This window comes from Pelmatolapia mariae, linkage group LG10_11 (genome assembly GCF_036321145.2).
Source record: "Pelmatolapia mariae isolate MD_Pm_ZW linkage group LG10_11, Pm_UMD_F_2, whole genome shotgun sequence".
Taxonomy (NCBI): Eukaryota; Metazoa; Chordata; class Actinopteri; order Cichliformes; family Cichlidae; genus Pelmatolapia; species Pelmatolapia mariae.
The window spans coordinates 57,439,772-57,564,938 of NC_086236.1; the positions used below are offsets into that span (position 1 = coordinate 57,439,772).

At 41.4% G+C, this 125,167-nt stretch overlaps 8 protein-coding genes across 15 annotated transcripts; 1 reads left to right on the top strand and 7 right to left on the bottom strand.

Moving 5' to 3' along the window:
- Positions 1–236: 236 nt before the first annotated feature.
- Positions 237–2,061, bottom strand: s100t (S100 calcium binding protein T). 2 transcript variants are annotated; one of them, XM_063486932.1, is made up of 3 exons: positions 1,994–2,061; positions 625–787; positions 237–525 (listed from the first exon to the last, which is right to left on the bottom strand). In XM_063486932.1, exons 2-3 carry the CDS (start codon positions 784–786, stop codon positions 361–363), a joined length of 327 nt encoding a protein of 108 aa, XP_063343002.1. In that variant the 5' UTR covers position 787; positions 1,994–2,061; the 3' UTR covers positions 237–360. The 2 variants fall into 2 exon arrangements, with proteins under 2 accessions (XP_063343002.1, XP_063343003.1); XM_063486933.1 differs by lacking the exon at positions 1,994–2,061 and having other exon boundaries at positions 625–803.
- Positions 2,062–3,306: 1,245 nt separating this feature from the next.
- On the bottom strand, positions 3,307–10,436 carry si:ch211-105c13.3 (uncharacterized protein LOC325758 homolog). 2 transcript variants are annotated; one of them, XM_063486246.1, is made up of 4 exons: positions 10,287–10,436; positions 10,074–10,129; positions 3,873–3,994; positions 3,307–3,762 (listed from the first exon to the last, which is right to left on the bottom strand). In XM_063486246.1, the coding sequence occupies exons 3-4, from the start codon at positions 3,990–3,992 to the stop codon at positions 3,607–3,609; spliced, it is 276 nt and encodes a 91-aa protein (XP_063342316.1). In that variant the 5' UTR covers positions 3,993–3,994; positions 10,074–10,129; positions 10,287–10,436; the 3' UTR covers positions 3,307–3,606. The 2 variants fall into 2 exon arrangements, with proteins under 2 accessions (XP_063342316.1, XP_063342315.1); XM_063486245.1 differs by lacking the exon at positions 10,074–10,129 and having other exon boundaries at positions 10,287–10,431.
- Positions 10,437–11,361: 925 nt separating this feature from the next.
- Positions 11,362–12,555, bottom strand: s100w (S100 calcium binding protein W). Its single transcript, XM_063488304.1, has 2 exons — positions 12,427–12,555; positions 11,362–11,496 (listed from the first exon to the last, which is right to left on the bottom strand). The coding sequence occupies exons 1-2, from the start codon at positions 12,553–12,555 to the stop codon at positions 11,362–11,364; spliced, it is 264 nt and encodes an 87-aa protein (XP_063344374.1).
- A 3,064-nt stretch (positions 12,556–15,619) lies between these two features.
- Positions 15,620–26,174, bottom strand: pbxip1b (pre-B-cell leukemia homeobox interacting protein 1b). 3 transcript variants are annotated; one of them, XM_063487720.1, is made up of 11 exons: positions 26,077–26,174; positions 24,249–24,327; positions 22,822–22,897; positions 21,854–21,924; positions 20,915–21,308; positions 19,930–20,172; positions 19,727–19,750; positions 19,047–19,099; positions 18,700–18,813; positions 18,454–18,544; positions 15,620–18,111 (listed from the first exon to the last, which is right to left on the bottom strand). In XM_063487720.1, exons 2-11 carry the CDS (start codon positions 24,297–24,299, stop codon positions 16,568–16,570), a joined length of 2,661 nt encoding a protein of 886 aa, XP_063343790.1. In that variant the 5' UTR covers positions 24,300–24,327; positions 26,077–26,174; the 3' UTR covers positions 15,620–16,567. The 3 variants fall into 3 exon arrangements, with proteins under 3 accessions (XP_063343790.1, XP_063343788.1, XP_063343789.1); XM_063487718.1 differs by having other exon boundaries at positions 18,310–18,544; XM_063487719.1 differs by lacking the exon at positions 19,727–19,750 and having other exon boundaries at positions 18,310–18,544.
- Positions 26,175–26,672: 498 nt separating this feature from the next.
- On the bottom strand, positions 26,673–27,737 carry lenep (lens epithelial protein). The gene has a single exon (XM_063488683.1). It carries the CDS (start codon positions 27,325–27,327, stop codon positions 27,133–27,135), a length of 195 nt encoding a protein of 64 aa, XP_063344753.1. The 5' UTR covers positions 27,328–27,737; the 3' UTR covers positions 26,673–27,132.
- Positions 27,738–28,596: 859 nt separating this feature from the next.
- On the bottom strand, positions 28,597–49,353 carry shc1 (SHC (Src homology 2 domain containing) transforming protein 1). Of its 3 annotated transcripts, XM_063488682.1 has the most exons (13): positions 49,165–49,353; positions 37,340–37,504; positions 37,049–37,119; positions 36,495–36,555; positions 34,926–35,045; positions 33,804–33,857; positions 33,374–33,425; positions 32,548–32,674; positions 32,311–32,458; positions 32,043–32,100; positions 31,660–31,776; positions 30,840–31,096; positions 28,599–30,739 (listed from the first exon to the last, which is right to left on the bottom strand). In XM_063488682.1, exons 2-13 carry the CDS (start codon positions 37,499–37,501, stop codon positions 30,611–30,613), a joined length of 1,356 nt encoding a protein of 451 aa, XP_063344752.1. In that variant the 5' UTR covers positions 37,502–37,504; positions 49,165–49,353; the 3' UTR covers positions 28,599–30,610. The 3 variants fall into 3 exon arrangements, with proteins under 3 accessions (XP_063344751.1, XP_063344749.1, XP_063344752.1); XM_063488679.1 differs by lacking the exon at positions 49,165–49,353 and having other exon boundaries at positions 28,598–30,739; positions 37,340–42,588; XM_063488681.2 differs by lacking the exons at positions 33,804–33,857; positions 49,165–49,353 and having other exon boundaries at positions 28,597–30,739; positions 37,340–42,589.
- Positions 49,354–50,997: 1,644 nt separating this feature from the next.
- On the top strand, positions 50,998–59,551 carry flad1 (flavin adenine dinucleotide synthetase 1). Its single transcript, XM_063487687.1, has 11 exons — positions 50,998–51,231; positions 52,564–52,656; positions 53,028–53,196; positions 53,706–54,083; positions 54,782–54,895; positions 55,206–55,473; positions 55,830–55,977; positions 56,362–56,460; positions 56,608–56,797; positions 59,016–59,089; positions 59,176–59,551. The coding sequence occupies exons 2-11, from the start codon at positions 52,649–52,651 to the stop codon at positions 59,309–59,311; spliced, it is 1,584 nt and encodes a 527-aa protein (XP_063343757.1). The 5' UTR covers positions 50,998–51,231; positions 52,564–52,648; the 3' UTR covers positions 59,312–59,551.
- Positions 59,552–71,649: 12,098 nt separating this feature from the next.
- Positions 71,650–104,994, bottom strand: si:dkey-246i14.3 (ephrin A4). Of its 2 annotated transcripts, XM_063486854.1 has the most exons (5): positions 104,477–104,993; positions 84,169–84,467; positions 79,268–79,336; positions 74,122–74,148; positions 71,650–73,509 (listed from the first exon to the last, which is right to left on the bottom strand). In XM_063486854.1, the coding sequence occupies exons 1-5, from the start codon at positions 104,599–104,601 to the stop codon at positions 73,427–73,429; spliced, it is 603 nt and encodes a 200-aa protein (XP_063342924.1). In that variant the 5' UTR covers positions 104,602–104,993; the 3' UTR covers positions 71,650–73,426. The 2 variants fall into 2 exon arrangements, with proteins under 2 accessions (XP_063342924.1, XP_063342925.1); XM_063486855.1 differs by lacking the exon at positions 74,122–74,148 and having other exon boundaries at positions 104,477–104,994.
- Between the last annotated feature and the right edge of the window lie 20,173 nt (positions 104,995–125,167).

Sequence of the window (125,167 nt, forward strand, 5' to 3'; positions counted from 1 at the left end):
TGAGTAAAGGTCACATTTATTTTTATCCGGGGGGGGGCATCCCTTACTTAAATGTGTGACAAGATGCACGAAAAGAGCAGAAAGACAGATATTCACATATTCAAGAATGACAGCTCTTGAAACGCTAAAGATTTTCACTTTGCAGTAATATTACAGTTTGAATGAATTCAAGAGACATTGAAGACAAAACACAACATTTATTTCTCTATTAGAGGTTTGTTTGTGTGTGTGTGTGTCTGTGTGTTTGTGAACATGAGGTCCATGACAGGATGTCCCAAATGGGCCTTCTCTCTCTCCTTAAGTGCTTCCTCCCTGGAACATGTGGGATTTTTAAGTGGAGACTCTGGGCGAAGGGTGTGTTCACTTCTTCTTCTCTTGCTTGTCATTGTACTCCAGGAAGAAGTCGTTACAGGCCACAGTGAGAGCTCCAACCAAAATGATGAACTCTGTAAAATCTACCTCTCCATCATTGTTGGAATCCAGGTCTCCCATAATCTTCTCCACAGCTTCCTTATCCTGGGCATTCTGCACATATCAAGATACAAAAAAAAAGCAATGTCTTTTCTGTACACATAATCTACATTTGCATCTTCTCTTCCTAAGTATGAACATGTGCTTTCTTACCCCCAGATAGCTGCCAAGCTCTTTGGTAAGCATTTCTTTGAGCTCAACCTTGCTCAGTGTATATTTGTCCCCCTCATTTCCAGAGTACTTATGGAAGGTCTGGATCATGAGCTGCATGGCATTCTCCAGGGTGGAAGCATTCTCGGAGTTAGGCAAAGACATTCTGTAGAGGAACAGAAGGGTGGGTTGAAGATACAGTAAAAACAGTTCATGTCAATACATGTGCTCTGTTGAGCATTGGGGGAAGCATGGAAGTCTAATGCAGAAAAAAATCAGGTGAGAAAAGCCTGTCTGTCATTCTGTTTTGCACTTAAATGTGTTTGCAAATATGCGTTCGAGTAAGATGAGTTTTGCACACAGTATTTGGACAGAAACCTTATCTAGCTTAACAGTTTCTTCATCGTGTCCTGCCCCTGGCCCTGATAAGATTTTGCCACAGATAAAAGGATCCTGCTCTGCCAAGGTTTATGGACCTCCGGGAGTCCGGACATAGTCAGCAACAGCCGGACATGTGAGCCAGCTGATAAGAGTGAAACTCTAAGCTGGTTAAAAAGCCCATCCACTGGAGAAGATGTAACGGGGACACACAGTGGCAACCTGATCTGGCTTTTACTTTAGCTCTACCGGATAGCAAAAAAACACCACAAACAGGTGTAGGTCCTTACCTTTCTTGAACCTGTATCACCTGTGAACTGTGAAGACTTTTCCTAATTGCCAATCACGGCTTAAAGTAGTTTTCATGTAGATTTTATTTCCCAAAAAAAATCAGCAGGATGTAAAAATGACTAGAAATGCATTTTTGGCACGTTATGTCTTTCCGAGGTCTAGTTACCAGTGAAATTGATTTTTATACCTTATCAGTGAATCAACTGAAAGTTCTCCCTGTCCTTACTGCTCTACATGAAGGTACTCGACAAGTGATGAACTAACAGACGTGCACTAGCTGCATCAGCACCAGTATGCAATCATAATTAGAAAAAAAGACAACAGAGAAAGTTGAACACAGTTGAAATCTGTCCCTCTGTTTCTTACCTGAGTGGAGGGTTAGTGCTGGCCTGCTGTTCAGGTGCAAAGAGAGGAGGTAAAAGCAACTGTTAAGGAGGATGAGGACTACACCGTCTTAAATACATCCCTTACTCCACCCATCCCACTTACCCCTTCCTCCTCCTTCTCTACCCCCTCCACCTGTCGCCCCTCTCCTCACTACCTTCTCTGTTTACGCCAGAGACACCTGCTTTCCGCTAATTGGACATACACAAGAGCCGGATGCAGCTACAGAAAGACTTAAGGTAAATTGAGGTATTCACAATAAGTCCACAAGCCAAACCTGCCCTAATGCGCTCAAATGTGCTGAAATAAGAAAACTCACCAAAAAGAGAAGAAGTGCTGGGGAAAAGATCCATTTGTTTCCAAATATTCATGCGTTGTCTAAACTCACTCGACCAACTGCGCGCTCCAAGCACAATGGGCTGTTGTGCAGTGACAGTGACATATTGCTTACCGTGTCACAGGTTGCTATTGAAATAGTGGATTACCCTGCTGCTCTGTTGTGCAACCGCTTTGTACTTCATGTCAAAACAAAGGAAAGGCTTGCAGGAAGTGCTTAAAATACTGCTATACCAAGGCAAAGATTAATAACTCCATAGCTTTCCAAAAGCACCCGGTTTCAAGCAGCAAAAACATTGTTAGGTTAATTGTAGGGGTAGGATGTTCACTGGAGGAGGGGGGTGCGGCGGGGGCTCATGCTTGTTATATTATCCGAAGGATCAGAGTAGCACCGATGAATGGAGCCATCGCACCTGGCAGTCATGCAGAGAAATCCCCACACAAAGGAGAACATGACAATGCGAGGACACACACACACAAGCACTTTCACAAGCCTATTCACACCTTTGGCTTCAAAACACACCATACATTACGTGGCAAAAAAAGCACAAATAAAGACATATTTGAACAGGAACAGAAAAAATTCTTAAAATAGTTCAAGACACACCTTTAAAGCTGCACACCACCCTTGCACAAACCACGTGAAGAAAACCGAGAAGCAAGAACAGAGAACTGGAACAGAAACATACTTTATATAGTTCGTGTGAAGCATCCACCGGACTTGGAGACATCTGGATAATGGTGAGAGCGAGAGCCAAAGAGCATGAAAGTAATTGCGTTTCTGAATGAATGATCGACAGGCTTGTGCTTAAAATTAAACATTAAAGCTTTTCATATGAAGAGATCATGTTTTAAAGTGCAGTGATGGTAAAGCATCTTCTCATTAATGAGTCTTTGGAGCATTATACTGTGCCAGTAAGGGGGGTAGCACGGAGTGTGTGTGCACATTTGTATACGCCGAATGTATAGAGTTGCTGAGTGAAGGGTGGTGCACAATAGGAAGTGTAAACTGTATATCAGGATCAGGTTGCAATAAGTGATACATCTAAAGGGTGCGAGTTTGACTAGTCAGGGATGTCGCAGCTATATTTAGCAAGTGCTGCTGGTATCTGTGGAAAGGAGTGGGCATGATTCAATTAGTGTCAAATCATGACAGAGAAACTACTGCACTTATAAAGTACTTCCGCATATGTAGAAAGAAAGGAAATGTATATGAGAAAGGGAGGTTCAAAGGTGAAATCTTAAAAGACTGACAAATGTGCAACAGCAGCAACCACAGACCCAAAAAAAAAACAATTAAATTTTAATATAAAGCTTTTATTTTGAAAACACTGGTATAAAATGTAGGATTGGTATAAAAAAGACCAGCTCAGAATCCTTCAGTGACAGTGTTACTACATAAAGGTTCATTTGAACAGACATTAAGATCTAGTATAGCCGGTTAACTATCTCAGAGAAAAATCATTATGATCTGATGTATACATGGTGGCTGGAATGTTTGGAAATGAAAAAAAAAAAAGACATTTAATAAGCTCAAAAAGAAAAAAAAATTGGCTGAATGCAGATCCTCTCCAAATACTGCAACTTCAAGAGTATCTACGATGAATCTGGATTGCTTTCAGTCTTGCGCTGACTCATCGAGTTAGCCAAGTAACCTATCAGGGTAAGGTATTCCTCGAAGCTGACCTTTCCATCGCTGTTTTCATCCAGTCCCCTCTGCATCTCCTTAACAGCAGAGGAGTTGCTTGCATCCTGAGTTTAAAAACAAAAAAACAAATATTAAAGAGATTAGAGATTACAACTGCTTTTAAATTCATGTTCTAATATACTGGCAGCATGACGGACAACCACAAAACACTTACTTCCATGACACCACTGAGGTTTTTCTCCACCAGTTTCTGGAAGGATTTGCTGTCTAGGTTCTCCTTCCCCCTGGAAGATTTAACAAACGTGGTCACCAACGTCTTAATGGCGGACTCCATATCTGTATAAGAGAGTGAGACAAGGACAAAGCAGAAATGAGAATTTAGGACAGATAAGGACATATCTTAGAAGACTCTCAGACTCTCAAACATTGTGCCATGAGATACTTTTCCTGTGAACTTTAATAATATTATAATGCAAAAAAACTAAACAGGGCATTGATTGGATGAGACGCTTATTTCATATTGAACATTTCATGCTTTGTTTGGTTCTGATTGTGAAAAAGAGTAATGTCAGCTGTGAGTTTGTGGAAGTCTTGTGCACAACTATATGACCTTTAACTCTATACAACCAAATTATAAAGCATATTATGATGTATTTAAATTGACAAACATGTCATTTATAATACCTGATGATTTTAAAAAGGCAAAACCCAGACAGAAAAAAATCCCCCTAAGACCCTCTTGTCCTCTGTGGGAGGAACAGAAGTGAAGAGGACATCCTGGGATTTCTTCTGATGCCACATTTGCAATAGTTTGATAAACAGATAACATGTGCTTTCTTTTCAAAATGGTGGAGATTGCAGCTTCCACATTTTCTAGGGGCAAGGGAACTTAAGTGATCATTCATTTATTCATGTATTTTTTGCAGATAATATGATAATATTACTAAAAATCTAATTGTTTCTTCAATGTCAGATTCTTAACTTCACATTAGTAGGATTGCAGAAATGTACAGTATTTTCTAACCCCCTAAAAACAAAACTTTTACTCAGTGTCCTTTGCAGTGGACAGCAGGACTTACTAACTCCCATTTTTAACCATTTGTCCCATTCAGGAAGCAGAGGACCAAGTGAGGCAGGAAGGACTTTACTCATAATTGTAGAAGCGAAGCCAGACTTACAGATGTCAGCGGATGAGGTGGACAAGGTTGAGACATTAGGGCGGGAAGGCGAGAGCTCAGAGGACAGACCAGCTTCTGAGGAGCCTGAGCTGGGATTAAGTGACCCACGGTCATAAAAAGCAATGCGTAATGTGGAAATTTAACAATTTATTGATTTAACAAACAGGGGCCTCAGTAGCATGCGGAAGAACCATACACAGCCACAACAGCCTGGCATTGAGAGTGCCTCCAACGACGACAATCCTTGTTTATCCAGTGAGGGAGATGCTGCCTCACAAAATCACACCTCCTCTACCCTATTGGTGCAGCAATCAGAATGGCCTTACGATACAGCTGCCCTACACAGAATTTGGACTCATCGCTGAACATAAAGTTCTGCACATGTTCAAGTTCCATTGCACATGTTGCTGACACCAGTGCAAACAGACCTGATGGTGAAGGGTGGCCATGTCAGGCCTCCTGGCAGTTCTATGAGACCAGAGACTGGCTGTGTGCTGTCTTTTCTGGATTGTCTGGGTAGAGACCCCTCGGCCATACCGTCCTGCAAACCTTGACTGCAAATCTGTTAAAGGCTGCCTCTGGTTCCTAAGTGCTAATAGGGTGAGGAAATGATCTTCTTATGTAGTAGCCTTCTTGGGACGTCTATTTCGCGGCCTGTCTCTGACATACCTTGTTAGATGGAGCTTGGCCTTCAGTTTGGAGATGGCACTGAAGAACAACCCAAATGATACTGCAAGTTGGTTTTGTGCAACACCCACTTGAAGTTGTCCTATAGAACAAGCCTAATTCAGATCAGTCAAACATGGCGTGCTTGGAGTAGACACCAGTTGACTGCTGTAGCACGGCCTGCTAATCACAGACAGTTAGACACTTGATAGCCAGAACTGGAGTACCAAAAGTTCAAAACAAGAGTCAGTAGCAGAACAAACTACTGACTCTATTTGGCATTAGCAGAGAAGATTTGGCAACTTTTTCATGGGTGCAACCCACATCAACAAATGTGGTACCATTTAAGGGGAAATGAACAGACTTTAATGGTATAAGATTTCCCAAGAAGCATTGTTACAACAAATAAATAACGGACCAATCCATGACTTGGATCCGGATACACCGAGTCCTTATTATAGCTAATTTAATAAGTTGAGACATATTTTTCAAGACTGGGCAGTCCACTGAAGTAACAAATGAGACAATTATCTCCTCTGATGAGTTGAAAAAGAATAATGTGAGATTTCTGTTAAACAGCGTGCAAGAAGGCTGCCTCAATCTGCTGAGACCAGTGAAGGTCTGTGCACTGTAGATGAGCTGATGTTTCCTTTCCCACAACTTCAGAGCCCCGCCTTGTTGTCATCTTGCTTGAGCTCAGGCTCCTTAAAAGCCTGGATGTCATCCTCTGAGCGTTTGTCTTGCTTTTTTAATCAAAAAGTTCAACGATGCGAAGTTATTTTTTTAAAACAATGTTTATGTGCTCAGTCGTAACTGTTTTAATGTTAAATAAAAAGAACTTTTTTAGCAGAAATCTACACAAAAATGAAACCAATATCATTTCATCACATCACATTATTCTGTCATCATGCAAGACTCCATGTTCATGACAAGGGGCAAACAATTAAACAAAGAAAAACAAAAAAATGAATGAGTAACAATTTTGATTTTTTTTTGTTCTTTCAACCACAACACTTAAATTACCTTTAAAAAATCCTTGTTTGATATTTAGAGTTTTAGAAAATTATTGTTCAAGCGTATTTTGAAAGTGCGTTCAAGTTGGTTTATGTAAGTGTCAAAAATGTGAGAAATGTGAGACACAACTGACGTCAGCATGGAAGGGGAAGAGAGGGAATGGGGAGCGATGAGGGGACTCAGGCTGGATGCTGGCGGAGGTAAACAGAGTAAAAGAGAGGGAGTGAGGGAAGGCTGAAGAGATGGGGAGTCTCTAAAGGTAAACACAATGGGAGCTGTGATCTCTGACGGTGGACATCTGATCCCCAAAAGCGAACAGGAGGCTGCTAGATCAGATTACTGCCTAATGCCCGACTGCAGCAGCACACACTACCGTGCACTGTAGGGATACAAGTACGCACTGAAATATGTCACCCAACTAGTCAGCCAAACACTAACAGATAACCTGAATGCCAACGTCACATCCTGCACTCACTGAGCAAACCAAAAGCAAACCATTTACAATCTCACTGGATGCCAAATCCGGTAGCTCTAATAAATAAAAAACAGCAACATCAACACAGCACACACTGGAAATATGACAGAAAGCTAAAAAACAAAACTCCACTGATCTATTTTAAGCATGCAACTAATTAATACCATTAGTCTGTTTTTAAAAGCAGGCACAGTAATAAAAGCAACTATTTAAAATACTGTAATTAATGATGATAAAATAACATTTAGACACTGCAGTTACAGGGTCCCAGCTCACTGTCACACTGTCAGGGTTTTCTGAGACATTTCAACATAACCGTGCCATTATTAGGAACACTGGTGCTTTCCCTACTGTGACAAATATCTGCTGTGAAAATGTCTGTGGTTTCATATGTGACACAGAGATGATATATATACATATATCTATATATATGTATATATATTCTCAAATGAGCTGGTGGTGCATGCTTTTTATTTAAAATGCAACGCACCAAGAAAATGCAGGAACTGCTCACAGCTGCAAAGGATTACAAGTAATTGTGGTTAAAAAAAAAGAAAAAAAGATCTGGGGCCACGTCAGAGCCCTGTACCTCTAACAAATAAACAACTAACAAAAAAAACCATGTAAAAAACAATACAAAGAAATAACCCTAGTAATTTGACTAAAGTACACAATTACTATGCAGATTAATCAGAGAGATTTTCAGTTATTTTCTGGTGCATGTGCACATTATGTTTCCAAGCGCAATTTGACTAACACAGGGGTCTTTTAAGGTCACTCCCATGTAGTTTCCTCTTGTCTCAACAAAGTAGAATTCTAAGGCAACGGCTCGCAGAAAACAAAAGCCCTGAATGAAAGCTGAAGATACTTGAGCAGCATTGATAAGTATCTCAGCAGCGTGGGGGCGAGGCCTTGCTGCAGGATTTCCAGTGTGTATTGGAAACTACCACAAAGCAGCAGTGGACACTGGATGGGTAATAATCATTGGTGCCTGGAGTGATGTCGTTGAGGTAACTTTAGAAGCTGGTAAATCTCCCATCTGACACTGATGTCACGCCTCACCACTCACACTACTCACCTACTCTGGCCCACACGAGAACACATAGACATACAGAAAGACGGAAAAACACACACACATATGCAGAAACACACTCATCTAAAGAAGGACAATGCCAATTAGGACTTCTGTTGCATTAACCTAATTACTGGGTGAACGAGAGCAGGCACCCAAACCCTGGATTTTGTTTCATGTCTCCCTGCCATGCCAGCACACACTGACACACACACACAACTCTTTTCAACATTCAAGTTAGCATCTGTCATCAGCCTGCTGCTCATTATTATTTAATACGTTACTATAATTGTCTTGACACCTTCCTAACATCCTCCACAAGTCAAACAGCTCAGGAGCAGGCTGTTTACAGGCCATATATCAAAATGCTCAACAGGCCACAATCCATTAGCATCTCTCCTGAATGTAACAAGATAAGCAGAAAACCAAGAAGGCTCCAGTATGAACCGGAGACATCAGGGCCACAAAAATACAAAATGAGTAGAAAGGAACATGTGGCAGGGCCGTAGGGTTTGTCTGATAAGGGCAGGGAGCGTGTGCTGACGACAATCGTGGCTCTTGTACAAGCTCTTAGTGCATACACATTCCAATTCTGAGTGTGGAGATGGTGATTAGAGAGACTGAAGGCAGCTCAGTAGTTGCCAAACAGAAGCAATGTGTTTTCTAGTGATTTGTCAGTTGCAAGTGCAATGATTAAATGAAAATTGGAAGAAGAAAAAAAACAAGATCTCATACAGGCATTTGAACAGGAATATACTTTTTAAAAGTTTACCTCGTGTATCCACCAAACTTTGATAAGAGATGGTGAGAGTAAAAATTATAAAAGCTGCAAAGAGCAAAACTAAAAGCCAGGAATACATAATAAATGCTCTACATTTGTCTGTTTGTGTGCAAAATAATAATGAAAGTAAGTGGAATGAAAGCCTGAGTGGAGCCCAGTTCATATTGTTGGTATGAGGGGTTTTTTTTTATGACACTTTTCTGCATTTTACACAGAGTGGTTCAGCAGCTGCTAATGTGCTTGTGAGCATCATGGATTATTACCAGTAAGATAAGAGAAGGGCTAGATTTTCCTGTTTTAAACATCTTTAGAAGCCTAAAGTTACAAAATCATCCTACACTCACAAAAGAAAAAAAAAGAAGAAGAATTCGAGTTTTAAACAATAAATATTAAATAAATTAATAATGACAGTTATTTTTTTTATATCACCGATGTATTATAACATGCAGCCCATTAAGCGCCCTTAAAATTATACACACTGTAGCTACATGAACTCCTGAATTAATAACATGAATATTGAGCAGACCTAGGTGACTATACTGGTAATGTGAGGTAATGTGAGCGCTGAAACTAGATGAGACTTGTCTTGTGCAAACCAGTTTTAACCCAGTATGTCCATCTAACCCACCCCTCACTACTCCACGAAAGAAGACAAACTGAGAACGCGAAAACCGAGAAAGTTTGAGCATGCTTCCCATCTCAGACCAAACGGATCTCTCTCTTTTTTCAGTCTTCTTCTGCGATGGCAACGGACGTGAGCAACCATTGATCCTTGTGGGTGACCAGCTCCACCCTGGTCGTGTTGTTTGCACTAGGTGTGACTGACTCACTTCCCCCGTGAGCATACCTGTCATCGCCCAGGTCGCTATTTCTCCTCCGCTTCATTAACTACACCGGGTCGAAGCCATTCGAGTCTCACTACCGGAGTCTTATCATAACGTTAATAATTCAGACTGATGAGAGCCAAATCTGACTGTCGTTACAACGGTCACATTATGATTGACTAACGGGGCGATAACAGCCTCGGCTCACACGCCTAAACTAGTAAGCGCAGCGCGTAACGGAGATGTTAGGGGCTTGCCCACGTCGCACATTTACATTTAGCCCTAACTAATCCTCACAATTTGTAGAGTGACCACAGGCAGGAGTGACACACAACAGATAAATAAGTAAACGCGACTCGAGACTCCGGTTTCTGTGTAAGTGTAAAGGGATTGGAGTTACATTACCAAGAAGATGAACCCGATCCCTGTGGCCACCAAGCTGGGTAATGACAATAGAGAGGCTGGCAAGTAATAGAAAATTGATGACACGGTGCAGAAAATAAGTTCAAGTTTTCAATTTTTTGTGTTGAGTAGAAAAGTTTGAACTCATAATTTAAAAAAGAAACAGCTGAATTTATTAATGAAGAAAACTTGTAATGGAGAGAGAAAAACACTCACCTTTGAGAGCGAGAACAAAAGCCTATATAAACTATCTCAGCAAATGCTCTGCTTCTTTCTTTCAGATCCTCCTCGCAAGGCTTCCTCTAGATTAAGCAGCTACACATATCTTTTCCGTGATTTAACTTCTGACTCAAGCCAGTTTTTTTCACAGTTTTAGGGCGTGTGCCTGGGAGAGGAGGAATGTGGAAAGAGGCGCAGCTTGAGCAACGCAGCAATATTTTCTTAACAAAGATTTCCGTTGTTCCACAAAAGAGTCTAAAAAAGTGTTTTTGATTACAAAAAACTTTCTGCCTCCGTTTTATACTCACACCCGCAACTTTGCTATTTTTTTTAATATATACATGTATTATATTATATTGTTCTTCTTTTTTTCTGGCACAACACAGTTTCTCTCAACAAGTAGGGACAAGAGCGCGCGCATGTTTTAAGTGCGTGTGTGTTCAAAGCCTTACGAACAGACAGATGCAGTCAGGCCACACCCTGAAAGTGGCTCAAAGAGTGGAAAGATGGAGTTATGTAGCAAAAAAGAAGAAAACCCCCCACACACATACAAAGTAACGAATGAAGGACTGGACAGCAGAGAACACAGAACTATCCTGTTACATTTTATTCAGATTTCTTTTATAAGTTCAGCTCTTTCCCTACAACACCACCTCTGTTGGCGTCCGGAGGGGAGATGATGATTTCCAGGAATTAGGAAGCCAGGAATGCGCACACAGAAACACACACACACGGCTGTAACACACTACATTCCTATTCTGCAGTTTCATCATAGGACTGTGAGCACGCGGGGCTTAAAGCATGTGTGTTTTCGCTGCGGGCTGGGATTTGTTCTAAAACTACCGAAACCGTGTAGTGTTATGTAAAAGTGACTGAATCTACCTGACAGCCTCTTGAAACATGTGAAGTAGAAATGAAACACAAGGTATTGACTAAAAAACACAGAACTGTGAAACTGAAACGGGCTTTAGGGTGTTTTCCATCTGGCTGATATCCCGTTTTTTTAACTGCATGGCACACAGGCGACACAGTAACACACAGAACTGCGAAAGAAAGAGTATCCGAGGACACTCTATTGGCTAAACCTCCCATGCTTGCTCGCAAGTTGCCCAATCAGCTGCCAGAATTCCAAGAAGTTGAGCTCTCCATCATTGTTCTTGTCCAATGAGATCATAAGTTGGTCAATGGCAGCAGGGTCATCAGCTTTCTGCAGAAAAACAGGAAATCACATGTATCCAATATTAAAAAGAACCGTCTCAGTCCGTGGATAATGCAAAAAAATTCGGTTAACACTGGTCATGTGTATGGAGCGAGGAATCAGAGGCAAGCGGAACACACTGGCATGCAAACGAGTTTAAAAAAAAAAATCATGCTTTATCAGCAGAAGTGGTTTGGCACAGAACTCCATTGACTCTGTCCCCATCTAGTGGTCACTGCGATTATTACAACTATTCAAACAAGAAGCAGCATGTGGAATTTTCCACACTGGGGGTAAAGCAGACCTTTATCCTTCGAACATGTAGAGCACAGACAAGACAGTCTCAACAACACAAGACTTTTTTTTTGAGGGGGGACATTTAGTGTGAAACGTTAAATGGAGAGTAATATCCTGTCCCAATATGAGATGATGCAACTGCTCATTCATGGTCAAGATCACAGGCAGGAGAGCTGTTAAATGACTCAAAACTCCAGTAAGACTGCAACTGTTGATGAGAGCTCACATAGATGATGACTAACACTTAATAACATCAGCTTCCCCCTTATGATTAATTTCGTGAGAAACAAAACTCAGTTTGAGCAAATTGAGTCTCACTGATTATACTTTAATAATGAAACTGCAGGCCTTCAAACTGATATCTAAGTATGGTACTTTGTGTTGCATCTGGTCTTTTTTTCAGCGCAGTCAGCGTACAAGAAGTGCTAACAGTTAGTAGCCTGCAGCCTAAATCAGCATATTAACTGTCTGTAAGTACAGAACATTTTTGAACCAATAGTCAATACAAAAAAAGAAAGCAGGCATCTATAAAATAGATGAAATAGAAAATGTAATAGATACTTAAGTAAAGCCATCAACCTGCTGTGATTATTAGATCAATGAATAAGAGGTACAAATGAAACTACTGTGCACTGGTTTTACCTTGACGAAGTTAGGGAGCTCTGATGACACCAGTCTGTAAAACTCATCTCTGCTCAGCGTGTCAGAGGAACCATCCCTGCCAGCATAGGCCTTGAACCCAGACACCAGCGCATTAATGGCCGACTCCATCACAAGCTGAAAAATAGAGAGGAGAAAATGAGATCTGATCAGATGAAATATTTAAAAGAATACACTGAAGTTCAACAGAATTCCAACATTGATTTGGAATAAAAGACAGTGGAAACTCACCAGCTGTGTGTGTGTAGGTATTTGGTGAGTACAAACGTCTCTCTTCTCCTTTTGTACCCTGCTGTTGACGGGTTAAGTAGATAAATCATTGGAATTGGTAAAAGTGTAAACCATATTTCCAAAGAAACCACAAATGTTTTTCCATGACGCAGCTGTGTTTTCAGATGCACGCACAGCATGTAGCCAATCTTTGAAGAAGGATGGATTACTAGATGCATCATCTCATTCAGGAAAACCACCACAAGACTGAGAAGTGAAGTTAAGCGAGGTTAACATTAACATTCTGCACTGCCTGTGAACTATTTTTAATCATTTTTGCGGGTCATCCCAGTGCACAGACAGTTTATTTCCTTTGCTTCTTGTGAGTATGAAAATGTGGGCAGAATGCTGTGGAGAGCAAAAAGTAGAGCAGTACATCAGGTATATAATTATACTGTCTGTATATGGAAACTTTTGAATGAGGATGAGAATGAGGCACTTGGGTTTTACCTCATAAAACAATTTTTTTTAAACTCTAAAGCTCTGACAGGATGTGCACAATTGGCATATTAGGGAGGCAGTTAGCACTAACAAGCACATCGGCTTTATCATCCAAATATCCCCTCTTCTAGTTTTTGTTTCTCTGCTGTATGACGCACACACCCAGACTCACACATCTTTATTCCCTTATACTCGAAACAGCAGTATTTAGTTCTCCTCCTTCCATTCCCTTGGCCGTCATTGGGGAAGGAGAGTGTGGCAACTAACTCAAAATAAATGGCTTAGTGAGGGGGCTGGAAATTGCTTCCCTACACACAGTCTTATAAAAGCATCGGTGCTTTCAGTGGGCCAATGCTTCTAGTTGTTTTAAGATTGATATCCTGGGACTGTAGCTGCAGGTGTATCTCTGTCTGAGGACTTGTCTTAAAGTTCTCAATTGCTACTTAAGTCTACAACACCAGCATTTGGCCTTGAGGCAAACATCATAGGCCTAAAGGTTTCAAGCTAAATATAAACTTAAATTACTGCCTTGGGGTTGTAGGCCATTCCCAACCAATCAATTTAGGCCCACATGTGTCCACATTTATTATTAAATGAAGTGAATTCAGTAGATTAGTGTCACCAGTTCAGTTTCTGACCAAATTTAAGTAAATACGTTCACAGCCTGTTATTTTGTAAAAGACTGTCCTGAAACATGTTCTCTAGAAAATTGACATGTAGTGGTGAAGCCGACCTTTGACCCTTAGGACATGAAATTTCACAGCTTAATTCATTTATCCTATTAGACATTGGTGAGAAATATAGTCACAAATCACATAAAATCAGTGTGCATTACATTTATAATTTGGCCATTTACCCTGGAGTTAAATTACTCTGGAGTCAGATTCAGTGTTGTGATTCCATCCACTCTTCAATAAAAAGACAGATACAGGGGTTTCTGCCAGGTTGCCCGGCCCACTTGGTAAGGATTAAATACATTTTTAAAAAAAAATTGTTTAAGGTCACAGTGAAGGTCGAAGTGTCAGTATCCCATCTGAAGAAATTATGAGATATGTTGCTCTTGAGAGTACGACCTCTGCAGGGTTGTACAGACAATGCGCTGAACCATGACCGTTTCTGACGCAGGAAGGGTACATGTGGAAAACTGTAATATTCAACCAGGTCCATAATCCACTCTCCTGTCTGAAACAAAGAGAATGATTGACTGACATGACAGACTCCGTGACTGAATAACATGAAATCACAGTAATCTATATGTCACTATCTCCTGCTCTATTCTTTCTCACATTTGTTCCCAAGGGTGCAGGTAGTTATGCAGTGGTTGGCCTCACAGTAAGAAGGTCCTGTGTTTAAATCCACAGCTATTTTGGGCCCCATGCTGAGCCTGCACAGATTCTCTCCAGGTACTCTGACTTCTTCCAAACCTAGACATGGGGTGGGGGCGCTCGTGGTGGTGCATTCCAGTGTGCTCCTAGTGCCAGTCCCAAGCCAGGATAGGGAGATTGGGAGGGTTGTGTCAGGAAGGGCATTCTTTGCCAAATCAAACATCATCAAGAATGAGATTTCCATACCAGATTGGGTGCAGCTCGGGCTACTAACGATCGCCTCTGGTGCTGTTGGCCAAGAGCATGCCACCGGAAACTATGCTACTGTTGGCTGAAGACAAAGGAAGAAATGCGTATATCAGACAAGGAGATGACTCAGCTGGATAAAGTTAAGAAAAATGGATGGATGTACACAATAGGAAGGGACAATAGATTAAAAAAAAAAATAACCTAATCTCTTCTCTATTTAAGATTAACTTAAAATAACCAGGTATAAAGGCTGCTGATCTCTCTTTGCTGAAGCAAAGTTAATGAAACAGTTGATGTACAGACAGACTACATTAGGATAAATGTTCACTAACAACTTCTTGTTCTCAACCTTGTAGAATTGTCTGCATCAGTGTGGCACAGCAAGAAAGGCACCCTGAGTTCAATGCATCTAATAAGATGAGTTTGACAATGTGGTGTGGTTTAATGGCTTGAACAAAGAGGTGGAGCAGGCTGGCACACCTGGCATGCAGCTACTAATCATGATCCCTCCTTTATAGTAGGTGTGGGCCCAGAGGAGTGACGCACGAATGAAATGCACTGAAAAGGCAGTGGCGCTGCAGCTGAGGCAAAGTGTCGGAGCTGTTTGAGTCTGTAAATAGTGTAGAAAAAATACAGTGTGTGGCAAGAGCCCGTGGCTTATCTGTCATCACTATGGAGAACTTGTTACAGCGAGCATACACTTCAGGAAGTATTCTTTAAAGACTAAACAGGTGAGTTAAAGGAAGACAAAGTCAAGTATTATTCATCACAGAGAGGAATTACATTTATTTTTTAATGCCAAGAACATGGGAAAACACAACTGTAATGACATTTAAAGTTCTCTGTGCTACCACACGCTGTGTGGCAACCTTTGTTTTTTTGTTCCCCCCCCCCCCCCCAATCTCTATGGTGCTGAAGGCCTTTAAATCTGCTACATTTCATAAGTTTATCCACACATAAAGAGATAAAGAAAGCGTTTTTGAAAACAAATCTCTTAAGTACCATCACCAGCCACAAACAAATGTTACAGTCATCACAAAGCAATAACTTAAGGACATCTGCATAAGCTCCACACCTGAACAGCAATAAACATGCTCAACATGTCAAAATCTCATGTGCCCATCAATTCTCTATATTACACCTATAAAATAAGTTAATTAGACATTTGTAAATTTAAGCAAGTTCCTAAACACAAGCATAATGTATGTACAAACAGAAGTGTCATGAATACAGACCCTCGCTCAATTCGTTCAGCAGTCCATGCTTAATTAACAAAAAACAGCCATGCTACGGGCCTGATCAGCGAATAAGCAGATTTTAAAAGTGCACAGTGCCGCTTGCAGAAAATAGTGAAAGTGTAGTGTTTGAATAAGACTGTGCAGCATCTTTTAGAAATCTTAATGAGAGCAACAGTGTAAGAGAATACAGCATTGTGAATAGCAATGACTTTCACACTAACGGACATTCACAGTAGCTGCAGGTGGTCGGTCCCAAATAAACAGCTGTAAGTAAATGTTTAAAATATCAGACTCAGCACTTCCCATAACACTCTCTCTCACACACACACACACACACGTCTAATGTACGTTCAAGCCCTTCCTATGTGACAGTGCATTAAGTGTGTGCATGAGCACTCCCCCAAAAAACAAACAAAAACAGAAAGTGGACAGCAGATGGAGGTAAAACACAAAAGGCCGTCCTGCAAAAAGCATGACAGGTTGATAAATGTATACTTTAAGCCTCTGTGGTCCAATAAGAAGTGTTCCCTTTGAGTAAACCCTCACTCGCTCTGACTCCTTTTAGCCACTTTTGACAGATCCATCAGTTCTATCATTTCATCAGCCACGTCCTTGTCCGCTCTCCTTTCTCCAGTCCCCTTTGATTCTCTCCTCCTTCTCTCCAGCTCCTGGCAATGAAAACTTTTTCATGACTTCTCTCTCAAACTCCTCCATTTCATCCTCTATGGCGCTATCTTGTTCCCCATCCTCGTCCTCTTCCACCATGTCTTCTAAAATATCGCTCAAATCTTCAACAAAATCTTGAAAGCTCATCTGATCATGAACAAAAACTCCATCCTTAAAAAACTGTGTGGCCAGCTTTTTGAGCTCCTCTCTTTTGGAATTATCCACACCTGCTTGCTCTGCCTTAGCTAGATAGGTTTGGAGGATGGCCTCAAACTCGGGTAAGTGGACAGGGAGCAGCCGCTCAGCCTTTGCACAGGACTCCAATGAGTCGCACTCCTGTGGAGGTTTAGGACTGTGCTGGAGACGCTCTCTCTGCTGGACCCAGTACTCAGGCTGCCCCATGGAGGGTTTGCGGTGTGTATGAGGCTGCTTTTGGTCTCCGTACTGATGTTCTTCCTTTTTGCCATGATTATTTTTAACCTTGTATACATCTCTGCTTTTCTGGAATTGCGATTTGTCTTTTTTCCAGTCTTCATTAGGCTTCTTCTCCTTCCTCCCGTCTCCCTCTTTCAATTGCTCCTGTTTCGACTGTTCCCACTTCTTGTCCTTGCTCTTCCATTCCTTATCGTGTTTTCCATTTTGACTCTTCCGCTCATATTCATTCCATCGCTTCCTGTCATCTTCCCTCGATCCGTCTTTGCCATGATTTTTACTGCCTTCCCACCGTTTCCTTTCATCCTTTTCTTTCCCTGCTTTACCCTGAAGTTTGTCATTTTTATCATTCCTCTCAGTGCCTCTTCTCCACTCTCTCTCTCCTTTCTCCTTCCACTCTTTATCTTCCCACTGCGCTTTTCCACTGTCTTTGAAGCCGTCTTTCAGCTTCTTCCATTCCTTTTGTTCTTTCTGTCTCCCCCCATGATCCTTTCCTTCCTTCCAATGCTTGTTCTCCTCCTTACCTCCCAATTGTTTACCCTCATTCACTTTCTCATGCTTTGGTCTTTTCCTATCAACATCTTCATTCCATTCTTTTTTCTCCCTCTTTTCTGCCCGCTCTCTTTTTCCTTCCCCATCTTTCCATGGCTTTCCTTCATCACCTCTGCTAGTCTTCCCTTTCTTCCAGTCTTTCTCCTTCCACTGTTTTTCCCCTTCGCTATGCCTCTTCTGTCTACCTTGCTTATCATTCTCCCTGTCAAACATTCCTTGCTCATGTTTTTCCTTCTTCCATTCTTTTTTACCTCCATCTTTACGGCCCTTTTTCTCTCCTTCCATCCCTACAGATTTTTTTCTCTCTTTTCCCTCTTTCTGCTCGCCCATGTCATACCGATCTCTCTTCACATCTTTCTTTTTCTGCTTTGGGTCATCCCGTGGATGCTTTGTCTGTCTCCCTGTGGACCCAGCCGTTTCCTGATTGCTGTCCTCTGGCTGACCAGGTGGGGGCAATGTAGAGAGCTTCACAGAGGCTTGAGCTGTCTGACTGCCTGTTGGAGCAACCACAAAAAGTGAAAGTTAGAAAAAGGAAAAAGATACAAGTGTGCACTGCGTTTCAAAAACAGAGAGAAGAAAGCAAATCACTAAATGACTAATCTACTCCCAAGCTTTCTTATAACTCTCATCCTTCTATATCTCCTACTCTCCTCCACATTCCCTCCCTTCTTCCTCCCTTGCTCCCTTTGTACCTGAAGAGACTTTTAATTCTGTCACAGTGGATCTCAGAGTTTCTAGTTCTTTCTGTAGGGCCGGGAATGACTCCAGCTCTTTCTTCATCCTCTCATTCTCTTTCTGAAGGACAGGGAGAGAAGCCATCTCTGTCTTCAACCTACTGTTTTCCTTCTCCACCGCCTCCCACCTCAGCCGCTCCTTTGCTCCCTCTGCTGCCTGTCCCTGGGCTACTTTTAGCTCCTCGTTCTGTGCCTGTTTAAAGAAGAACAGGAAAAGAGAGTCCTGTGAGAATACTACACACTCACTGACACCTTTATCCACAGACGCACATTTGTATAAATATATGTGTATTACTGTACACACACACACAGAGGATAGACGAGGTGAGAGACAGAATGGAGTCACACCTGAAGTTGGGCTTGGAGCACAGAAATCTGCTCATTCCCTTTGGCTAGCTTGTTTAAAAGCTCTGAATTGTCAGCATCTAGTGGGGATGGAGGAGCCTCTGGGTTAAGCCACTCCTGTCAACAAACAGAATTACACATCCGCAAGATATTAGAAGTCTTCTCAAAATAACTATTGCCAGGTGGAGGAGTGGAGAAGAAAAAGAGGTGTTAATGGAACGGGAAAGAACAAGTCACTGTACAGTAAAATTAATTAAAAAATTTTTTTTGGCCACTCATTATACAGTAAATAAAGGTTAGACTAGAAGAAACAGAGACACAGTGTACACAGGAGTAGACATTACACTGACCCGTTTTCCTGGTAGCTCTGTATCTTTCAGATCCCTTGTACTATAGTCGCTCTCTGCAATGCAAATATTAGTTTCAATGCGAGTAATAAATTAAAAATAGCATGCAAAAAACTAATATATCTATCTCTGTTACACACACACACACCTCTTTTTTTTTTTTTAAATGAAAAAAGTGCAATTACCCAGAAACAACATGCTTAAGGTTTCTGACAGTAAAATGAAATTCAGCTGAGCAGAAAAGAAGCATTCATAATACACTTCATTACAAATGCATTTGTAAATGCAATAGAAAAAAAATAAATAAATAAATGTATGGATTCCTTGGTGAAGTCCTCATGAATCCTATTTTCACCTTTACCTCATTCTCACGCCTTTGCTTTTCAAACTGTACGTCAAAATCAGGTGACAAACTGAGCCTACAGGCTTCTAAAGCTAATATTTACTAACTGTCATTCTTGGTCCCTTCAAAGCAACAAGGTTGTCTTTTGACAACACCTACACCAAGTATCAGGACAAAAACCCACATTTAACAGCGTAAAGAACTTTGAAAGCTTTTTTTCTGCAAAGTATAAGATGCAAATGCTTTTTTCCTGCATGCATCCTCACACATGCAAACATGCTGTGGCCAACAAAGACTTAATTAAATCAGTGACCCACACATACACACAGAAAGAACCTACCCTCATCCAGATCCATGAAGATACCTGCATGTATAATACACCTCAGTCTCGGAGCATCCTTCATCTAGTCCAGTGTTAGTTACTTTCTATTCTTTTAAGCTTTTACCTTTAAAATAGGCAAACAGCTTCCCAAAAAATTTAATTTAAAAAAAAAAAAAAAAAAAAAAAAAAAAAGGAAACGTTAACCTTCGTAACATGCCTACCTGAGAAAAAAATGGTGCCAAGGCCTAACAGAATGAGAGCACCTAGGATGCACTTGTTCACAGAAAACCCGCTGTCGTCTTCTCGCTGGGGGAGCTGAAATTCTTCCACTTCCTCTTCCTCTTCTCTTCTCCCAATCTGCTCCAGAGATGCTAAAAGGGACCTTCTCTTCCTCACCTCTGACTCTCCCTCCTCTCCAGCCTTCTCGGTTCTCTCCTGACTCACTTCTGAATCTGCAGGGGGGTCTGGAGGGGTGAAAGAAAACAGTATTAAGGTGTAGTTCTACCAATAATTAAGTTACAGGAACACCTCAAATATAAACTGAAAACACCACAACAATATGCAATCAGAAATTTCAACCCCCAGCAGAGTAATTATTTTAAGCACAAAGTCGCAGCACAAACTGATTGTGTTCAGATATTTCTTGCTTTTATATAGCTGATATAAGATAGCACTCCAGCTAAGCAGGATATGCTGGTTAATTTGCTCCACTTTCTTATATTTAAACTCAACAAATCAGTCTGGCTTTGAAAGAAAAGAGCAATAATGATATAACTGGCTCTGTAAAGACATCACTAATGCTGAACTTTACTTTTTAAACAAAGTGTAAGAAAGAAGAAGACCAATCATTTGATGGTGCAGCAGTAAAAAGTGACACAAACCAAAACCACTACACTGCAAAAAAATTTAAGTGGTTCCTGTCCCTCTGAAGCCAATTTACTTCTGCAGGGTGTCATGTAACTAAAGGTTTCTGTCACATCATGCTCGCCTCCACACACAGCTTCTCCAGACAACCTCCTGGCCCAGATACTGAAAAAGTCCATAACCAGGTGTTCCAACAAATACACTTCAAACACAAATAGAACATGTGGCTTAGTCTCCAATAGCAGAAGAGAAAGGCTGCATGCCATGTATACAGTGACATACACATAATAAAGTTATTCTAATATTAAAGTAATAATGACCCGACTTTCGCCCTGTTCATACCCGTTTCTTTTGCCAAGTCAGTTGTCTTTAGATACGCATCTGACTCCTCCCCTTCTTGTTTTAGCTCCTCCCCATTTCGCAGATGCTGCATTCCTTCCACCTGCACACACTCTGCACCTCCAAGAGTCTCTGTGCTCAACGGTAAGAGTGGGGGCTCATCAGGGGAAGGAGCTACATGAGTGTAGGAGTCAGAGTATGAATCAGGGTCAGAGCTGCTCTGCGCCGGGCCCTCAGGTAGGCCCCCTGCCTGGCTGACTTCATCACTGCCATGGTTCAAGTTGCTGGAGACTTCCAAAGAGGAAGGAATGGGGTTATCCGTGACAGAAGTGGGCACAGAGGTGGGCTGATCTGCACTCGAGCCTCCACTTAGCTCTGCTGTTTTTTCTTTTGGTACCTGGATATAAGAATAAGGTCATCATAAAAAAAACGTAGCTGAAAGTTTTTGCACTTCTTATAGTTTAGCACTTTTGGTTAAAAGCCAAGCAATCCACCCAAAAAAACCCACTCACTACTTAAGTTACAGTTTTCAGCAAATAATACAAGTTTGGTCTTAAAGGTGTAAATGTTATTTAAACAGAAATATTGTGTTGTGTTATCTTTAGCATGAAGAACGCCGTCTCTAAGCTACAGCCTAGCAACAGCTGAAATGAGTCACTTTCCAAATCTGAGGAACAAATGAGAAGGATAATGCTGCTACCTGAAAAAAAGGCAAATTCTGTCCAATCAGAATCAAGCATTCTCACTACACTATATATAGTTTTAGTATTTATTCTTTGAGCATTCAAAAATTAGCAATCATTCAAGCCCTGGGATTATTAAAAAATTAAAACGTGGGAGAGGAGAATGCTTTCATTGGCCAATCAAAGCTACACATTCAGCAAAGCCGCGTGACAAATGGTACTGTTACAGAACAGAACATTGCATGTATTGCTGCCTTACTAGGTAGTTCTCTACAGGGAGACCTTCTGCAGACTTTGCACCATTTGCAGGCTGGTTGTTGTCCCCAGAACCTGGATCAAACACAGACACAGGAGGGGAGCCATTTAGGGCAGCAGTTCAACATTTTTCAATCCTGACTCTTTGAAGTGGAGCAATTCCTACTTGTGACACCAACACCTGCCCCCAGTATGCACAGGCAGGGTGAAAAGCAGTGGTGATGAGGTGTATTTTTTCTACTTTACCAGTTGTTTTCTTTGATTACAGTCGTTTCTGATTGCTTAGGTAATAACTTTGCAATAATAGCTGGAAGTCTCAAAGCTCTAATGCACTAACTGCAGAATATTACATCAAGCCAGTAAAACTATTTTTGAGACACTCTTGTAAAAACTGAATTTATACGTTAAACCCAAACCATCATTTAAAGAACCTCTTGAAGCACCAACTACACATTGATGTAGTGAAAAACACACTTGGCTTTATGTTTTCTGTGTGCAAGGCATAGCAGCTCGCATTAATCAACTGTCATGTGTGCAAGTACCCATGTTTGCATCTTCGGAACCCTTACTTACCTTTATTTCTGCACACTATCAACAGAAATAAAAGGTAAAAAAAAAGTATAATTTTGCATTTTAAATATGCAAGCACTCCTCAAAAGACATTAGCAGTAGAACAAAACAAAACGTTTGCAAGGAAAAAATACAAGAAAGCCAGCCAAATGTCATTCTCTTTGTCAATCCAGACAACTTTATCCACATCTCATGGAAAGCATCAAATGAGTGCAAAGCAATCACTTGCTTTAAGTTTTGCAAAAACATTACTATAAATTTACAAACTGCCTGTAAAGCAGAGAAAGCACATTCAGTTTGCCAAACTTGGTAAATGGACTTGCTACAAAAGTTAGTATTTTCAGGGATACTCGGATCCTAATGTGGATATGCGATTGAGAAAATGAATGGATGTGAAGGCACCTGGTGCAGTTGTATGGGTTTCTCCATGGTACTCCGTCCCCATTATCACAGGCTTCAGGGTTTCAGCAGCAGTTTCCTAAGAAAGACAAACTGCCAGTCAGAACACATCCAATGCTGTGCAAAATATTAAGCCACCCATCAGGGTGCAGTCATTTACTGTAATGTACAAACACACATTATATAAACCAAAAGCAGAATACAGAGTACAAATGACCATGACTCTCTCAGGGAAGCTTTCTTGTCATTTCTTTGCAAGCAGCATTCTCAAATAGTTGCCCAGTCTTCTTGAAGGACATTCAAAGCTCTTCTTTGGGTGTTGGCTGCCTTTTGTTTTGTTCCCTGTCCACATGATACCACGCTGCTTTAAAAATGTTGAAGTCTCGACTCTGTGGAGGCCAATTCATAGCTGAGTGTGCCACTGTGTGTTTTTCTATGCAAATATGCCTTTACTGCACCATCAGTGTGTTTGGGATTGCTGCTGTTTTGATGTGACCCATAAAATTTTAAATTTGGATTTATCACTCCATAAGACTTGCTGCCATGAGTTTCAGTCCAGTTCTTGTGTAATCCAGCATATCTCGACCTTTTCTCTGCATTTCCATCTCTTAAGAATGGCCTCTTGACAGCTACCCTTTCACTGAGGCCATTTCTGATGAGGCTTTAGTGATCAAGTGAAGAGAAAGATGCTCTCAGGTCCTGTGTCAGGATACACTGCACACCATGTCAAGATCTGCCAAATTTTTTTCCTAATAGCTCTCTGGAAATCATGTTGGTGCAATAATAATTCAGTGTTAAGTGGCTTAACAAATAAACAAACAAACAAAAAAAACCCATTAAATTACAAAAACTGGACTGAAAATGAGTGAAAAAGCAGCCAGTGTCTGAAAGAGCTTCAGAAAGCTTGATAAACTTTTAAGACCACTTGAAAAAAACTACTAGAAAAATCAAAGAAACCTCACAGTTGTTTCATTTTCAACACCGATACCAATTTTGATATTTAGCGAATTAAAAATCTAATATTACAATGTATTTTTTCCTTTCAGACTTATGAAGCATAAATAAATTTGCCACAATATGTGTTATCTGTAGTTATGGACGAGTCCTTACTGAGAAAATATGGCAACAAAGTTTAAAAAGAAAGAGTAATCCACAACTTGTAACAATAAAACAAGATTCTTTATATATTAATTTAGATATCATTACTGGAATAATAATGAGTGACTGAGCATCACCCTCTTTAATAGGCTCACAAATGATTGCCTTCCTGAATACTAGTTAAATCAGAATGATCAAGACAGACTTAGTACAGAAAACAAACTTCATATTTAGGTAACCGAAAGAAAATTAACTGAGACCAGTAATTTTTAAAAATAAAGCATTTTGTTTAAAGCCTGTGTATTCCAGTGCTCTATACAGAGTGATGATACCTCAGGAGTGAGGATGGTCCAGCTGTTATTAGCACTCCCAGTGCCAGACATGGCCCCCAAGAGGCTTTGCGTGTCTCTCCTGCAACACAAGAACAACATGGAGAACAATGTGAAGAGCGTGCATACGTACACCCTGAATGAAAGCCATGCATATTTTACAGTTTTACTTAAAGAGACAACTAACAATGTGCCACTAGCTTACAATCACAGTAACAATATGAGGACTGCAGCTTTAAGAAATTTACGCTCATTGTTTACCCGATTTGAATACAAGCCTCTACTACTCAGCCTCACCCATTTTGCCAATAAAGGTCTGACTGTAATGTGTTACTGATGTCTTAGTGCGAGTGTGTGCATTTTGTATGTGAGCAGGAAGTCTAATTCCCTGGGAGCATTCAGTTCTTCATTAGTAGTTTATGTGTGTTGTGAGCCTTTTGGCCAGCCTGGCTTTAGCTGGGAAATGTTTTGGCAGAGACATGGGTAACTAAGGCCGGCACTACAATGGGCTGTCCATTTCAAAGGTACTGGTCTCTTAAACAGAGGTCTACAAATGAGCACATTTGTGGTGTACACTATATCTGCCCACTGCTTTGGAATCACCTATTTTACAGTAAGATCATTCATCTTAACTGCCACCACAGTAGTTGAGAAAATTATCTCCCATGTAACCACTTCAGTGTCACCCCCTTGTTAGGTGGATGTGTCAGGTATTAGATTTTTATAAAGCTTTTCCTTTCAAATTACACAAGGTAGCATAACAGCAAGACATATTTATATGCATCCAGTCTAGTTTTGTACGAATGCTGAAAGAACGAGGCACTTAAGTTAATACCACACTGTCTGGGTAATGACACACTTCACTCCCCAAATTCAATTCTCTCCCAGCTCTGCTATTTAGGTCTCCTAATCGAGTGCCTCCCAAGAGAAGCCTACTGAATCTAGCCTGGGGCCCAAGGAGCATTGTGGAGCATATAGTGGAATGGTTTAAATAGATGCCAGCTAAATATAGCTACCATGAGATTGACTAGAGACAGACAGAGGGAGTATGCAGGAGATGGCCATGGGGAATAAAATAGAGGCAGAAATGTATTCTAAGGACAGTTTTAAAAAGGATTATTTTACATGCAACACAAGGGAGGGAGAAAAAAAATAACATCCTGGTCTGATCTTATTCACTGATCGGTAAGAATAGCATTTAATTTAACCTTTAAGCTCTAGCTGTAGGAGTCAGTGCAAGATCATACTTTCACAGTGCATGCGTCTAATCTCAGTTTATCTCTTCAGACATTAATCTGCATGTGTGTGTTTTCTTTCAGAGACTAGACTGTTAATCTTTTTTTTTTTTTTGCAGCGTCTTTGCCTCTGCATGGAAAAATTACCAAAAAAGGTCAAGAGATAAACTACAAGACTTTCCATGAGGACAGCCAACGCTGGGCTGCGAGCTAAAGCCAGCTCCACACACAGCATCACCGCTAAAAGCAGACCGCTCTTATCACTATGCAAAAAGGGTCGGGGTTAGTTGGAAGAAGTTCATAACCTGCGACAGGAAATGTCATTAAAGAAGACAACAACATCTGGTTAAACTCAGAAATATCACTTCTCACATGTGGTGAGGGCCGCTGTTGGTAGGCTACTAAAGGCTTCACACGCCGAAAGTTGTTGACATTAGTCCTTAAAAAAAAAAAAAAAACAACGTTTCCACTTCAACGATGTCTGCCGAGCAACCAGGAAAACGTGAAACGACGTTGGCGACACAGAGGGAAAAGAAACAACACTAGAAAAGACGTCGTTATCTTGTAGTACAATCAAAGATTCAGGTGGTTCTTACCGTGGTCTGTCACTTTACTTTAGACTTCAGAGGACGCCACAGACGCAAGCAGGGACTTCTTTGATTCTTCCCATCCAACTTGACAACTTATAACGTGCCTCCAGAACTTACTGAGCCATGCTCTTCTCGCCCAATCACAGAACGCGTTTGCTCTGGTCCCGCCTCTCGCTCATCCAATAAGATATCGTTGCCGCTTCACTTCAGCTGGAAAGCTTCTAAGTTGATTGACATATATATAAGTATAAATATGTAAGTGATGGAGGCTAAATTAATGTAAAATTAATACTACAGGTTACTGCTACTGCTACCCTGACATTAGACAGGCTTGAGTTGATGGTTTCCATCATAAATAGAGCCTCCAGTTTAGCGATAATAATAATGCTCTTTTGCACACTCACTTAAGAAATACCAAGAGTCACATTAGATGCAAGCTAAAACTGTTTCATAGAAGCTATATGACTGACCTTAAGATCAAAGCATTTTTCTCCCTTTAAAGGTGTCTGTGCAGAATTACCTAATCATCAAATGACCAAAAGAAAATAAGCAAAAATTCAGACATGTAGGTAATTATTTTTTCTGTTTATGAGTTCCTTTATTCATTCTGGCACTGTACACCACTTTGTGTTGTACAGTGAACATCAGGTGAGCCACAGTTCTGGGAATCTCAGATCATCAGGGTACAATTCAGAAAACTCTAACCCAGTCCAGATATAAAGTCTGTATCATCTTGAAACCTGCTGGCAAGCTTCCTCGAACCCCAAAAGACCTCCCTTCCTATAGAGACACCGAAAAACAAAAAGCAAAAAAATGTTAAGGGGTTGAGTGGTTTTATGATTTTGATATTATTATTGATAGATTTATTAAACACTATAAATTAAAGCATTTAGTTTATACATAACAGTCATTCAAATCAAGTCATACCTGCCAAGGCTTTACCATATAACACTCCCATTTCTGATGAAATAAAAGCTGGTTGAAATTACACTATAGGACCCAGTGGAGAAACAAGGAAAAATCTGTGCTCTACCACTTGATATACCCTTTTCTCTCAGTCTGTCAGTCCAGGATCTCTTTGATGCACCAGCAGCAGAGGAGGAAATAGAGGCATTCCTTAACCGACTGGATAAAACTGTAGGCAAAGTTTCCTCCCAGGAAGTTCTTGCCTCGTCCCAGGCCCATGGCCATGTCCCGCAGGTGCTGTCCCAGAGAGGCGGAAGGCATGGCCTGGGGAAGAGGACGCTGGGGGTGCATGGCTCTGCAGAGAGGGACCAGACAAATGCAACGAGGAGAGCAGTCGATGAGAAGAACTGGAAGATGAGCCGTAACAAATGGAGTCAGACGAGACCCATGCAACAGCTGAGCTCTGCTCCGTATTCCCGGCACGGTTCACTCCTCTACTTATAACCTCCTATACAAACTGCAAGCGCTCTCCACCCACATCTGGCATTTTCTCGACTGTCCTCTAGTTTCAAACGCCCGCTCACTGATTAAAGACCTTGTTTACCTTTGCTGTACTCAGTTCCCCTGTGTTGTATGATGCCCCCCTGAATAAGCCCCTGCTGTTCCAGCCACAAACAAGAGAGTTCCAGTAGCTCCAATACATTCGCCATGACACCACACTCTTTGTTCGGATCAGCGTACAACAAACGCTCATATTTTCTCGTAGTGTGTGCTTTGTTTCACTCTCTGCTGAACTTTTTTGATGTACACAGAGGGAGGCACAGCAAAAGCCAAACTCACAAAGCCAGATAAGTGATATATGTATTTATATATGCAATCTATATTTTTCCAATACAGGTGTAAACAGACACATTTCCCTAAAAACAAAACAAGACAAAAAGTATTAAAACAGAAACATAAAGTAATAAAAATCATTATCTGTGCACACTATTTCAAAAGGAACCTTTGGCTTTTTAAAAACACAAACCAAAAAGTACAACAGCATCATCAACACTACCACCATCACCAACAATAAACAACTAATTTTCTGAAAGGATTTTCATGCAACAAAGGCTACTGTGATGCACAATAATAACACAGAACCAGTTCACTAACGATAAAGAGCATCAAGTGAGCCTGTTCCAGCCCACACACACATACAACAGGCACACACAGTAATGGCAGAACTTCTCTGCGGTTTTCCTATTTCTGACCTGCATAAAGCTGAACATGCAGACTGACCTGGCGGTCACTCGGGTATGTGTGTGTGTGTATGTGTGTGCATACATGTTCTACAACATGTTAGCCCACTTCAAAGTCTAATGACTAACAGATAGTTAAGGTTTAGGCTGAAAAAAATAAAATAAATCCCTTCTCAAATTTTAAAATTTTGGCTTCAGTCTCTTCGACATGTTCAAATTCTACATGAGCGACCTCTGTGCTGTGGTTTCTGGCTCTGTGTTATTTATCAAAGAAGTCATTAAATATACAACAATGGAAACAATAATCCATCACTTAAGCTTATCAGTCGAAAAATTTATGTTATTTACAGATGATCAGGAAAAACCCCGATCCCATACCACCCCGACCCCCACTCCCCCCCAGATGGTGACATCAAGTATCTGTGACTGTAAGCTGAACGCGAGAACGTGCATCAGAGGAGATTGCCATCACTAGATCTGTTTGCGTGTGTTTACCGGAGTGTCATTTTTGCAAAGTTGTTGATAAACTGAGACTTTTTTTGTAAGATTCTCCTGTAGCTGACTACATTTGAATTAAGTACATAAGGTGACTGCATTGGAGTGACATGACTGCATTGAAGAAACAAGGCACGATCAAAAAGGTATATATATATATATAAATATATATAAAAAACAAAAACAACTACATCATGAAGTGAGGGAGGAGGAAAACAGTAAACAATAACGTGAACTTCTCCCTCCTGATCCTCAAAAGTCTGTGAACACAGCACGCCGAGGAGCAACCTTTGGCTGAACATTTCATTGCAAGCAATATCCGTCTAACCTTGGAGCATAAAAGGTTTGGAAATCGTTCATTATTCTCTCAAACGATTCAATAAAACACGAACATCAAAATTACATAACCAGTTACCATGACATAACTTGCATTGTTTTTGCAGAAGGAAATTCATTGCTTAGACTGTTAAACACTTGTCAAAGGGGTCTCCCGCTACCTGTTCTTTTCAATTAGGATACTCTCTAAAAGATATAACACATAGATTGTCGATGCAAACGTGTATTAAGGTGTTTAATGTAAACCAATAGCTCAATAATATCTCGTCTAAGCTTCTCCAAACTTACTGAATTTTGTGTTGTGGTTGATTTTGATGTATTTTTTAAAACTCTCCTTTATTGCCCCCCCATGCACACAATCGTTCCTCTCCACTTTAAAACAGGCGCGTTTCGAAATGCATTTCTTTCTACACACATTTGCTCCGATGCCGCAAGCGCACAAGATCGATAGGAGTTGTTAATATTCATGGCTTCCTTTTCTGCTTCCTTTTCAACCAAGTTCATGTTCTTTGGCATGACAGGTGGTGCTGACTCAGTTGTGTAAAAGGTGTGTACGTCTGCGTTTAGAAAGGGATTGGGAGGATACAGCTGATTTGATCCTTGTGTACTCAGAGTGTCCTTTGATTGATGAGTGCCAAGATAATAGACAGAAATACAAAAAAAAAAAAAGAATATACAGTATATGAAGGTCATTGGCATAGCAGTCCTAGATTTGCATACAGGCTTTCCTCCAGGGGTTTAAAAGTCCTTAAAAGAGGAGAAGTTGGGGTTGGGGGTGGCCCTCTGATGAGATCGGAACCAAACTCGTATACCTGTACACATATTCTCCAGCCGAATTATTTTATACTAAGGATTGCTGTGAGAGTTTGTGTTTGAGCCTAGTTCAGTCTCGGAAACAAAGAACTCTTGCCATCCAGTTTGTGTTTTATCTAAAATGCTCCAGCAACAGTCTGAGGAGGATTTTTTTCCCTCCTTTCAGAAAGAATAAAAAAAGCACATGCTTAGAAGTACTGAAGATCTCCCTCCATGTCCCTTAATGTTCCTTTCCACACTCTTCAGTTCTGCCATTTCAGTACACGATTCCATGTAGTATTACGTTTCCATTTTTCTTTCATAATTACACATAAAGATTTTTTTTCTTAAAAAACAAAAAGAAAAAAAGATTGCATTTGTTTTCTGCCCCATTCTGTAATTTGCAAAGGGCTCCTTCCTGGTTCACAGTAGGCTGAGAAATTGCAGCAGTGCTTCTCAGCTTTGGAGGAATGCGCCTGATCGTCGGTGATGTCAGCGAAGGAACTGTAGATCACAGTTTGGACAGGAAATATAGCAACAGCAGCAAGTGAGTGATTTTGCAGAGAAACTGGTGATATTTTTTCTATTTTTTTTTTTTGGCTTTCTTTGCAATGTGTGTGCATATGTATCGTTGTGTGTTAGGTGTAGTGTTTCTGTGTGCATTAAAGGAAATGAGTGTGTGTGTGTGTGTGGTCGTGTATGTTGTGCAGAACTGATATAATAGTAGGAGTGTATGTTTTTGGTGGTGTATTTCATTGGTGTGGGTAAGGTCAGGCCCTGCGCTCTACTGGCTGTTGCAGACACACTTCACTCCCAGCTGACACAATGGGAAGTCTGTTGTCCATGTGGTAACTGATCAGGTGGCTGACACTCGAAAACCGATGGTCTTTTGTACGGACCTAAAAAAAGAAAAAGGGAATAAATTAGAGTAAGCTTCAACACCAATATAACACTCCACTCTGAAATCTCTGTTATGAATTTGATCGTTTCATGACGTACCACTCCTTCTGGGTCAACGAGCAGCAGGTGTTTGGGCTGACCACCCTGCTGTCCCGTGAGGACGTACTGCCCAGGTGTGGTTCCAGACTCCCGCACCAGGAAGTCGCCATCTCGGGTCAACAGTTTCTCTGCTTCCTTACGACTTAGGCTCCCGTGGAACCAGATTTCAGACTGTAACTGCTGCACCATAGAGGGCACTGCTGTCACTGAGTTTGGGCCTCCATGCCCAGAAACCCCCAGGGCATCATCAAGTGGCTCTTGAAAAATGAACACACAGAAATTTATTATTTTGTATTTCACTGTGGATAACATGTTGTCCTGTAGGATCCCATAGCATTGTCTGCATTTCTGCACGACCGATAAATAGGGAAGTGAACCACATTGACTCTGACAGATGCTGCACACAGTTGTGGACTCTGCCGTTAATGTGAAAAGCTTTATGTAGTCAATCAATAATCTTATATAAATTGCCCCTGTAATGGACAAAGACATTCTAATATCCTTATCTTCCTCTGAGGCTGACTTCTGTGGAGAGCTCCACTGCCAATTAGCATCAGTCATATGGAAATGTAAAATACAAACTACTTTACTCATCTCACGAGCCCAATGATTAACCCTCTTTTCTTCTCACATGAAAGAAAAATAGCTGATTGCAATTGCCAGAAATTTTGGTCATCTTAATTACAACCCACACACATCACAAATTACCTTTCTTATTTAGTTTTCTCACAGGCTAATGATTTGCACTAGTGTTCAGGATGCAGTCCATTTGAACTTCACTTAGCAGATTTCCAACAAAAACGCACAAAAAGACACTTACTCATGTCGAAAGCGTCTTTGTGAGCATTTCCGTTTGCTGCAGCTGGGAGACGAGGTTTATCTACGTTGACGTACGAAGGGTCATCAAACATCTCCCGCCCACCTTCTTTGGCACCCACTAAGAAAAAACAAAATAAAAAAGGAAATAAGTAAAAGTTGCACAAACACAGGAAGAACTTTGCCACATATTCTCACTTCCTTGCAATTCTAAGAATTTTATCAGGACTAAACAGGGCAGAAACGGAGAGAAAGTCTGACCAATTTCTCATGATTTAACAACAAATGATATAAAGAAATATGTTAGTAACCAAAAAAGAAAAAAAGGACAGGAATGACAGATCAAGTCCAAAGAGATGCACACATGCAGGCAGTGACAGAGCTCACCTGGTAGGGGTGGCAGAGGCTGTTTATGAATGTCATTCTGACCGGGCTGTCCATAAGGCTGCAGACACAGAGGGGTACAAACAAATGCTGAATGAGTGCACCATGTGGGCATCCTCAAAAAAAATGTTCTTTTCTGGCTAGTGAAATGATTATAATCTATTTATCTATCACTTAGGAATGACACAAGTAATTAATTAATTAATTTTTTTTTTGGGGGGGGGGGTTATGCTTGTCTTCCTTCTTTCATGTTAATATGCACTGTTCTCACCAGCGTGGCACCAGGCCGGGTCCTCATGTCAATCACTCCAGCAGGGGGAGGCTGTTTTCCAGGGAAATTGTTATAGTACGGGACATCAGGAGGCGGAGCAGCCTCATCATCTTCTTCCTCCCATGCAGAGCCATCAAATGGAGCCATTCTGTCACAGAGAACAGATACAGAAACAAATTATACGAGACAATATGCAAATACAAGCTCTTGGTTTGGGTTTGTGTAAGCGACAGTTACCTGTCATGAGGTGTGACCAGTTTCGGAGGGTTTTTTAGATACTGTTTAAAACGCAGTTCGAAGGCCTGACCAATGGTGCTGATGACTTCCTGGGCTAAACCCTCTGAACACTCCAGGATATGACATGCTGCAATAAGGAGGCACAAAAAGCTGATAAGCAGGCTTCTTTTGAAGGAAGCATGTGCTCCAACATACAAATACGTTCAGATACAGGTAGAATACAAAAGCACGTATGCATGTACATTTTTATTATGTGCGATGCTGTGGGACACATGTAGCAGCTCGAATACACTTTACACACTCTAGTTTTAACTCAAGAAATTACATAAGCAATAGGATGGCTTCTTTTTTTATAAGCACTGCATGTTAGAACTTTAATGTCAATAATCTAGCCCAATGATTTTCACTTTCAGTATTAAACTGAGGAGTGTTTTTGCTTTTTCAGCTGAGAAAGATGAGCCACAAGTTAACAAATTTAGCTTGCAAACAACCTATGGGACTTCAAAAATAGACATTTGGTGGAAAATGTACTTCTGCCTTTTCTCTGCACACTGGGTGTGTAATGTCTTAGCTCTAGCGGGGTATTTGGCAAATTCAAAGGGGAATAAACAGCTAATAGAGCTATTTAAGTTTGATTTACTTATTTTAAGATTAATTCAGTTCATACATTAATGAAAATGTCTGGTTATATTTGCTGAAAGTAAAAAAAAAGAGGACTAGTTGCACAGTGCAATGAAAGCAACTACTCTCATGTATTAAAGGATCATTTTATCTACACTGGCAGCTGCTACCTTGGTGAGGCTGTCATTTTGCCATTTCTGCTTACCTCTCTGGTTGACTGGATCTTTGGCCACATATGCTACGTACTCAGCTGTATCCTGAGGGAGACCGACAAGGAAGACAGTCAGAAAGGGAAAAATCAATAGGAGGGAAAAGTGAAGGGCAGGTTTAGGACAGAAAAGCTAAGAAGAGAAATAAGAAGAAAGAGGTAAAGCGAAGACGTTGGTGTTTAAGCCACAGCAGAAGTTAAAAACTTACAGAGCTTAAAGAAAAGAGAGAGACGATAGGAAGTAAAGAGATAAGGTCTGGAAAGAGGGACTGCAGTCCAGGCAATCCAGTAAGGCTGCAATAAAGTGAGTGGTATTCAGAGCAATAGACAATGACAGAAGGCAAGGAGGAAGAGCATGCTGGCTGAAGAAAGATGGAAAAAGGCGAGAGTGAGATTTCAGCTGAGAAACAGGGTTTGGCTGACTCACTGGGTCTCCTCCAGAGGCGAAAGAGATGGACTGCATGTGATGATTGGCGATTATCTGTGGAGAAAGAGAGAGAGAGGAAGAGAGAGGGAGAAAGAAGGAGAGAGAGAAGGAGAGCACGTGGGTGACATGAAGTATGTGGGAAGTGAAATGAAAGCATGTGGATGAAAAGACAAATGTGGAATCATTACTGAGAAAAGTGCTTTTTCCTCCATTGAGCGCCATCAATTGCAGCGGAGATAAAAACTAAGTAGGGACAATGGATGGAACACCTTTTTAACAGTCTGCAACAACCACCCATGTTAGATCAATAACAGCATCAACACTTGCTAATGCTTCAAGCACAAAGTGTGGTCTGTATCTGAGTCCTTAATTGTGATTTGGTATATGTTCTGCATGACATGTTTCTTCGCGCTAATGCGAATGCACTACACCACTGTATACCATCTCCCCAAAGATAAACATCGTGCAGTAGCTATTAACTCATTAGAGGTCTAAGAGGAGGATCACATCCTGCCTTGTGGTAAAGCAGGAATCAAGACAATGGTTAAGAGGGATTTGTGCAGCATCCAGAGTAAATGAGGCAAACAATGAGAAGCAGTTCTAAATATATATCGGGGCATCTCCTGAATATTCCAGGAGGTCACAATACATAATACATATGGAAAAATACTGAGAATTTCTTTTAAAAAAATGATGTTTATATCACTGAGATTCAACCACCTTTAACATTTTAGTGAACTAAACATGTTTACACCATTAACAAGAAGCTGAAAGCAGTGGGAATGATTACAATGCAACTATGAAGGCAAAAAATAAAAACATTTATAATTTTTGAAATAAATCATCTGTAGATTGGTCTTCGAAAGTAAGAAAACGTCACAAAATCCACACAAAAATCCCTCAAGCAAAGAGATCCCCAGGTTTACTCTGCTTCAGTAAACTCCACAGGCTAAGTGCACTCAGGGTACCTGAAAACATGCCCCATAGCTACAACAGAGAGCTCAGACAATCAAGTGTAATTCTGACTCAAAAGCGAGATTACTGGCTTTCAAGGACAGCTCAACGAAATGCCTGGGTAGAGTTTGAGAAAACAGCAGCTCGAGGTTAGAGCTTCGTTCTAACCTGTTTGCAGTCAGAGGCCAGCAGATTGAGGCTGCTGGTCGAGATGGTGAGGCTGATTGTCATGCCTGCAAACTGTAAATTACTCTTTCCCAGGATGGACGTTAGACAGCGAGAAGAAGGCTGCAAAAGGAGAGAGAGCGGTTTTAGTAATAATCAAATCAAGGTGCCCAAACCAAAAGCAACAGGACGTTTTGTTTTTTTTAAAAATTCAACAAAGCATGATAGTCCACTGAGTGCTCCCTGCCTCAGCATGACTCTGTGGGCATATGTGTGGAAATGCCTGTGTGTGTGGGAGTGGGAGAACAGCTGCAATTGTGAAAGTGATCCTGTCTCCAAGGCCAACTGCGACCAATTGGGAATAGACAGGACAGTTCACATACTGTAGCCTGGGCCAAGAGCATCACACAGACCATGCCAGCACTATTGTGCCAGCATTATTGCGCCAGCACGTTTATCCAAATCCTCCTACTGTTCTCATGGCTTTCATCCATATTTGTTCCAAAATGTTTAGAGTGTGCAGGGAGAAAAGCAGGAGCAACAGGACAGGAACCACATGCTTGGCCACATTAACCTCAGTCCTGCCAAATCAGAGGCACTAGACTAGTTTAATCTATTCTAGTTTATATCCTATAACTGTATTTTGTCTGCTGTGCTATACTGTCAGACATTCCTTGGTCAAACCCTGCTACAGCAGCAGGCAGCTGAATATAGCCACCTGTTTTATAGACTGTTTGGGTGGATGTTTTTAGGTTTACAGGAATACTGTGCACAGACACTCGCAGTCTTTAAACAGCAGACTGGCGGCTGTGTCTGCTAATCTGTTGTGCTCCTTTGGCCTGACGCTGGCTCCACACAACCTTCTACTCCACCTCTCCAGCCTCCCTTGTGACAACAGGGAGGGAAAAGAGAGATCAGAGAGTGACTGGTAATTACCTGTGAGTAGTCGGCTAACCACAGAAGTGTACAATCAGCCTAAATCAAGATTTGTGTGTGTATGTGTGTACTTGTAAAACTATATTTGACGGAACCACTGACTTTTAGATCACTGGAGAAAAAGTGGGGACATTTTGGTTGGTCCTGATTTTTGTGTGTAGGTTAAGGTTATAATTAGGTTTAGATTAGGGATAGGCTCTTCTATGAAGATAAAGAGGCAAGGGAATGGATTAAGTCAGTGAATGTGCTCATAAAGATAGCCATACAAACTTTGTTTATGTGCATGTGGGCCAGCTATACTCACGTTTTGGGGACCTAAATCAGTTAGCAAAGACACATTATGGAAAAAAGGAAGTGCCAAATGTGTAATGGTTATAGTTTAGGATCAGTGTAATAACAAATTGGAAAAACTCCAGGTTATGAATGCAACTTAATGTAATATCCTCTAAAATCATGCATACATGGCTCTTTGTGCGTTTGTGTGTATACATGAGACTAAATAGCCCACTGACCACAGGGTGGACAACCGAGCTAAATCTAGTTCTTATCCAGAAAACTCTTCATAACGCTGTCCACTTAAGTCTTATAAATAAATAATGCTCTGTATGGGTGTATGCTCCTGTATGTAGCGCGTACCTTTCTCCTGCGGGCTCCTTTGGCACCGGGTACTGCCTCACACACCACAGAGATAGCTTCCCTGAAAAATGAAAAACATGCATGTTTGCAAATGGCATGTAATTAACCTAAACACCTTCCCAGATTCACATTTATGGATATTAAATGAGATCTGGCAGCGGGTGATAGAATTTATCGTCCCTGGCGACTGGGCTCGTCTTTGCCACGGAGACAAACATCATTGCGGAAACCAGATGGAAACCACCAGGATTCCAGAACATTCTAATTTGGGGGCTCTGAGAACGGCAGGCGTGTACATGCAAACACACACGGGCAGATGCAGTCATATGCTAAAACAGAAAGAAACAAGCCCCGCAAGCAAAATGGAGCGGAAGCAGGACGGAAAGCAAGCGAGCGGGCAAAGGAGTAAATGCGAGGTGAGTGATGTATGTGTGAGCCGCCAACATTTTTCAAAGTATAACCACACTTTTAACATCTCGCCCCCTCAGAAACAAAGCAGAAATGAAACGAGAGAAAGGTCAAACCTGCAGCCGATGAGCTGTGTGTAATCTCACCTGGTGACCTGAGTTCTGGTGTTGAAGTCCAGCGCCCGCATTGATTGTAGCACCTCCACGCATCCCATGTACTACCCAGGAAACAGGAAGGCAAAACATTAACATTAGACATTTCCTACATCCCGGTCCCATTGGACCAAGGGAACACAACAGAGGAAGAAAGCAATAGTATCCTTTCCTCATTTCTGACTCAGTTTCTAAAAATGAAGGGTTTATATGCACAGAAACAGCTTGGTGACGTGCAACTTTGCATTTAAGCTAGAGGTTACTGAGAATGTGCCACCCACTTACCCGTACAGTGTAGGAAACACCGGTGGTGCTGACCACATTGTCTGAGTGCAGCCAGCCACGGGTGGGCTTGTTGACAAAGGAGCCATGGCGCGTCCACTCGTCTCCTCCCAGCTGCCCTCCTTCCACCCGTGCCCTCCTAGACACCCCTCCTAGCCGGTTCATGTCCTGCAGAGGAGGTCGGGGAGGGGGAGAAGGAGCAGTTAGAAGCGAAACAGGGTGATGAAGTGGTGGGGAGGAGCTAGAGTTGCTCCTGTCATCCCCAGAGGACTCAACAGGCGCCTGAGGTGCCTGAGCTCCCTGTGATTTGCTTGAGGCCTTGAGTCCTGGGAGAAGAGTAGCTGAGACACCCAGACGAAGAGAGCCCATCCTGGGGAAGAAGGAGCAGAAGGTGGTGGGGCTGTTCTCAGCTTGTTGGGGAGAGGAGGGGGGCAAAATGGGAGTGAGAGATGAGGAAGAGAGAGAGGAAGGTAAGCCAGGGGAGGGTGTGAGGGGGGTGACAGGACTGGAAGGAGGAAACGATGATGGATTGGAGTTTGTTTCGTCAGTTGAGCTCAGTGATTCACTCCGAAAATGGGTGTACTTTGTTTTCTCCATAATGAATTGAATCATAATGAATCTGCAGTGTCAGTTTTTATATCCGTGCAAGTCCACACAGGCTCTCGTGATTCAAAGTCTCTTTGTCTCAGTATTCAAAGTTTTTCTCTAAAAGGACAAACAGCCATCTGTCTGTCTTGCTCAGTGTAAGAGCTGCATCCATCTGTCTGGTTGTGTGTCCTCCACTTGTTTCCAGGCAGCCAAAACCCAACTGCTTTAAAAACGGCTTTATCCACAATGAAAGCAGTATGAGGAAAAGCACAGAGGAAACGTTGGGTGTCCCAGTTAATGGTAAAACACAGACAAAAAAGCTTTTTAGTGCACCAGTGCAGCTCATGTTGTCATGAGTTCATTTTGAAATTTACTTGAGTGTTTTCTGAGTTCCCAGGAACTGATGAATAGCTTCTTAGCTGTCCACAGACTGTTGCTCTTGGTGTTTTGCCATGATGTAAAACAATATCTGTGACTATCTTGTCCCAACTTAATAGCCTCTGAGTGAGGCCCAGTAATTCAGCTGTCACCAGCACCATGAAGAATCAGCACAAGTGATTGTCTCTCTGAACACCCCCTCATGTGTATGTCCTACTGCTCTGAGGGGTGAGCATTTCTATGTGATGTGTCTACATGTGTGAGGCAGTATAAACCTTGCCGGCCTACAATGCTTCTTTGATTATCTGTGTATGTTCGTGTTGGCATGCACTTGTGCGTGCACGTGTGAAGCAGCTCCCCTTGGCAGCTCTATCCTGCTTGACACGGGCCCATAAAAATCCTATTAGCAGCCAGCGAGGGGATTGCAAGGAGGGCCGTGCACGCTAACGCGGCAGCGAGGCGCACATTATACACAGCCTCAACTGGTCGATACGACAGCAAGCACCTGCAGAGCTCAATGAAGCCCAGAACTGCTAAAGAAGAGAGAGGAGGCTCTTACTGATGTATGGCTAGTCTCCAACTCTTGGTAGCAGCACACTTTCTTTAACGCCTACTTTTCACTCCCTCTCTCTCTTCCTCCAAATGCTTTCATGTCCTCTCTGAATGGCCCTCGCTCTCTCTCTCCCTGCTTCTTCTTCTTCTTCTCTTCTCTTCCAGATTACCTCTGGCGCAGGCGCCTTCCCTTTCTCTGAACTCTTTCCTCCCTTCTCTCTGTCTCCTCTCTTATCCTGGAAGTCTTCTCTCTTCCTCCACACTATGTACTCCGCCAACCTCTGTCTCTCCAACGCCTCCGCCCTCTCCCGCGCCACCACTTCCTCTCTCCTCTTCCAGATGATCTCTCGCTCCCCCTCTCCCCCTCCCTCGTCTGCTCGCCCGTTCTCCAGGCTGTCCTGTTTAACAGTCCCTCAGTCGAAAAAAATAATAAAAATAAATAATAATAATATTGAGCCCTGTCTTTCTGCTTCCCTTAGCTTTAGGATTATAGATGGTTAAAGGCTAGGCATGGTAACCTTTGACACCAACAGAAACCCTAAAGACAAAAAGTTAAGTACTTAAGACTGCACTGGCAGAGTTGAATCTGTTCCTGACTGATGTTCCTGATATGGCTAAAACAAGTGAGCCTGTCTTGTTTCAAGTGTGTTCCCTAAAACTGGCCACATAGGGTGTTGTTTTTTTTTCTTCCTGGAGCACCATTAGATAGCGGTAGTTTGAGTCTGAGATGCTGCCTGTGTCTGGTACAGTGACACACACTGCAGTAGCACGGTGGTGATGTAACACTGAAGAATGTAGGTCATTGGCTGATGACGACTACCGGTGGTCTTGTTGTGATGGTAATGAGACCTGATTGGTCAGGTTTGAACTCCCAACCCAGGGTTCCCTGAATGGTGCTGGAGGCTCACCAGTGTTCAACATGTAGTCACTCGCCCAGCTGGAAATGCTCAATCAAAACTGCTGTTAGGCTGATTTCTCTATGCACGGCTGTTCTCACCCTGTAACTTTATTACGGCCTAGTTCAAATAGCAATCGCAGAACAGAGTTATTTACCTGAGAGAAAAATATTGACACTGTCACAGATGATATGAACGAGCCAAGAGTTATATTCCTTCCTTATCTAAGGCAGGGCTTATCAAGCAGCAAGTAAGCTCTCTCTACTGTACAGACACCATCTCACATCTCATAGTCTGCATAGTCCAATCTAGAAGGCAAACAACAGTCTGTTTACATTAACAGTCTCTCACAAACCGGAGCCCCACAATTAAAACAGTCTGCAACAGTTTGACCTCAGTAGGAGGCAAAGCTACACCTACAGTCCAGCAGTAAGCTGGCTGGCTGGCCTACAACTTAGTGCTGCTGAGGCACTAGTCATACTTACAATCTGTTGACCTTTGCTCCCTCAAAGGAGAGGGAGCAACACATACAAGTTCCACAACACATACAAGTCTGTAAAAGTGGCACCAGCGTTTCAGTAATGCCAAGCAAAAAAGGCTGATTATTTTTTTCTCCTCACACTAAGATTTCAGAACTTCACTCTGCCTGAAGGACAGCCCGCATGCTTGTGGTGGGCGCTCAATGCATGGCAAAGGAACAGTCGCCTACACCAGTCTAGCACCACAGAGGGATTGTCTAGCAATTCTAGCTAGTCATCCATCTGGTCTTGGCCAGAAAGCACCATGGAGGATCCAGTCATACTTATGAACTGCAAGACAGGCTGGGATGATCTCCAGAAAGCTGTAAAGTAGTATGGCTGGAAAAGTCACAACACGCACACACTCACAGTACTTGGACAATCAAAGAGCATGCAGATTAAACAAAAGGGTCTGTCACACATCTAATAAAACCAGAACTTAGTCCGTAGAGATGAATAGCACTTAAAAAGGCAAACTATTCAACCTCGGTAGACTTGCTAACACTGGAGAGAAATTCAGGTGCTGTTAAAAAAAAAGGGAGCTGCTGAAATGCTCTATGGGCAGAGTTAACCCTGGTTCTTCCCAGGGATGTTTTAGTGCACCGAACACAGTGTAGGTCAGGTGACTGCAGAGGAGATGACCCTCTACAGGAAGAGAAATCCTGAGTCACCTAGAGACAAACAGCAAAAGGAAAAGGCTGTGACAACCACAGCTAATGACTGGTGATTGGTGGCCTTGGGGCCACGCAGCTGTGATATGTACAAGTGAAATCAGTACTGTAATCTAATTCATCCAGTCACTTCTGATAAGAACTCATCAGTTTGACTGATGGAAATGGTAGTTGCCATTAATAAATGTGAGATCGGGACAGGCTGGACGGAGATGAGTCGTACAAGGCGAACACAGAGAATTGGGAGGGGGAGACAGGTGACCTGAAACAACCCTGATTCCCGGAGCTTGCCGAGCTCCGCAAAGACAAGGACTGTCTAGTAGAGAAGAAGGGACACAAAAACTCTAAAAACTGACACAAATAATGGACTAATCTTGTTTTATCTAGTAAATATATACAATTACCTAATGGCACAGCACCAGTTAAAAAGATAGGACAAGGAAAACCAACTTTACATCTTGTTCTGTCTGCAGCTGCTGCCCGTTGCTATGGCAACAGACATTAAAAGAGATGCCTGCAGAGGATATATACTGAGAAGTCCTGACAACAGCAGAAATCTTCAGACAAAGAGATAATCGCTTTGTCAAATCACATTGCAAGCAATTAGTAGCTCCATCAAAGGCTCCACATTAGAGCTCCTTTTTTTTCATCCAACAGGAGAAAAACTACAGACTCCTAGAAAGATCAATATGGTTCAGGAAATGATCAAAGTTTGGCCGGCATCACGCAAGCCATAAAACCCAATCAATGTTGACATCCGACGTCGGTCGCTTGCACCGACTCCGACTAGGGCATGTAAAACTGACACTGTTTTCAAAGAACAATAATCTCTTTTCTAATAACTGTATAAACAAGAATTTCACCAAGAATTAACATCAAAAAGACTACTGATGTTTAGAAAACTTGCATAAAAACAACCTGAATATTCTGTGCAGCAGCTAACAAAGATTAGAATGATTGTATAACATCCTGCAGAGTAGATCCTACGCTCATGAAGGATAGGAAAAGAAAATAGAAAATCACAAAGGGAGTCTGTATTTCCAAAAAAAGAAAAGAAAAAGTAATTAAACTGTTCTTTATAAAGTGAGTCTTATCGATTTCCCTAAGTGTTTTAATGAATGGCAAAAAAACAAAACAAAAAAATAAAACAAAAACCGAAGTAGTTCCTTTTTTGGTTTATAAAGCATGCAATTGATAATCCACGGTGATTCTCCTAAAGCTAGGTTCCGTTTTCACATAAGAACCACATTAATGTTTAAACGGCCACAGCCTGTCCGATCATTCGTCCTCTCCTTCCTCTTCCTAGCTTTCCCTTCGTCCACTCCCCGAAAAACGTGCTTCTCCTCTGATCCGCTCTTCCGCTCGATTAATTCACAAAGTCACTGCCGGCAGCTCCTCTCCATCTATCCTCTCCTCCGTTTGGCTGCCTCCTCTTTTCGTCCCTCCTCTCACTCTCTCTCTCTCTCTCTCTCTCTCTCTCTCACTCTCACTCTTTCAGCAGATGGTGAAATGGCAGTGTTGCCAGGATGGATGATGGTAGTCCTTCATTGTGCTCCTCTTCTCCCCTCACGTCTGTCTCTCATCCCCACTTTCCTTCCACCTCTGTCTGTCTGTTAGAGGCACAAGCACACTGTCTGTCCTCCCCTCCTCCCAGTCTGGGTGGGTGATGCTGCCTCCCATTCTCTCTCTCTCTCTCTCTCTTTCATACACACACACACGACCGCGCCACAGCCTGTGCCCTCCCCACCTTCTTTTCTCCCATGCTACCTCCTTCCTGTTTCCTTCCCTTCCCCCCACCTCCTCTCTGCAGCCAGAGTCATTTAGCAGTATACATGTGTATGCACAGCAAGATGCTGCACTTCTACTCAGAAATGCACACACTCCAAGGGGAGATGGAGATGGGGATGGGGAAGGAGGAATGAAGGGAAGGGAAGAGAAGGGAAGGGATGGTGGATACATGTGTTTGTGTGTGCATGTGGAGGGTGGGCTGTTCATGTTGGGCATTCAACGCTCCTCCCTTATTCATGTTTGGTAACCTGAGAAACACAGTTAAAGAGTGAGGGGAAGAGAGTGAGAGAGAGAGGAAGGATGGATATAGATAGCCTCTGTGTGCTGTGACATGAGGTCACTCCATATAACCTTGATAAAAGTGGACAAAGTGAGGGGAAAAAAGAAAGAAGACTGCACTCGCATGATAAATATTTCCAATGTTACTACATGACTACAGCACTCTAGGGGAAAAGACTGGAAGACATAAAGCAGAAATCCCACAGATTGGTCTTGACATTCGAGCGCATCTGATGAGAAGGCAGTGTTGCGGAAAGTAGAGGAAACCACACATAGAGTGACACAGGAACCCAGCAGAGTGGATAGCAGAGAGTCCTCAAATGACACCCCAAACAGTCCCCGCAGTACCAATTTTCACCACTACACCATTATCATGAGCTCAAGCAGTGCACTCAAGGATGTGAAGGTTCATAATGAGACAACTGCAGGCAGCTAGCATTCGTTCTGATTGGTAGTGATGGGCATGAGTGGCGAAGAAGTCACCCTCCACCCGCAGCCTGCAAGACGCCCAGAACCAGTGAAACACACGGTACACTGTGGCTTAGGGTTGACCTAACTGAACATTTTGTGCTCCCTTATTAGACTGAGTGAATTAACAGTTCAGGTGCCATCTTGAATTTACATTAAAAAGATAGCAACCACACTGAGCTGACAGTTTATTCAGTACACCCAGCTAAAACTTATTGTACGATCTAGTGTGCAATATAAAGCACCTTGAGGCGACTGTTGTTGTGTTTTGGCGCTATATAAATAAAATTGAATTGAATTGAAAACTACTGCAGTTCAGCCAGTTTCTTCTCCATGGAGCCGCAACCTCCAAAAATAACCAAAAATATCCATCTGAAAATATAGATATGGGTTTTTTAGCTCATAAAGGTAAGATTTATCTCACAGCTTCCAACTGCATTTGTTTTATTTGGGTGCAACTAATAAACTGCAGAGGAAGTAAAGTTAACATCCCATTCAAACCACAATAAATTTACATGCACAGGGCTGTACAATTACTGAAGCACGATTTCAAAACGACTTTAGTTTCCAGTTCTTTCTTGCAGGTGAAAACTTGTGCAATATTAAAGACGGCAAATGAGGAGTAAAAAAGGAGGGGCGTGTGATTTTTCTGCATCACACTGTACTGCTTCTTAGAAGGCTGCGCTTTGTTGAAAAATCTCTTGAATAAGGTTTTTGTTTTATGTTGCATATGCTACTTGGAAACCCTTTTAAATGGGTCAGAGAACGTTCCAGTTTGTTTCATATCAAAGCCTGAAACATGACACTTTCATAACGCTCGATTATAATTTCATGAAAATGGAAAGGAGGCATCTTAATTGGTGAAATATTGCACACCAACTACAATCACTCTTGTGTCCACAGTATCTTTGAGAGCAATTTTATTTTATTCTTGGTGTAATTGTGCAGCCCTGAAATTACAGTGCTTTAACAAATAATGCTTATTTTACACATATGCCCACCAGGGCTGGATGCGAGAGTCTGTTCATTTCTATATCATATCAGAAATTTAGAAGCAGCAACTCCTTTGCCACTGTGGCACGATGTGTTTTTTTGATCAGCTGCTTGTACCATTTTAATGTCTTACCATATATTCCATCGGCCAGCACAGGCAGCATGTGAGTCTGTAGCCCTAAAAACACCAAGGTGCACATCAGCACACAGTACACAAAAGCATACACAGTCGCAGACAAGCACACACGCACAGAAATCAAAGAGCAAATTACAGCGTGCTCCAACCAGCGCCCTTGCAGCCACTTGACTTCCAGCATGCTTTGCTCCCAGCATCAGCTGTGGAGAGAGTCATGGGACCTTCTTCATATCGAGCACACAGACACACAACATTGACACAGGGCAGAGGCCGGGCGATACTGAGAGGGATAAAGTAACGGAAAGCGAAGGAAGGAGAGAGGAAGAGTGAAAGGAGAAAGGCAGAAATCCGCTGTGCGTGTTGAAACATACCCTGTGGAATGAAAAGAATCAACTCAAAGGACTGCATGTGTAGGTTGTTTGTGTTTCAGCTTGCCCAGTGCGAGTTAGCAAGTGTGAGTTTTGGTGTCCTGCGCCTGCAGAAGTCTGTGGAAACTGCAGCTAGTCAGTATTTATTAGATGAAACAGTCGGAGACAGACTAAGAAAGAGCTCTGGATCTAATGCACACGCTGCAGGGCCACATCTGCAGTCTGCTCTTACACTGTATATCTGTGTGTGTGTGTGTGTGTGTGTGTGTGTGCGCGTATGTGTGTGTAATGTGATTTGACCCACCTCACTTATCCTTATTTGAACTAGTCAAAAAAAAAAATTAGCAAAGATGAGTAAACAGGGCCTCGATGCTAACATTTTCTCTTGGATTCTTGCCAGAGATGCTGACTAACATCAATTCCCATTATCAAGGCAACACAGACAGTAAAGAGTCGAGTAAAGAATGAACAATAGAAGGGAGAGAGGGAGGAAGCGTAACTCACACGGGAAAGTCTCAAACATAAACACAAATAAGAAGGCACACTGGAAAAAGGCAATCAAATTTTAAAAAATTAGGCTGAGGGTGAACATTAGATTAGCCACGGCTTCAGCAGGAGTACTTTCTCTCGGCTTCATAGCTCACTATACACACAGCAAACATGTGAGCTGGCTATTTTGGGTTGTGCTTCCACCACCACCCCTCCTCTAACCACACTCCCACATCTCTATCTCCTTCCATCATTCCTTTCCTGCTACCACTTTCTGCTTTGCTCCACTTACGACTTCCACTTACAACTTCCTTCTCGGTTTAACGGCTTACTTGTCAGAAACTGCGATGTTTCTTCACTGAGGTTCCAGCTGAACCTTTGAACATTGTCTGGCGTAACTTTTAGTCCTCTGTAGCAGCAAGTATCGAAATTCTTCAAGGGTTCAAGTTTGCATGAAATACTTGGGTCAGGGTTTTGTTTTGTTTTTTTACACAAACATACGTTTCCGGATTTAAGTCATAGCTTTGCAAACTTTGTGCAGTTTGCTTTTGCTCAATTAACAAAAGTTCTGATCACACAGCAAACAGGGGTGAACAGCTGAAAGCAAAGTGCAAACGCAATTTGATTCAACTTTTTTCTACTGGACAACCACACCACTTCACCCATTAAGACTGTGTCATCTAATTTAAGTACATGTTGCTGAGTCGCTGCTTTTACTGTTATTTTAACAAGTTTCCAAGTCGATTTATTTTAGTGCTGTTTCTTTAAACATTGCTTTATGTCCAAGTGTATCTGAATAATGTTAACCAGTGGCTTCTGAAAAGTGCATGCTGAGGAGCGGATACACAGAATAATCAACGCTACAAAACAATAACAGCTAGGAGATTTTAACTTGACCCTAAAGTGACCCTAAAGAGTTACTTCAATACTATTAACACTAAGCTGAAGTAAGATGTGGGATCATTCCATCTAAAAACATCACATTTTCTGCTCAGCCACCTGTGATTTGCCTGAAAATGTTACAGTTTAATTCGGACATAAATGTGTGATTACTGGGAAATGTTAACCTTGCAAAAGACAACTGGTGCACATTTCTGAACGTTATATAGCTGTATTCCACAATAAGATCAAATAAAAGATGCAGAATCCCTTTTAAAATGCAATTACTACTCACCGAAATGAAGAAAATGCTATTTTTATTCAGATTTTGTGATGATTGATCAAATATGATAATTATGTTAAGCTGTACCCAGCAGAGAGTCTTCCCCAGATAGTACAAAATTCTGGAGTTTCTTGGAGTACAAGAACTTTACTTAAAACTGAGAAAATAACTGTGTTAAATATATACATATTTAGCCTGCTTTGTGGGCATGCACATTCAGGCTTATCATTATTCACTTTAAAATATACTGAAGACCTCCGGTGAAGCGAGCCTGAAGGAATCCTGATCTGCAAGAAGAGATACCGTTTGAAAATGCAATCTCAGCTTTCTGAGTAAAGAGAGAGACAAACCACAATAAAGACACAAACAGACTTTCAACTTAGATACGTGGCACCACAGAGTCACTCTGCTGTAACGCGCTGCATATAAAAATGCAACAATCATGAGTCTCTCATACAGAATTCAGAAAAACCATCAGCAGCCATCACGCTGCTAATGAAATTCCGCCGAAGCTGCACTAACTTCTGTTTTTTAGCATCGCACGGGACGAGATTTTAATCAAACTGTGGCTCACGCAGTGCGCTGAGCACTGAGCACGTCGCGCTAGACTGAGCACCGCAGGAGGAAACGCAGCTGAGACTCGGCTCTATTGTAAGAAGGCAGTGACGGACAACCACATGCTATGGCCTCAAAAACAAACTCCTACAGTTGGTTTCCAGAATGCGCTCATACACACCAGGAAATAGAAAAAAACGCGAACAAACAACCCCCCTCCCCACATGGTCGGAGAGACAGACAGAGTACATGAGCCAGACAGAAGAAACCTGAGAAAAACACATCCTCACAGGTCAAGACACCCACACAAAAAGCGTATGTAGTGTCGACAGTCTCGAAGTGTTTATAAGAGCTTAGCACCTCAGCACTATGTTTTGTCAATAGCCATGCACCACAGGCCGAAATCCAAGTCTAATATCTGCGGTAATATTTGCACTGCTTACAAAAATCTAATTCTTTATTTTTGAATTGGCTGTGCGTCTGAGACACACAGACTCCGTGCACAGCTGTCAAACTGAAACCGCTGTAACAATCAAGTGTCACACCCCCCGTCAATCAAGGCGAAGGCTTTTACCGGTGACCGAGGGGTTTGAAGGGAATTGGACAGATCCAATTTTAATCAAGTGGATTTTGGTTTACGCTGGAGTGTGATGGAGTGGCCGAGGCGCTCGACTTTGGCTGACAGTTTGTGTCCCGAACTGTCCTCCTGTGTTTGTTTATGTGGGTCTAAGACGCACACGGCCTATTTGTCAGGCTCCTGACATGTGTCTGAATCTACCGCTTCTTGGGATCAGATGTTGACTGGACCTTCCCTCGGCCTCCATTTCATCGGTGGAGATAACTTGAGTCATATAATATCGTGTCAGCGGCTGCTGGTCTGAGCGGTATGGTTGACCCTGATAACAGCACTGAGCCCACTGCTTTCAGCTACCTCAATCACAGCACATAGCCTCGAGTCTGCTTCTATAATAGTCTGTCTGCCCTTCACTTGTTTACCGCGAACTTTAACTCTGTCACACTGACCCTGTTTTACACATCTGAGGTGCGTTTTGGTGACCGGTCTCCGTGGATGCGCACAAAAGGGTAACATTAAGTAAACTTTTTTTAATGTCTGATTTTGTACAGATTTGCGAGTGGGTTCGTGTGTGTACTGATAGCTCCTAAGGCTTATCTCACTGACACTTTATAGCCTGAAGCAAATCAGGCAGATTTCAGCAAAGCTAGGACAGGCTTTAGTCCCTAAAGCAAAATAAACACAAATTGCTAAATAGTGAAGGAGTAGTGAAAAGTATCTTTCATAATAATCTCCAATGTGATGGGAAAAAACTTGTTCTGGGTGCAAGAGTCCTACACCTTTTTTTCGCTTTTATACAAAAGAGGGAAAGTAAGAAGGTTGGAGAAGACGACAGCAGCAAAAAGTTGGCCCTTTATACCAAAAAATGTCCTCAAATAACTGTCTTATTTTGCTCAGGTCTAACTTAGTTTGAGTTTATAGGCGCCTCTTAAAAAGAAAGGGCATGTGAGTGACCTGCTTTCTGTTGTTTTTGCTCGTCCAGAGGACACAACGATGACTTCTGATCACTTTCTCTTGTAAACTTATTCCATTATTTTAACAGAGGCTCCAACAACAGCTTACTTAAGTTTCAGGTTTTAATAATAAAACCTGGCAACACACACACACACACACACACACACACACACAAAGTTTGAAAGCACGAAGTTAAACATTTAGTTAACTCGTGCACGCCCCAGCCTAACCATTTACATATTTCTTACAGTAACTCAACAGGCTCGACTGCACCGTGGCGTAACATAACAACGAAACATTGAATTGTCCGGCAGAACTATGTGTCCCTGCGGAGACCACAAATTTAGCACATAATCAGTTTCCTCACACTTTTCATACGTGCTATAGCTGACGCACAGCACGCAGAGACCGCACCATGCCCCCCCAAAAAAGTGTGGGCAACTTTAACGAGCAACTTACCAGCTCTGTTCCTCCCTTTCCCTTGAATGCCCCTCCTGCCCACCAAGCTCTGTTGCTGCTGTTGCACAAATTTCAGCTTAATTTCATATAACAGGGCAAAGGGTCGACAGTTTTGTCCGCCGGGATCCTTGTATATTTGATGGTTAACTTCATAAAAGAAGACTCTAAACTTCTTCTTTCCTCTCCCTTTCCGTCCCTGCCTCCTCCCCCTACCTCCCCCTCCACGATCACGACAGAAGTCACTTCCGCGAACAACGCAGCGTCATCCGGCTCCTCTCTCTCTCTCGCTCTCTCTTTCTTTCTCTTCATTTCCCCCACTCCCGTGCGAGTGTGTGTGTGTGCGTACGCGCGCGCGTACCATTTTGCACCTGGACCACTCAGTGTAGGTTGCGCAAAAGTGGAAACCCTGACCGCGAGCCATAAGTCTGCAGTTGAACATGTACTTTACCGTAGATAAATACAGCGCAAGAACAGCTGTTTTCCGCCTGAAGTTTTGCTTTTTCCAGCATTTAGAAAGAGACCGCGATGACCCGCATCCGCTACCAAAACAAACCATCAGCATCAGCTCAGGGCATAAGCTGCTGGCCCCCGCTTTGAGGTGTTATTACCGCAAAGTGTGGGATGCGCAAACATGACTACATATGCACTGTCGTCCACATATGTTTTAAACACATTTTTGTGTTGTCCATACATGTCCATACATTTGAATATGATTCTCGTTTCTTTTCTTTTTTTTTTTTTTAAAGCAGTTTGGTGATGAGATAACTTTCTTCAGGCCGCAGCCTTATACCACCAATAAGTAAACATGACATTGTGCAAGACGCTAAAGCCCAAGAACTAGATCTTTACCACAGATTGTATGCATAATACACATATTATCACGTACGAAGGCAAAGGAGTGGCTGAATTCTACAGTCTCAGAACATGCTGATTCAGTGGATCGGTTCATGCGTTGGTGCACTGACACGTGCACTTTTTTGCTTTTTTCCCACTGAAGCATGTAAAAATGTACCTGTGAAGCAAGTTTGCCCTTATTTGACTCAAATGCATTCCCTCCAGGAAGCAAAACGAATACAGCTGTGCTTGCATCTCAGAATGTTGTGCTTGCATCTCAGAATTGCCCATTCACGTAATCATTTCTAGTTTTATATAATTGCATGATAGCCCATCATATAATTGTATCACACAAAGCATTTTTATTTTTCACGTTGATAAGGACTTGTTCTGCAATCCCAGTCTGCAGAGTAAGATAAGATAAAATAGCTGTTATTACTCCTACATCTGGGAAATGGGCATTATTACAGCAGCAAAGTGGACAGATAATAATAACTGGAACAATAATAAAACAACAGAATACTTTATTATTTTGTAGGTCATATGATCTGATAGAAAAAAATACATAAATGAAGCGTTATACACGCTCTGGTTAAGCGGACATAAAGGTACAAGGAGTTACGTTGAATGGTCAGTGCTTAAATTGATTAATTTTTAATGAATTCAGACAGACAGAGTATATCTTAAATCGTCAATGTGTTTGAAGGCAGTAAAATGCTGTGCGCGAGAAGCAATTCGTCTCTCACTTTGGTTTAATATTTCATCCACAAGCAGACAAAACTGTTAAATATATGCCAACATGCTCCACCCACAGGCGAAGAAAGTAATTATGAGTTTAATAACAGCATTTAGGTTTCGTGGAGTTCACTCCTCCAGTCAGCAGGGGCGCACGAGTAACAGTAATCTCTTTTGAATCGTGCAAAGGAAGGAGTGATTCTCCGTCCTCTTCCGGGTGGTGGTGCAGCAGTAAAGTTATGTTACTAATCGTTTGGCTGATACTTGTTTTTAAAGTAGATAAGCGACATTTAATACTCCTCTTTGACTGTGCTGATTCCACCACATCTTTAAATGACTTTAGTGTACATTATTGCTGATCGTTAAGACCCGCCTCCTGAAATATGATTGGCTACCGTAGTGTGGTTTGAAGGTCACGTCATACCTTGAGCGACAGCTCGAGCTGCAGCTGTAGCAACCGGTGATAGGGAGCTTAGCACGGACATATACAGCTGAGGGGTAAGTTCCCTCGGTTTTAATGAGGTTGGTTATCAAATAATAAATGTAACATCCGGACTTTTTCTCACACTAAACATATTCGTCGAGAGATATCGACAGTAGAGACAAAATTGAATGTGCACATCTACTTAAATTGTACTTCTTTATTGTTGCCATAAGTAACCTAGCGAGGAGACTTAGAGTTAGCTAAGAATTTACATTCAGGTGTTACACACGCTCACACACTTGTGATATTTGCCTTGTGTTTCAGTTATTTTTTTTGGTATGACCATAAATGAATATGTCCGAGTTCACTTTAATTTCGTCCCGTTAGATAGCTTACAAATGTTACGCAATGCAAACTGTGTAAGCAGGTGCAAGGCAGTTGTGCCAAAAAGCGAATACTAATGTTTCTACGTTTTTTAATGTCTAATATGTTTCCTTGTGTTGGTTAATAGACTGTAGTCAACGGGATTTACGGAGGGGCTAAACGAATTATTCCAATCTCTGCACTCTTTTCTAGATCTCTCTTGAAAAACTATTAAGAAACAAACAAACAAACAAAAAACCCAAAACACTTTTTACCTTCTACTTTGTCACTTTGACTTGATATCGTCCATGAGACATGTGTTGGACAGATCATAGGCCAGTTAGTCATCTACAACAGTTTACCCCTAATCAATTTTTGGCAAGTACCAGAAGTCACTGTTTGCTTTATCCTCCTGCAACTGTGACTCCCAGGCTGCTCTCCAAACCAAATGCACAGTGTGAAGCTTAACATACAAGACACCTAGAAGTATCATTAAATGCCTGCTTTGGATCTGTTTATCCCTTAACAGTGGATTTAAGTACCATTATTTCTCTTTTTAACAAATCTGTGTAATATAGATGTTTTTGCTTTGTTATCACAGAGTTCTATTTTTTCAGCAGTTTGCTAGCGTTTCAAACACTGGATGGAAAATGTGTTTTTCATCTGCATCAAATGATTATCTACCTTAAAAGACACAAATTATTAAAACTATTAAAACAAACTGTCACCATCTTATTGTTAATGATGCACATAGGACTACTGCAATTTAGTTATATACACCATAAAAACAGTTAATACACACATTTAAATAGAAATAAAACAGTTTCATTAGCAATCAGTGACTTTTAATCATTCAAGCATTTTAAATACAACTCTTTTCTTATTTCAAGTTCAACCACTTAACTCCAATTTAAAGCCTTATCAAAAGACCTATATAAATAAATAGCCGATTTAAAAAAAAAAAAGAGAGAGTCAATGTTAAGGAAATGCAGAAGAAATGCACAAATTATTCACATATTAACAGTACACCCTTCCTCTTCCAGAGATACCTCCTGCTAGGGGACACACTATGACAGAGAAGAGGGTCTGAACAACAGCGAAGCCTTTTCTGATGCTCTGTGTGGATTCATGCTGATGTAAGAAACATTTCTTGTCACTGTAAATGCAGCAAAGTAATACAGATGCTACATTAAAATGCACAAATAGCTGACAAATTACAGGGAGATCTTGAATATTTGACCTTAATATGGGGTGCATTTGTTTCCTCTGTTATGGTATTACAGAAATCACTGTTTGTAAGACATGCTGGCTTTTCCTTTAATTTGTGACCCATCTGCATATTAACAGTTGAGCATACTGCACACTGCATTCCATATTGCATATGCTTACATACTGTGCTAAAGAGGTCTTATTGACTCGATAGGTTTTTGACTTTGCTGAGTGTTGATAAACCTAGTATAAATCTGTAGTAAGAAGTACTCAATTAATTTGTTTCCATTGTTCCCAGCTTTTCTTTTCCGAAGCTGAGTAGAGCAGTGGTGCGTGTGAGGAGACTGGCAGCTCATCTCAGCAAGGCAACCATGTCAACAAACCTCCAGAGCAACAGTTCGTCTTCTGCAGCCAACGGGGATGCTCCTACTGCAGCCATTCTCATCATTGGAGATGAGATTCTTAAGGTGCTTTTGGTGTTGATAAAGTTTGTGCCTTGTGTGGCTTTTAAGCTATACGTGTGCGACAGCACCCAAATGAAAATCACTGGGAGTTTGTGCAATTGAGGACATCAATATAAACTGTTTTTTTTTTTTTTTTTGTAATAGAAGTAGGAACTTGCATTGTGCAGTGTTTAACATATACCGTCATCTGCATCCCTATGTGTTTGGACCTCTATCCAGTCTCTGATGTGCATTTCATGACCTCAGGGGGGGAAAACTGCGATGGTTACTTTATGTGGCAGCTGTGGCTGTTTCTAAAATCACAAGCTCACTATTATTTTTTTTGACTTGACATGATCATGATTTAAACATGAAGTATTTGATTTTTGTCCAGTGTCACATCTCTCTGCCTGAAAATCAGCCTTCAGTCCTTGAATTTCATCAAGCAAGACCTTGGAGTTTCCTTTTTCTTTATTTTTTTTTCTTTTTTTTAAAGTTCTTGAATCTGATGTGCATGTGGGTGTCTCTTTCAGGGTCACACAGTGGATACCAACAGTGCCTTTCTAACTAAAGCGCTTAGGAAGGTTGGAGTGTCTGTGCAGCGCATAACAGTCATACCGGATGAGCAGGCAGTCATTGCCAAAGAGGTGGCCCTCCTTTCATCTCAGTATACGCACCTCATCACATCGGGGGGTATAGGTCCCACTCACGATGACGTCACTTTTGAGAGTGTTGCCATAGCATTCCACGAGGAGTTATATGCCAATCCAGAGCTTAGCCAGCTGGTTGAAGAATTCTTCGGGGTTGGGGAGAAAAACAGTGCTGCTATGAAGCTGGCGATGGTGCCTCGCTCAGCAAAACTTAACTATGGAACTGACCCTCAGACTGGGCTAAAGCACCGCTACCCTCTGGTGAGTGAACTCGGTACAGAGGAATTTTTATAGAACACAAAGTTACTTCAAATATATCCAAGCTACATGGTGCTGTTCAACCCATAACCTTTCTTTAAGGTAAACAGAAGTGACGGTGTTTTCTTTAGAAGACAGATTGCAAACTAACTAGTTGCTGAAGGAGTGAAAATAGCTTCCTGCAGTGGTCAAAACAATAAATACTCTGAGCACACACAGACACCAGGCGTGAGAAGCATTCACACCTCTTACTCACAGGTCATTAAATTTGGACATTTTTCTCTTTAAGGACCAATATAGTACAGAGGATGGTTAATGTCTTTGGTGCTTTATTAATGTGTTTCAAGTTGAGAGACATTAATGTACAGTATATGATTATCCTATCGAGAATTTAAAATGAAACAATGAAGAACAGCCCTTAAAAAAAGTGCCCTGTCTCGGCAAAAGGTGGAGAAGGAGTTGGATACCATTCTCATGCTTGTTAGCTATAAATGGAACCCCAGGCACCAGCCATTTACCTTAGCAAAAATAAATATCTGACATTTACAAAACTGTAAATCTGTCCTCAATTGTTAGCTGTCTCTGGGTTGCAGAGATGTGATTTAATTCCTGCATCATATCTCAATAGTTTCAACAATGATGGCTCGAGTACCCCCCCACATCTTTTCTTACAATTTGATGTGTCTACCTTTTTCTCCCAGGTCAGTGTACGTAATGTGTACATCTTTCCCGGGATCCCATCTTTAATGGAAAAGGCCTTCAATGGGCTGGAGCATCTCTTTGCTGGTTCAGGGACCACCTTTCACACTCGCGAGGTAACTCCATAACCAAACCTGTTACTTCCAAATCCAGTCCAAGTCAGAATTAGTATACTTTTGTTTTTTTCTAATTAATTTTTATGTATTTATTTATTTTTTTTACTTTTTGTTTATAATACAGTTTAGCTAGTTTTAGTTAAACTAACAAAAGTAATGACATTTCCTCTACATTTCTGATATTTCCTTGATACGTTTAATGTATTTTACCTTTTAGTTTACTTTTAGTTGAGTACAATAATGTTGATTTGAATGCAGTGTTTAAATAGTACAATTAAGTTTACCAGACATTAGCTTTCTTTGTTTTTAGGTGTTTGTCGATGCAGATGAAACAGACATTGCACCTGTGCTGACCAAACTGCAGGCTGACTGGGGCCGAAAGGTGGCTCTTGGCTCCTACCCTGACTGGTTGAGCAACTATCACAGAGTTAGACTGGTCCTGGACGCAGACAGCCAGCAGGAGGTGGACAAAGCCCGAATACAGCTGCTAGACAAGCTGCCCAAGGGGAGCGTGGTGCCCTTAGTCACAGACCCGGTGTCCATAGCCCCCGCTGAGGTGTACAGATTGGCCAACAGTGGTGAGTGTGCGGAGAGTAATGGAAGATGATTCTTAATATGTGTCATCTTGATATAAAGTGAATACTGACTTGTGCATTTTACACAGGCATTGGGACCAATAAAGAAAGTTAAAATATTAAAGTAATTTATGTCGTAAAGTCAGAGTGGATAATAAAAAAACATGAATATAACTCTGTGAGACAGAATGGTGAATAGATTACAATAAAGCTTCAATAACTAAGCTATGACAAACTACTAGCAGCTTTTTTTCTTTTCTTTGGATTAGACGTAGAAATGTGGGCTCATTTCTAAGATGCCTCACAGCGTGATTGCATTAACTATGAACCATCCTCTTACTGTTGATTCCTTCCCACAGGTACAGAGCTGGGTGAGAAAGTCATGTCTGCACTGAAAACAATAGAGGCAGCACTCCATCAGTATTCAACAGAGCAAATCTGTGTTGGCTTTAACGGGGGCAAAGACTGCACAGCGCTGCTCCATCTCTACTATGCTGCACTGAAACGGTAACAGGAGGGGAGAAGACGAGATGAGACAATTAAAACATTTTTGTGGATTTTTTTAATCTGTGGGGGGAAAAAAAACCAAATGACCTGAGAGATGAAAGATGAAAATGAAGATTCAAATTAAAAACATAATAATAGCATTAGAGCACAGTGGGGTGTGAGATCTCAGCAGGAAGTAAATGGAAAAAGAAAACTAGTTTGAGGGCAGCACTTAGAGAAAATCTTGGAGAAGACTGACTACTTTTTTGGACTTTTCATGACCTGTGCTGGACAGATTCTGAGATATGACGATAAGAAGAACAAATACTTATCTGATCTTTTTCTGTGCCAGCGTTGCTTATCTTTTTAAAAAATGTCCCTTTTTTCTCTTCCTGTCACTCTCAGCCGATATCCAGATACTAAAGAAAAGGTGAAAGTCCTGTATATTCGTATTGTCTCTCCATTCCCAGAAATGGAGAGATTTCTACAGGACACAACAAAAAGGTGAGCTATCTATCATCTAGCTATCTATCCAGTTGATGTCATGTATTTTAATATATCCAGTCCAGGTCCTGTTTTTTGAAAAATGTGGCCTAACCCTGTCTGTGTGGCACCACTGTGTCTCATTACTTGGCGTTGTATGTCCCAAAGATATAGCTTGGAGCTGTTCACTGTGGAGGGCAGTATTCGCCAGGCACTGAGCGAGGTGAAGGAACGAAGGCCAGAGCTAAAAGCTGTCCTGATGGGGACCAGGAGGAGCGACCCTTACTCACACACACTCACAGCCATGTGTCCTACTGATCCTGGCTGGCCTGACTACATGAGAGTCAACCCCTTACTAGTGAGTGACACACAGTATGCATGCTGTTATATTACGACTGTATGCTGCACTGTTTCGGTCACTGTAAAAAAGTCACATCATGATCTAAAGCAACATCAGGGTACAAAGCATTTTTCCATTAGTACCTACTCTTATTGGCTCTCCATGTGCCGTGAGGCGGTATGACTCACCTCGATCTGTTTTCCTTTACAATCGAGTACCACTAAATGTGCGTGGGGTTGTTAGAGCAACTTGGTCGAACATCCCGTAATGTCATTTGTACGTGACACGAACGCTACAACAAAGGTGGACATCAAAGCGATGGTATACCTGCTGCTCAGTCTGTGACTTTTTGTCAGACTGGGACCAAGTAGGTACTAAAAAAGTACCTGATACCAGATATTATCACCGAGGCGACCCGAGTAAGTACTAATGGAAACGGCTATAAGATCATACCTCGTGGTTTTAATTTTTAGCGCTTTTTCTGTTGCAGTGCTGTTTCTCTCTCTTTACTGAATTCATCTCTCTCTAGACTCAAATAAAGTCAAAGTACTTTCAAAATAAAGCTAAAAATAACCCAAAATACTTTGAACAGAAAACAAATTTTAGCTTTAGCACACCACGTGATTTTAAAATTAAAAAGTATTGTTGCAGAAGAGGCTGTTTTCAAAGCTCTTGAGGTTTCCCATGTGACATCATGCACAGATAGATCAAGACTTTTCTTCCATATTTACATGAAATACAACCATCTAGTAAAAAATGTGTATTTCCCAATTGGTTGGGAGTAGTTCCTTGAAGTTACCTGGTTACCAATTCCATCAAAAAACTCTTAGCAATTGAATTGAATTACTTGCAGGTTGCCACGGTTCCATGTAGCTTTTTACCCCTTTAGCTGTAAAAGGCTGATGGGGGTGATGGGGTATTGTCGCAATGGATATGTAAGTTTGTGTAACGTGAGAAGGAGGTGACGTGGGATTTTGAAATTGATACCATAGATGCAGCTACTAAAAACTTCTGTATAGTTTGACTCCTTAACCTCAAGTTCAAGGTCAGAGGTCAAGTTTCCTGAAAATCTTTTGAATGTGATAATTAGATTTTGAAATTGAAGTCATAGGTGTATCTAATAGAAGGGATACAACTGGTAAGCCGCTAGTATTTTTCATGTTTGTCTGCAATACTTGCCAACCACGAGTAAAGGTGGAAGTAAAACTCATTTTGTTGAAATGCACAACACAAACCGGAAATGGAGAAAATTCACCTTCAAAGGGAAAGTTGTGCCAACATATTTCAGAAGGCCAGAGCTCAGTTTCTGGATCGTGTCAAACTTTTCATAGTTTCATTACAGCTCAGAGAGCAGCTGGACTGTATTTGTAGACAAGTACGTCACTGTATGACCACAGCAATATGGTAGTGATTAAAGCAGTCACGTGGAGGTTTTTGTCAAGTCATTGGAGAATACACATTTTTCCTAGCGACAGATGTCACTGACCGATGTGTAAACCTGCGTGATTCGGGCCTTAGCAGTCATTTTCCCAGTGACCACTCATAACCGGTCATTTTCCCTTCATGACCGGTGATTGTCAGATTGTAGGGTCGGGTAGTTATTATTCACTTATTCACTTGACACCACATTGTCACCATCATTGTCACATGTCTAAAACAGCAGGTGTAAAATAATGTGTCTGCAAAACCTCACGACCTGGGAAAGCTTCACTTGTTATCCTTGATGTTATTTGTCATCTTGATAAAAATTTCTGAATAATGCTTTATTCGTAAAGCTTTAAACGACAATTTTTCCTAAATAAACTCGCACATAATCTGAGTGCACCAGTACATTAAAAGGCTTTCTAATGCAACACCAACGCAGAGTGAGGGATGCATGTTAACATTTCAACACGAAAGGGTCACAAAAGTGAAATTATTGCAGTGATTTTTGCTGAATAACTGTAGCAAGCTCACGTCTTGTTCTTCTGTTTAGTCTGGCTGAAGAATGGATGTGCATAAGCAACATGGCAGTCGCCTGCTTTATTTGATTTTAATGCTAGTACTGTGTCAGCTGCTGTGATGGAGCACATAGAAGCACAGGTACATTTAGCAGTTGACCTCAATTCAAGATAATTTATGTAGTGCTTCATCTCATGAGTATATCTAAAAGGACTCCACAGAGGATGAGTTATTATAGCTTGAACAAAGGGAGTCAGTTGCAAACCAATTACATTTGTTTTCTAACACTCTCCAGGACTGGACATATCACGACATCTGGGCATTCTTGAGGACATTATATGTGCCCTACTGTATTCTCTATGATAAAGGGTAAGGGTGTGTTAGTTGTCTTTATTCAGGTGTACACAGCTTAAAAAGCAGATCTTTAGGGCTAAAATATCTCTGTTGAAATGTAGGTACACGTCACTCGGCAGTATGGACAACACCTGTCGAAACGAGGCACTGAAGATGGTGGATGCCAGGGGGGTGACACGATACAAACCAGCCTACCTCTTGGAGAATGAAGAAGAGGAGCGAAACTCCCGCGCCTGAAATCATCTGTGCTCGTCTTACTTAACCTGTTCTTCGTGGAGCCATTATTTTTTCTTTTTAAAGATGTCTGCTAACCATCCACCCTCATTTAATTCATAAGAAGGACCTTTTCAAAAATACCATGTCTGACTGCGGAATGAGATCACAGAGAAAATGTGTGTTGCTTGTGTACGTGTGCGAGTCTAAAGTAATGGCTCTCTGTGCTGTTGAATAAAACATCACTCCTTTTTTTTTTTCTTCTATTGTCATGTTACTTTAAGAGGGCTCTCACATACAAATGGGAATCTGCAGGGCATTCAATATAGCTCTTCACTTAACTTATTCATGCCTCCCTTTGTCTTATCTCTAAATCCAATAACAACACTCCACCAGAAAGACGGGCTCCATCAAAATGTATTTGTAAATAATGTGAAAAGGTTTTTCTCATCGTGGAGAGAACACCAGATTTGAGAAACTCCCTGATGAAGGCCACCCAGCAGGCTCTCGTTTGCTAATCCGTGTCTCCCACTGAATACCCAGAATTGCAGGCTCCAGCACGTTTAGCTGAGCATCTCCCCCACCACAGACCCGCTCGCTGTAGTTCTCTTTGAAGCCCTCACGGGCGCGTTGTTCTCACGTTTTCTATTTAGTGCCCGTGATTATAATAAATTACCTTCTCCGTTTCCAGACATGATTGAATCCAGGCTCATCGATCCGCGCTCTCCCTCTCCCCGCCTGGAGATTAGTCAACACCGCGCAGCGTGGATCAATACCGGCCGATCTAATAAAGCGGGTCGCTTACGAGGCCACCGCGGGGCTGCACACACTGTTACACCAGCAATTACCACTTCTAGGCCGTCCCTCATACACCCTCCTAACATATCTGTCCTGGCTTCACGGCTTGCTTGATTTATTAATAATAACAGTAATAAAAGAGGCAATGAACAGCGGCTTTATAATCACAGCACCGATGTAATGGTGTGTGTTTTGGTGGTGCGGTAAACACACCGGGACATTGTCTGGAATGATGTTTTTGGGGTAGAAAATTAAGTTACAGTCTGTGTTAGGCCACTTCTAACTATAGCTGTATATGCAGCTTATATAATGTGAGGGGTTTACTTTTAAATAGGTCTAATTTGTGCTTTTATTTATTTAAACTTCTCCTGTGTGTTTATAGCACATATCCACCTTACTTTTAGGTTGAATCCTTAATTATGCGTGTAAAAATGTATATAAATCCTTGTACGTCTCATACTTTTATACATTAATGGCAACAATTGTGTATAATAATTAGTTTTGAATGTATCTTGTGTAACTTATTTACTTGCATATCTGTATTTCTTATTTCTATCGACTTCTTCTTTTTTTTTTTTAAAAATCATTTTATTTTAATTAATTCTTGCTGTGTGTTAGGAGGAAACAATATCTGGATCTGGTGTATATCCTGTAAATATTGTAGAAGTTACAATAACGTTGCCTTTATCTTTGGTTAAAGTAACAAAGTAACAACCTACTGTTGTCCACTAGAAGAATTGTGTTGTACTTTTGTAAATAGGGCCTAATTAAGGCGAAAAATCCAATAAAATACAGTGCAATTAAACACATCTAACCAGTGGTTTCCAGTCATTTGGTTTTCTGACCTCATTTAAAAAAGAAGCTGTTGCCTCTTGCCACATTTCTGTAATTTTCCCATAAACATCTTAGATGAAATCATTTGTTAACTTTGTAAAGGCTCAAAGCGCAAAGTCTTCCTAATAAAAGAATTAATTAAAAAAATTAGCGATCACGAGGATGCATGGAACAAAAATAGCTCTTTATATTGTAAGGTAAAACCCTACAAAATTGCAAAGATACCCCAACAACCACACAACCCTCTATGAACAAGCACTTGGTGACTGTTGGAAGGAAAGGAAGGGAAGTGTGGCAGAGCCATTGTTCTTTCCACTCTCATTAATCACCTCACAATCCCTCAGATTAGGTTTGTGACCCTAAGAGGGGTCCCTGAACGTTAGGAAGGCAGCAGCTTGAACTGCTAAGTAGTTTACTATATAAATTCTGAATACAGGACTTCGATTGAAGACTTCCAGTTAAGCAGAAAATCAAAGTTCTTCCACCACATGGGCAATAATATAAAATGAACTTGTGTTTTTCCAAAGTTTATCACTGCTGTACTTTTTCCTCCACTGGTTCAAATTTCATTCTCATTCTTTTTCAGCTGTCATGTTTGTTTTGGCTGCACCAATCCACCACTGTAGCCAAACCAGTTTCTTACTCAATTCCTTTCTTGTGTATTATGACTCTGAATTCTTGCTCAGTCCTTCTTATGAATTTCAAAATGATGTTTTGATTTTGGCCCAGAAGCCTGAGTCAGAAAAACCTCTTGGGTTACACAGTGAGAGGATATGCATATTGACTACAAGGGACCTAAAAGCATTTTGGAGTGAAATACTTTTTTTCCTCTTCCTTTTTGTGGTCCTTAACTGCATATTTATAAATATCTTATTTTGTACTTCACAATACTCTTCGAGGAACAGGGTTTATCTGAAAGCCAGAAAACTTCAAATAAAATAATCCTGACGTTCTGATAAAGCAACTTTTCTGCCATTTGAGACAAAGGGGAACAAGTAGGAATATAAAGTGGTTTTCTTCCCACCCTCTCCCCTGTGCATATTTAAACTTAATTGGTCCTCCAAAGACAGGTTTTAGGGTGGGTGGGGTAGAAGTATGATCAGAGCAGCCGCTTAAGGTGATGCGAGGATAAGAAGCTAATCTTGCTGCTCGCTCAGTACACTCCAGTGTTTCTCTCCATATCCCCCAGGTGGGACTGACTTATAAGAGGATCCACACAGCTAACAGTGTGTGTGATATGGACTCAGCGTGACTTAAAATGACACTTAATGTGACTTTGTACAAAACATGTGGTAAGCTTTGATATCGGAGTGAACTATCCATCTGATGCTCAGGTGACTGTGATGCTTTTCTCTAAAGGAATATGTTCTTAATCCAATTCCTCAGCAGCTCCTGCAGTGTAAAACGAGACTTGAAGCACCATGAGACAGCAATTCAGGCGATGTCCTAGGAGGGATGCTTAACACAGAGGATGAATAGACAGACCGTTGTCAGAAAGCATCAGGAGAGAAGGGAGACCTTTGAGTCTATGCAAATTACCAGCCCATCTGCATGTAAAGCCAACCGACCAGAACACGGGAAATGGGATGTTCAGTATCAAAGTGTCACACATTAAAAGTGGATGAAAGTAAGTGAGAAAGAAAGGAAGGGAGGGACTGGGAGCGAGAAAGAGGAGGGAGGCGGCTTTGCTTGCTGCCATGTCAAGTGTGACTGACTTAGCTCATTTGTGCTTGGTTTTGGTATGTTCAAATAAAAGGCAGTTTCATAATCCTAAGTTTGTCACAGCTTCCAGGCCAGTACACAGAACCAAGACCCCCTGCTCATATCCACACACACACACACACACACACACACACACACACACACGGGATGCATTCAGAAATGCTTTTCATAAGGCGGACTCGCTTTAATGTAAAGAACCAGGGTCTGTGAAGCTTCAGCCAGCACACTGAAAACTGATGAGAAAGATTCTGCTCAGCTCAAGCCGACTGGAGCTCATTTGCACTCAACAGCAATAACTTAAACACGGTGTGGGCCGGTAGAAAGATGAGAGATGTTTAGCACTAGAAAGTCCGAGCTGATGTCAGACGATTCATGCTTTTGAACTGGATTTTAAAGATTATGAAAACATTTTATGTGTTTTCTAAGCCCAATTTAATGTATCATTTCATATCCCTAATCAGGCAGGAAAACAAAATTCAGCCGTGTTTACCTCATTCAGCTGATATCTTCTTCAGCTTCTAGTATTAAAAACTGAAATGTGTGCAAATTATGTGCAAATTAATGGATGAGAATGATAATAGGCAATCATACTCTGATTTACAGTCATGTGGCGAGATAAGTACCTCCAACTGAAACAGATTTTTTCAACATATTTGAGCAAGCAAGCACCTGTTCCTCTTTCCTCATAAATAAAAACACTACACACAGAAACAAATTACATGTCATGTGCATTGATGGTAACAGGTAGATTCTGTCATATTTAACCTGTCTCTGACCCAAGGTATGGACGGTGTTATTTGCTCCATATATAAAGTCCTCTCTAATATCTACAGAAAAAAGTATGGATGTCCAAAATCCTGCAAGGCACTGGGAAATATCTCCAAATGATCTGAATAAAATCATTCTACCTGTAACAAAAATTATTGTCTCAAGTGGTGTAGATATTAAATCACTGCCAGTCTGTCCAGAACTGGCCACCTTATCAAATTCCGAACCACCTTATCAAATTCAGAGAACCCCAGAATTTCATCAAAGGATCTGCAGCCAACTCATGCCACTGTTGGTATTATCAGCCACAGGTTTATGACCCCAACCCCCCAAAATATAAACAGAAAAAGGTGTGGTGGTTAGTGCAGTTGCTGTTGCCTCACAACAAGAAGGCCCGGGGTCTTTCTGTGTGGCTGGAATGTTCTCCTCATGTCTGCATGGGTTATCTCTGGGTATTCCAGTAACCCTAACCCCTTCTACAGCCCAAAGACATGCAGTTGATTGCGTTAGATTAACAGGTGATTCTAAATTGTGCATAGGTGTGAATGGTTATCTGTCTCATAGCCCTGCGACAGGCTGGTGAACTGTCCAGAGTGTAAAACACCTCTTGCTCTATGGCAGCCCTACTCAGAGTCATGGTGGGGGGACTATAAGTGGAGGAAGATGGATGGATGGATGAACTGGTGGATGCGTGTCTTTGCTCTATCTTCCTTCCCTTAACCCCAACTGGTCGCCGAGCCTGGTTCTGTCTGAGGTGTCTTCCTGTTAGAAGGGAGTTTTTCTTTCCCATTATCGCCAAAGTGCTTGCTCACGGGGGAGGGGATCATCTGATTGATGGGGTTTTCTTTGTATTATTGTAGGTCTTTATCTTACAGTATAAGGAGCCAGGAGGCAACTGTTGTTGTGATTTGGCGTCATACTAAATAAAAAAGTTTAACTGAACTGAAAAATTGAATGAATAAACATTTTAGTGGGCTAAACATTGGCTCAACTAGGAATTCTGCATCATATCAAGAAAGTTCCTGGCGGTTGTTTGAACCACAAGTAGATGTTTCAAACTTGTACACAATTAGAAAACACACCCAGAAATGTCTCACAAAGAAGAAATCTAAGGTTATGTTCTCACCATTGTGAAAGTGGAGTTTTGAATGACACTGAAGTGTTGTAAAGGTTTTGGAACAGGGCACTACACGCAAAAATAAAGATGGTCAAAGATTTCAGCAAGCCCAATTACTGTGGGGCCGTCAGGCCTGCAAGGATGTACTTACTTTTTCTATTAAAAGCAATTAAAAGATTAAAAAATAATACAAAAATGAACCCATAAGAGCTCAGAGCTATTCCTCCTCAAAGGAAAATGATAGGAAATAGAGAACAGAAGGTTCACCCGGAGCACATTTCTGAACTCTAAACAAATTGGGTTTTTTCACATTTTTTTGGTCAACAAAATGCACAAAACAAAAAATAATTGAGACTGCTTTCTGATGGCAGTGCTGCTACTGTAGCAGTACAAACCTGAGTCTTATGTAGGGAACTTTATCCTCAGCTTTGTGTTGTCAGTGATGCCGGTAGGATCTGAACGTGATTGTCTGCCTCAATGGGACACCTTGTTTCCTTTTCCCAGTATGCTCAATTTACTGGCATTTGGCACAGACCCATGTGCAGCGAGAGACCTATCGCTGTTAATGTGACTTTCAGATTTTTGTATAAATTTGTCTGTTCCTTCTGTAAACTGAGCATGTCTGCTGTGATGCTCCGGGGAGTATGAAGATGATCTGAAATTGTGAAAAACTCTTTTGAATGCACATTCAGGGGTAAGATTTATTTCCTCAAGATTTTTGTTTTTCATGTTTTGGTATCCATGGTTCATATTTGATTCAATAGTATGAAAATCTATATATAAAATTAACAAATAAATAAATAAATGACATTGAAATAGGATGGATAATGGATACAAGGTAACTAAAATAAACAAAAGTGTCTCAGCTAAAGATGTAGTGTATTTAGCTGTAATATGCAAAGATTGCTGCATAACAAATTCTTTATAATTATTGAATGGATTTGACATTTTTTATGCTTTAAATTGAATGATAAAACTACAAGTTAAAAAAAAGATAAACAGCTAAATTAATTGAGCAGATCAATACAGTTTTTTTCTTATTCCGACAGAGACACCATATCCTCCCGAGAACAGAGGAAACAAGCATCTTTCAGTTTAACTTTTTTTGTGATGTCCTGCCTATTTGGAGCTAAAAGAGGCCACGCAAACACATGAGATTTCATTGGAAAGGCCAGGATGTCCTCTTTTGGACTTATTATGGTAGCTCAAGTAAGTTAAAAGATATAGACCAAAAACAAGTGTCCATTTAACTATTTTGTTGCTAAAACCCTGATGTGACAAATAAGTCAATGAATAAATGCGGTCAGAAAAGTCTAACTATAATATTAGACACGTTTTAATGCATTAGAAATGTTCAATGACCTGAAAGGTACCTTTAGTAATGACAGTTAAAAAACAAACAATCTTTTTAAAATGAACTAGTTCTGTTACAGGCATCACGCCACGATTTGAATGATTTGATATGAAATTATTTGACAAACAAAGCATCACATAACTACACCGTGTTTTTCCGTGCATGTTATTTAGAGTTCCTGAGCTGCATGAGAACAACTTTTGAAAACATTTAAATGGTTTGTGAGACGTATTTCACAGCATTAAACATGTTTTTCCTTGTGGTGTTGTTCAGGTATGTCAAGTTTAGCAACGGACACTGTTTTATGGGTAACTGAAAGTTGATTTGTCCAAATACACACTTACATTGTACATTTTTTCACATGTCTGTGTGTTGACAAATGATCTGGCTTAATCTACCAAAACACCAAAACAGCTATTTTATTTTTCCTTCTTTGTCATCATCTGAACCTTTCCACATTTATCACTATTTGTTTGACACACTGTAAGTACCTCCTTTGTGAGCATTGAGCAGAAATAATTACTCTCTTATTGACTACCTGACATGTGAAATGGATGTGAAAAAGAGTATGTCATAAGCACACCCAGTGCACATAAGCACGCTTCGTTTAGAATAAACTACTTGCTTTCACCCACGGCGAAAATAATTACTCATAAACTGGAAATTGAAATGCCAAACAGATTAATCAAAGCTGGAAAATACTTAATTCAAAAATAAAAAAAACAAACAAACAAACAAACAAAAAAAGCCCCCACACAGATAAAGACATAAAACCGTGCTTGTCTTTTAATGCTTCAGACATAGTTATTATCATAAATGACAGTAAATCAAATTAACTAAAAAATCAAAAAGCGTTTAGAGAGGCGCAGCTCTCCGCAGCTGGATGTGCTGTGATGCAGCATCTTCAGTAGTCTAATGAGTGCATAAATGCAAATGTGTTATTTCAATAGACTCATTCATTTCAGATTGTTTGGTTGTCTGTGTTTTTTGACATTTTGAGTTTGTAACATGATAAATTATTGGAAAATAATAAGAAAGAATGAACTTTTTGTTTGTCTAGTATCAGTAATTCAAATTAGCAGCTGCCATTATTATTGTTATTATAAGGCAATACACGCCACACTATACATCAAAGCTTGCAAGTGCGTTTTGTAGCCAACCAAGAATCTTTCTCTTCTTGATTTAGGAACTTGCTCTTCCTTTGCTGTTTGTTGAGCCTTTCTTGCACAACAAATGTTTGATCTACTCATGGATTTTGAATGATTTTCAAGTCAAGGGATCGTGCGGAACAGTAAAAGACATTCAAAAGTCTCTGGTGGTGCTTTTTGAAGTAGTTGATTTTTATGTTTGTGCTTCATTGTCCAGTTGTAGAAGCTAACCTGATTTCAGTTTCAGTTTTTTGGCCGACTGAAGAAGATTAATATGCAAATTTCCTTCTAGAATCTACTTTTTTCTGTATCTGCACAGTGTTTTCAGTGTCTCCCCCCCGAAACAAACCATTTTTACCTATTCGGTGCCAAAGTGTTGGTTTAATCAAATGCTGCTCCTTTTCTCATCATTGAAAGATTAACTTCATCTGTCCATTGCACTTGTTTTCAAAGCAGCTCAACAAGTTGCTTAGCAAACCTTAGATGTGAATTTTTATAATGAGATCAGAGGTTACATTTCCTTTAAAAAAAAAACCCTGTTTGTGCATCAGTGCTGCACAGTGGTTCACCGCCACTTATGCGTTAACTAAACCCTATGTTTTTATTTCTTTGCTTCTTTGCATGGCAGTCTTGCAGTTTTATCAGAAAGTTTTCTGGGTTTCCAGATCTTGTCCTGACCTCCAGAGTTCCCCTTATGTACCATTTCTTAATGACATTTCAGACAGTGGAAATTGCAAGCTGGAAGCACTTTGATATCTTTTTATAGCCTTCCCCTGCTTTGTAGGCATCAATTAGTTTAATTTTTCTGAACCTCAGTCAGTTTCTCAGCCTATGGTTGCTGAGTATTACCACAAGGTTTGAAAAGTCGTTGGCTGACAGTTCCTAATCACAGTTCTTGACCTGCCTTATAAGTGAGTCGATTAAGGTCTAACAATTAAAAGAAGTTCTGAAGCTTTGCAAGTAGACGGCTGCTAAAACTTGCAACATTATTTCATGTTATTTTATCCCTGATTTCAAGTTGTGCATTAACATAATCAAAAGCATTACAGAGCCCAAATCAACCTAGTGTTTCAAATGAACAGTGCTCCAGAGAGTCCGCTTTAAACTGGTACAGTGTTGTCAGACTCATAATGGGCAGTTAACGAGGATCAAAGTTATATAAAATATTTCCTGGTGTGTTTATTGTTAGTCCTTTTACAAAAGGAGTCATGTACATTTCCCACAATGCCGGTAATTCAAAGACTCAAGTGTATAATGCCAGGATTTAACAAAATGTACAGTAAGCTTGCTTGTTGACTTTCCCAGAGTCAGATGAGGATTCAGTTTCTGGCTCATTTTCATTTCTCTTCGCTGTAGTGCCTTTATGTCTTTTCACTTCAATAAAATATGTAGAAATCTGTGGAAAACAGGGGAACCCAAACTTTTACATCCAACTATATATAAGAAAGAGTGTGGTTTAACTATTGACTTTGAGAGCTATTGAAAATACTCTTAATGCATCTCTGGCAAATCAAGCGAAATGAAACGTCAGAGAAAAAAGGGAGGATATCCTTGAATTGAATTTTGAGAACTCTAAGTAAAAACTCTGCTTGTTATAACCCTCTTCACAGATTTAGCATCTTAAGTCTTTTACTCTCCACTGCATAAAGGGGCAAATTTTTCACCCTCGGAAATATATACTGTATCGGATTATAAAGTATTGAAAAAGGAAACGCAATATGTGCAAGAGATGTCAAGTGACATTTTTCTGATTGCTCTCGACTTTAACGTAGTCCTTTATCCAAATATTAGTAAGAGCTATTTTACAGAGCTAAAATACTGCACACACAGCTGAGGCAGTACCTTCAGGAGTAAATAACACCGAATGCTGCTTAGAGACATCTGAACCCGACAGAAAAAGACTTTCCCCCTTCACGGAGCTTCTGTTTCCTCATGTTAGAAAAGCTGGAAGTCCTGAGCTGCGAGATTGAAAGGTAAGGAGATTTCAAACTGCGATTTAGTCCCGTTTCCTGATGCAAAATGCTGTTCTGTTTGGAAGCGGCGGGCAGATGTGCACAAAGATGACAACTAAAGATTACCACAGATTGGTGAGCTGGAAAGATCAGTGGAGCTTTATTTTGGCACCCATGACATGTTTAACTGGCTCAAGCCATCAATAAAACGTATAAAGTCATCTCAGTGGAACCTTTAAGAACTCTACTTTGATTCTAAAGTTGGGAAATATCACTTTAATGACTTCATCAAAATGAGTTTTAATGAGATTAAAAATCCCTTCCATGTGTCTGAAAATACATTTTAAAATAATAATTTGTCTGATAGGTTTCTTTTTCTCATAAAACAGATAAATTACTGATATAAATCACTAAACTAACATGTACAAAAAAGTAACAAATACGCTACTTTTCTTTAAAAAGCTGAATTATTGGATGCTTCCACGATTATCACTAAAGGATCATTCTTAGTGTTTGTGCAATGCGGGCTTCAGTTTTCATATCACGCTCGTGTAGACTGGCTTAGAAAGCCACCATTTCTTAAATCTTACTCGTAGGTACAACTTCTGATTACAGGTGAGTCCAGTGAAAGCTTCCACTTTCAGAAGACTTTGATACTTACAGACTGTTGTCAAACTTGCATAAATATATACATTATATACATAAATCATGCTGAATAGTGAAGGTTGAAAAAAATATCCCTACAAGAAATGTTGACCAAAACATACATAATACATGAACATCGTTTGAAATAACACATTGAAGGTTTGGTGCCAGATGAAGGCTTCCAGCGACAGAATGACCAAAGAAAGGGAACACAGATTCCCCAGAGATGATGATATTAGTTTTTGACTGAAATAAAAGCTAACCAGCACATTTCAGATCTTGAAACACATTTTATTAGGAACCTAATGTATTCAGGAGGACATGCCTTCTCTCATCTGACTTCACTTTGGTTCTGGAAAATGTGAAATATACATGATCGAGGTGCTGATTACATGCTGAGAGGCTCTGAAAAGCATTCTCCAAGTAGGAAAACATTACAGCGTCTTCTATCCCAGACATAATTTTACTACAGCAAATTCAGGGGACTCTTGAAAAAAAAAAGTATATAATCTATACACCAAAAAATTTAAGTGAAAAAACAAAGACTGCACCCTTAAAACAAACAAACAATGAAAAAGCCCTGATTTGAGTAACTAAACTATAACCACACAAATGTAAAACACATAAAATTAATTGAAATTTTAATGCAGATAAATATTCTTTGCCTCTATTAATATCCAACATCTTATATTTCAAAATATGTAATCAACACCAACAATGCAAGCCTTATTATTCAGCCGAGCTGCAATCAAATGTGGGTCAACATGTGACAACAGAGTCTGCAGTCCCGAAATTCCATACACTGTAATTACAGGGTTATTTGCGGAGCTCTGCTTCATCTTGTAAGAATTCTTTTTTGTCAGACATAGTTAAAAAGTAAATTTGGCATTGCATAAACTGTTTATGAATGCAGTCATCCCGGAAAACCTCGGCGGAAACTTGGTGGGATTTTTACGATCTTCTAAATTTATATTATACGGCAACATCTGTCTACAATTATAAACTTCGTTTTGGACGTTTACTTCAATTCCAGCATTTGCATATCAACACATAACAAGAGTCAACATCCATAAAGTGAGGAATAAAATATCAGAATTGTAATATTTGATATGATTGTTCCAGTGTTTCAGGTTTTAAATCAAAGCTAGAACTATTACACGAAAGCTTTTGGTGTGTGCATGCTTTTGCAGGAGTAAACATCCATACAGTTTAACACGCAACACAGAGAGAGGTGCTACTGCTTTTAAAGTCCTTTTCCTTTTACACCACTCTAAAAGCATAATTCTCTTTCTGCTGATTTGAGTATGCTTACTTTATCATTCTCAATGGTAAAAAAATAAATAAATAAAAATCCAAGCATGAGCTCTGGAATGTGAAGGTCAAAAATCAAAGCCACTTCAAAACAACATGCCTCAACAGTACCAAACATGTCATCAGAAGAGATCATAAACCATGAAATAGAAGCATTAGTCCCATTATCCAGGAAATTGCCTCCCTAGCTTCACAATCTTCACATTCTATATTACAGCCTATATAAATGGAAATGCATTTACAGCTTATTTGGATGAACACCTCTATGTTTTAAAAAAACATTAAACAGAAACATCTCCTTTAGGGCTAAAACCAGCCTTGGACCTGACCGAAAATAACTACCTTAAGGTCAATGTACTGGCTATGATGCTACAAAGTCTATTAATACTTGAAGTCTATTGGGTATCTGAATCTTATCAGGCTTTGGCCCCCACAGATAAAAACTCTGCTCGATATTCTACTAGGTTACTCACATTACAACGGCCTCTTACACCACAAGGTCATTTCAAGTCCCCGAAGTCTCCTTATCTCTATACTCTGGTGTATTGCACTGAATGAATGTGTGTGTGTCCCACCAATAAAAACGTGTGTGTGTGTGTGTGTGTGTGTGTCGTCACTGAGACTGTGGTTACATAAACAACTCAATATATTCAAAAGATAAATAATCATGTACTCAAACCATTTAAATGCAATCATATTTATTTTGTTGTTTAGCCACATAAAAAAGGCTCAGATTGCAGTTGGCTCTTCACAGAAGAAGCTACATTCTTCACTAAAATGTGAAAGCAGAACACACATAAACCGCTTACAACAAAGTCCTAGTAGTAGACTACATGATGGTGGGGGAAGAACTACATCACTGACCAGGATATTTAAAAAAAATCTTCAAACATTTGTCACCCATTTAAGAATAAAATGACATATATAAAAAAACAATGACATGATTGGTGCGATTTACAGCATTTTGATACTCAAGTTGACACTCACATATACATATAAAGCTAGGATAAAGTGTACAATTAACGTATAGATTTTTCTAACACAAGTCACTCAAATATTTTGGGTAGATAATTTTGTGATGTAATAAATATATTACCTTAATTTAATTTCAATGAAAAATACACATTTACATCTTCTCTAATTTAAAAATATCTAATTTGAAAAATAAATGAATTTTAATTTGTTAGGATTTTTTAAACGAGTGTCTATAATTTGGAAGGACTTTCTTTAAAAGCAAAAAAAAGCAAAAACAAGAAATAAACGACATTTAAATCATTTTGAGAAACTACATCATAGCAGAGCGTACTGAAAAATATACCAGTAAATACACACATATATGGAAAAAAAATCATTGTTTTTAGTCAAATTTTTGTTGTTAAATAAAAAAAGGTAAGTTCTCACTAAAATGTGTTGTATAGTCAATACATCTTTTTTTTCTGGCAGATTATATTAACTATACAGCAAAAGCTAAAAGAAAGCATATGTGAAAAACAAAACAAAACAAAGAACAACTAAAGGAGCAAATAGTTTGTATCCTTATCTGCACAACTGCTGGACCAACAGGAGAATCAACCAATCAGTTCCACAGTGTGTTCAGTGGAGTGAGATGAGCTGATGCTGTCCAGCTACCCATAAACCTCTCCGTTCTGCTTATTAAGGGTGCAGATGCAGAACAGTGGAGTGGCAAATCAGAGAGGACAAACGCTGTCCCAGGTCCCATTATTAACATACAGCACCAGGTTCTAGTGTCCAGTTTCTGGGTTTACGGTCAACCCAGTTCAACTCCAGTACAACCAGTTTAATCCCAGCAGGGGGCGCAGGAGCGCAGCCTCACTCTTCGAGAATATTCCCCAGTTCCTCCGAAAATGCCTTTTGTTTCAAAATCTAATTAGCTAAAAAAGTAGAACACATGTGTCTCGATCACGTCAGAAACGAGGCAATGAAAGATCATTCAGGTATTTGCGCATGGCAAAGTACAGCATGTCAGAACAAAGTAAAGAAGTCACCAGCTAACTGAGTGACCTCTAACCTGAGCCGCTAAGTACAGTAGTATGTGTTTATTTGGCCACTTTTCACCAGGTTGAAAATGAGAAACAAAACAAGAAACAAAGAAAAACTTGGTACGAGTCCAGACTGACTCATTATTCCTCTGAAATCAGACTGGGATATGAGTCTTACAGTCAGGCTTAGCTGTAGAATTGATATTAAGTGGTATTACTTACACAACAGGTAGGAAAACAAAATAATCAGAAATGAATCATTGTGATTCATAATGTCAGTTCCTGACTCACTGTGGCCCCGTTTTGGAGAAGATTTCCGATTCTTTCCAGATTTTCACACGTAAACAGCCACAAGGCAATAAGTGTCATTTTGCAATAGCTTAGCAAATATGGCATTGTGTAATTCACAAGTAGTGCAGACTGCAAGGCGTACTTGTACGCCCCATTCCCACGGAGAACTGGTGGGAGGTCAGCGATGAGGACGGACAGTTCAGGTAGTCAACAGGAGCACGATGAGGAGGAGCGGAGGTGAAGCTGTCCTCAGTGAGGATCCACTACTTAGAGGTACCTTTTCTGAAACAGAGATGTATGAAAAATCTTCAACTGATACATGACATATAACCAAATTTGCTCAAATCTGTTTTCCAAGATTTGGGCTTGTCCTTGCTTGTCAAGAGAGATCTAAACAGTGACAGGATACGATGTTAATTCAGATACCAACTGGCCTTCAAATTAATAGCAACAGTTTTGCAAAGCCTCTGGGTTTTCTGAGTAGCACTAGATGAACTGACTGGCTTAAACAAAGCCCTGACCCCAACCCCATTAAACACTTTTAGGTCAAACTGGAGCACTGATTGTGTTTTACATCTTGTCAACTAACATCAGCGCCACAAATCACTAATGCCCTTGTGGTCGAATTGGTTAAAATCTCTTTGTGGAAACTTCCCAGGCCAGCGGAGGCTGGTAAAGCGACACATCAATGTCCATTAATTCAGCAATCGCTTTTGTTCCACTTCTTTTGACTTGTTTATCTTACGTTTAAAGCGTGTTCGAACATTGCAGTAAATGAGAGAAGACACAGAGGTACAGAGGTACAGAGGTACGACCTGTCTGTTAATCGTGTAAGCATGCACATATGGCGGAAAGATTATAAGTTTAAGACGAGTTTAAGACGTTGCATCTCACCTTGTTTTTGTTTTGAACCTTCTGATGCTGGAATAAGCAAGTGGGATGGGGGGTGGGGGTGGGAGAGAAAAGATTTAGATAAAGTTGAGGCAAAGAAACAAGTTGCTGATTAGTCATTTTTCCATGCTTAACTTTCTCAATAAAGCTGCTGCTTTGTGGAACAAGAGGAGCAAGAAACAGACAAATGACCAGGGGAAGGTATTTACCATTACTCAAAGACTAACGCCATGAAAAATGAGTACTGACTGGCTGTGCAACCCTAAATATGTCCCCTATGCAAATTCTTCTAAAGGTCGGATAAAAAAAGAGCTTGAGAAGCATGGCAACAGGAAAAGATAGTGTTATGTAAATTAGAAAGAGTAAGAATGATCAAGATTATACAGAGGGGATACAGGAAATGAAAAAGAGGGAGGGAAAAATAAAAGAAAATTCAAAATGACAGAGCGAAACCAAGAAGTGGACAGAAGATGAAAGGGAGAGCAGTGGAGACTCGAGTGAGAAAGTACGGCAAAAAAAAAAAAAAAAAAAAAAAAAAAGAAGGTTGGAAAGATTGAAACAAGGTCAGACAGAGAGAAAAGGGAGGGAGAGAAAGAGACGGGATAAGAGGGTGTTTGTGTCTGGGCGTCACTTTCTCAGCAGGAGGGGGACTAAAAGGAAATAATGGAGGGAAGAATGGAGGATGCTATGATGCAGGAACAGGGAGGGCTTAAAGAAAAGACAAAAAAATACAGGTAGTGGGGCTAAAAACGGTTAAAAATCCCTCCTGATAGAGAAGCGCCATATAATACTAGTGAGTGCGTACAGAGGGGTCAGGGAACGAGGATGAGCTTGCACAATTGCAGGTGTTATTAAATGAATCTATGGCCTTGAACCAACCTCAGAGAACTGCAACCCTGAACGCTCACAAGACACACAAACTGCATTTATTTCCTGGAGATGTAACCGTAACTTAACTGCTTGTGTGCACCCATAAGGAAGACGCGTCCCCATAACGTGACTGCAGATTTCAGACCCCACAACATTAATAATACCTGCACCCCCCCCCCCCCCACACACACACACAGGCAGAATGCGTATCGATGATGCCAGCTAACTAACACCATATCCCACAGTTTCTTCCTGTGTGACTGTTATGCTGACACAAGTCACTACATTATTTCTGTGCAAACAGTGACCATCTAAGGGTTAAGGATTAGAAGTCTGGGCCTTGTGCAGAGCTTGTGTGAGTATGTGTGTGTAAGTGTGTGAGAAACAGCGGGAAACCCCCCCCCCCCCAAAAGCAAACAGACAAAAATAGCAGAGAGTTCCTACTTAAATGGCCTTTCTGCACTCCGTAAAAATGTTCTCAAAATTGTTTATTTAAAATATGTACAATTAAAAAATATTTTAACGCATTTCAAGGACCACACAATTGCTTCTCATTTGCTGCCCTTCAACTTGAAATTGTACAATGAAAATATATTAATATCTTTATATAGGTGGACATTTGGATGGGAAAACTTATTCATGGTAGTTTTTAAAAAAATAAAACCTGTATTTTAAGAGTAAAACTTCTCAAAGGTACACTAACAGTTAGCATTACGTGTAGCTCGCACGTAATGCGCAGTTGGAAAATAAAATTTGCTCATAAATGCCTTGTGTTTGCCCGGGTGTGTTTGATATGTGTGTTTTGATCCAACTTTAATCACATCATTTGCGCAGAAGCCGAATGTTCGGACATTCGTTTGTGTCAACATCACAATTTTGGTCATGGCGAGCCCCCCGCGACAAAATGGTGCCCATGGTGGCGTGACTGCAAGAAGAGTGCCCTCTCTGCACTGCAGTCAGAAACAAGCCGCATGTGTAACTGTACATGCACAACCATGGTTAAGTGAATGTGTGTGTATGGCGGTGGAAATGTGTGTGTGTGTGTTCTTCAGTCAGCATAACGCCCCACTGCAGAGACAGACAATGTTCCACCATCCCACCTCTCCTCTCATGCCGCCATTTTACACAAGCAGGAGGTAACGTTAACCAAATCTGATTTTTAATCGCTTAACTGAAAAACAAAAATAAAATCGCGAACGAATAACGAAACGCGCAAATCGATGAAGACGGGGAAAGTCCATTTTGAGTCCGAAGTTCGGGATCCGAGCGAGCTCGGCTGGGCGAGCGGTTTGTGCACGTCGCTGTTCGAGTCTTGTCCCTGAGTATAATGAGTTCAGAGGGTACAAAGGTATTTGGGCGGGAGGGGAGGGGGTTAAGGAGGGCACTGGAGTAAGAAATTAGAAAAAAATGGATGGAAAAAAGGGAGAAAGAAAGTGGGGAAAATGGTGAAGCTCTGTAAACTGAAATGAATGTAACGGACTGCTCACAGCAGGAGAACGGCAGGAAAAAAAAGGGAAGAGAGACAGAGAAAGAAAGGGAATCAATTAGAGAGAGAGGAGAGTTGGTCTGTAATGGTTTCTCACAGTAGGACGGCTGAAAAACAGAAAGGCAGCGAGACAGAGTGACAAGAAGAACAAGAGAGATAAACACAACAGGATGAGTTTTAGGGAAAAAGTTGCAGCGTAACAAAAAAAAAAAGGTGAGCGTAGAGTAAGAGGCAAAGCGAGCCAATGAAAGATGCAATTGAGGGCTGCAGGGCGCCACAGATTTCACACGACAGCAGTCTGCTGATGCCGATTCAAAGCCCTGTTTTCTGATGCAACACAGGCTTTCAGCAAAGTCCTTTCTCTTGTGTGATTCCTGACAGTTTTGCTCAATTAAACATCACATCATCACACACATCGCTGTGCTAAAATTCATAACCGAAGCCTAAAGAGCCGAAACACGCTTTACAATACGACAAAAAACAAGTTAGGGAAACAACGTTGCGGAGAGCCATGTGTGCAGAACATCATTAGGAGCCTCCCGTGTCAACTATGCTGCCCTGCCTAGTTTGTTGTGTTCTTCGGTTAAATTAAGGCGATAAACACACATTCACACACTGGAGAGGAGATCGAGGGACCGGAGAGTGGTAGCTGACCTTGGAGCAATGACAGCGTACCTGATGGACTCGCTCACTGTCACCACTCTGTCCTTCAGTCTGATGTGAGGCAGTGGGTCGTTTTGTGTGTGTGTGCACTCCTATAATAAATTCAAACACCCACAACAGGGGCATCCCCGTATTGAACTTTTAATTATATGGGCTTCTTTCTGTAAAAAGAGGAGGAGGAGGGAGGGAGGTGCGTGTTTTGAAGTTTAGATAAGAGATGTAGCTGAAGGACAGGAGCTGCCATCACCAGCGGCCACACACACACACACATTCAGCGAGTATAAAGGCACTGTGTGCCCTGCTGCCATGCTACCTGTCAGATAAAAGGGAACCTGAGCAGGAAGGAACTAGGGAGTATGCGAGGTGTTACCACAGGGAACAACACAACAACAGCTGTGGTAAACCGCCACTAATGGACAGCCAAAGAGAGAAAGAGAAATCCTACAACTCTCCTTCATCTCCTCTCTCATCCATCTAATTTGCTCCCATCTCGCCGGCCTCATGCATGTTCATCCCAACGCACTCGCCGCACAGCATGTGCGCGACAGAGATGGAGCGAAGAAGAGAAACGGGAAGACAGAGAGTCGGTGAATAACTGTAGATATGGAGATACAACAAAGAGATAGAGAGAACACGGGAAAGATAGGGGAGGTGGAGTGGGGCGGGGTCTGGGAGGTGGGGTGGGAGAGTCGGGTGGAGGACGTGTAAGACACTGCCATGGATGGTGCCTAGATTAGTTTTGCTCCAGTAGCGAAAGATCATAAAAAATGAGGAAGGGAGGAGAGAGCTGAAGAGACAGAGAGAAGGGGGGGATTAGTGCCACTTCAGGAATGACAGAAGACTGAAGAAAGAAAGAGCAGGAGGTTGGAGTAGTGGGGGGAGTCAAAGACAAGGAGACGGAGATCCTGAAATTTAGTCGGGATTAGTTTTGGTTAAGAAATAGGATGAGAGGCTGAGAGGGGAAAAAATGAGACAAGGAACAGTACATTGACGTATGTGTATCTTTGAAGGGGAAGTCTTTCTGCTATGAAGTAAATAGATTTTTACAGTAAAGTCAAGCATGCGCTCATGTCTCCCTGCATGCACGATCCAGGTGATTGCAAATATTTTAATTATTTTTGGCTCAGATGGGCTGATCAGGGAAAAGCTGTCAGAAGGTCAAGACTGCATTAGCATTTTCTCACTGAACAACTATCTGTGGTATTTCTAATTAATGACAGCAGGATAATTAGCATATAAAAAAAGTCATCAGCCTTCACTCTGGTAATAACGCAGCAAATTACCCCCCGTATCACCAGGACGGTGAGAACCATTCGGAGACGGCTGGAGCTCCTTTTATTCCACTTTAATTGTCTTCCCTTTTTTTCCAAACTGATGAATTTAGTCAGTGCTGATTGATTAGACAACCACGAAACCAGTTTCTTTAGTACAAGTGCGTGTTAGCGCAACAAACCCCCTGCAGATAACACTGGGATGGGAACTGGGACGGGCGTCTGAGACACGCATGTGGGGGTATACACACACACACACTTACACTTGTACAAATTGAACTCCAGAAGAATGCACGCAAAGGCCCATAGATGCAGAAACCCACCAAAACAAAAAAAAGCGCACTTGGTAGTACACATAGAAAGGCTCCCACGCACACACTGACAACTATACAGGGATTCCCACTGTGACTGGGCAACATTCCCAACCGGAATGGGCAGCTCACTGGACTGGAAGACTAACATTACTCCAGGCGGGCTCTGGATTAGATCAACTCTGGGAATTTCAGATGGGGACAGAGTGATTGAGAGAGAATGAGGAAGGTAGTTTTAAAAAAAGAGAGAGACGGAGAGAGTAGGGGAGGGGTAAAATGTGTTTTAGAAGATGTTGTCTCATTTATATGGTAAAGATAAATATTTTGAAGCGTAAAGATGCGTTAGGTTTCAATGATTATAGCACAGATTTTTAAAAAAGAGAAAAGAGAAGAAAGCAGAAGGTACATTAGAGGGGATAAGCAGAAGTCTAAACATGATGCTATGCAGCTCATGTAGTAGAGATGTGAGAGGCAGAGAAAAGAGTGTCTTGGTGTACAAAGTGGGTGAGCATGAAAGAAACAACAGATGAAAAGAGGAGTGTACTCACTGGGCGCACAGCACACTGTGACGCGCAACTTCATACATGGCAGAGGAGGGCCTTCATCTGTGGGTAGAGCTGGAAAGAACAAGGAAAAGAAAAAGATGTAAATAAGCTTCACACATAATAAATCCAACAACCGGTTAGCCAATATTAAAAAAAATGTAATTAACACTTGCTGAATGAAACTCTTCCAAAACAAAAATGTACTCTTTGAGAAGTCCTGTGCTACTGCTGGTGAATTCATATTATAAGCTTAAGGAACAGCAAGGTTATTTATTTAGGTTTTCTGTTTTAACCATATCAATAACTCATGACATCTCCCCCCCAAAAAAACACTCCCTGTGTGTACTTATCAGACTCATCTACACAACTAAATAAAAACAATGCGACACAATCGAGAGTGCAACCATTACAGAACGCAACACTTTCGATCCACTCAGATTATGGCCCACATGGGAACACAGGCAAACATCAGCGGTATTACCTGCCACTCTAACGCTGCTTTTGCAAAACAAATGTGTCTGGAAACTGCAGTTAAAGGCTTTTTATCTTTGAATAAAAACGGCAACAAATTCAAGACCCAACACACAAGTCGAGTGTACGATTACCAACAGTTTGTCTCACTTTGTACCGACACTTTCGACTGATAAGACGCAGCAAGTCCTCCGAGAAGTCTGTGGTACAGCACAGAATGACAGTGGAGCTGTAGAACTGGGTTATGCTTATGACGACTGAAGCAGCTCCATCACAAACAGAAACTAGAAGGGCAATTTGAAAGTGCAGTAATCCAAAATTTGTTCAAACCTTGCGATTTTAACAGAAATGTAACACGCTCTTCATTCGCCCATCTTTCACCTCTCTAACACATGTCAAGTTATCCAGCTTTTCAAAGCTTTTTTTATTGTGCTCATAGAAAAACAAATAATACTGAAAATGAAACGAGGTTTACAAAATATGATACTCCATTGTGCTAGCATAATGGGCTTTTTCACAGAGTAGCCACTTCAACTTGTCATAGCAGAAAAAGCTAATGTGCTACCACTGCTAAGCCAAAGAACCAGAGCTCTGTTTACCCAAATATGCTTTAAAGCAAAGTCGGTTATAAAATGTGTCTTACATGCACTTGTAAGTTTAACAGAAAAGGCACTTTCCCAAAAACATTATAACTTAAGGGGCACTCAGAAATGACAATAGATTAAAACGTTTCTACTAACCAATGTTAGCACATTGGGAGATTAAACATAGCTACACTGCCACAACACAGGTTCAAATGAACCGAGCAACTTAATGTTAAGTTAATGGTTAAAAAAAGATCATCTAGTTTGTCAATTACTCCATACCCCAGTCTCAAAACAATTCACAATGATCATTATTCATGTCCCATCTTAACACAAAATGTTAATTCGTTTTTTTTCAGAAACATCGAATGTGTTTTCTAAGGTTCTACTTTTAGCTGGCAGGATCCAGAGTTTATTAACAGACCCTCTAGATCTACATTCAGACATGTAAACGGTCAAACTGAATGAATAAATTGCTTCATCTACTCGTCACACACTGGTACATTTTTTCCAGATAAAACGAATTTCACAAAGTCAGAAAGCTGGTGGGAATCTCTACTTTAGCAACTTTCATAGGAATAAATGGAGTGACAACCATCTACACCCACTGGTCACTTTATTAGGCACAGAAGGTCAACTCGTTGTTAATGCAAATATCTAATCAGCTATTTGTGTTGATCACATGACAGCAGTGCAACACATTTAAGCACGTAGACATGATTGAGACGACCTGCTTCCACTGACCACCAGAACGTGGAAGGCGATTAAAGTGACTTTGAACGTAGCATGGTTGTTGTTGGTGCTAGACTGGTTGGTGTGAGTATTTCAGGAACTGATGTTTTACTTGGATTTTCCTACACAACCATCTCTAGGTTTTACAGAGAAAAACTGAAAACATCCAGTGAGCAACAGTTCTCTAGGCGATGTCAGAGGTCAACAAAAAATGGCCAGGCAATAGTAACTTAACTCACTTGTTACAAGAAAGCTATGCAATGCACAACCATGTAAAATCTTAAAGCACCTGCGCTACAACAGCTGAAGACCACAGCAGGCGCCAGTCCTTTCAGCTAAGAATAGGAAAGTGAGTTCACTCGGGTTCACCAAAACTGGACAACAGAAGTTTGGAAAAATGTTGCCTGGACTTTCTGCTGCAACATTCAGAATGTGGTGTAAAAATAAAAGCATCCTGCTTGTATTAACAGTTCAAGCTAGCAGTGGTGTAATGGTGAGGGATATTTTCTTTGCACACTTTGGACACCTTACTACAAATATTGTTTAAAACACCACAGCCCACCTGAGCATTGTTGCTGGCCATGTCTATCCCTTTATGACTACAGCAGAATAACGCACAAATCATCTTAACCTGGTTTCTTGAACATGAAAATCTGTTTGGTGTACTTAAATGAACTCCACGGTCACCAGATCTGAATGCAACATCGGATGTGGTGGACACGTTCCAGTCTTTTTGTTAAATGGTGAAAAAAAAAATGCATTGCAATTTTATGACACTGGGCTCTGAATTATGTCCATCAGTTCATAGTATTTCAACTCAAACTTTTGTTAACCGTTTCTGTATTTCTGCGTTTTCCTATTTGTAATAATTTACTGTTGACTCTCCAAATGCCAAGTCCTTTGTTTGTTTCCTCGGCTTTCCTTTATCTGCCGCATTTTTCAAATGTCTTGTGATTGTTGTCAAAGCAGTGAGATCTGTTGTTCTAAACTCTCTTTGTCACCATTACTCTGGCCTTAAATTGTTAACTGCTGGGAAGAGCTGACTATCAGAGGATGTAAAGGTGTTTCCTGTTTTTGGGGATCTAGATATGGAGACCCAATGGGTCTTGGTCAGCAGGGTGAGCAGTAGGGCAGAGACCAGGAGACAGTGGGTTGTCACTGTCATAGTCTGTGGGAGAGATGAGCTGAGCCCGGCTCAGACTCAGCCAACTAATGCCATTAGTGTTTCTAATACCATTGTACTGTTCTCCCGGGCTAATGCCATTATGCAGTCTCCAGTGCTGCGGGCCCATTCAGTGCACACACCCCAGAGCCAGACATTTGGACCAACTTTACGCCTTATCTTTGATGTGGACAAAACACACACAATCGCCCAGAGCCCGATGTGGCCCAAACCAGGGGGTAAGATCTATTGTTGCTTTTCTGTGAACTGGCATGAACTACCACAATAGCCCAGTGTGCATGTGCGTACATACATACGTTTGTGTGTGTGTGTTAGTGTGTGTGAGCGCGTCTCATACCCTCACAATGCTCCATTGTCCCTCAGACCGCAGCAGTAATTTATGTAAAGATTCTTTCTTTTCCTTCATTTCCATCCATCACTATTGTTGTTCCCCACTTTTCTCTCTCCCATTTGGGTTCCACTCATCCATCCTCCCATCCCTTTCTCCCCCCACCCTTCCCGTACTGTGAGACTGTGTCCATCTTTTGCTCTTTTTCTCCCCGTGTCACTCTTCCACGCTTCTCTACCTCCGTCTGCTTCTCTGCCTGCCTTTTTTTCCTCCCTCGCTGTCGCCATGTATTGATCTCGATTTCTTCCACCTACACTTTTTTGTCTCTTTGTTGTCACCCTTCCGTACTATGCATTCCCTTGACTCTTTCATTCTCTGCTTTCGTTTCATGCCCTCCCCCCTCTTGGACTTACACCAGAAGTTGTAAAAAAGCAAGCAAAAAAAAAAAAAAAAAGGCAACTGATTTTACAGCCACTAAGCCATCTTCTGTATCTTTCCCTCCCTTTTTTCCCTCCAGTGGTTTGAAATAAATGAGTGAGGGGAGAGGATTGCAGGAGGATGTCACGGAGAAACCATCACTTAAATTGTGCAACAGCCTACAGGTTTATGAAAACATCATATTAATGTCATTCAGCATGAATTTATGGATAACATTAATGGCATTCAGAAAGCTGCAGTTTGCCGACACTCATAAAAAAACACGCTGGCTTAAGCAACAGTGAAACCTTTTTATCCTTTAAATATGTAAGGCTTTCTGGCCGCCACATCATCTCCTGCACAGGTGTCTTTGCACAGACTGATGAACTGAAACATTAAATATTTAGATTTCTTTTTCTTTTGGGGCTGTTTTATTAGGGTGCCAGTGTAAGGAGCCTGAGCGAATATTCATTGTTTCACTTAAACACGATCATAAAAATGATGACAGATTATGCACAGCAAAAATGTATACTATTGATCTTATTTAAATAATCACGTGACAAAGGCTGGGAATTAATATCAATACCATATCGATACTTCTGAAATGCCAACTGTAGTGCTGAAATGCCCCGAAATGTGCCATTAGGAGTTAGATAGAAACAAAATAATGATTAATACTAATGATTTCAGATGCTTAACTCATATTAATACTTAACATTTATTTAATATTAAATACTTCAGATTCACGGCAACATTCTTCTTATGCTAAACTAAAAATCATATGGCGTTTGTTGGCTGGACAATCAAAAAATCTCAGGGCACTGATATAATGGAAACATTTGTATCCATTTATTTATATTTCTGGAAACTGACAAGAATCAAAGCAACGAATAACAACAACAACTTGCAGACCGATTTGTCTGCGTATAAGCTTCAAAATTGTTGCATATTAAGAGCTGTTTGACATTTGATATCTCTAAAAATCAGACAATTAAGTTAGGAATCTTTTGTATGGCTGCTAAATAACTAACGGTATATCTATTTGTTATATCTGTCAAATGACTGATCATCAAACATCAGGCATGTCAGAAAATTTCATATAACACTGAGCTCAAGCTGTGATATGTTTGACTCTCTAAATCGGTTTACCCTCTCCCAACACACAAAAACATACACATCATCTACTCACAGCTGTAGTAGTAGTGTCTCCCTGGCAGAAACTCAAACCCCAGTGAGAAGGGCGTGAACCTTTGGATCTTTTCTGAGAAGCGCACTGGTCCAAATGGAGCAAAAGGGGTGTTACACTCCCACCTCTTGATGGCCCCTCTGGTCTCTACACAGCCTTGGAACGACTCTTCTCCCACCAGGTAGAGGGCAAGGGTCTCTGGCTGCCCGTGACCCACGGCCTCCTCGTTGGGGTAGTGGGGGCAGTAGATGTCCAGGTAATCGTTGAAATTCAGCTGGACAGACAGATCACCTGCTGTTAACCTGGAAGGAAGAACGACAACGGCATTAATATTGCATGTAGCAATTAGAGACTGATACATGACTGAAGGAGGGGGGAGGCAGTTATAGACTGCAGACACGTAAAGAAAGAGCGAGAGAAAGGACAGGAATTCCACAATTTTCCAAATGCACATCCAACACTTGTGACAGGCAATAAAACAACATTTTGATCTTTTTTAATACAAGAATTTGGTGGGATTCAAATGCTACAGCTACACTTCTGGACCAGTGACGATGCTGAGTGTCAGCTAGAGAGAGCAAAAATTCCTCACATGCTAATTAAGACCACTGAGGGGAGTTCAGCGTAAAATAAACTCGACTCCCTCTCCTTTCCACTCTCCCACTGCACAGCACAGATAGACAGATAGATGTGTGTATAAACGTAAGCGGATGTGCATGTGCATGTACAACCATGTCAGTCAAGGCTGACTGGAGTTTGGCATAACAACAACTCTGGACAAGACAGCATCATTAGGACAGAGGAGCTGCATAATGTGCGATCTTTCAGAGCGAGGATTCTGACTTCCTGTCAGCCCGCAGTATAAAGAGTTTCCCATGTACAAGCTAATATGTGAATGAAAGAATGAGAGTAAAGTCAGAGGGAAGAAGACGTAGGACAAAGCAAGAGAGGTTAACTTAACATAAAGATATCATAAGACTTCATGAAAGAACAAAGCGAGAGACAAGAAATAGGAAGGGAAACGTGTGACAAATGGAGGAAAGGCCTGTGAGTGATGAAGAGACATGAGAGGGGGTCCCACAGGCAGACAGAAGGAGGTTGGTGAAAAGAAGGTTTTGGAGACAGGATGAAGAAAAGCTGGAACAAAATATGTTTAAAAAGAAGCCAAAGGAAGAAGTTGGACATACAGGTGCAAAAAGTGGAGTAAAGAGAAAAGTAAAGTGTTTTAATTAGTGACCCCAGAGAGCCTGACTGCAGACACACAGAGAGAAGAACAACGGAGTGGAAGAAGAGAGGAGACGGACTTTAATTGGTCTCCTCTTCGCATGGAGTGCAGGAGCAAAGAATGAGGGGCAGAATGTGGCTTGGGCAGAAGGTTCAGGTCCGTCAGTGGGAGTCTTTATAGAGGGGTGACAGAGCGGAGGAGAGAGGAAGGAGTGCTGGGAGTCAGTGAAGGGGAACATGGGAGGGAAAAGGAGCGTGGAATGGGGAGGGGATGGCGGTGGTGGTGCACGGCAGAGTACTCTGAAGTTAAGTAGGCGGACAGAGAGTAGACCAAAAGAATAAATAAGAGGAAGAAATCAGTGTGGAGAAGGAGGAGGATGAGACAGAAGTGATGCAAGCCGAAATGAAACGGATAGAAATGACAGGAAGCAAGAGACTGAGACGGTCCAACAAATCTGCAGAGAGTATCAAAGATGGATGGAGCAATGAGAGGAGAAATGACAAGAGTGTCGGCGAGAAGGAGGCCAAAGCTCAAAAAGTAGAATAGAAATGAGCATTGTGTTAACTCTGAAGATGAGCGTGTGTACAGCAGGTGTGTATTTCTGTGTGAGACCACAAAAGCAGAAAGGCGTGTGCGACTATGTGTGTGTGTGTGTCTTGGGGATGCAGGTGAGACCCTGGAGGCAAATCTCACCAAAGCTGCTTCCTGCTCAATAGCGACCGTGCAGAATTGGCAATCTATCCACAGGACAGGACACCATCGATCAGGATCCCTCGCTCAGGACACACACACGCACACACACTCTCCCCTGATCAATATCCCCTCTGTGAACGTGTGTTTGTGTGCGCAGTTATGTGCGATAGCTCTATTACCTGTGCGCTCTAATTACAGCCATAGAAAAGCACTTGAATTTCTAGTTAAGAGAACACTAATGCAAAAAAAAGCACATACACACAAGCACAACACTACATTTACTCTTCATACTACCCGTGGTGATTTTTAAAGCCCCTCTGGGGCAGAGAAATGTTTGCTTAGGTGCGCCAGCTGTGGAAGTGTGTGTGCAGGTGTATGCGTGTATGTGCATGTAATAATAGACGTGTGCTGTGTCAACATGCTGCACCCCCTGCTATACATGTCATTCAGCTCCAGTTTCTTCTGCATTCCTTAGGTCCTGTTTTCCCCACCCAAAAGCCCACTACGCATTTTTCCTTACTCCCTGCTTCTACTCCATCTCCTCCCTCGTTGTTCTCCGCTCTGGATGACGTGAACCCATCCTCCATCTATTTCTTCAGACTGCATTCTCCCTCCTATTTTTGACTTCTCTCTATCCCATATTACCCCACTCGCTACCCCACACAACCTTCCAACCTTGGGTTGCACCATATGTATGCCAGCAATTACAGAGTTGGTGTGCTGTACTGATGTCAAACTGTCAGCCCTCTTTCTTGCCTCTTCCCCCCACCCCCCACCCCTCCTCTCTGGTCCTAGTAGGCTTGGGTACGCCCTAATTACACTCAGCATCCTCCCCTCCTGCCAGCCGCCATGCAGCAGAGTGGTGACAGCACAGGGGCATCATGGGAGCACTGTGGAGCTGTGGGTGTCATAGAACAGAGCGCTGAAGCAGCCTATCGGTGGGAGAAACCTATGGAAGCAACAAAGAGGATTGGCTGGGTCCAGAGGGAGAGGGAAAAGACACAGAACACACACTCACTGCATTTTGGCACACGTTGGCGGGAATACACACAAACACATGTTCACAAGCACCAGGACATGAAAGTACTTCAGGAGAATAAAACATGCTCTGTCCCTCATGCCACAGGGCGATCAATGACACCCTTCTGAGGACTGGTGCAAGCTTGTGGTTGATAAAGAAAAATCTCACAGAGGAGCAGAATCAAAAATAACATGCTGGGTTCTTCAGTGAAGAACTTGAAAAGACCAACATTTATCCCTTTATAATCACAGGAAATCAAATGTGGAATTGAAAGACTGAACATAGCTGACATGCTGCGGATGTGTCCATGTAAATGTGTGCAGACAAAGGCAAAAGTGTGCATGTGCGATAATAATGAAATGCAGGGAGTTCACTGTGGCAGAGACCTTTGATCCTTTAATATGAGAGAATAATTAAAGGAGCAACAATCTTGCAACACAGCTTCAGGAATACAGAAAGGATACTTGATCACGCACAGCAGCTGCATGCTATGCATCTTGAATATACTAGAGCACTTAACGAAAGTATTTCACATAAACACCAGGGATACAAATATTCTGCTACAATGAAAATGCTAATAACATACTTACACTGTACTGTGCATGCCCATTGAATGCAGGAAATGTATATATACAGTCAGAGTACAGTAGGTTAAATAAACAAAGCCCTCAGTAAAAGCCTATTGGTTCCTTCAGGTGACAATAGGAGGCCAGAAGGCTTGGTCTAGCTTCACTCCTTCTTTGGTCAATCACAGCAGGATGACTGTTAACTCTGGGCACTACGCTGACTAGGCACAGCACGCCAGGGTCACCCTACCTTGGCTAGGCATAGCGTGACACAGTTTCAGTCTTCATGTTGGATACTGTAGTAACACAGATCTTTGGTGCTTTCAAGAAAGATACGCTTGTAAAGTGTTGTTCATTTTTCTTTTCTTTGTGCATTGCACGATGGGTGGGAAATCACCTTGATGATGAAAGATGACTGATGCAAGGTGAGTCATTACTCAAAATGAATAACGCAACTTCAATATTCACATACAACCATAATGACTGTCATAGTTTTTAATTATTGTTACTGTTAATGAACATTAACACAAACACTGTACTCTTGACCAGCTACAAACTGTCTTGCGACTCATAACCTTGAAGGGAATGGAAACCCATGGAGTCATATTGGCTTTATTGCACCATAAAATTTAATGCAACTGTACTCTGCTGTAGCATAAACTGTTCCATTAAGTACAGAATTTGCAGTCAGTTTTGACACTGGAGTCGATGATACAAAGTTTCTCAGGCAAACTTAGCTCATTCGCTAATGAGTTATCTGACAAGCTTGCTTAGCAGGATGCAGAGGCTGAAATATACTGAAATTTGTTTGGGCTTTTGCCTTAATTGGATAGTGACAGTGGAGGTGGACTGGAAAGCGGGGAAAGAGAGAGGGGAAGACACGCAGCAAAGGACTGGTCGGACTCAAACCCGAGCCGCTGCTTTATGGCCATGCCATACAGCATGTGGTCACCTGCTCACCCACTGAGCTAAACCGGTGTCACTGAAATACGGAAAAATATTACCAATGCCCCACCAGCCACAGCAGCTCTGCAATTAGCTCTACCCAATATGTAATCAACCCACAGGCTGTATGTAAAAGATGGACTGAGCCCCTGGGTCTGAAAAATAATTCCAGTGTGTCTTAAACCTGCATTCTTTATAAAAGTCACCAAAAACAGTCAAAAACAAAACCAAACAACAAACTAACAACAAACTAACAAACAAAAACAATGAATTGAGCTAATATTTAGGGTGTGGCTACTTCTGGATTTTTTAAATTTATGTATATTTTTATTGTGCAAAAAATAAAAATAAAAAATGTTTGATGCATGATATTTTTAGTTGTTTTTTTTCCATCAACAGGTTCACTAAGCACTCCATTTTGAAAAACATATATTTCCCGGCAATTGTTTCAGACTTTAAAGGGTTAAAACAGGAATTTGCAAATGCATCTTTTATATACAGTCTACTTCTAATTTCTATCGGCGTCACAAAGACATACAGTCATGTAAAAATGTTTTTTGCATTGCTGCATGTAGTCCTGTATTTTGCCTCCACCGGAATTAAAGTAAGTAGCAGCCAGGTGCTGCTAATCCTGATTTACTGAGCATTAGTCAGGAGTGGTCGTCCCATCAGCCCAAGGTCAGACCATGCAATGCCCACAGAAACTGTAGGAAAACCCGAAAAAAGCAAAGAGCTACATGTCACATGGCAACACAGCTTAGGTCTTTATGTGAAGACTTTGGAGAGAACACCAAAGCAGAGATGTTCAGCCAAAACTCTCAGAAACCCAAACACATCATACCATCAGCTTCATACCAACTATGAAGCATGGTGGTGGAGGGGTGATTTCGACTTGTTTTGAGGCACAGGGCCTGGGCACTTCGCTGTTCTTGAGTCGATCATGAACTCGATCATGTATACCGAAGTGTTCCAGAGTCAAATGTGAGCACATCTGTCTGACAGCCAAATCTTGGCTGAAATTGGGTCATGTAACAGGATGATAATCCCAAGCACAGCAACAAATCTACGATAAAATGACTGAAGAAGAAAAGAAAAGTGCTGCAACGGCCCAATTAAGGCCAGTTAAAGACTTCAACCTGACTGAAATGCTTTGATGGGACATTAAGAGATCTGTGTATGAACAAATGCCCACAAACCTTGAAGAACTGAACACCAAAATTCCTTCACAATGATGTGAGAGACTAATAAAGTCATGCCCAAAATTATTGCTTCAAGTTATTGCTGCTAAATATCGTTCTACAAACTGATTTTTTTCAATATGTTTCGGTACCAAATGATAACAACCAGGCACTGAATCACAATTAACTGCTACTAGAGACAGATTTGATTACAGAAGACATGAAAGAGGACTAAAAGTGAGCACACCTAATACCAATACATTTTTCAGGATTGGGGGGAGTGACACTGAACAAGTTAATATGTCTGTTTTGGGAAGACTTTTATAGGACGAGCTGCAATGCAGCTCAACTGATGGAAAGTATGGGAGATTTCATGACAAAAAGAGCCCAAAGACAGTACAGTAGAGAAAAGGGAATGAGCCAGATAACTAAAGAGTCATTCCTTGAGGTCTGCAAAGCTTCAGTTAACTCCTACTCTACAGGCTATCCTATTTTCAAAAGGAAATTGTGGAGATTCTCAGTCAGCCGGGTCATGGTAGGTTATATCTAAAAATGAACTTCTTCAGTTCTATCTAACTGGTTTGGAGGATGCCTGGGAGTCCCTCCCAGTCAGTAACAACTGAAGAAGCCTGAGAGGTGAAACTTCTTGAAGAAACTCAAGGAGATTGAGCAGTACTTTGATACTCGATACTTTTTGTAAGAATTTGCATGGTTCTAACCTTGCTGTTCACCATGTCCTTTTCTCCCAGTCGATTACTCTTTACATAAATGTAAAAGAAAAAAGAATGAGGGCCCCTCCACCCCCCGTTCCCAAAGCCGTGCCCCCCTCCATGCTCACACAAAGCCTTACTGTGTCCAGAGCCCAAACACCAATGTTGTGTCTAACCTGGTGCTTACTCCCCTCAACGCGCACAAACAAGGATGTCACCCCCCACCTCTGACCATCTGGGCCCCCCCACGACCCCGCCTGCCCAGCTGGCTCAGAAATCCTTAAACAACCCTCCTACCACCCCACATCCTCAACACTCTGCAAACCCCACCTCTTTAGATTCTCAGTGTCATCAAACTGTGGCCAAACACTGATCAACCACTCCTCACAGAGAGGAAAGAGAGACTTAAGGGAAATAAGCTGCCGTGCTTATCTACCCTTTCCTGTCTGGTATGCCTCTACACAAGTGTGTATGCATTTGTGTGTCTCTGCTTTGTTCAAGGTCAGCAGGAAGTGTTACTCTCCTCTCCACCAGACCTTTTGCTTTTCTACAAACTCCCAATCTCCAAATGTGAGTGCTGCGTGAACTTTCCTGCTACATTTTCCCCTCTCCTGTCTCTGTCTGTTTTATCTTCACATGCAAGTTCTGAGCACTTTTGCATTAATATGCATTAGGATCTAGGTGGCTTTCCACCACTGCTCAACATTTCCCAGGAAACTCCTGTGTCATCACCCAGGCAAAAAACCTCAGTCCTCAAAAGGATAGATGTGTCCACATGTTCAAATACACTGCATTGTGCTTTAATATGAGTATGTAAGCGCTTACTATGATGGCTGTGGGTGTGCATATGTGAGTAAACTAGATGAAGTGATTGGTTGCACCTTTCCTGCCCTCCAGGCTCTATTAAATGACCAGAAGGCACAGGGTATTCATACCTCTTCACTTCTCATTCAAACTGTGTGAATCAGCAGGTTGCCTCATGGACCCACATTCGCTATCAATTCCGAGACACTGATAAAATACACAGATACACAAACACACAGCCTTGCTGCTTCAGGCCTAAAGGACTCTCAGCCTCAGGTAAAGACAGAGTCTATTTTCTGCCTGTTACGGCAAAGGTTCTCTTCAGTTTGTGTATATGTGTCTGTTCTATGAGACTCAGCAGCACAACAGGATGTATAGCTATGGCCAGCAGAGCTGAAGAAAATTGCCCAATTCAGGCCCAGAGGACCCATCAGTATGGAAACCAATTCATCGGAGCCATTTTGATATGGCAGGATGTCTGCAGAAACCATCATCCCCTTCTGTGACAGACCTCTCTCATACACGGGCACAACTCGTCATGTGTGGTCCAGTCTGATCCTAAAATAAGCTTTCCAGTGATTTTTTTCCTTTGAGGTATGAAATTACGGTCTACAGCATAAATGGTCAAGAGTGCAGTCTGGCAGTCTATGGGTCCTTTTTTTTTTATTTTCGCCATTTGGCCAGAAACAGTGTATGGCGAAATGTTACCTCACTGTACCCACCAGCGCTGCAGCAGCTAAAAGTCTAGCTCCACTCTCTCACCTTCCCTGAGTGGCAGCGGCCACACTTTTAAGATTAGTGTAAGGAAGAAAAGAGGCAGAAGACGAAGAGTTTGAGCTCTCGTGAAGAGAAGAGTGATGGTGAAAGTGTGTGCGTGCACGGCTAAAAAAAAAAATGTGCACGGGGCGAGAGCAGAGTGCATGGACGAAAAGGGGGTGTACAAAGGGGGGTAAATAAGGTCAGTCGTGCCGTTGCTAGGACAACCACCAATCCGGAGCTGGGACTGGTTCCAAGCCAACGCCCCACCCATCCATCCGTCGTTCTAGCCGTCCTTTTCCTGCATCTCTCGGTCGGACAGCCTAAACCTCAGAGTAATGAGTGCTCTCCATGTTTCTGCAGTCTAAATGGAGCTGCAGAATAAATACAGGGCTGATTTGTACAGGTGCCAGGCTCAGACACATAAACTAGCTACAGTACCTCACCGCCAAGACGCTGACAGGAATGACATATGACGAGAGGTGGGGAACAATGACAACTATGATGGGTGGACACCAAGACCAATGATTCAAACTATTTATAATATCTATCAAAGCGTATTGCTACAAAGTGGCAGCTGGGCTCATCTGCTGTGTCAACATCATGTGTCTAATATTTATGTATTGCTGGCTGGGCCCTTTGGATTTGCACAGTTCCAGAGCAGACAGATCCATCTATATTCAGAAACCGTCATGCTAAAGTTGAGTAAATAGACTATAAAAAGGTTTGTTATACAGAGTTGCCAGTGTTGCCATGCCAATAGACTGTACGGTGCATTGTAAAAGGGCACATTGGCAAGCTTCTTAACAGATTAAAAAAAACAAGAAAAGGAAGAAAAAGTATCTGTTAATCTGCTTTATACACATGTGTTTAAAATGGAAACAATCGTCAGAATGACTCCCTTAGTTGGATCGTCACTGTCCGCATCCATAGGCTGTCATACATTCTGAGTTTCTGTCTGTCCTTTGAATGATAAAACGAGGATTTGACAACTCTGAAGGTGAAGGCTGCTTTGAAATTTTATAGAAAGGTTCTGTTTCTGTGCCACTTTTATGAAACTCAAATGCTCTAAATTGGCATTCAATCAAATGTGACCCATTTTTGTAGCAGTATTTGGAGTGAACGTGTTTTTTTTTGGTGATGATGTCTGCTTTTGGTGTCATTTCTCATGTTGCATAAACGAACATTGTTAAACCAATATTTTGTAATTTTTTGTTACTGACTTCTTCTCTTCCATTCAGTCTTTGTAGTATACGCTCTACACTCTCATCTATTATTTAACTATACTTAACTACACTTACATGAGCCCTGGGTCTTTCAGCCCACCTGTGTAAGTGGGTTAAGGAGGACATGCAAGCGACACCCCATAGACACACATTTGCTCAGATGCACTCAATATAGTGAAAAGGGCGCTCATAAAGCACATACACTCAGCCAATAAATCAGACTTGGCTTTGAGAATCCATCATTTACTAAGTAGGTCACAGTTCTGATGCTGTAGACACTCTTTCCCATTTGTGTACTCTGTTTTTTTCCCCTCCCTCGCCATGATGAGAAGGTCAATGCTGGATAGGCAGCCTAGACCATTTATCCCAGGTGTGCATTCCTTCTCACTTTCCCAGTGTCTGATTATTTGGTGGTTGTTACCTTAGGAATGGCCAGTTGGAGGCCTAGAGCTGTCTTTCTGTCTGTCACACACACACACACACACACACACACACACACACACACACACACACACACACACACACACACACACACACACACACACACACACACACACACACACACAGTTAAGACATGTCAAGGAAACCTGCTCTAATACAACCAACAGGCTTGAATAATTTAAACAGAGGGAAGGAGAGGAAGGGAGACGATGGAGAGAGAAGGATTGGGGAGGCATACGAGTTAAGGAGTAAACAGAGTGAGCTGGTCCCTTTCAGTCTCTCTGTCTCCCGGTGAACTTATTTAGAAACTTCTATTCTTGGTTTCACTCTCATCTTCTGTCTTTCACCCCATCTTCAGCAGGTCTCATTCCTTCACCAGTCAGTGTGTCTACACCTTCTTCACCATTCCTCTTCCTCCGAATGCTTCTTCCATCATCGTTTTACCCACTTTGCCCTCCCTCCCTCCCTCTCTGTTTATCTAAGCACTTTCACGGTCACTGCTTTGGAATCCCAGGAGTCTAAACTGCCCCCTTCCCTCTCCCTTCCCACCATCACAGCCGATCCACGCTTCTCTCTCCCTCTCCATCTTTTTCCGTCACAACGGTTAAGATTCATATCGGTCTGTGTGTCGGGGGTATGGAGGGTCCCCTTTATTTCCCCTCAAGGCAGCCAGCTTTGTCCTGTTCTAGTCACGCACAGCCGCCCACCCTGCCCCACCCTGCCCCTCACACTCATGAACACATATTCACACCAGGGGTAGGACACTTACAGAGCCCGATACAATCAAAAGAGCCAAGAACAAAAATACTACATTATTGGCAAGTCTGCATGGGGTTTCGGCTAGGGTTTGGATAAGACTGTTGAATATGTTTTATTAAACTGAGCATATACAGCATTTTTAGCTCAAGTACATGAACTCGAGAGTGTGAAATAAAAATTTATACTCTTGACACTTAGCTTGATTTAAAAGTCTGCCTTGAAGCCGGATGCCTCTGAATTTCTTAGAGGGGCCAGTTGTGTTCCACAACACTGATGAAAGGTTCAGACACAATAAGAGGAGGGGTGGTGGTGGTGGTGGTGAGGATTTAGGAGCAGAAAGGAAGGAAATGGTGAGGGTCAAGAGAAGCGGTGCAGACGCCAGGCTAACGTGGCGCTAATAACAGCCTGACATTGGACTGGGATTAACTGATTAATTTGGGATTAAAGATGACTGGTCGCTACTTTAAGTAATGAACCAGAATGACCCAAAATTACAAGATTAACACACAGGAGGCATGGTATGTGTGACTGTGGGTGAGTGTTCTTTGTTTCTTAATAGCAAAGCGACACACGCTGCGACAAATACTACAAAAACTCACTTGTTTAGGTGTTAATTATGAACCTTTGATGAAGAACAACAAGGCCCGCACCAAATTTCCATTCTGCAGGCAAATCCATCACATCGATAAATGCAATAAACAAACGCAGCGAGTGAGTGATTTTGCGGCTTTTATGACTAGGCATTTGTCACCGGGTGTATTTTAGGGGAACGCACAGATTAATTCTGCGATCATAAACGCACAGCATCTGCTACAGTGTTTTGAGAAGTGCACCGTGTACAAGAACTCCATTTCCAGCTGAATAGGGGAGCAATGAGATTCATGAGTTCTACTGCTACAAGGCCACAACTATGGAGATTTGGGACAAAGCTATTTCCATCCATTCAGCACAAAACGCAACCACCATTCCCGATATTTCTAGACTATCAATGACTCCAAAAAATAAAAGTTTACTTAAAGGATTAAAGAAAACACGAGTTAAGCCCTTAAAAAACTAAGTGGCAGATAAAGCATAACTAAAATTGAGCTCCAAGTTGGTTTTCACAGTATTTTCCCCCACGCTATGCACAGTAACATAACATGGCGAGATACCAAACTAATAACACGCATTAAGAGATATATATGTGTTTTGCACATTTAAAAAGTGAACACAGTAGGGGGTTAACCGATGGCAATTATATAGTTACAATTGCATAGCACAGTTGATCAAATAAAGAATTCTGAAAAATAAAGCCCACATTTCCTTGAACTCATAAATAAAAGATCTCATTGGAACAAAATGTTGAGGAAAGAGGCGGAAAAAAAGGAACAAGGAAGCAAGAGAGAAAAATAGCAGTCAGAGTACCAGGAGACAAGCATCAAGCTGTGCATCATTGCACCCCCCCACTCCAAAAAAAATCATGTGGTACGGGTTATTGCAACAACAAAAGCAAATCTAAGTATGTCTGCATGCATGCACATACCCCCCCACCCCCACCCCCCAAAAAACCAAAAAAAACCCCCCATATCTTCATCTTAGTGAAGTCCTCAAAGAATTGCTGGTATTTATTTCTTTAATAAGCACGTGTTATTATATTATGTCTCGGTGATAATCAGGTAAAGACTGTAGCGCAAACTGGAAAGCAGCGTCAGGTCTAAACGCAGCGTGATCCCTACTTGGCTTCTCCCCAGAGTCCGAGCATCCATGAGCGAGCGTATATGCAGGCAGGGTGATGGTAGCGTGTGTGAACCTCTCTACGACACCTGTATACATGGCTGCGTCACGGTGAGCGTGTGAGTAAGCCCCTGTGTGTGTGTGTGTGTGTGTGTGTGTGTGTGTGTGGAGGGAGGAGTGGAGAGAGGGTTTGCTCCTCACGCCTTCTTGTGACAGTGATAGTAATACCTGCTGACATCCTTTCTTCCCTCTCTCCCTCTCTCCTCATCCCTCCATCCCTGGGGGCCTCCCTGAGCTGTTTTGGGAGTTGAAATCTGTTGACTCTTTCACTACCATCGTCTCCTTAACGCACTCTCCATCCCTCACTTTTCTCCACTGCAGGTCTAATGTTTTTACCATCTCTGGGGGCTGACGAAAAAAAAAAAATGAAGCAGGCAAGGCAGCGTGTATATTCATTTGTGGTGTGTTTGGCAGCGCAAAGAGAAACAGAAGCGAAATGTGTGTGCACGCGTTTTACATCACTGGGGGGAGCGCTGCAAAGTAGGCTGTGCTACCACACTTCTGGGAGGCAATACCAAAATAATATTAGTTTTTGTTCCACCATGGAAAAGTCTCCTAAAAATAAATAAATTAATAATACAGAAGAGTCATAATATCAACACAGCACAACATTTGTCATGTGATCTATCTGGAAATCTCAAAGGACGGGATAAAAAGCGGCTTTAGGAAATAGGAATACTTGTATATGTGTAGCTGAAAGTGTTACTTGAAACTTTTCTGTAACAACTATGAAAAGATAGCAAAAATGAAACATACACCCCATAAGTACACACGCATGTTCACATGCTTTACATATCTTTTTAAATCAAAGGATTTCTTTGTTGTGTGTAGATAAAGTGTACACAGCCACGCCTATAGCTTAAAAAAAAAAATCCTTTATACATACCACCAGAATACATAATTGCTAATACTTATCAAAAAGCTGCGAGCTAGCAGCTCGCACAAAACATTCTCTGTAATCAGAATATGGGAATTCATGCTATTCTGTGCTTTTAAGCATTTTCCTCGCACATTCTGTAACAGAATTCATTTTTATATAAAAGAAAATTATTTTAAATCCTCCATTATACACCCCCCACTACAGAACGCCAGAGTGCCTTATTATTATTACATCAAGCACATTTATGATATTTCCCCAAACCTTAATAAATGTAGCTTAAAAGCACCACTTCGCAGACACTTTGTGACACGTGAAAGAGAGAATTTAAACCTGAGACAGATTTGTGGGGCTCTTTACTTTAATCCAGTGACACACTGCGGCATTAAAATCAAACACATGAATATTAAGACTTTTAAAAACACTTCAAGCCCATAGACCTCTACTCCTCTACTGTCGCTTTTCAGCCATTTACTGGTTACGTGACACGTGAGAGAAGCACTCCTGAAGTCGCAGATTTATGATGAAAACACAAAAGTTGTCTGCTAACAAAGGCAAAAAGTTAGAGTTTTGCAAAAAAATGAGTTAAACTGAGTACAGCGCATTTATGCGCAGCAGACATGGCTGTCCTGTCTGCACCTGATGACTGTGACTCTCAGTTAGTGACCAAAACAAGTGAGTCATTGCACGGAAATATGCAGAAAGCACAGCTTTCACACATAAAAGCAGGAGCAATTTCTAGGAAACAGGCTTGGAGATTCTGTGAGAACATCTAAGCAATTATCAAGATACACTTCTGGAGTGAATGTCCTTAAGCATCTTTAAAGAATATAGAGATATGATGGCAAACATGTCTCAGTGCCCTCCTGGTAGTGAGGACCTTGTCTGGTACAATAATCCTGATTCCAGCTACAGCCTTTTGCTTTGCCTCGGTCAATACTAATTCAATTTCTGTCTGCGGGAATTCCCAAGTTGCCTCTTGGCAGGATCTCTGAGCCGAGTGAAAGAGTACAGCGAGAGGTTATAGGTACATGCGGACGCGTTTCTGCCTGCACGCGTAATAAAATGAGAATGAAATATTCAAAAATGCACATATGGGCCAAACAGCGAGCAGATTGCTTTGTTTTGGTCAAGCTTAGAGTGACGGCGTTTCCCACAGTTTACAAATTCTTGCATGCCAATTTAATTGGCGTTTTGTACGTCAAAGGAATACACAGCTCGCCTGACACTTACAACAATGACATCTCATTGTGTGTCGTGAATGAATGAATACGCTCCTGCTCAGTGCTCACCAACGGCCCTTAACCACCATAACCACCCTCTTCACACACATGCGCCACAGCAGCCATTTTGTGCCAAAGCTGGGCTGCACCGTGCCAACTGAGCTGCAGACATCACTGAACCTCATTTCATTCCACAGCTGTTCCACCCCACTTGGAGACATTCATACAATGCAACTTATTACAGCTTAATGCAACCTAATATTGATGTATGTGTGTACACAGAGAAACAGGGCAGCGTGGGGAGAGAAATTGGGAAAGAGATGGGTCCATATGCAGTCTAGCGATAATGCAAGAAGCCGGCGATAATATCTGGGTGTTAAATTGGTATCGATTGACTAAATATCCTGACCAGGAGGAGAGAGCGGCCGTCCTTTCATGCTTGTACACCATGTCTGCTCCGACTGCTCCAAGCTGCACTGTGACTATCTGATCCATTTTAATACAGACATCCTCACTGCTAGGCCCCAAACCTCATTTTCAGCACAGTGTGCTCGAGTCTTCCTATGCATGTGTATCTCAGCGTTCACTTCAAATGCAAAGATTAGTTTTGTCGTGCAACGATTATGTTGGTTTCATTCTAAGGTATATCACTAAACAGTGAAATGGAGGATTACTGATTTCACACAGATGTACACATGAAAGGTGAGGGAAGCAGTGTCGCATGGTAGATACCTCTAAATATTTTTGGAAAGACTTGCTGGAGATAGTTAGGCCATGTGGCATTTTAAAGTTGCACAATACTCTTATATGCAAGCCCCACCTTAAAAAAAAGCCAAGCATCCACAGACAATATTATGCCTTTTTCCTCGAACACTTCAGTCACACCTAAAATCAACTAACGAGTGGAAACAAAACAATGACCTATTTAGATGCGAGGCTGGCAGGCGCAGTGGTTGGTAAATGTTCCCACAGCTACATACTGCTGACCAGAACAGACGATTTTTCCTGTTAAACCATTTTCACTACTTGCTGTGTGATGAAGGGAAGTTTGGAGAAAAGTAAAAAAGACAGACAAAAGCACCTCCAACCCCCCCAAAAAGAAAAACAACCCAGATGAATTATGTGCAAGATCACAAATGAATCAAAGCCTTGAGTGGTTTAATGGGGCTGGGTATCCTTGTGCATTTCTGGGTTTTGTTTTTCCAGAACTTACACTTATCACACTCCATCTCTTCAAGGAAACAAAGACTTCCCTTTTACGCTAACCAGCCAGTAAGAGCCACAAGCTTGCACGCACAGACACACACACACACACACACACACACAGGCACGCACACACCTCTGACAGAGCTATTGTTCCAGTGAAATGAACTTCAACCAACAACAACGACGACACCCAACGTCAATTCTCAGGCATTCAAATCACTAAAAATCACTGCCTTGCATTGTTTTCTGACAGAGATGAAGAAGCTCGAGTGTACACAGAAGTTAACTCAACCACAGTTTACCTCCAGATAATAGACTCGATACCACAAACAAACAGACAAAGCGCATTTACAAAGACAGATAACGCACACAATTGCACTCGCAAAGGCGTTTCTGAATCTGCACAGACCACAGCGCAGCGGCGAAGTCAGACAATAGGCACTGACACAGAGAAGGGAGAGAGACACTGATGCAGCTATGACAGATGAGAAAGAGAGAGAGACATGAAGTGATATTCAGAGAACGAGGAAGAGTGTGTGTGTGTGTGTGTGTGTGTGTGTGTGTGTGTGTGTGTGTGTGTGAGAGAGAGTGAGTGAGAGAGAGGGAGACTGCTTTGTTAGCAGGGCCGGGAATAAAGTGGTAATTACCTCACTGTGGGTTTGTTGATTATAGTTCAGCCAGGTTCTCCATGTTAATCATTTACCAGGGGAAGATAGAGATTAGTACATAGACAGACACAGAGAGAAGAGAAAGCAATCCAAGGAATGTATTCATTTGCATGTCCAATCTACAGAGGGGTAATAGATGCAGACAGATCGCTGGATGAAGGAATAAAATAAGGAGAAGAAAGAAATCAGTCTAAAAGTGCAATCATCGTCCTTGACAAGACACAATTACAACTTATCTGCTTTTATTTTACTGTATATTGTATGTGTCTGTTTGTGCAATCCCACAGATCAGTTACGTGTGTGTGTGTGTGTGTGTGTGTGTGTACGTGAGTGCAGCTATGGTATGCAGAATGTGATTTACTTTGGTATTTAAACTGGATCATTCACGAGTGCACACAGACGGAAATGATGCATAAACAGAGCAGAGATTACACGGAGGACTTATGAGGGCAGCTTTCAATAAAGATACAGAAAACCAATACAAATATTCATCACCTCATACCCCGTTTAAACATGCTTCATTGGCTTAGAGCTCACCCTAGGTCTTTGTATGAGCGGGTGAGAGACGGGGGGAGAAAGAAAGAAAGAAAAAAAAAAAGAGAGAGGGAGCGCGAGAGCTCAGAGGGGTCTGGTCTGATGTTTTATAATGATTAAGTTTGTGTCCAAACTTTCAGAGTGAGTTCAAGTCTGAGCAAGTGAGGATGCAGGTAAGGAAAACTGGTTACGATGTTTCTGTCGCGGGTTTTAAATGTTAATGTCATTTACACTTAAAACTACACTTGTCTGCCTCTACGCAAATTCAGAAACAAAAAAATTGGGGTGCGGAGAAAGCAAAGGAGCTGGCAAACAGAGACTGAAGCTTGAGCTGTGATCCAGGGGAACTGTTGCAACAAGTTTTCATCCTCTCCGGGCAGATAGGAGGGAAAGCAATAGTACAAGTGAGTGCCAAGAACCAGAAAATGGAGTAGGTGATTAAAGCTCCAGGTATGGGTGACATTTATTCTCGTTACAGATGTATGAGCAGCCCAATCTTTCAAGCCATTTCTTGTCCCCCAAGAAGTGTAATTCAATCCCTAAAGTTTTGATGCTTTGAGTAAACTTCCCGACGGCTCCTGAGCGAATTTATGAGGATGCATGCAGCGCAAAAAGCAGACACAGCTGTATCTGCAAATAGGCTGGTCAACGTGTTTGGCCCAACAGGTTTAAAAGCTCTCCGTGGAACACAAGAAGAAGCTGAATACACCAATAAACCAGTCTGAGCTTGTGGCTCAGGGGAGAGCTAAGGTAAACTGTCAGCACTCACAAATACACACACACTCAAGCTTTGAGCACCGGGGTTATATTATTATACTAACCTTTAACTGCTCCAGGAAGTAAAAAATAATTCCTCTTCTAATAAGGAACTATTGCTCTGAGAGAGACACGGTTATAAAACGGAGAGCGATCGTAAACCGTGTTCATAAAAAATCATAAAAGAGGGCGATCGAACCACTGGAGCCCCACAAAAGAAAGAGGCAGGGGTATCCGATTCTGCAATGTTCAACGCCGACCCCGCAGTCAGTCTATCACTTTCATTTCAGAGCTTCATTTTTCAATATAGAGGGTGCTAAATGTGTGCCAGTTAAAGTGTTTCATTGAGCCTTTGTTACAAGCATATTAGCCAGCAAAGAACAGAGCAGTGAAGCCCTACAGTCTCCACTTCACTGCCCTTGCTTCATTAAAACTATAAATCTAGATGTCGTAGGGAAAGGTGAAGGCCAGAGATAGGCTCCTGTCGTCCATATTAAAAAGAGTCCGTTTTTCCACCAGCTAAGGTTGTTATAAGCAGCTTAAGCATTTGTCTTTAGATGCTTTCCCAGATTCACATGTGACAGGAATAATGTTGCCATGAATACACTCAATCACTTATTGTTAGTTCATGAATGTGCAAAACACAATTTCTTACATTTCTAAAGAAGATTGGTGCATGGGGTCAAAATTATAATCAATATTTTACCAATAAGTCAAGCAAAGCCAGTTCTACCCAAAACTATAAACTGATTTTAGCTTATAAAGCGAAAATGTTTACAACATTTGCAGTTACAGAGCAATGTTAGTGTGTATCTCAAGTCATGCGTCTGGCAACATGGATGAATGATGATCCAAGATTAACTCTCTTTAAGTCGATATTTGCCCCGTTTCATCAACTTCAAAAGAAAATGAGGCTTTTCTCTTACTTAGTATACCTCTGCTCACCATCTTTGACCTGCTGCTGGTTTTGTGTCGCCCAGGTAGCCCAGAGATGATGGACTTACCAGAGCCATTTTAGCAAGAATCAAAGCACTGAAACTAAATCTCAGCCACAACAGTGAGCTGAAAGATGTTAAACAAGGCAATGTAGAATGGGAATGGATGAAATAACACAAAGTTATGCTGAAAATGTCAAAAAAAGGTTTTACACGGTTATTAATAACAGTTACACTGTAATCTGTTACAGCACTGTGGACAAAAAAAAAAAAAAAAAAGAAGCAGGAAGCCAATCGTGGTTACTTTCTGACTGTCTGTACTCAGAATGTCAGACGCAGTCTTTGGCTCTCTTATTGCTACGTTGATCCAACAAAATCACGGCTCTCGTGTCCCTGTACTCCTCTTCCCCTCACCTGGCTGCATTTACAGGCCTCAGGACAACTTGGCTGGCTCGCTGGCTGGCAGCTAATAGAAAATATGGTATGGGAAAATGACTGAAGCTCAACTAATCACACAGCCAATATCCATCACTGGGCTGGAGGGAGTTGTGAGACATAAAGAGGAGAAGGAGGAGTGAGGGAGTGCAGACAAAAGATGAAAGGAGAAGGATGTAACAAGGGAGGTAATGAAGAGAGAGGAGAGGAGAGGAGAGGAGAGTCCTTGTGGTAAACCCAGGGGATTCTGGACTTGGTGCAGCATCACGGCACCACTGATAGCTTTGTGATTGGGTGGTGTTGCTGATGAGAGTGATTCTCTGCCACAGTGGGTTACTCTCCACCGTGATGCTGATGGCATTGTGATTGCGTGGTGTTGCAGCAGACTGTGTGGCCGTGCCACAGGCTGTGACCATTCATCCCTGAATCTCTAGAGAACAAGAAGGTGCTTCCTAATCCTCACAGTGTTTCTGTCCACCACATTTCTGTCAGATCCAAATTACATGACTGAGTTTTCCCCCACATGCACACACCGGGTATAACCTCCACTACAAGAGCCTGCCCCCTAGACAAAGGAGCTCTTGGGGAAATTAATAGTCCCAGGAGTCATATCTCTGTCAGATTTTGAGCATCTACAAATGTAAAATCATAAAGATAAAACAGTTACTGACAGAGTGGTCTCTGTGGCCAACAGCTAAGTAAAAAGATCGTTCATCTGAAAGAGCGTTTGGGGACTGTGGCCTCTGAGAGAGCAAGAGTCTAGAAAAGCGTGTAAGAGAGTCGCGAATGTGTTCTGGTGGGCAGTAGCCCGGCAGGCCCCGCAGGTCTCCCACCTCAAACCTTCAATTATCAAGCACTGGAACACCTGGATCAGCAGGTGAGCCACACTCTGCCTGGCTAATGGCCCCAATCAACCCATTACACACACACACACAGCTTCCCCTTACCTGACTACATATTCGCTTATGCACAGCAGCACTTTAGACTTTAATATACACCTGTGTCCTGAGAATGCTATCTAGGGCACTATTCAGAACAAACACTTAGGAAGAAACCCTTACTTCTGCCTTTCTATAAGTAGCATAATCACTAACTCCAAGAGGCAGCAGACAGGTGAAAGCCACGGTTAGAGTGTGGTCAATATGATAAAGATAACTGGCTGCGGCAAGGAGGTGAGATCACTCAGGTCTGTCTCAAGTGAACCGAGGGTTCCACTGTACTCACAGAGTTGAGACTACTTGATTTAAAGGAAACAGCCTGATAGCTTTTGGTGCAGGTTTGACCTGCTTCCCTCCCCTCTGCATTTAAGTAAGCATTGACGTGAGCAGGTACATAGCTGAGATTCTTTTAAACAACTAAAGCCTGAGTCATTCACAAGGCATCATTAAAGATGTTGTGCAATGGCATGAAAGTGCAAGTTCAGACCAGCTATGTTTATTCTCACCTAAGCTGGTAGATTAAACCAAATCTGGACCCCTTAACAGTGAACATTTATTTGGGCACTAGTGATGAAAATAAAACAGCCTTCTCGTTTTGTACCAAGAGAAGCGTCATTACGCGCACAGACTCCCCCTCCTCACCTCGTGTTTGTAGAGTTCCAAAACACGGTGTGCCTTTTGGCCACAACAGCTGATATTATATTGAAGAAGACAATCGTAGCTTTCCAAGCAGGCGGAGTTCCGGGTGTCCACAGCAAGGTGCCCATCCTGGCCGCTGCGGAAAGGTTCTGCACCGGCTGGGAGTGGTGCGCAAAATCAGGTGACGAGACCCGACGAAAAGGAGCTCCGTGAACAACTTTCTTCAGCAGCTTCACCAACTCATGAACAAACTCACACTTTAGCGTCAACTGCTGCTGCAGCTTCCCATGATGCAACAACGTGAAGTGATGTCCCTCACAAAAAAAAGCTAACAATTACAGGCTGCAAAGAAGGTGTGCACCACCACAGAGAAACGTTGCTGAGCGCGTCTCCACACTGCGCATCGTGGTTTAAGAGTGAGCTCTAGTCACTGTAATGACTTAAAAAAAAAAGACTGACTTTAAAGCTTGGGGATTCGAGTACAGTAATAGGTCAGAATATCAATTTAAACTGTCAGATGGTTTGGCAGCAACAGGCTACGGAGCGCTGGAAGGGCGGATGCGCTGGGCCGAGGGCGGTGCCGGGGAAACTTTAGGCCTATCACTCAACAAGGGTGTGGCCATGTTATTGTGCTGCAGCGCAAAGTTAAATCCTTGGGAGGTGCGCCCACTGGTGTGGGGAGACAGATTGTCACTGTTCCAGTTTTTCAGGAAAACCTGGGTTCTTCTTAGTGGATCGAATAGTTTCACTTATTCAGTCTCATTACTCAGCAGCAAACACCGCTTTTGTTGTTGGGTGTCTGCTGTAAGGTAAGCAGCTGACTGATACAAAAAAGAAAGCGTCCTTTGTCCTCTCCTGAAATTTCTTTTCAGTCCTTATTGTACAGCCCCAAGTAGGCCAACACTGTACGGTGAAGTGGTGCATTCAAGTACCCAACACAGGATAACAGCAGGGAGCCACAGCATCTCCGTAACTGGTGTCTGCAAGAGCTACATTTAGTTCAGCTACTCTTGGCTGGATGGTGTTTGTGTGTGTGTGTGTGTGTGTGTGTGTGTGTGTGTGTGTGTGTGTGTGTGTGTTGTGATAAGTATTAATTCTCTGGTTGTTGTAAAACACCCCAGGGGAGGGTGTAGTGACAGTAATCACAATGCCTCCATGGGCGAAAGCCACTGGTGGTCCTCTCTAATTATCTGATTCTCCAAATGTGTGTGTGTGTGCAGCCTGTGTGGGTCACACTAACTCAGCTGTTGGTTCAGTGCTATCACTCATCCAAAGTTACATTGATAGCTGTGTGCACATTTGGCTAGTTCCTTTTTGCAGGACTCCCTTCTTGTCTTGCTTTCTGTGTCTTCTACCATGTGTGTGTCTGTGTGTGTGTGTGTGTTTCATAGTGTATGTGTGTGTGTGTGGCACTAGGACTCATTAGCTCACTTCCTGGAGGTCCTGATCATTAATTTCCCATGATGCCTCAGTGCTCCTGTGTGGCTAATTTGTCCCTGGTGAGCCAGCGCTCCCTCAGCAAACGTGGAGAGGACCACAGAGGAGTAACTCACTCTGTGGGGGTCTCTCTCTTTCTCTCTCTCTGTTTGATTGATCTATAGGACCAGACAGTTCCTCACAAATTTTGTAATAGTGCCAGAGGTTAATAATACTTTGTGAAAATTCATTTTATTCTTCCACTCTTTCTCTGAAAAAATCTTTCTAATTTTCAATTTGGGAATGTCTTGTGAACATAAGAGTTTAAGGAGCCCTGCAGCTTACTCTTCTTTTGCACACTATAAATTGGCCCACTCCCTCCTTTTACTTGGATTAGATTGGAGAGAAAAATGGTCTCATTTACCTCATGGGACCACCAATTAAAATCGAGAGTTATGATACACTAATTTAAGAGACATGTTGATTGCATAGCTGATTAATTCTGCTGCTACTAATCCTTCTTGTAACTCAACAGGCAGGAAAAGAACTTCTGGCAACAACTTTGTGTCCTCGTCTTCCTTAAATCTTGCTTTTCTTCCTCCCTTCTTTCCTATTTAATATTTGTCTCATGTCCTGTCTGTCTGCTATTCATCATTATCAGCACTCTTACCAAAATCCTTTACTTCTTTTTACCCCAGTCTCTATCCATCATCTGTCTCAATCTTCACTTTCATTGATCTTCTCATTACTGGCCAAATATATTTTTTCCTGTCTCTTGGCACAGTTTACTTCAGCAAACATTCTCTGTTATACACTAGTTCTTCATATATCGGGTAACCCTGTAGCTGAAATAACACTCTTATTTACTTAAAATTCCTAAACCCAATTTACGCTCAAATCAGTGCTGATCAGATTGGAGTATAATTAGCTCTCCCTGCTAAAAACTGGAAGAACATCCCAGCAACACAACATTAAAAGAACTCTGGAAATAACCAAAACTGATTGAACATTGAGCAGGAAATCATAATATTGCAGTATGTTTATACAAAGTTGTATACAGTACAGCAGGAAGGTTTCAAGTTTGTTAAAAACCAGTTCAGTCAGGCCTTATGCGTGAAAGATTTCTGCCAGTGTTTTGGGTAAGTGTCATTTTTAATCGTTTATGTGCATGTTTGCAGCGCTGTTTGTGTTAGGAGAATCTATTTAGATGTGATTAGCATTTTTCCTCACATGCATTCATAGATAAACTAGGTGAAAAACAAAGGGAAAGATCGGTAAAGTCTTATTGAGGCCAAATCAAGTTTCCAGAATGAATTCACTGTTTATTTTTTAACAAACTACTCTTTCAACAGATATTCATTTGTTTGGTGTTTTGATGAAAAAGCAGCATGTTTGACTAGGATCTCATGACTTTTAATAACTCTTATTAACCCTTGAGTGACCACGCGTGCTTAATATGAAAAAATCCGGGATTGTTCGCCCCCCCATATCTGTAATTTTATATAGCACTGTGCAAAAGTGTTGAGCCACAAATTTCTGTATATTTTGCTAGGATAACAGGAAAACGAATTATTTATTGAAACTTATGCAAACATGCATGGAAATATAGCATATAAGGCAAAAAAAACCCCTCGAAAACCTCAGCACAACCTGAAACTTAGGGAAGTTTTCTTGTAATTTCTTTAAGTAGTCTTCAGGAAAAGTTTTCCAGGCTCCTTTAAGGACATTCAAAGCTCTTCTTTGGATGTTGGCTGATTTTCTTTCTATTCTCTGGCAAAATGATCCCAAACTGCTTCAATAATTTTGAGGTCTGGGCTCTAAGGAGGCCAATCAATGACTGATAGTGCTCCATTGTGTGTGTGGGGTTTTTTTTTTTCAGGTTTTTTTTTTTTTAAAAAGATGCTTGTACTGTGCTAAAAGTTTGTGTGGGATCATTGTCGTGCTATAAAATGAAGCTGTTGCCAATCAGATCGTTTCCCTATAGTAATTCATGGTGGGTCAAAAGCTGATGGTACTTTTCTGTGTTCAGAAGTCCATCATCTTCTGAACATGGAGACCCAAACCATCACCTCTGGTGACCTTCTCTGTACATACGGATGATGATTTAACCTATACTGTCAAATATGGATTAATCACTCCATCAGACCTGTTGCCACTGATTTTCAGTCCTGTTCTTGTGTAATTTCGCCTTGTCTTCCTGTTTACTTTCCTTATGAAAAGCTTCTTAACAATCCCCGTCTTACACTGAGACCATTATTGAGACTTCAGTGAATAATAAAGGACCAGATGCATCTCATTTTTGTAAGCACACGACTTTCAGATATGGTTTATCTGTTTATAGTTTTTCTTTTCCTTTTAGGCATGCTACTTTTTTGCCACTATTTATGCCTGTCAGATTGTGTTATCTTTGACAATTTTCATAGATTCAACTAAAAGAAATGGGAGCAAATTACACCTTTTTGCGACAGGCTGACAATAACAAAGTCCCCTAAGATGTAGTTTAAAAATGGTTCTTTGCTAGGTTGTTTCTTATGTGCAGACACAACCCTGGTTAATCCCTTGAGTTAGGTGACTTTTTTTTATGCTAGAATGATTCGTAGGTCAGTGTTGAGTGATTTAACAAAACAATCTGCCCAAAACTTTGAACGACCTCCAGAAAGCCTGAAGAAGTATCGCTTTAGACCACTTTAAAAAAATTACAAGACTCCTTGGAAGCGGGATATACTGTAAATTTTACTGAACTCTAGCCCTAATTCTCCAATTGGCATATGGCAAAGGAATTTGATGGGAACGTCCCTTTAAGTTCCTTTTCGTTTATTTCTTCCCCCACCAGTTTTCTTGCAACCCTTCCCCTCCTAGCATCACTCCCTTTCCTCCCTCCATTGCTTTTGTACAGTAGTGTCAGTAGCCTCTTAATCCTGTTATCTCTACGTATACAGACTGACACCAAGCTCACCAGAGCTGTAATCAACTACCCTATACACACAGACACACACACACAGTAGGACCATGTTCCTCTCCCACAGACTGTCTGTCTCTCACTCACACACACACACACACACACACACACACACTGGCCCCATTCTCCATCTACTTTGTAATGCTGCTATTTTTGGTCTTTTACTATTTTGATCAGCCATATGCCCGCACATTTCACGCACATCTCGGTCTGTCTATCACTCATCATTCAAGGCTGCTCGTCCCTATAAGATAGCTTGTCTCTGCCTGTCACTCCTCCCTCTCCTCACTTTTACTCCACATCTTCTTCTTTGTCCCATTTCCACCCCTGCATTTCTTTCTGTGTTGGCTGCACCAAGTTTTATATCTCTGCTTAATTATTCAAGTGGCTAATTTGTTTTTTTGGCTTAATGACCAGGCATAATTGTGACCCGTGACCAAATGAATATGAACACTCTCCCTCCACACGTGCTTACAAAAGGCATCATTTTCTCAACTTTCCTTCTGATTTATCTTTGTCGTTTTGTTCTTACCGGAGCTGCTTTTTCCGCCGGCTTTCTTCCGCACGCCTACGACACTTATTTGCAACAGTGCTAATTTTATGGGGTCATCACTTTACTTGTGTGTATCTTTCATTGTCACCTTATCCTTTTGTAAAAGTACTATGTGCGCAGCTCTTTTCTTGTGTGTACCTCCGCTCTTTTCCTCCCCCTCTGTCGCTGCGTCTCAGTTCCGTAATTACAGCTCTGGACTCAAGCAGCGATGGTAAATGCTTTTCTATTCCCCTCTCTCCATCACTCTCCCTCAATCGCCATCGTTCTCTTTCTCTCACCAAGCAAATTACATCTTGGTTACTATAGAGACGTGTTTATTGAATGCTTTTTACCACACTTTCTTACTTCCCCTTAAGCCCCCATCGCCTCCCCTCTTTTTCTTCAACTCCACCTGTCGTTCTCTGCGTTTACTCTTTTCTTGCCCTCTTGTGTATTGACAGTCATCTGTGTCTATTCCTTGATTTCATTTTTCTCTTTTGTTGCCTGGGGAGCTGCTTCAACTTTTTTGGTGACAAATAGTTGCTATTTGTAAAGAAAAGATGAGGGCTGAGTATGTCAGATAGATTTTCAATGCAGCACTTGTGGCTATTGTTGTTGCCATGTACTACATGTAAGCAGATAAAGAGGCAAGGTCTCTTATTGTACTGATATGGCATGTGCTATCCATTACTATTGACTGTATAAGTGGCCCCCACTGAATACAACGCTCTGAGCAATCCAATTGTGCCTCTTCTTTCTCCTTACAGTGTCCAATCTGTGTTTCTTTGTTTCCTATCGGTTTTTCTCCCTCTTCCTCTCCCTCTCCCTCTCTCTGTCCCTTTTTTTTGGTTCAAAGACTCAGAGTCTGGTCTTATGTTCTGAATGCAAAACTGCAGATGTTTGCAAAGAGTAGGCAGGCAGGTCTAAAGAAAAGCTATTTCAAAACTCTGTCATGATCATGAAATGTGGTTAAAAGATCAGGAAAAGGTGTGAACTTTATACCGCCAATGTAAAGGGCTGTTTTCTGAACTTATGAAAAGCTTTTTAGAGATGTATGCTTTTCACAGTAGCTCCTGTTTGGTTAATTTGTGGTTCTAAATTGACCACAGGTGCCAATGTGAGTGTGAATTTTTCGATCTTAATTAGCCCTCCAATAGCCTGGCGACCTGTTTAGGGTTGTCCAGGTCTTCTCCAGCAACCCTGAATTGTGTAAGCGGTTAAGGAAATGGAGGCACTGATGGTTATTTTTCATAGGACAACAGTGATATAAAGCTTCAGTATGGTTCTCTTCAGTACTGTCCAAATAGAGAAAACAATACAAGGCAGCATGACTAATCTTTGAATAAATACTTTATGTAAAAAATCACATTGACAGAGATGATTTAGGCTGATGATGTCCACACAGCATACAGTGTACACAGAAACAGTTAGATGTGTCAAATGCATTTACAGTATTGTTCCGTTTAAGAGCTCCTGCTAGTCGTGACCACTTAACGGCGAGTCGGTATGCACAATACCAGGAACCACAGACCAAAGCAGTTTAATGGAGGTGGTCCCGAAATGCTGCGTTTTTTCTCCTGTCTTAAATCTGATCTGTGCTATTGCACAATGACTCAATAAGTAAGTCACTAGTGTCAGTTTGCCGATTTCTGGGTTTCATAAGAGACAGATGTGCCGCCTGCCACCAGACGAGGCAGGCCACTGCTTGGGGCAGACGGACAAACTTTAAGCTACAGCAGCAGCAGCAATGTGTGTAAAGTTTGAGGTAACAGTAGAAGATATATGATCTCTCTAAAGGGGCCCTACTTCACCCAGCACACTTACCTTGCAAGCACGTGATTCTCTTTGCACTCAATTCAAATGACAGCTAATCCTTGGACCCGGAGAACATAATAACAGCATTTGTACAAGTCGCAGTCCGCAACCAGCACTTTAAGATCTCAACATGTTTATATTTTATAATTTTTCTTGTTAATGTCAAAATATTTATTGATAATGTAATTGTGAAGGGTTGCTGTAAGAGTTGGGAAAGGGAGGACCCCAACAGACTTTAGAATCACCACAGGCGATGGTGACTAATCTTCTTTTTTTAATGTAAATATGATTTATAGATAATGGAGTTTTGACAGTTTTCTTTGCATATAAAATAGAAGATAAACATTCTGAGTAAGTGCTCTTCTTGCTTAACGTGAGTCACAAAAAGTTCTACAGTTTCTACAGTTCAACATTTCTAGAGTTTGTGCAAGTATTGTTTTTGTAAGGGTAACTTGATTTGATCAAATGTAAACGCTACATTTGCAAAAATACATTTTATTAGCTTTAAAAAACATGAAACAAAAACTATTCTGTAGTACAAGGTGCAACTTTTTAAATGTTTGATTGGATCCTAAAGCATTCACATAAGATTTCTTTCATTGCTAATAACAACAAAAAAATCCCAAATCATCTAATTTTAATTCAGTAACTGATTACACTTACAAGTAATCTGACCAAACCCTGATGATTAGTAAAGTCAGATGGAAGCACGAGGAGGACACACACGGGTCGCTCTGCATATTCATCTGTCCTTATGTTCCCTCTGTTCACCAGTTCACTCGCTGCAGTTCTTTTTTTTCTCCCTCTCCCCCCTTTTTTGTGTGCTAGCAGTCATCCTTTCCCCCAACACCTCCACAATTTATCCTCTCCTCTCCCTTTCTGTCCCCTACTGTACTCTTTCCCTCCCCGCTCCTCCTGTTCATCTCAGATGGATTGAGTGAACTCTCTGTAGTAAAATTAACTTTGAGATGAACGAGGCTATAGCTGTTTGTGCATGCAGTTTGATACTCTGCCAAAAAATGGAGTGAAGGTTATGTCTTGATCTATTTACTGCCAAGGCACTCCACTTTTTGGAGCTCCCACGGTTGATGCTGTGGTATCTCAAAACAAGCGATTCTCCTCAGTGCCAAAAAGATATTTCCCTTTAAATACAGCTGAAGCTGAGAGAGCAGGGTGGTGACTAAAGTGACTGTCCCGTGACGATCTTTGGATGTCATTAAAGTGTCCTTTTGGAGGACACAAGTCCCATACCGGATCAGTCTTGTGGTTCTGATGCAGGAAGTCTACCCAGACAGGACGGCCCAGTACACCGAATATTACGATTTTGTTAAACTGTAAATCGTTTAGTCTTTCTTTAATCATCAGTACAGAAGAGCTAAAATGCTGACTAAGTGCATATCTGCATCTAAGTAGATCCACGTTTGTAGATAAAACACTGTAGCTGTACAAACAAAATTGCTGTTTTTTTCCTTTCTTTTTGCCAGTTTTACGCTAATTTCTTGCTGTGTCACTGCCATTTGCAGTGTTCACAGCATTCTGTATTAAACACCAAATGTTTTTTCCAGTTTGTGTCTGTGTATGCAATCTCTGCCTGTCAGAGTGTGGTTTTTTGTGGGCAGGGATCTGATGGGGATTTGGCAGACATGCTCATGTGGTATAGGAACTAAAAGCAAGTTAATTGTTCCCTTAGGAAGCATTTCAAACAGGCCGGACCACTTAGAATTAGGGGCTGAAGATAAAAATGCAGATTTCTTTCTTTTCTCCCCCCGTCAATGGCTCCCCCCCCATCAACGATTTTTTTTTCCTGTGAGTTATTACTGCAGAATCAGACCCCAGCATTGTGTGTGTGAAGGACTGAGAGAGAGAGAGCGAGGGAGACTTTTGCATGTGCCAATATAATGTCTGCTTTCTGCTGGTATTACATCACGACATAATGTCTGGCAGGTTTACAATGAACATCTGCAAACATTTAATCAAATTGGTGCATGTTTTGCAATTAACTTTACTATAGAGTGCACAGCCTGAAGCTAAGACTACCATGTGAGGCTGATCAGGTAGACGCGAACACCGGAAACGAAATGAAAAAGACTATTAACGCTCTGCTAACAGGTTTTTGTAACTCCCAGTACATTGGCTGATGGCTTATGATTTGAATTATTAATTGCTAGTTATTGTCTTATTACTCAAGGATGCAGATTCTCAGACTGCTCTTCCCCTCATCAGAAGATGGGTGAAAGTGATATCTTCTAATGATTGCCCTCTCGTTCTCATCGCCCCCCACCCCCCCCACCCCCTCTCCCCTTGCTGCCTTTCAGTAAATGAAGGGAAAGTGATATGGTTCTCTAATGACCAGTGTGAATAATCACCATCTAAATAAAGTCTCTGTTTGGCACTAGAAATCTCCCACTTGGTCTCTGACTGGCTGTTTTCGGACACTCTTCAGCTCTCCATCGGGCCTTTCCATCCGTGTCTTTATGTGTTTCACACCTTTAACTCAGTTTTTTCCTGTTTTCACGCAGCGTGTCATGGTCAGAATTTTGTCCCATCGTCATAAAAATATTCTTGTTAAAGTCTTTTTTTCATTTTTTGGGGGGGAAGGTGTCACATGCTTCCCCCTGCCTCCAACCAGATGGTTCATTTTTTATGTGGTTGTCAGTTTTCACATCCTCAGTCCATTACAGCTGTTGGGTGTGTGTGCATATGTGTATTTTTCTCTGCACAGATCAGAGAGGAGCTCAAATTGACATCCATTTCAGCTGCACGTTTAGCTTTTATATCCTCAGCCGGCATGAACAGTGAGAGGAACCGGAAGACATGAAAGAGCAGGAGAGCGCTGGGGAGATAAAAGGAAAGCACTAGAAAAACCTTGCTGTCTGTCCGCACATTTATTTTGTGCTTACTAAAGTTCTTCTTCGCGCACATTCTCCCTCTCTTCGTTGGGGTGAGGAGGAGCTGAGTTATTAAAACGCCAACCTTTCCAACAAGAGGCAATAAATCAAACTAAATATCCAGGGGAGAGAGAGAGAGAGAGAAGAGAGAGAGAGAGAGACAGAAAAGCAGAGAGAAAACATGGAAATGAAAAATAGGGAATGTAAAAAGTCTAGGAGGGGGATTTGATGAGCAGAAGGCTTGGGAAAGTGGGAGAAGAGACGCAATGAGAGAGGGGTATTATAAATTGATGTAAGGGATGAGAGAAGAATAACGTAGCGGGGAAAATAATGAGAGTCTCATCCTGCTGGTCTGAAGCTCGCCTCTGCCTCATCCACTTTGATTACAGTCAGACAAGCCAGCCAATCAGGGTTAATTTCCCATCACTGCAAATCAGTCGGTCAGTGACTGGTTTTCAAGGCAACCATAAATATTTCCCCTGGTTAGCGACAAATGTGCTGATAAGCTGATGAATGAAGAGGTGGATGCTTAAAAGTGAGTTGGAGGTTGTCAGGCCTTGCTGCATGATGATGTTGTGAACTGATGCTCGTTGAGGAGCTGGAGAAACCAGGAACATGAAAGCCAAAGGGCAATGAAAGTACACAGCCACAATCTGGCTGTTCTGACAGACCACAGCTCAGAGATTGCAATTAATGTTTGTCTTTTGAATAAACTTGATTTTTTTGTTCTTAGAAAACACACATTGCCTCAATGCAACCTTCAGTTTCACTTAGAGTTTCCTTTTGTTTAGGACTGTAGGATAAGAACGTCCATAAACAATTTCACTTTACCGGATGATCACATGAGTTACCTTACGATATAATATGTATAAACTTGAGAATGAGAGTTAGACACAGAATGACAAAGAGAAAAAGGTTTTAAAGTGTTTGATAGTGTTTTAAGAGCAAAAATTAAGTTCAAGACTCGCCAAAGGGAAAAAAGTGACGTTGCTACAGAACCAGTAAATCATGTCAGAGCATCTTACAAGCCTGGAGGAGAATTCAGTGGTTTCCCATCAACTTTCTGACTCCTGAGTTGTTGTTTTCTCTTGTATTGTTTTATATTCAAATGTTAAAATACAGATGCAGAGAGGTCTTGAAACAAAGATTTGGACTTAGTAACTGACTGACCCTCTTTCTGGTCAGATTCTGGCTACTCCAAATAACTTCCAATCTGCAGTTTTCAACTTACTTAATGTTTAGGGTCGTTGGCATGCTCCATCACCCAGCTTTTACTAAGCTTCATTTGGTAAACAGCTGTTATGTGACGATATTTTCCCCTTGCTGATGGACAGCTGTTCAGGTCCAGAGACAGATGTACTTAAACATGTTGGTTTAGTATTTTTTTTACTGCACATAGTTGTGTTTTTGTTTTTTATTGAAAAGCAGTATCTCCCTTTGTGATGACCACGAACCTATGCAAGTAAATGGGTGGGTGGATGTTGTCTATCTCCACTGAATGCTTTAAGCATTTAGCTGTTACTTTGGGGGTTTTTTCACTTCAGTGAGCAGTTTGAGTTTTGCTGTATATGGGGATCTTCGTTCAAAGGCAGACAGCAACAGCAACACTGGGCCACTTAGCTTTTATCACTGATATAAAGTCTGTTTAAGTGGGGATGGATCCTTGTCAAATCTCTTTACCTTATTACTTTGTAACACCTTCCAGTAAATGTGTCAAAGACTCCAGGTTTGCCAACTCCTGACACAGTTATCGTTTTTCCCAGCCAAAACTGAATGTTTGAACAACATCACATATTAACACCACCAACAAAAAAATCTATAATTGGCATGATAATAATCAAATCTATTTTCTTTTCTTGGATCCTTTCATTCTCATTTTCCTTTTTTACATGTTCCTCATCTAATATACTAAATAAGGCACATGGTACAGTATGGATCAAAAACAAGTCACTCAATAGAGTATTAAATAATTTAACCTACTATGTACCCACTATCCTGTCTCTCCATCTCCAGCTTGGCTTCTTGTCTTTTTTTCCCTGGGCCACTGCCATCTTGTATACTTCCTCTTTCACTCTTTCTGCTATACTTGTGTCACAAATCACCACTGACACTCATCTCCACCCACTCCAGCCTGCCTACACTCCTGTCTTCACCCCTCTTGTGCACTGTCTGCTGCTTTGGATGGCTGACTCCAGGTATTTAAACTCATCCACCTTCACTACCTCTACTCCTCACAGTGTCACTGTTAAACTCGTCAATATAAACAGGAAAACGGAGGGGAATACTATGAAGCAAGTGCTACACAATTCAATTCAGTTCAATTCAATTCAACTTTATTTATATACCACCAAATCACAACAATTGCTGAAAGCCAGGTTTTCATTGCGTAACTGTCTTGACAAAATGTAAAGCCCAGGTAGGAGATTCCCATTATCACGACTCTTAACCCCGGTTTTCAGCTTCAGGGTCTGAGCATGCTCACATGAAATGGGGTGTTTGACTTGTCATCTTACTCTTCTTCTGCAGAAAAATGGTTCAACCGAACAACACCCACTCCAATCCAAGCCGTTATCAGAGGAAAGGTGACAGAGATCTATAAAATACAACACTTATGCTGTAAATAAAACTAATAATTAATTTTGTGATTTAAACACAAGCACACAGAATGGTAAACTCAATATTTTAACTGAGATATATATTTATTATGTATCTGTTTTACAACTTGGAGCACTCTTGATGTTGTTGATTTCTAATGTGACAACCTGACATGGTCCCATAGCCTAATAGAGAAGATCAGATAAAATCACAGCCTATGAATGCATCTGTTTTCTAAAAGCTTCATTTCCAGCTGTGTAAAATAGACACAGCAGTGGATTAGGAGGACAAGAACGTACACATTTTCTGCATTTTGAAAAGAATGCATGAAAATTCCAGTGAGAATGCTTTACTTTAAACTTTACAGCAGCTTCATTCAGTGGGTATAAGCTCTACAGGTTGCATACATACTCCCCCAGAAGAGAATCTATATCCCACTTAAAGGCACACTTTAAATAAAAGAATCAGTGAAAAATGAGGCGCTTCCAGCAGATGTTAAGCAGACACTCTAAACGTAATCTGCTTTGGACCATTTGTTCAGCATAAGTTACCATAGTGCTCCAGCCAGTGACACTGAAATCTCTGATTTAAGGCTCAACATACCTGGCTAACTCATTAATCTCGTCTCACAGTGCACCCTTTTTGCACAATCTGGCAAGAGAGAACCGAGAAGACTAATGACTAACAGGAAATGTGGCAGACTAAACACAGGTGAGACTAATGAGGGCGAAGCATACAATCACAAAGGAAGGAAAAGAAACAGACAAGACTCAAAAACTGACACTATAAACAGAATATGAATGACAAAATAAAATAAGAAATAGCTAAACAGAAACCCAACATCATGCCAAATGTCAGAATGTGCTGCTTTTATGTTTAATAGTGCAGTAAAAATTGAATTGATCTGAATTTTTCAAATACTGATCAGATTTAAAACCCAAAATCTCAATTGCATTTTATTCCCTTTTAAAAACTATTTTATATATGAACACTGGAAAAAACAAAACAAGAAGCCACAAATGAATCCATAATTCAGATAATTGCCAGCTGCAGCAAAGCTATGTTTAAAAAACCCCAAAACAGACCGTTCTTTTCATTACTATTATTACATTCTGAATCATTATTCTTGCTTTGAAAACATGCTTTGGCAATATCACGCTTAATTGAAATGAAATATACGAGCTGCATTACAGAGAAGACAGAGGACAGAGGAGACAGTGTTAGCCTGACATTGAGAGAGCTTTGAGGTTAAATGGTTAAATGGTCTAGGCCCTTAAGTGCCCCCCCCCCCCCCCCCCCACCACCACCACCACCACCACCACCACCTCCTTCATCTCATCCTCCCTTCGTCTTCCCCATTCCTCTTTAGATGCCTAATATAAGGAGAAAGACATCAATCATAACTCAGCCACAAACACACACTGAGAAGCACACACACACACACACACACACACACGCTTATCCCAATCTACATGTATATTATGTAGTATTCACAGATGGACACTGCACTGTGCTTGTGTGTGCATTTTAGAGATTCCAGAGACTTCCAGGGTAATAGAGAGATTCAGAAAGCGTGAAAGAGAGATGGAGCAATAAAGAGTAACTCTCTTGCTCCCGCTCCTACATCTTTACCCCCAGCGGACCTCAAAATATTGGCTGTATTCCACTGCAGGTTTTTTTTCTTAAAGAAAGCAATTATTATCTGCCAAGTTTGAGGATAATTATTTAAGTTTTAAGGGCAATATTTAGTAGTGTTAGTGTATCTATAATGTACGAAAATAGAATTTAGGAATCACCCTGCTGAGATCAAAGTTAAAGTATTGTGATAAAAACGAGAGCAGCTGATCATAACAGTGCATTGCAAATGGAACAAGACTGTTTTCCTGCCTACGGTTCGCTGACATGTAATTTACCTCATCTCTGCCTAAAAGAAAACAGTTCAATAGGAACAGGATCTACTTAGTTTAATAGTAATCCAGCGTGCCTGTTTTAAAAACATCCACTTTGAGAAACTGACTTCAGTCCTTATTAAATGTTAATGCTTATTTTTTTTAACTTAATGTCTGCTGTCAACAGTAAGAGCAATTAAAATCAGGAAAAAGTGCAGGTTGTCAGGCTGGAGTTGACCCTTGGAAATAGACAGTGACGTCATGTAACTGCAGTGAGCGTGGAAAACAACAGTTAGTGCACGAAAACAAGATAATGAGTAATAGAAAAGCAAAGAGAGATCATTTGGAGAGAATATTAGCCTCAGACCGCGGATCGACTATTGTTTGCCGTTTTTTGCTTTTAAAGGTTTTTATTTTCATTATTTAAAAATATTAAATCGCACATTTTGATTTAGTATTCATGCCAGCAGAATTTAAATTTACTAGATGGCCTTTTCCTGTGAATATGTGCGTGGTTCCTTTCTCTTCAGGATATAAATTGTTCTTCGTGCGGAAGGATGTGGAAGAGATGTGGGAAATCACCTTATATTAATAAATGGTTTTTCATTAATGAATGGACTTAGTTCAGCTCTGCGCTTGGAGTGCTTACACCCACGCACAAACACAGACGTCTACACGCACACAACCAAAAGTCATACGCAGAAGGTAGCTTGCACTATGCGCTGCTACTAATTGAATCACGTATTACATTTCCTGGAGGATTAGCTTAGTCTGAGAAACTGGTGACTGCATGGGCTGCGGGACACTTGGTGTTTGTGCATCTGTTTGTATTCTGTATATTCACTGGGACGGAGAACCTTTATATCAATTATTCATCTTGTCTGCTGCTCAATCAGATACTCAAGAACCCATCTCTCCCTCTTTCTCACCTGCAGGGATTACAGGAGGTGCAGTGATGGGACACACTAGGCTGGTTTCACAGTAAATTAGCATGCTGCTGTTGTGCTGGCCAGGAGGAATTATGAATGTGCCGCAATGGTTCCTGATGGAAGAAAGAGGCCGGGTGACGCACAAAGTGCTGGTTTTACTGGATGATTTGCTGTTGCAAAAGCTGACTGTTACGGGATTCCAACCTTCCAGACCTATAGGGGTCACATAAATTATATATATATATATATATATACATATATATGTCATGTATATGACTTGAATATATATAAACTACTCTGCCGGGAAGTATGAAACAATTATAGAATAATATGAACTTTGTTAGGGGATAAAACATAAGGAGTTGGGAACAGCTTTTGACAGATTGGTTTTAGGTTTAAATCTGGATGTTAAGAGAGGCCAGTAGATGGAAATCTCTCACTCAAGCTGATCTATTCTACAATTATCCATATACAAATACAGTTCCTACTTTGAATCTACTGTTTGGCTGGAACATTTCTGTGTGGGTATTATTTATGTTTCTTTTGCGACTGCGTGGGTTTCTTCCCGCAGTTAGGTCAATTGGTGTTTCTGAGGGATGTGCGAGAGTGTCTGTCTCTCTGTGGTAACCCTGCGGTGGACTGGCGCTCACACTGTCCAGGAGGTGCTCCCGTGCCCTATGACAGCTGTGATAGGCTCCAGCTGTCCAACTACCTGTCACTAAGTCAGGAAAGTGGTGATGGATGGATGCAGAGAGTTAGATGAAAGACTGATACCACTTCTGCTCTGTGAAAGTACAGGTAACAAAATCTACTTACCAGAGGAAATGGGGTTCGGCATTACAGTAGCCCTGTTTTTACCCTGTGGTAGTTCAAGCTAGCAGCTGTTGTCTCCAGCTTAATACTAACTGTGCAGATGTGTTTCACGCATCTTACTTCCAGAAAGCAAAGTGGGACTATTTCCCAAAATGTTAGGGTATTTATTTGAGATGTAGAACGTCATTGTCAAGAATACTGAAATACCTCCCTGAAACTGCCTGACATCACCAATTGTTTGTCTACCTTTTGTTTTGTTCATATTATACATTACATTTTGCTGCTGATACATCACAGAGATGGATTTAAATCCATTTAATAGATGGATTTAAACACTTAAAAAAAAAAATAAAGGTGTAGTTGGTACATTGCCATGCCAGTGTTCTGGGGTCACCTAGACTTGATGGGCAGGTGGTCAGTAGCTTGTTAGCAGGCTCCAGCTGTGAGCGCACTGTGACCTTTGACCTGAGTTTGGAGCTTCAAACAGTTGGGAACTCTCTGTTCTGTTTTCTGTCTCTGAACCTGCTCATGTAAAGTTTGGGTTTGGGTCAGAGGTCAGGGAGTGAGAAGTAAATAATAATATGGTAAATATTCACACAGGGAGCCCTGAAATGAAGCTGCTGGAAAACATTTTGCAATATTTATATTTGATGGTGCTATGCTGGCTGGTGTTTGCTCATCACTGCTTTAGTTAAACAGATAATGGAAACTGCTGCCTCACTTCAAGAAAATACTGCTGTATCATCCACTGTAATGTTACCTCTTTCATATATAAGCTACAGATCTCTTGTTGAGTCACTGATGTGTGTGTGTGTGTGTGTGTGTGTGTGTGTGTGTGTGTGTGTGTGTGTGTGTGTGTGTGTGTGTGTGTGTGTGTGTGTGTGTGTGTGTGTGTGTGTGTGTGTGTGTAAATGCTGCTGTGTCTGTCTGTTACTACAATTAGCTGCAATGGGATGATCTCTAATAATCTTTTTTCTGTTCTCACCAGGATAAAACAAAAAATGTATATTTTTAAGCGCTATAATGTCCTTTATATTGATTGAAACATTGCAAATTGTTAAATGCAGACAAACCATGAGGTGGTAGGAGCTACGTAAAGGAAATATACCCTCATTGGCCAATTTATTAGGTACTGATCAACTACTTATTAATGCAAATATTTAATCAGCCACTCAAAAGGTAGCAATTGAATGCATTTAAGCACATAGACATGTTCAAAACGACCTGCTGAAGTTCAAACTGAGCATGAGAATGAGAAAGAAAGGTGATTTAAGGGAATTTGAATGTGGCATCAGACAGACTGGCCTCAGTATTTCATGAGCTGCTGATGTACTGGGATTTTCTTGCAAACCATCACTGAGGTTTAAAGAGAATGGCCCAAAGAAGTGAAAACCCCTTGCTGATGCAAGAGGTCAGATGAGAATGGTCACAGGAATGCAATAACCACTTGTTACAACCAAGATATGCAGAAGAGCATCTCTGAACCCACATCTCGTCAAAACTTGAAGCACGTGGGTTACAGCAGTGCCACTCCTGTCACCTAAGAACAGGAACATTTTGAAAACCAAAATTGTACAACAGAAATTGGGGAAACTGTTGCCTGGTCTGACGAGTCTTTCTGCTATGACATTTGTTGTTACCGTCAGAATTTGGCGTAAACAACATGAAACCAACATCCTTCCTTGTATCAGTGGTTCATGCTGCTGTACTGATGTAATGATGTGGGAGATTATGTTGCCATACTTGGGGGCCTTTAATACAAAGTGAGCATTGTTCAAATGCCATAATCTCCCTGAATATTGTTGCTGATCATGTCCATTTTTATGATCACAGTGTTGCAATAATTGGATGGCTGCTTCCAGGAGGCTCTGGTTCCTTGAACATGGCAATGGGTTCACTGTAGTCAAATGTATTCCACAGTCACTAGATCTCATCCAGCAGAGCACCTTTGGTATGTGGTCAAATGAAAAGCTCTCATCATAGATGCAAAGTCAACAAATCTGCAGCAGCTGTGGTGATACAGTTGTGTCAGTGTGGACCAAAATCTCAGAGGATTGTTTCCAGCACCTTTTGGAAAGCATTAAGGCATTTCTGATGACTTAAAGGGCTTCCAGGCCAATATCAGCAAGGTGTGCCTAATAAACTGACGAATGTATGTTTTTTCAATGAAAACATAAAAACATAAACATTACTTTTTTAATCTTACTACAAGGCCAAGGTCAAGTTTTCAGTTATTTGTCAGTGCTTACTTATACATTTATAATAGAAACTTGATTGTTAACTCCCAAACCAATCATTCCAAAGCTTCCAGTAGTTATCAGATTAACAACATTGTGGATCTTTTATTGAAAACCGTTAGTTTCCATTAGTGTATTAAAACAAAATAGTTAGAATAAAGAAACAGAATAACGATGATTTTATTTATGTGGTGAAAAAATGTGGTATTCCCATTATAGGAATCATGGAATTAAAAAGGTTTTCAGATGTGCTGAAATGTTTATAGTGTCTGATGCTGGAGACACTTACACATGGCAACAAAAAGAGATGATATATGAGACGCCAAATGTATTATGAAAACCTTGAAATGAGGTAACTAAATGCTCTCTGTGATAGATTATTGACGGCTGGCATGTCATCTCTTTTCTTCTGCCATGCTGGAGTCAGTGAGTAAATCCTGGAAGTCACAGCTCTGAGTAACTGTGTAGATAACTGGTCAAATATGTGAAGACACTGAATACTTGGCTTATTTAAGTACTGCTGCAAATGCTTCCACTGTGACTGCACTCTGGATATAATATAATTTTGCGACATGCAAAAGAGTGCCAGATACCAGAACTGGCATGGACCACCCTCAGCTCAATTCACACTTATCCCTCATTATTCCATCCATCCCTGTGGTCTCATAAGGGGACAGTGGTGCAGACGACAACACTGAGGAGCTGATTTGCTCCTCAGTTAGAAGAGAATGAAGGATGAGTCAGAGGAGGACACTGAAACGATGAAGAGGACAAGAGTGGTGTTCACAGACTGTGTGTAAAAACAAGAGAGACAGAGGGAAGAGGAAAGAAAACAAGATAAGAAGAGGTAAGTAGTTTACAGTGGTGTGTATACTGTGTGTAGGAGGAGTGCAGCAGGAGTAGGAAGAGTAGAAGAGGCATTGACTGGCTTGGCAAGACAATAAAAATAGTGCTGACATGGTACAGTTAATGTGTGTGTGTGTTTGTCAGCATGTAACAGGGAAGTGGGAGAGTAGAAATGAAATCCTTCCCGGAGCAGTGATTTAAAAAGAAAAGAAAAGAAGGAATTACGTGAAAACAAAGAATAGAAGTCCGACTGAAGAAAGAGGATAGCACAGGTTGCTTCGATTATGATTCCAGGTGTTAAATGGCACCTATTTAGTTAACTGCTGACAGGATCGATAGGGAAAAATTGAGAAGGGTAGGGAAGATGGAGGGAGGGAAAGTGGCAGAGGAGGATTGGAGACGGTGGGGGCAGCAGGGAGGACTGTGAGAGGAAATATGGTTGCCATGCAAAAGCAATGGAGAACAGAGGTAAAGGAGGGAGAAAAGAGGGATGGAGGGTTGAGATGATGGATGTGCTGCTCTCGTTTTGTGCCCCCTAACGAAGACTCTAATTAGTGTTTGTGTAATTCCACACTGTCTCCTCCGCCTGCTCATCTTAATTAACTACATTCATCTTCCCCTCCCTCCATCCATCCCTTTCTCTCGTCCTCCCTCCCTCTGCCCTCCTAAAATAACATACTGACTGTCTGAACCCCACCTGGACCAGACCTGCTTTTACTTACTCACTATCTCGCTTCCCCTCCCCTCCCTTCCTTTTCTGCCACCCGCTTTTATTCCCCCTTTCTTTCCATCCTTTTCTTTTGCTGCATGTCTTCTTCTTCTGTCTGATGTCTTTCTGCCCACCTCACCTTGAAAATACTCTGTAGTCCTCTTTTCTTTTTTTTTTAATGCTCTGTCTCTCTTGTGGCTGACTCTGTTAGTGCTTGGCTAGTGTAAAAGCCTGCCCACCCCTGTGAGTCTCCAGAGCCATGTATTGTGACGGGCCATTTAGTCCCCCTGGTCATTAATTTCATCAATAGGCTCAAGAAGTAGCAGCGACAGAACCAGAGGTACATGGCTACTCTAAGTGACTCATACATTAAAGTCGACTGACATCTCCCTGACCAAAACAACTAGCCAAATTCAGCAGCAACTGTAAAACAAATTGGGGATGACACGAGGGAACCAAAGCAAGGAAACAAGCTAAAAGGAGTCACATAAATGATTTCAGTGGCTCCAGCTCTGCTTCAGCGGCGTGAGGACCATTTGAGTTTAGGGGACAGTTACAGAACTTGCAATGGCAGTCAGAGGAGAGGCAGAGACAGAAGGGGCTGTGTGAAGTGCATTTACAGATGGAGATGACAGGGCTGTTGATGACTGGCCTGTATTGTGTTATTGTAGAGAGCAGCGGACGGATCGGAGTACCTGCCATCATTTAGCTCCACAGTCTGAAATGGCTTTCCCGCTTTCAGCCTTTCAGCAGTCAGTCAGTGTGACAAAGGACTGCTGGGAGTCAGAGCCTGCATTTCACAAAATCCAATCTCATCTCTGCGCATACACATGAACACAAATGAACACACCAGTGCCCTGGCACACTTGCATACAGAGTGGTGAATAGTCTGCCCACACCTTTCGCACAAACCCAGTCAGACAATCTGCTGTACAGGGACCTTAGCACTCACTGTTGCACAAATCAGGTGTCATTCAAAGTCACTGCAAGAGAGGGAAAAAACTGTATTTATGTTTTCTGTACTGTGCATGTGTGTGTTTGCATATGTTTGTGTATATGGATGTTG

Coding starts and splice junctions, on each gene's coding strand:
- flad1 (XM_063487687.1), top strand. Junction 54,084..54,781: donor TAAAGCACCGCTACCCTCTG/GTGAGTGAACTC, acceptor TTTTTCTCCCAG/GTCAGTGTACGTAATGTGTA. Junction 55,978..56,361: donor TACTATGCTGCACTGAAACG/GTAACAGGAGGG, acceptor TGTCACTCTCAG/CCGATATCCAGATACTAAAG.
- si:ch211-105c13.3 (XM_063486246.1), bottom strand. CDS start 3,992: ATGGAGTCCGCCATTAAGACGTTGGTGACCACGTTTGTTAAATCTTCC. Junction 3,763..3,872: donor ACCTCAGTGGTGTCATGGAA/GTAAGTGTTTTG, acceptor TTTTAAACTCAG/GATGCAAGCAACTCCTCTGC.
- lenep (XM_063488683.1), bottom strand. CDS start 27,327: ATGCACCCCCAGCGTCCTCTTCCCCAGGCCATGCCTTCCGCCTCTCTG.
- s100w (XM_063488304.1), bottom strand. CDS start 12,555: ATGGAGTCGGCCATTAATGCGCTGGTGTCTGGGTTCAAGGCCTATGCT. Junction 11,497..12,426: donor AGCTCCCTAACTTCGTCAAG/GTAAAACCAGTG, acceptor GTTTTTCTGCAG/AAAGCTGATGACCCTGCTGC.
- shc1 (XM_063488679.1), bottom strand. CDS start 37,948: ATGATTCAATTCATTATGGAGAAAACAAAGTACACCCATTTTCGGAGT. Junction 32,101..32,310: donor CCCGGCCTGGTGCCACGCTG/GTGAGAACAGTG, acceptor CTGTGTCTGCAG/CCTTATGGACAGCCCGGTCA. Junction 31,097..31,659: donor CAAAGACGCTTTCGACATGA/GTAAGTGTCTTT, acceptor TCATTTTTCAAG/AGCCACTTGATGATGCCCTG.
- s100t (XM_063486932.1), bottom strand. CDS start 786: ATGTCTTTGCCTAACTCCGAGAATGCTTCCACCCTGGAGAATGCCATG. Junction 526..624: donor AGCTTGGCAGCTATCTGGGG/GTAAGAAAGCAC, acceptor TGATATGTGCAG/AATGCCCAGGATAAGGAAGC.
- si:dkey-246i14.3 (XM_063486854.1), bottom strand. CDS start 104,601: ATGGGCACCTTGCTGTGGACACCCGGAACTCCGCCTGCTTGGAAAGCT. Junction 79,337..84,168: donor GAGACACTACTACTACAGCT/GTGAGTAGATGA, acceptor TGTTCTTTCCAG/CTCTACCCACAGATGAAGGC. Junction 74,149..79,267: donor CACAGTGTGCTGTGCGCCCA/GTGAGTACACTC, acceptor TGCTTATTCCAG/CATCAGAAGGTTCAAAACAA.
- pbxip1b (XM_063487718.1), bottom strand. CDS start 24,299: ATGTCTGGCACTGGGAGTGCTAATAACAGCTGGACCATCCTCACTCCT. Junction 22,898..24,248: donor GGACCATCCTCACTCCTGAG/GTATCATCACTC, acceptor TGTCTTTCTTAG/GAAACTGCTGCTGAAACCCT. Junction 21,309..21,853: donor TCCCTGTAGAGAACTACCTA/GTAAGGCAGCAA, acceptor TCTTATATCCAG/GTACCAAAAGAAAAAACAGC.